Here is a 106598-nt window from a genome sequence, read left to right as displayed (position 1 = left end):
TCATTAATATGTTTTGTTGTACGATCTAACTATTTGGAATATTTCTAAATTTCCAACATTGTAATGAGAACTAGGACTCGTTGGTTCGTTCAACCATGAACCATGGTAAAAATTGTATTTACAAAACACTTCCATGCTTAAATTAATATTTATGTTTGTGTTTACGATTATTAGATTTCGTCTTTTTTTTTTTCCTCTTCTCTTCTATAGGGTATTATTTTTCTTCTCCTTATTGGACTAATGACTTCTTTCTTAATGTACATTGTGATTCTTAGTTATATCATGGTTCAAAATCACTTTCACATATTATTATGAGAAACTCTTGATTCTGAGATTCAACACATCTTCCTAACTCAATGTTCTTTCTACTATTATCTTCTTGTCTTACTTTAAAATTTCTTCAATTGATCCAATTAGGTTGATTCTTTCTTTACACTCTATCATTGCTTTTAATTCTTGCCCTATACATATACCTATTAGGCATTAATTTAGAAGTATACGAGGCTCTTTCCCTTTCAAAACATTCAAATTATCTTGGGGTTAAACTCGTTTCTTATTATCTCATATTTTTATAATGATCGCTAATCTTTTTGAGAAAGTTTACTGTCATCATTTTTATTAAAATTTGGCTAATACTTAACTATCAAAAAAAAATTATTAATTTTATACCATTAGATTTCATCTCACATCATTAAAAATATTGATAATAGCTAAACATTACAAATTCTGCTGCCCCCTAGCACTCTTCGATTTTTTATATGTTTTTTTATATGTTTTTTAGATCAGATTTGATTTAAAATTTAAATATAAAAAAATATTTAATAAAAAGAATATAATATTAAAATGTTAATAAATTACTTGTGAAAATACACCCTTTTTTTTACGGGAAGACTAATTGTGCATAATAGTATTATACATAAACAATCATTAACCCATTATAGAAAACGCTTCCAATATTGAAATTCTCAAATCTTTATGCTTATGTCAGAATATTTATATTATTTGGATGCCAAATTTGTTGAACTTAGAATAAACATTTCTGAATTATTGTATTTTACATTATTAGAACCAAAATTAAAAGTAGTATTCATCATATTACTAGGTGCATTTATTTTCCAAAAACAAAACTCACAAAAATTAAAACAAATAAAAATAAAATACATTAAATACTTATCATTAATAAAGTATTAGGTGCACTCATCAATATTTATTATAAAATGAATAATATTATATATTTAAATCCTTTTATTAATTAAATCTAGCTAATAATCAAGATGATCTAACATAAAATATTATTCTAAGTATTTTTATTTAACTTAGTTAAACTTAGCTCATAAAAAAATTTAAAAGTGTAATAGTTTTTTCAAATTCTCTTTGTATCTTGCTTATCCATGCTTCTATGCATTTCTTATACGCATCTTCATCCCCATGACATTACTCTCTGCACCATTCTATACACCAATTTAGGGTTTCGCAAGTATTTTTACATCTTTGCCGTCTTTGTCTTAATTTTCTCGATAATGTGCTATAGGCTTCGTTGCATTTTCTACGACATGAGTCAAGATCGTAGGCATCATCTAACTCTTGGAATCCACCTTTTTTCATCATCACGAATAAAGCCGTCGAATTCAACATTAACATAATAAATAATTGTTCCAATTATCAATATTATTAGTGCATAAAGTACACGGTATTTAGTCATCTCTCTCTGTAATTACAAGTTTATGATAAATGAAACTAAATTTTATATAATCTAAAATTATTGTTAATATTATTAATATTATTGTACGCAGTATGATTTTCAAATTAATTATTAGAATATTTTTCACTAGTTTGTGTTCCTTCTCTATTTTAAAAGTAGTAAATTGTCAATGTAAGCCAAATAAAAAGTCTTTATTTTATTGGAATATTATCTTAGAATTTTTAATTATTATTTTAATTTTGTTTAACTCCTTCTTGAATTCAATATAGGGTCATCAAATTACTTCACTCAAAATATAGTCGAAAAGATTGCAAAAAATATAAAATATTAAAAATGTAATATCAATGTTGAGTATCATGTATAATAGTGAGATTAAAGAAAAACATGTTTTTAATTATTTAGATATCTTTTGTCCTTATCAATATTCTAGAGCACTTTCAAAAACATACATTACATATTTATTCATTCTATTTATATTTTTAATATTTTAAAATTTTTAATATAAATAGTGTTCTTCCAATAAAATTTAATATTTCTCCCCCACCGTTGTATTAACCAACCAATTTGTTCTAAACTTTAGATCTCTAGGTGACTACTCATCCGAAAATTTTTTCCCATTTGAATTGGAGATGATAATTGAGAATCATTGTTTACCAATTTTTATATTTCACAATCGAAGATAACTTTTTGTTCATGATCTAAATTCTAGGAGAAAAACAAATTTTTCTTATGAGCACCAGAAAAAAAAAAGTGCTTCAAATAGAGAACGAAAATTGGCATGTGAAACACCCTACCACACAGAGCTTTACACTTAAGTTGTAAAACAGAGGTGGTGTGCTATTACAACCTCTAAAATAAAATATATACATATAATAGTAGAAAGAATTTAATATACGAGGAGCCTTGAGAAACAGGTAAAATCAAAATCGCCAAAATTAAAAACGCAACGCTCAGGAAGCTAGAGTACTTGCGTGCGAAGAAAACTAAATTCACTAACATATATATACAAAAGACAAGAGTAGAGGCTCAAGAGTACAAAATATCAAACTCCTAACTCAACCTGCGAAGCCAATGCTGGCCAGAGAATATTTACATACATATATACATATCCCAAAATCCAAAATACATAAATAAAACCCTAGTTCTCCAGAATCCTCTAGGAGGAGCAAAATAAACAAGTTGTTCGGAAAAAGTTAAGTACATATATATACATAAACTATACATCAAAATAAAAATCCAGAAACCACTTCGGTGTAGAAGTCCAGACACCTATCGAGGTGCTTCTCGACCTGCATCTGAAAAACAACAACATAGTATGAGATGAGAACCGGAGGTTCTCAGCGTGGTAAAGGTGTTATGCATATAAGATATAAGGTCCTGGGAGTGCCAGAGGTAATCTTAGAACGCCGACACTCAGATATAGAGCTTAAGGAACTAAAAATAGAACCCAAAAATGGGTGGTCATCTAAGGTTCTCAAACCTAACTAAACTTAACATGTACACTAAACTTTTTCACCTTTCCTCCGTTCCTCCATCTCCTATGAGTTGCATAGACAAACAAGCAGAACAAGGCAAACACAAGTAGTTCACAGGTAATACAAATAACAATTATAACAAGTAGAAAATTATAATCACGTAGGCAATTTCATATAGTTCACAAGCAAGCAAATTAGACAATATGAACATGACTTATGCCTGTCATATGGCTGATGAGTCTCATCTGTCGGTTATCAAGCCAACCCAACAAGTCTGGCTGTTAAACCCTGGACTGTCCCCCGACGCGTATCCCCAAGAGTCTATGCATATCTTTTTCTCATATTTATGTAAAATTTCTCAATAGGGGTCAACATTCTCGGGGATTTATAAGTGCCCGGTCACACTTACGTCGAGTCAACAGAGTATCGAGTTTTAACCTGGAACACGTAGTGGCAAGCCACGGTACTTTACCTAGGGAAACTCATATCTTGGATAACATTGAATACATAATCCACATAAGTATTTTTAATCGTTCGTATTCATTATATAATCGTTCATCGTAGCTATGGCATCATATGTCCTTCATGCATACACATTCTCCTCATATGACTCATCATTTTTAACCTTTACTTCGTCCTCAAATTACCTCTATTTCCTAGCTTCAACTTATTACTAGGCTTACTAGCAAGATCTAGAATTTAAAAGAATAAAAATAGAAGTTTAGAAGTTTAAATTTGAGCTTTAAAACACAAAAATCCATTTTCTGCTAAAAACAGGGGTCAAGCGTACGCGTGGGCGTGCACCTTAGACCATTTTGCATACGCATTCCCTTTTCACGCGCACACATGCGCGTCAAACAGAATCGCATGCTGCGTATGAAAAGGTTTGTGTACACATATACCCCAGATCACGCATACGCGTGGGCGTACATTTTGCCAAAATTAAAAGTAGTATTCATCACATCAAGTACTAGGTACATTTGTTTTTAAAAAAACAAAACTCACAAAAATTCAAAAAGATAAAATAAAACATATTAAATACTTACCATTAATAAAGTACTAAGTACACTCATCATTATTTATTCTATAATTTTCTATCTGTCTCTCAGTTGGATTTCCTCTTAAAAAGTGTCTCCATTGTGTTATGCATTTCTTATATGCAACTTCATCATTATGACAGCGCGTCCTGCACCATTTTGTAGCATCATTTAGCCTTTTGCACATCTTTCTGCATCTACTCAGTCTATTTCTTGATTTTTTCGATAATGTGTTATAGCCTTTGTTGCATTTTTTGTAACACAAGACAATATTATAGGCATCATCAACATTTGGATACCACGCTTTTTCATTATCATGAATAAAGTAGTCGATTTCAACATTAAGAGAACAAATAACTATTCCAATTATCAATATTATTACTACATAAAGCACACCCTGTTTAGTCATTTCTCTCTTTCTCTCTGATTATAAGTTCATGATAAATGAAACTAGACTTTATATAAACCTAAAATTATTGTTATTAATATTTTTGTTATTATATATAGTATGATTCTCGAATTAATTATTAGAATATTTTTTCACTGGTTTCTGTCCTTTCCCTATTTTAAAAGTAGTAAATTGTTAACGTAAGCGAAATAAAACATTTTAATTCTAGTGGAATATTATATTAGAATTCTTTATTATTATTTCAATTTTATTTAACTACTTGAATTCAATAAAGTAGTAAAGGGTACGGTCATCAAATTATTTGACCCAAAATATAGTCGAAAATATTGCAAAAATTTTAAGAAGGTTAAAAATATAATATCAATGTTGAATATTATATATAACAATGAGGATAAAGAAAAACCTATTTTTAATTATTTAGATATATTTTGTCCTTTAACAATATTTTAGAGCACTTTTAAGATTGTATATTGCATATTTATTCATTTTATTTATATCTCTAATATTTTAAAAGTTTTAATATAATTAGTGTCCTGTTAATAATGTGAAATATGTAGCAAAAGCAATAGAAGAAATGAAAAAGAAAGAAAGAGAAAAAAAGAACAGAACTCTCTTTTTTTTTTCTCCTTTTCTCTATAGTTGTTGCTACGTACTTTCACAAATAGAATTTAATATTTCTCTCCCACTATATTATTAACTAGCCAACTAAGCAAATAAGTAACAGAACGTACAATTTCAAAACTTATATCTCTAAACAACTATTTACTTGAAAATATTTTAGTATAAATCGAAGATAATAATAATTAAAAATCATTATTATACCAATTTTTAAAAATCATGGAAGATAGCTTTTTGTTCATGATCCAAATTCTAGGATCAAACCACAAATTCCTCTTGTGAGTTCCAAATGTGAAAGAATTGAAGTGCATAAAATAAAGAGCTAAAACTTAACTTTGACAAATATAAAATACAAGATGAAACTTAACTTTATATAAATATTAATCAAATACAATAATATTTTACAGAATTTCAAAGTATTTAATTATGTTCTTAGTCTTTACGGATTTTCAAAGTGCAGAAAAAACTAATACAAGTAAAAAAGAATAAAATACATAAATGAAATAACATAAAATAAAATAAATGATGGAGGAAATTCTAGACAGAAAACAACTTGGAATAATGCATAGGAATTTATAGGGATGAGTGAGTGTTCGAGTGTGGTTCTCAAAGTAAGATTATGACTTTTTGTCAGTTTTGTATCCTCCAATTTACACCCTCTCATTTGTTAACATTATAGTTTTATCACGAAATTAAAAAATATTTTAATATTTTTTTAATCACTTTATATGATGATTATAATAATTTAAGAAATATTTATAATTTTTTATTATATTAAGTCAAAATAAAAAAAAATTAAACTTAAACATAAAATTCAATCTAATAATTAAATTAACAAAATTAAAATATATAAAATTAAATTAAACAATTTAATATTTAAAAATATAAATTATTAATTGTTAAATAATACTTGAAACTTTTATATCATGAATATTTAAAGCACATCTTATGCATTTAAAATTTCTATATAGAAAAAAATAATTTTTATCCCCTTTTTTTAATTGATCGTCATATCTTTATTTTTAGTAATATTTTAATAGAAAAAATATGATATTAAAATGTATAAATTATATGTGAACGTACACTTTTCTTTTTTTAAGTGAAGACTAATTGTGCATAGTAGTATTATGCATAAACAATTAACACATATATAAAACATTTTTTAGTATTGAAGTTTTTGTACTAACTTAAATTGGTTGAGTAATTAACTTATTCATTTACTTAAGTAAGTATTGAGAATTTAAATCCTGTTTTATATATGCAATGACCCATTGGATAATGACAAAATCTTAAATAGAGTTTAAATCTGCAATGAATTATCCGCGACGAATTAATCCTTAATTTATCAAGTTGGAAGATATTTGAACAACAAAAAAAATATATACTGAAGTTCTTAACTCTTCATTCTTATGTCAGAGTATATTATAAATTATTATGTTTTATAATGTTTTATACTACTAGAACCAAAATTTAAAGAAGTATTCATCACATCAAGTACAAGGTGTATTTAATTTTTAGAAAACTAAACTCACAATAAAACTTATTAAATACTTACCATTAATAAAGTATTAAGTGCACTCATCATTTTTAAATTTTTCTATCCATCTCTGAATTGGATCTTCATTCATAGCTTTAGTCAGAAACTAAAAGAAATGATTTATATCTTTAGTCCTTTGTTCTATGCATTTTTTATATGCATCTTCATCTCCACGACATCGCTCCTTGCACCATTCTATACACTGATTTAGGTTTTTGCACAACTTTTTGCATTCATATAATCTATTTCTTGATTTTCTTGTTGATGTGTCATAGGCTTCATTGCATTTTCTGTAACACATGTCAAGATTGTAGGCATCATCAACACTTGGAACCCACGCTTTTTCATTATCACGAATAAAGCCGTCGAATTCAACGTTAACATAACAAACAATTGTTCCAATTATCAATATTATTAGTACATAAAGCACATCATATTTAGTCATATCTCTCTCTTTGTAATTACAAGTTCATGATAAATAAAACTAGGCTTTATATAAACCTGAAATCATTGTTAATATTATTATATGCAATATGATTCTCGAATTAATTATTAGAATATTCCATCACTAGTTTGTGTCCCTTCCTTATTTTAAGATTAATAAATTGCCAAGGTAAGTGGAATAAAAAATCTTCACTCTAGTGAAATATTATCTTAGAATTCTTTATTATTATTTCAATTTTGTTTAACTCCTCCTTAAATTCAATAAAGGGTCATCAAATTACTTGACCCAAAATATAGTATAAAAGATTGCAAAAAGTTTAAAAATGTTGAAAATATAATATCAATATTGAGTATCTTATAAAACAGTAAGAATAAAGAAAAACTTATTATTGTGGAAAGAATAGGTTAATGCATTAGAAAAGAAGATTGAACAAGAATGACATTGAAATTAAAAGACAGGATGGTTGAAATACTAAGTAATGTGTTTTTTTCTTGCTAGAATTTGTGTTTTTTTATGTTAAATTATGTACTTAGTTTTTTTTTATGCAAAACTAATGTCTAAGTTTTTGAACAAGTAATGAATGATAAAGTTATAAATGATGCAATAAGTTTCATAGAAATAAATTTAAATTAGAGATACTTAAGTTAGAGAACCATAATAGCCTTTTATAGAACTAAAATTTTAAACATTTGGATACTTCAACCAAAATAGTGATAAATAGCTAGTCTTTTAAGTGTTTGTTAGAACTGATACATATTCCAGCAAAAAGTGCATTTAAATTGTACATAGGGGTGTACGCGGATTGGATATGGTCAAAAATTCAGTTCGATCTGCACAATTCTCATCAGATCGGATCGGATATGATATCCGCATTTTCTAGTGCCGGATCAGATCGGATATCGGATATATTCGCATAATTAAACTTTCTCTTTTTAATCATATTTCTATGTAAAAAATTCAATAAAAATATTTCTTTCACACTTTTAATCTTATTTATTCCTAAAATATTTTTAATCAAATTTTCTTAAATAACAAAAATAAAATAATACAATATATGAATAATAATTACTAACTAAAATATATAAACAAGTAAATATAATACCAAAACATATATATTTATTTATTTTTTAAATTATTATTGTCCGGATCAGCAGATCCGTGGATCGGATATGCGGATGTAGAGCAGATATCCACGATCCAATCCGTAAAGGGTGTGGATCGGATCTTATCCGATCCGATCATCTACGGATCGGATCGTATCTGTAATTTTTGAATCGGATGCGGATATTTACCGCGAATTTGCAAATATGATCCGATTCATGAACACCCCTAATTATTGTACAAACAATAAAATATCACCAAATAATAATATATATTGTACTATCTTACTATTTGGAGTATATTTGAATTTCTGACATTGTAATAAAAACTAAAACTCATCATTGGCTCGTTTGGCCACAAACTATGGCAAAAAAAATATTTGCAAAAATATTTTGATGCTTAAGTTTGCCTTTATGTTTGTGTTCACTCTTATTAGATTTGGCCTTTTTTGTCTTGTTTCCTTTTATATAGGGTGTTTTTATTCTCCTTATTGGAGTAACGACGTATTCCTTAATGTACATCGGGATGTTAAGTCACTTTTTCTTGAGTTTGGACAACACTTACGATGAAGCTATATATATGCAAGAGAATTATGTTATATAATCATAGCACTGGTGATTACAAGTATTGATCGACTGAAACCAATAAGCTTGTGATTGATTAATAATAAAAATTAAGGTTTAATTACTCTATTGGTTTTTATATGTTGAATTTAGTGAACTAAAATATGATTAAAATGATGACTAAATATTATTGGATTAAATTATTTGTGTGATATATCTTGTTTAGTGTGCAGAAATCGAAATTAATCACATTGGTCTAAGAAGAATGAAACATTAGCCCACACACAAACACATTCTGGCCCAATATGGATTCAGCAAAGCAATCACTCTTGATCCAAAAGTTGAGTTGCTGAACTTTAAGAAAGAAAGAAAGAAATTCCAAATCCATCACAAGCCGATTCGGTGGTCCAACACCCAAAATCATACAATTCACTTAGTCACTAACTAAGTATTTAAAATTCAATTTGGTTAAATCATTTCACTTCACATCCACCGAAAGAAAACTCTCTCTTCCTTTTCTTTCTTATCACATCAACTCTGAAACAAGAAAGAAAAAAGAAAAAAGATCTGAAACTAGGACAACAAGAAGAACCAAAAGCTAGCTTCCATTTTCAAGCAAGAAGGGAAAGTATAAGGGCTACAACAAAAGGAAGATCTCAATGCAACAGAAGATCACAAAAATGTGGTTTTTCCATTTATGCTTCAACGAGAAACCTTGAAGAAATCTTCTGAGTCTCAAGCATCCTTCAAGCAACAATGAAGACAGTGAAATCAAAGGTGCTCAGTGGCTCATCAACAATAAAAAAATCAAGCTTGTGGCCAAAGCAAGAATACACGGGCCAACTTTAAGAAGTTTGAAGAAAAAGGATGAAAGAGAATGATAAGGTTGCATGTCACTGCTTCAGCCGTCTCTCTCTCCTCTGACCATGCCAATGCTGGTTCTGATGTTGGAGAAGAAGACAACCCAAGTGTTGGACTTGGTTCAAACCTTTAAAGCTTCACTCCTCTATAATAGGGGTGAACTGCAAGGATTGAGCAAGAGAGAAAGAGCACTTGCTTCGATTTTCATAGCTCCTTGAACGGTTCTTGTTCTTCTCCTTCATGGCTTTCATTGAGTATTTCTTTTTCTCAGTTTAGCCTGTCTGAGTTTCATTTGAAAAAGGCAAACATGGTGAGATTTGTAAGAAAAAGTTAATGAGTGAAAAAAGGTAGTGAGCTAGACTTGGAGAAAAAGTCATAGTTATCTTAGAAATTCTTTGTAAGTCTTTTTGTTTTGTGTCATGATCCTGAGAGGATTCCCTTACAAGTTGGGTTATCACTTTGCTGTTGAAAGCTAGGATAAGTCCTAGTCAAGTTTAGGTTAGAGTTAGAATCTGGACATGTCCCAGATAGGATTGTGTAGATCCTAGAAAGAATTGGTGATTGTAATCTGTTGAAAAAGATAGTGAAATTCCATCATTGTTGTGATAGAAAATGGATGTAGGTTACATTGCACTAAGTAACCAAACCAGAATACATCAGTGTATCTCTCTCTAGTCTATCAAAAGTTTTTTACTCTGTTTGTTTAGGAGACAAAAATAAATTATCTGCTGATTACTCTACTAATAAGCCTCACGCTCTATACAACACTCCCTACAAGAAACATTGTTCTGTATCGTACTGTATCAGGAGACAGAACCAAAATATCTCATGTACTCTCTCAATGGAAAGCAAGGTTAAAAGAAAAGAAAAAGATGACAAAGATTCAATCCCGTTCTCTTAGCCACTGATTACCATCATTATAGTTTCACCAAATTTTCAATTAAGTTCATATATTTTTTTTCTTTTCAATTGGATCCTTACATTACTTTTAATTTTATAATTAGATCATTTTCATGTCAAAAACGTTAAAATTAACAGAATATTTCTCCTAAAATACATGCAGTCAAAAATCTAGTTAGGTTTTTAATTATGAATACCTTCAATTTGCGAATAAATATTAAGTTAAATCTAACATTTTTTACACTAGGAATGACCTAATTATAAAATTAAAAATAGTATAGGGATCCAATTGAAAGAAAAAAAAGTATAGAGACCTAATTAAAAATTTGGTAAAACTACAGGGACCAACAGAGTAATTAAACCTAAAAATAAAGATATTTCCCGTAATATGTTTCTTTTATTTAACCATTTACTATCAAGAGTTTAATTTTGATGTACGGACAATATAAAGCGTTTCATACAATCGTACAATCACATCCGTTCTTTTAGATGATCATTCACGAGATTAATATAAAAGATAGTTATTTTTACTGATGTGGTGTTACATATTAATTGAATATATGCATAAAACTACTTTACACTAATAGTGCATCAAAATTAAATTCTAGTCAAATATATTAACTGAAATACATGATGCAATTTTTTGCCCAATATTTATGAAGACGCTTGAATCTAAATGGCAGAGAAACAAAATTACATTAAATTCTTAAAATCCATACAAAGATGAGTATACTATGTTTCATAAGACTTAAACAACTAAACCATTAAGAAGAATTAAACCAACAAGCAAAGTGAACAAAATGAGATACTCCATAAACCCATTGAGTGGCGGACTTTGGTGGAACAGGATGGATGGACATGTCCGTTTGCCAACTTTAACAGCAGCTTATCCTCGTCCCCTTATCGCTTCCTTCCTCTAATACAATAAAATGTGGAAACCAAAATAACTCTTTTAACTATCCATTTCTTATATTATTAGGGCCAACATTACAAGTAATATTATAATCGATAAAGATATAATCATTTATGTTGTTTTTTTTTCTATTCGTTTAAGTTTTTAAAAGAAGTGGTTCTATGATATAGTATCAGAATTTTATGTTCAAAAAATTTACAGTTCGATCTTTAATGAATTCCAAAAAAAATAGTACAAGACAAATAAAAAAATGCCTATGCAAAAATTAAAGAACCCAAAAGAGTCTCTTGTTTGAAAAAAAATGTTAAAAATATAGTCATTTATGTTGCCTTATCTTAAGTCCTATAAGTTTAAGCTTTTGGAAAAGAATAGTATCATACCAATAATAATTCGTTTAGTTTTATTATGATACATTTTCTCCTAAAAATAGTGGTTCTATGATATAGTATCAGAATTTTATGTTCAAAAAATTTACAGTTCGATCTTTAATGAATTCCAAAAAAAATAGTACAAGACAAATAAAAAAATGCCTATGCAAAAATTAAAGAACCCAAAAGAGTCTCTTGTTCGAAAAAAATGTTAAAAATATAATCATTCATGTTGCCTTATCTTAAGTCCTATAAGTTTAAGCTTTTGGAAAAGAATAGTATCATACCAATAATAATTCATTTAGTTTTATTATGATACATTTTCTCCTAAAAATTTAAACTAATAATAAAATGAGATACATGAAATCAATGATAAAATTTTGATATTATGTCATAATATTACTTTTTTCAAAAACTTAAATCGATCAAGACATAAATATTTTTAAGTGTTTTTCATAATTCTTTTTTTCTTATTTAATTATCACATAAAAAAAAATCCTAAACGAACTAATATAATATGACTTAGATTTTATTATTAGAAATTCTACTAATTCCACTTGATCAGTTGATCTAATTGAAATCCTGTAAAGAGAGGAGAGGTCTCCCAAGGTGTAATTTTTATACCCAGACTAAAATCTTAGACTACCGTCTACAAAAAATCAAAATAATTACCACCTTAACCAAATTGCACGCTAATATTCCTCACATCAAAAACTTAAAAAAATATATTACATATTTACCATTTATTTGATAATAAATGAAGAAACAAACTCACAAACATAAAAAAAAATTAAAATACATTAAATACTTTTAATAATATAGTAAGCAAGGTGCACCTTTTTTTTAATATGTTTCTCCTCCCAAATACTCTCCCTAAGTTTTTCCTCTAACTCTCTGCACATTCTTCTGCATCTTTTCCATCTATTGTTTGATTTTAATGACGAGAATTTGTCATAGGTTTGGTCACATTTTTTGTAACAGACATCTAGCTCTAGAGATGAATGATCAGTAATAGATGGATACCACGGTTCTTCACCGTCACTAATAAAGCTATCAAATTCAGCAATAACAGAATAGATAATTGTTCCAATTATCATTATTATTATTACATGAAGCACACCTAATTTACTCATCTCTCTTCACAATTACAAATTCATGATAAATCAAACTAGGTTTTATATAAACCTAAAATCTTTCTTAACATTATTAACATTATTATATGCAGTATGATTCTCAAATTAATTATTGGAATATTTCATGACTAGTTTGTGTCCCTTCCTTATTCTAAGAGTAGTAAATTGCCAATATAAGCAAAATAAAAAATCTTTATTCTAGTAATTAGTAGAATATTGTTATTATCATGGAATACTTTATTATTTCAATTTTGTTTAACTCCTTGAATTCAATGAAGTGTCATCAAATTACTTCACTCAAAATATAGCCGAAAAGATTGCAAAAAATATAAAAAGTTAGAAATGTAATATCAATGTTGAGTATCATGTATAACAGTAAGATTAAAGAAAAACATGTTTTTAATTATTTAGATATCTTTTGTCCTTAACAATATTTTGAAGCACTTTCAAGAGCACACGTTACGTAATTACTCATTCTATTTATATTTTTAATATTTTAAAAATTTCAATATAAATAGTGTTCTTCCAATACAATTTAATATTTCTCTCCCACCCTCATATTAACCAACCAACTAAGCAAATATGTAATGGAACATGTTCTAAACTTTAAATCTCTAGGCAACATACTCATATGAAAATCTTTTCGTTTGAATTGAAAATGATAATTGAGAATCATTGTTTACCAATTTTTATGTTTCACCATTGAAGATTACTTTTTGTTCATGATTTAAATTCCAGGCTCATGAGTAACAGTCAAAGAAGTGCATCAAATAAAGATCGAAAATTTCTATGTTTCACCATTGAAGATAACTTTGCATAAATATTAATCAAATACAACAACACTTTACAGAATTTCAAAGTACTTGACTATGTCATTAGTCTTTAAAGAATTTCAAAGACTTAATTTAAAAAGTGCAGAAAAGAACTAGTACAAGCTAAGAAAGATAAAATACATAAATGAAAGAACATAAAATAAAATGGTGGAAGAAACTCTAGACAAAATACAACCTAGAATAATGCACATGAATTTGTGGGGATGGGTGTGTGTTTAAATGTATTTCTAAACGTAAGATTCCAACCTTTTGTTAGTCTTGCATCCTCCTATTTATTCTTTCGACCAATGATCCTTTAGCACGTGCCAATGGTTGCCTCTAATCAAATAAACTGCTCTCGCTAATTATTTTGCTTGACTATTGAAATTTGAATCTCTTTGATCACAATCATGTACCCGCTTTGATATGCGTTCATCTAATATCTTCGACCTCTTTGACTCCACCAACCTTCTCAAAACGTGCCTAAGTCTTTTCTCGATACACATACTATTTTGTCTCGTCATTGAACCGATTATAAGCTAGACCTTTTTTCGGACAAACCTGGCATAACCTCATTTTGTCGACACACACTACAACAAAACAACATTTTCGGGACAATAATTTTTTTATTACTTGGCGACAGCTTTAATTATCGTTAAATTTTTCCGTGACCGTTAAAAAACATTACAGATTTGAGCATCGCCAAGTGATAGTGACAATTTTGGACTACCATTGATAAGGAGTATTGTTAAATTGTTTGTGACGAATTTTAAAGTATAAAACTGTTAATTATTTGTAATATTTGTCAATGTGTTTTTTATACTATATTTTGTAACGGTTGTTAAAACCATCACTAAATTTTTTCTATATTTAGTGACGGTTTAATCCGTCATAATATATTTTGCGACGGTTAGAACATTCATATATACTCCGATGTACTAAAAAATAATAAAAAATGTAAATAGCCTTTTATTTCTTTTTGATAGTTTATATAAAAACTTGTAGAGCAACAATATAAATTAGCATGTGACAAGAAAAAACTAAAGAAAACAGAATAAAAAATCTATAATTAATACATAAAGAACTTATTACAATTGTCATAGTATGTGAGCACAAAGAATTTGATTATAATGGTCATAAATCATAAACTTCCACTTTTACCAAATTCCTATTATTTAACTTTGTTGCATCACCCAACTATCTTACCTTCACACTCATATACAAGTCCCTCCAAGGAATACATGAAAATTAACTTCAAACTATATAAATTGTTGTAATCAAAACATAATGCACCTCTCAGCTCTTGCTTAGCTAGAACCTAGAATCATAATTTAATAGACTAATTCAAAACAAGCATGTATGATTAATTGATTATAACCAAAGAAAATTGTTGTAGCAATAGGAGAGTTAGAGATATAACTATTTATATGTAGCTTTCTATTATTAATTTAAGCTTTTGGGAGGAGTGATATCATGACAATAATAATTCATTTAGTTTTTGTCATGATACTACTTCTTCTAAAAGTTTAAACTCATAAAATGGGGTCATAAAAAATCTAATACTATGTTTATGATATTATTTTTTTTGAAAACTTAAGATAAGACATGAATATTTTAAGTGTGTTTTTCATAATTCATTTTTTTCTCATTTATCTCATTAAAAAGTTTCCTAAGTGAACTAATATAATATAATTTAGATCTTATTATTAGAAATTCTACTTAATTGAAATACTGTAAGGAAAGTAGAGGTTCTCCCAACGACTAATTTTTTTTATACCAAGATTAGAATCTTAGACTACTATCCAAAAAAATTCATATCAGTTACCACCTTAACCGAATTACACCTAGTATTTCTCATTACAAAAGTTTCAGAAAATATATTAAATACATATAATTAATAAAGTACTATATTTGATGATAAATTAAAAAAACAAACTCACAAAAATAAAAAATCGAATATATTAAATACTTACCATTAGTAAAGTAGTAAGCTAGCTAGGTGCACTTTTTTCTATCTATTCCTTTGTCCCCCACATATTTTCTATATCTTCGTTCAGCTTTTTGCACAATTGTATGCATCTTTGCCATCTATGTCTTGATTTTGATGATGAGAATCTATTATAGGTTTGGTCGCATTTTTTGCGACACAATTCTAGATCTAGATATGAGATATCATCAAGAGTTGGATACCACGCTTTTTCATTATCACGAATAAAGCTATCAAATTCAATATTAACATAACAGATAATTGTTCCAATTATCAATATTATTAGTAAATAAAGCATACCGTGTTTAGCCATTTCTATCTTTACGATTACAAATTCATGATAAATGAAACTAGACTTTATATAAACCTAAAATCTTTCTTAATTTTATTAATATTATTAGATTCCGTATGATTCTCGAATTAATTATTAGAATATTTTTTGATTAATTTGTGTCCCTTCTCTGTTCTAAGATTAGTAAATTGTCAATGTAAACTAAATAAAAAAAATCTTCACTCTAGCGAGTAGAATATTGTCTTAGATTACTTTATTATCTCAATTTTGTTTAACTCCTCGTTGAATTTAATAAAGTAATAAAAGGTCATCAAATTCCGTAACTTAAAATATACTCGAAAAGATTGCCAAAAATCCAAAATGTTAAAAATGTAATATAAATATTAAGAACAGCGAGGATAAAGAAAAAAAAACTGTTTTTATTTATTTATGAAAAGATTAAATATATCTTTTATCCTTAGTAATATCTTATGATATTTTTAAGATCAATAATACTACATGTATAAACATTTTTAGTAACTAATAAGTCCAAGTAAATCGGGATAAACACATAAAAAAAAAGGTGAGTTCATCACCTCCTGTTCTTTGCTAAATATATAATTCAATAATAGTATAGAACAACGTAACCCTCCACTCACCAAGAATCATACCTTTTCACCTTATTTTAATATTTAGCAACGCTTCGCTAATATATGCTTTAATTTGGTTGTTGCCGCGTTTATCTGTACAGGTTGGTAGCAATAAAATATTCTTATTTTTTCGTTCTGACCTTACACTAAAGAATTATAATTTATTTTTTGAGGATTATACTTTATATATATAATTCATATGTTTATTTAGAATTTTTTGTCAAAGGCCGGAAGATCCATGATGGGGCCCTGATAGCGTGTGAAACTGTCCAGTGGTTCAAACTAAGGAAAAAGGAAGCGGCAATTGTTAAGTTAGATTTTCAGAAAGCATATGATAGGGTTAAGTGGAGCTTTGTGGATCTTGTTCTGCAAAAGATGGGGTTTGGAGGAAGGTGGAGGGGCTGGGTTATGGAATGCATCAGCACGTGTTCTATGTCAGTGTTGATAAACGGATCACCTTCTAAGCCGTTCAAGATGGAAAGGGGTTTGAGACAAGGTGATCATCTGTCCCTCTTTTTATTTGTTCTTGTTGTGGATGTCCTGCACAGGATGATTGGAAAGGCTGTTAGGAATGGTCGTATATCGCCGTTGTTGGTGGGGAGAGATCATATCGAGTTGTCACATCTTCAGTTTGCAGATGATACGGTTTTGTTTTGCCCACCTGAGGAAGAAACCATCAAAAACTACAAGAGGTTACTACGGTGCTTTGAGTTGATGTCGGGCTTAAGTATCAACTTTGATAAATCTAGCTTGATTCCTATTAACTGCAATGAGCTGTGGGTACGGAGTATGTGCAGGGTGTTGGGGTGTAAGGAAGCAACTCTTCCAGTAAAATACCTGGGAATCTCGCTTGAAGCAAATCCAAAGTTGGTTAAGACTTGGAAGCCAATTATAGACAAAGTGGAGGAAAAGCTTAGCCTCTGGAAAGCCAAGGTCCTCAATAAAGCTGGAAAGTTGGTGCTTATCAAATCTGTGCTGAATAGCCTCTCGGTGTATTATTTGAGCTTATATAAGATGCCTAAGGCGGTAGCAGAGAAATTGATCTCCTTACAGAGAAGATTCCTATGGAGTAAGGAGGATGGGAGGAATGGTATGGCTATGGTCAAGTGGGAGGTAGTGCAGGCTCCTAAAAGATTAGGAGGCCTAGGAATTGGAGATGCTATGATCCGGAACACAGCTCTTCTGTTTAAGTGGTGGTGGCGCTTTTCTAAGGAGGAATGCCCGTTATGGAAGAAGGTGGTCTGTTCTTGTAATAATTTGAATCCAACTGTGCCTTTGTCCACCCAAGAATTACCAGTGCGGGGGGGGGGGGGGGAGGCGTGGAGGGATATTTGTCAGTTACAGTTCAAGAGTCAAGAACTGAGACAGAAGATGATTGATGGGTTGTCTATGGAGGTTGGAGATGGAAGAGATACTCGTTTCTGGGAGGATGTCTGGCTACTTGGAGGGTTGTTGAAAGATCAATTTCCTAGACTTTACTATGTTTCAAACCAAGTAGGATCAGTGATAGGGGATTGTGGGTTTTGGGATGGGTTAGAGTGGATATGGAACTTCCAATGGCGACGACAGTTGTTCCAATGGGAGTTGGATCTTGTGAACCAGCTACTTGATGAGTTAAGGCTGGTTAGACTTGCATATGACAGACAGGACAAAATTGTGTGGAAATATGATAAACAAGGTGTTTTTACAACTAACTCATTTGTGCAGGTAATGCAGGCGGACATGGTTCCGGAGGAGATCACAAGCTATAGCTTTACAAGTACTATCTGGAAAGGACTTGTGCCACCAAGAGTGGAGGTGTTTGTTTGGTTTGCATTGACTGGCAAAATCAGTACGAAGGAGAGACTGAGTTGACTTGGAGTCATTAACCAACAAGATACCTTATGTGTATTCTGCAATAATTGTGTTGAGTCTGGTCACCACTTATTTTTAGGATGTAGCTTTTCTTGGCAGGTTTGGTGTGCATGGCTATCATATGCTGGTAGATTATGGTCTTGTCCGGGTTCGTTGAAGGAACATTTCCTAAGTTGGACTGAGGTCACAGCTAGAAAGGCGGATCGTAAGGCATGGATGGTGAGCTTCTGCGCGATTATCTGGAACTTGTGGTTGGAAAGAAATAGAAGACTATTTCAGAACAAGAGTAAAGGAGTGGAGGAGATTGTTGACATGTACTCTCTGAGCTACAAAGAGTGGATAGGTGCAAATCCCTTTGGTTGTTGATGGCAATGCCGGAGATAACATAGAGATATAAGATCCTATTGTGTTGATGCTTGTATTTTATTTTCCGTTTTGTATTGCTCCACTTCACGTGTTGAGCTTCACTTTCAAAAAAAAAATTTATAATTTAGTTCATAAAATAGCTTATTTTTAGGAAAATATATTTTTACAGAGATGAAATATTTATTCTTATTTAAATGGTGATTATTTTCTATTTTTATATTAAAGGAATAAAAATTTATATATATATATATATATATATATATATATTATGTTTATTATAGCTATTTTTTAATATTGGTAAGAAATATGTGTTTACAATTTTACTAGATTATTTGGTTTCAGGTGAGTTTATCCTATTATAAATATTTTTTTTTAAATATAAAATATTATTGATATTTTGTCTACAAAATATTGTTTTAAAATTTTAAAATGAGAAGTGCTAGGGGGTCAGCAAAAATTATGATATATAGCCATCAATCAACCATCATAAGTGTATTTAATGGTGGAAGATTACATCTAATGGTGCAGAATTACTTATTTTATTTTTGATGGTTAAGTGTTGGCCAAATTTTAACAAAATTGCTGACCCCCTAAACTTTCTCATTTAAAATTTATTAAAATAGAAAACAGCATCACCATTTTGTTTTTTATTTAAAAAAAAAATTAAAGTAAAAATAGCATCGCCATTTTATTATTTTAACGAACTTAAAAAATTAAAGTTGCAGATCCCCACAATTTAATATAACACATAATAGATTATTTTGGGAGATAATATCCATCTGAACCCAATATTAAAAAAAAATAAAACAAAATTTGTTCATTACTTGTTATAATTTCCAACAATTTATATACGGTACTAAACAAACAAAATATTTATAATATCCGAATATGATATTCATCATGTATATAAATATAATATTCTTGAAACTATAATAATTTTAATCTTAAAATAATTATAAGCACCACTTAAAATAATTAAACACATAAATTATAATTTCTAACTTTTTATAAACTCCCTTAAGAACGTAAAATTACATTAACGTTTAAAAAAATACTTAAGATAAAGAGAAAATATTCAATGCACTCAAAACGTACTTCTCTTCTTTTTAACGCTAAAGTAAACACAGCCTTACTAGTTGGACTTATTACATCTCTTATAACATTTCTGCAACAAATTTTCGTTACCCGAAAACTGTTCTTCACACTTACCGGTGCACATTTTTATTGCACTGCATTTAGCAATGCATCTTATCAACAATGATTGGTCATTCTTACAAGTTTCGCTGCATTTTTTGATACACACATCGATATCATCAATTACATCCTTATAAGTTGGCTTCCAACGCCGTCGTGTCCACAAATTTTGTGGACGAATAGTTGCAAGCTGTTGAGGAAAAGCTTCATGAATTTTAGCAATGGCAGAATAGATAACTATTGTGATTATCAATATTTTCAGTGCATGAGATACATTGTTTCTTGTCATAGCTAGCTTTCTCTTTTCTTCTATTTTGTAACGATGAATTTTGATGTATACACCGAGTTTTATCAGGTTCGATTTTTTACTTAATGTCTTTTCATTATGCTAAAAGCCATAATAAATTATTAATATAAAAAGTTTCTCATATTTTAATATAATGTTGATTTATTATATATAAAATTATTTAAGTGTATATTTTTACTAAAATTTATAAGGTAAGTTGTTTCATTATATATCAGAATATTATACGATCGATATCATAAAATTACTTATTTCGTAAATTTAAGTAAGTATATATATATAGTTAAATTAACTACTTTTTCGGTACTTAATTTGTCACTAAAAACACGAATTTTATTGTATTTTTATTATGTCTTTTCCATTATTTGGTTTTTTTTTCGATTTTGTTAAGAAATCAATTAAAAGTGTAGCTAACTAAAGTTAACTAATTGAAAAATAGGTATATTATTAAAAAAAATCTTGCAATACTCAAATTTTTTAAATTTTAAAATTAAAAATATATATAAAGAATTTATTTGAGTTGACTTATGTTACAATTGATTTCTTAAACTTTTTTTTATAAGTTTTTCATGTCAATTTAATTTGTTTTATTTATTCAAGAGTGCAAGTCCTAGATGAATGAATTGAATCCCATTATTGTGCATAACTAAGTTAAGATTTGTTTAATTCTTTTCGCAAGATAAACGAACAAATGATTCATACGAATAACTTTTTTTAATTCAGTTTTAGGTATAACAGATTTCAAATAAAGAACCCAAAGAAAAGGTACTCTACGAGAAATGAGTAAGATTTTTGAAAAAAATAAAAAAAAGAGAAAATTATCAAGAAGGGACTCTTGGAAATTTTGTGTGCCTCTCAAATTTTGTTTTAATTTGTTTTTTTAATTTTTGAGTTTTTTTTGTGTGATTGAAATTAATTAATAAAGGTGTAGTTTGAAAATAAATAAAAAATTATAAAATAATACTTTTTTAATAATATTAATAATTTATATAAAGAGTTAATTATATTATAATTAATTAGTTAAGTGTTTAAAATTTAAGCTAAATTAAGAATTAAAATTAATCATAATAAATTAAATAATTTCATTTCAGAGACAGAATTAAGAAAAATATTAAAGGAGGGTTAAAAATATTTATATAATAAAATAATATTAAAATAATTTTTTAAAAAAGACTAAATTAAAATTTACATATAATTTACACATAAAAAATTAAAATTAGGAGGTCGTTGCCTTCTTTTACAGTATGTAACCCCGCCCCTGTTTCATTTAATAATCATTACATATTATTATAAAGGGTAATTTATCCTTTATTATTAAAACATTAGATATAGCTAGTTGCATCTCTGATAGCATTTCTCCAATAAATCGCCACCAATATATAGTACTTGACACTGTAAGATGCATTCTCTTATCTCAATGCATTTCTCACTACATTTTAGAAATAAATCACGGAACAAATAATTAGTGACATAATAACCAACATTTTTAGTGTACTACACACTCTCTTTGTAGCCATAGGTTTCTTTTGGTTTTCTATTTTGCAAATAACACATTTATAGAATATTCTTGAGTTGTTAATTAATTATTGTCCTTTCGGTATATTGAGATTTGAGAATCACAAATTACCAATATATATATAATGTTTTGTTAATATAGTGTTCCGTTGTTTTAATAGTTTATTACTTTAATTAAACTTAATTGTTTCTTGAATTCAACGAAATTTGGAAAAATAATCATTTTATATAGTGTTATTTGATTTTATATGACGATAGGTGTAAAATAAATATTAAATTTAAGATACAAAGAAACGAAAAAGATACATATGTGAATAAGTATTCTAAGAGTGACTATCGATATTAAATGTTATATTACAAGTTACAACAAATTTGATTGATTATTTCTTTAAATAATAAAAATAATTAATTTTTAATTTTATTATTTAAAAAATTATTTAAATATATTTATATAATTAAATAACGGTAAACAAACTAAATTTATGATACTTTTACAAGAGTATTCATCATTATTAAGTTCCGCCTTGTCTCTTGCATGCTCTTCTGACAAAATCAAGAGGCCTAGATATTATTCTGCACTCATAAAATTAAATAAAATAAATTGTGAAATACACCAAACACCAACTTGAAAATATTATACATATCTATCTAGGTTCATATGTATCCAATATATAATAATTTAAAAATTATTGATTTTGAAGTATCTTATTGGGCATATCAAAGAACACCCATCATGGTATATGTTTTTTACTAATGATATGTCTACAAAATCAACGGACGATTCAGATCATAGGCTAGATTTAAAAGAAAAAAAAAACTTTAGAGGTATATAATTTAATTTGTACATTAATTATAAGATAGAAAATATGAAATATAAGTTTGACATGAGAAAGAAAAATACAAACAAAAAAGCAACCTTGTATCACAAGTCGGTCACAATTCTCATAACTAAGCTAAGCTATTGTTTTCTACACTTCCCTTTACAACACTTACTATGAGCTTTATATTACATCTTCAAATTTTGGAAATAATATTTTATTCTTGATAATTTTTTTTTTTTAATGAAATTGTATGTCTTCCAGCTTTGTCTTGTGTTTTTTTCACCTATTTATAAAATTGTCTAAACTAGCATCTATTATTATAAAAAGATGATAGAATATGGTATTAGGTGGTTTGGATATGTAGAGAAAAATTGATAGAAAATATTATTAGAATAATGTATATATATAATAAAAGAAAGACGAATAGCAAGATGTCAAAAAAAATTCTAAAAAGAGAAAAAATTATATACATATGTGCTACTAAATATATTTTGTATTGGTTAGAGGATCTTCACTACTTTAATGGAAGACAAGCCTATGTGCTACTAAATATATCAATACTTTTTTGGTATTTTTCCTTATACCTATCTTGAAAGCGCAATTTCCAAAACACCAAAAAGAAAAAGCCCAAATATAGTTGGGCCCAATTTAAATCCAACTGAAACTTACACAACCGCCACCATAAACCTTCACCCTTCAGCTACAGCTTAGGGTTTATAAACACAACTATCTTCTCTTTCATTTTTTCCGTTTCGTTTCGAATCCGAAACCTTTCTCTCCGTCGCCACCATGGTTCGCTTCACTCTTCTTCATCTACTTTCAGTTTCTCTGCATCTGTTTGCTGCGAAGATTTCCTTTTTTTCTGTCTAATTTTTAATTTTTCTGATTTCGATTTGTTCTGTTGTTGTAGCCGCAAGGAGATTACATAGAACGTCACAGAAGGGACTATGGCTACCGCCTCGACCACTTCGAGCGCAAGCGCAAGAAGGAGGCTCGCCAAGTTCACAAGCGCTCTCAAATGGCGCAAAAGGTGCTTACTTTCCACCTCTCGAGTTCAATTATTCTTTCTATGTAAACCTTTTTATTGTTGTATTAGCTCGATTGTAATTGTTCTTTTGTTAATTTGATTTTTTAATTTTTAACAGGCTATTGGTATTAAGGGTAAGATGATTGCTAAGAAAAACTATGCTGAGAAGGCACTGATGAAGAAAACGTGAGTTTAGTTTTTTTTTTTTTTTTTTTTGAGTTTGTTGTTTTACAATCTTATGTTATTGCTTAGCTTGTGATTTCTGGTGGAAGGGCTGCATTTTCGTTTAGAAATGAAACTATTTGATGTTGTCATTTGAGATCTGAATTTTTATTTATATTGTATTATTTGAATGGCATGTTTATTTAAGTGTTTTTGGGTAGTGTTGCATTCTGTAGTTTGTCATGAACATGATTATAGAGTTGTAAGTGTTACATAGGTTCTCAAATTAGTGAGATAATTATATGGTTTTTGTCACTGTTGTGTATCAACAGTTTGGCTATGCATGAAGAGTCGACATCTAGGCGTAAGACCGATGATAATGTTCAGGAAGGTGCTGTTCCTGCATATCTTCTTGATCGTGAGAATACAACTAGGGCCAAGGTATGTAACACATGCAGTATTAAAAATATTCTTAAGTCCTGATATAATAGTCTCTTTGTATATTTAAGCTGAAAGCTCTTCATGTCTAGGTTCTCAGCAATACAATTAAGCAAAAGAGGAAGGAGAAGGCTGGGAAATGGGATGTTCCTCTACCGAAGGTGTGTTCGCATTCAATACTCTGCTGATGTTAAATTGAAATGTGCTTCCTATTTGCTTTGTTTTGTTGACTTAACTTTAATTACTAAGTGTATGCTTCCTTGTTTCTTCAGGTACGTCCTGTGGCTGAAGATGAAATGTTCAAAGTGGTTCGGTCTGGTAAAAGAAAGAGTAAGTATTTTACATCTTCCATGGTTCTTCAAATTTTGCTGTCCAATGTAAAATAGTGGATTCAGTTTCGGTTTAATTACTCTGTTAGTCCCTATAGTTTCGCAAAATTTTCAATTAGGTCCCTATACTTTTTTTTTGTTTTAATTGCACCAATTTTTTTTTCAATCGAGTCCCTACACTTTTTTTTCCTTTTATTTGAAGTCCTTGCACCAATTTTTTTTAGTTGGGTCCCTATACAATTAAGCTAATTACTACCAAGAGTGACCTAATTGGAAAAAAAAATTAGTGTAGGGACCCAATTAAAAGGAAAAAAAGTATAGGGACCTAATTGAAAATTTCACAAAACTATAGGGACTAATAGAGTAATTAAACCTTCAGTTTCTCAAATTTCTGGTAGTGGTTTATGCTTTTGCCATTTTATATAACTCATGTTAATTTGTTTTCTGGGCAAGAATCAATCTCAATCCTTTTTTGTTTCTTTGTCTGTGGCATAATGTTCATAACATGTAATGCATCTGAAATTTAATATTTGGCTATTTTGCAGCCAAGCAATGGAAGAGGATGGTCACCAAAGCTACCTTTGTTGGGCCTGGCTTTACCAGAAAACCACCAAAATATGAGCGATTCATTCGTCCAACTGGACTTCGATTCACTAAAGCTCATGTCACTCATCCAGAGCTTAAATGCACCTTCAATCTGGAAATAATTGGGGTGAAGAAAAATCCCAATGGCCCTATGTACACCTCCCTTGGTGTCATTACCAGGGGTACTATAATCGAGGTATTTACATTTTCTGCTCTTATAGCAGTTTACTTTTATAATCAATTTTCGAACAAGATGTGCTGATGTGTAATGCAGCATTGATTTTTATCAAAATGTGTTGCTCATTTCTCCGCACACTGTTAATTTAGGTGAATGTCAGTGAACTCGGTTTGGTCACACCAGCAGGGAAAGTTGTTTGGGGTAAGTTTATTTGTGATCCCTTTTTCTGGTTTTCTTGCATCTGATATGAAATTTCAACTGAATGATTAATTGGTTTTTTTTGTATGACAAATGCAGGTAAATATGCCCAGGTTACTAACAACCCAGAAAACGATGGTTGTATAAATGCCGTTTTGCTTGTTTAAGGCTATATAATAGCAAGGATTGAATTTCCAACATGGCTTCAAATGCATTGTTCAAGACCCTGCTATGTTGTGTGGAGAATCTTGGCCTTGTATCAATGACTGTATCCATGATCAATTTTTCCAGAGTTACCAACTTTTTTGGTATGAGAGTTTTGTCCGGGAAAATATTGAAAGTTACTGTAGTGTCTGTTGGTTGGACTACTGACATATGATATAGTGTACTCAAGATTCAGACAAGTCATGTACCTTTTAAGGAGCTCATGTGAAAAATGTTGATATTATTTTGATTAAGCTATTCAAATTTATAATTTCTCTTTTTGGCATGGACTGCAATTATCTTTCATTTATGTTCAGGTGGAGAAAGATATCATCTGATTCATCGCCTGCTATATGAAATTCTAACAATGAACCAAGATTATTGTTAAATGGATAAGTAACGAAGATTCAGAGCTCAAATGAATCAATTTCAATTACCTCTCTCAAGGAACTAAACCCAACGACAAAGACAAACAGCAAGAAGTTATTAAGCAAAATAGCAACTTAAATAAAGAAAACGGTCATTCATAGGCTTCTTCCTATGAAATCCAAAGTAGTATAGATATTTCAATGAGTTGTTGAATCAACGCATTTTACGCATTTTTTTTTATTTGGTGACTGAATATAACACAAAAAAAGAAGACCTAAAAAAAAGTAGCACCCCTCTCTAATAATGTCTAAATTATTAGGGGATAGTAACCACTCTAGGTACACCTGCTTGTTTAAAGCAGTCTTAGCCATTAAATCGTCATTTTTAATCATGCTGGTTGTGCCTCGCACAAGAAGAAACGCATCAAGATTATCAGTTTCACATATGACCTCTTTGCACTCGCAATCCCAAGTCATAACAAGCCCTTTCCAAATAGCACGAAACTCACAACAGAGAACATTAAAAGGAGGTATACTGACAGAACAACCTTTCATCCAAATTCTCATGCTGTCTCTAATAATACATCCAAAGCCAGCTAATTGCTCATTTTCAAAAACGTTTGTATCACAGTTCACTTTATAGATATTCATTAGAGGTGATTCCCAGTTATAATAAACGCATCTTTTGCTATAGACAAAAACACTCTTTCGACAAGTATTTTTATAATTTTTTTTATATATTGTATCTTATATTTTTTAAAGTATATGAGATGAATGAATACTAAATGATCTTGAGTTGAAAATGTGCAAATACTTGAATGTGATAGTCTAATCACCCCTCAAAGCAAACTGTACAAAGACTCACATGACTACATGAGGATGACAAGTTATAAAAGCAAACTTCTCTTGCGTATGTGCTTACCTAAGCATATTTTGACTTTCCTGGTTAAATAATGTGTAGGGAGTTAGTCAAATAAGGACGTTTAAAACGTTTTTTTTTTAAACGTTTTTTTTTTAAGATGTTTTTTAGTAATTAAAATTCAATACATATAATCAATTAAATCATATTATTTTTATCAAAATTATATCAGATAAATTGATTTAGTTGAAAAATCAGTAGACCAAACATTAAATCGATCTAAATTATTTTTTTATAAAAAATAACTATAATAATCCTATTATAAAAAATGACTAAAATATTGTTATTATATATATATATATATATTAAAAATTCTAAATTCTAATCCTATAATGATATAGAAAGAAAAAAAAGATTTAGAATTCTCAAAATAATAATAATAATAATAATAATAATAATAATAAAAAAATATTTTAGTTATTTTTTATAATAAAAATATTATAATCATTTTTAAAAAAATATTAATTTAAATCGATTCAAGATATAATTTATTTTTTGATCAAATTAATTTGTTTGATCTAATTTTAATAAAAATAACACAATTTAATAATTATATGTATTAAATTTTAATTACTAAAAAATATCTTAAAAAATATTTTAAGTATCTTTGTCTTAGTAGTTCCTATCATTTAAGGCATCACTATTCATACTTTCATATTACTTAAATTTCTATTCTCTATTTCTATTTACATATAATTAATTATAATTCACTCTTATTATTCTTTTATATATTTTATTGTAACTTCACGTCTATTCTTAATATATAAAAGTAGCTACATAGGTTTACCTACATTATTTTTAAGTTATTTCTCTTTTTCTACTAACGCTATGTCAGCACTAACGCTTACTTGGCAAAATTTTAGAATCTACTACTCAAATCTTGCCAAATCAACTTTTATTTTCACATTAAAAAAAACACAAAAAACAACTAAAAAACACAATAAAAACCAACAAATTAACTTTTTTCAAATAAATCCTTATTTCTAAAACAACAAAAACACAAATTAACATTTAACAAAAACTCTTATCTATTATTATTCAATTGAAACATCAAGTACTAATTAAATGCAATAAATATACATTAAAAGTATCATAATAATAATAATTATAAAAAATTTCAATTACAAATATTCAAATTCTATAATTTATACATATTAAGACTCTTACTACTTTTCATTTCTTAATCTCTTATACTAATTGTCAAAAATTTCTTAAATTTAATATAACATTTTTATATGTTTTTCATTCTCGTTCATTTATTTTTTTCATTATTTACAAACAAAGAAACCGCAAGAAAAAACAAAGTGTAGCCATTAATGCAAATCGAAAAATGAAAAAAAAAATATAATTTTGTATAACTCTAATATAAATAATCTATGTCTTTTTTAAAAATAAATAAATTCAAAATCTATTTATAATATATTCTCTAAAATTTTTTAATATAACATTTATTAAAATATACTATATACCTCTCCACCCATTGCGCGTTTCTGGTTAGAATAGAAACCGAAGTTTAATTTTTAGAACGTATTTTTATTATTTTTCCTTAAAGCAAGTAGCACCTGCTCATCTTTGCTTACTATAAAGAAGAGGGGTGTTTCAACAACGAGTACTGTGGCTATTAAGCTTTTGAATCTTTGATTATCTTTCCTGTGATCAATGGCAACAACAACAAGCAAGTTCATTCACGCTAATGGTGGAGTTGGAGAAACAAGTTATGCTAACAACTCCTCACATCAGGTTCTCCTTTCTACTTCTCTCTTTCTCTCTCTCAACTGTGGAATTCACAAGAGATTCATTTGTTAATATGAAAGAAGAGAGAATGTAAGAGAGGGAAGTTGAATTTTCTTTTACATTTGGTAAAGTTATCATATTATAGCTAACTTTACTTTCTATTATTTGAACTATTTGCACAATACATGTTACATTTATCCTACTTTATGTTGAAATTTAATGTTTAATTAGAAGTATTTTGGCTAACAAAGATTGAAATTTCAACCTCTTAGATAGAAGTTGTGATATCATGTAATGATTAAACATTTGTTACTCTCCTTGCATTATATTGGTATGTAAACCTAATTCCAAATTTTGTGGAAAAAAATTTATTCCTTTCAGAATAAGCTAATATCCAAAGTGAAACCTATGCTGGAACAAAGTTTAAGGAGTCTCTATAGCAGCTCTGTACCAAGTTGTCTGAAAGTGGCAGATTTAGGGTGTTCTTCAGGTCCTAATGCACTCAAATTAGTGTCTGACATCATTGATATTATAGATTCCATAAGCTGCAACCTTGATAATCATGATAACAAGCCACTTGGATTCCAGTTTTTCCTGAATGATCAATTTCAGAACGATTTCAACAACATATTTCAGTCACTGCCTCATTTCTATGAGAGGATAAAGGAAGAAAAGGGAGAGAGACTCGATTCGTGTTTCGTGAATGCAATGCCGGGGAGCTTTTATGGGAGGCTCTTCCCTAACAATTCCATTCACTTCTTTAACTCTTCCACAAGTCTGCATTGGCTTTCTCAGGTTTGGCTAACTTCAATGGTCTTCAATTTGTAATAAGATTTTGATTACCTGTGCTTGATAACAAAATCCGTTATATACTGACAGTGTAAAACGTTTCTTTGTTCTCGTTTAGGCCCCGAAGGGATTGGCTAAGGGAACCGGATTGGTTAATAAGGGAAACATTTACATAACAAGTACAAGTCCACCAGAGGTGTACCAAGCATATCTTGATCAGTTTCGACATGATTTCGGTGCATTTCTAAGATCTCGTGCAAAGGAATTAGTGCAGGGTGGTGGTATGTTTCTGTTGTTTCTTGGCAGAGATCAAAGTTCTGAAATAGTAACTCCTTATGGAATTCTTGGTTCAGCACTCAATGACATGGTTTCAGAGGTACATACATACATGATTACATAGACAATCCAAAGCTTTAACAAAATTCATTCTTGATAATTGCATAATTTTTTATGTTATATCTTTTGTTAAGAAATCATAAGCTTATGAAGTATGTTATATGTATATGCCAAGTGTTTCAAGATAGAAAATATAGAAACCATTGAGAAACGGTTGTGTGAATATATAATATGAAACACTTGGCAAGAAGAAAAATTGGACTCAAGAGTGGTTTACTAATTTCATATATGAAATCTAATGTATTGCAGGGTTTGATTGAAGAAGAAAAATTGGACTCAATTAACATGCCAAGATATGGTGCTACACCAGATGAGGTGAAACAAGTGATTGAGTCAGAAGGGTCTTTTACTCTTCAAAAGCTTGAAGCTATCAATACCCCTTGGGATGAGGGTTTGAACAAGAACAATGACAATGATGATACAAATATGAGTGCTGATTTCATAGCCAAATATGTAAGAGCTACTTGTGAACCGTTGATGAAGGCAGAGTTTGGTGAAGGGATAATTGATGAGTTATTTGTTAGATATAGAAAGAAGCTTGTGATCAAGTTGGAAAAAGAAAAGTTAGAGTACACTAATTTGGTCATGTCCATGACTAAGAAATGACATGAATGTTATTATTTTGAATAAGCTATTCAAATTTATAATTCTCTGTTTTTTTTTTCATGGATTGCTATTGTCTTGCATTTTTGTTTTGGGGAATAATGTTATCATCTCATGCATAGTGAAATTCTGACAATGAACCAACATTACTGTTAAACGAGATTCATAGCTCAAATGAATCAAAGTTCAAACATCTTTGGAAGAGATTGAGATTGAGAATCTGAGACTAAATTAAGTTTTTTCAATTATATTTGATATAAAGTGTACAAAACTGAAGGGACTAAACTTTTGTATGAAGTCTTATCTTGGTTTTTTTTTTTTTTTTCAAAGTTAGGAGTGAAATTCAAATTTGCGATCTTTAGATGAGTATGGAAAAATTATGCCATTTGAATTATCGCTCATTGGTAAGTCTTATCTTGTTTGATTCATGGTAAATATGAAGATAAAATAAAAATATTTACTAAAATATTTTTATTTTATTAAAAAAATTAAAGTCTTAATTTCAGTCTCTTGTATCTTTATTTTTTAGAGATATTGAATGGATTAAAATTTTGTATTTCAAGACTGAAATTTTAGTTTCGATCTTTAACTACTAAACACAATATTGAGTCCTAATCTTTCAATTCGAAAAATTTATGGAAGCAAACACTACCTCATGGAACTAAATCCGACAACAAATTAAAGACACGTACAAACAGCAAGAAGTTATATTAAAAGAAGCAATTCGATTCTATAGAAACATAAGTAAAGCTTTGTATAGCTTAGAGAACCAGATGGAATCATGGAAATGGAAATGAGCTTCTATCTTTGAATTTTAACTATGAATGAATCTAACAAGTATAGATATTCTAATGAATTATCGTGCTTGCATTGTCACTATAGACACATACAAATCTCCATGCCTAATACATTATTGTCATGCCTTTCTATCTTATATGGTGTCAGTAACTCAGAATCTCATTATCGTATTTATAATGGTATATGAGATTCATACAATAAGTATATGGTCCTTTGAGTGGAGAATAAGTAGAATTTTAATTTTAACTTTTTATATAAATAGAATACAAAAGGTTAAATTACTCTTTTAGTTCATATAGTTTCCCCTTATAAAGTTCTTGGTTCAGCACTCAATGACATAGTTTCAGAGGTACATATACACATACGTGGAAAATTCTATAATCTTTTCTGTTACATGTTTTGTTAAGAAACCATAAGCTTATGAAGTATTGTAGGGTTTGATTGAAAAAACAAAATTGGATTCAATGAATATGCCAAGATATGGTGGTACACCAGATGCATTGATACAAGTGAATAAGTGATTGAGTCAGAAGGGTCGTTTACTCTTCTAAAGCTTGAAGCTATCATTAACCCTTGGGATGAGGGTTTGAACAAGAACAATGGCAATGATAATGCAGATATGAGTGTTGATTTCATAGCCAAACATGTAAGGGCCACTATATTGCATTACCGTTCCATTTGCCTTTATGAAAACACGATAAAAATACATGCAAAATTTCGAAGATAATGCTGCCAAGAACTTGGTGGGAAGAAATACAAAGAAACAAGGAATGGAGGAAACTGGCCTCCAATTCATGTCAAGTGATTTAAGAAACACCTAACACATGAAAAAGTGGATATTAGAGGATTCAATGCAATACATCCCCACCAGCAATGAACTCAGCACAATACAATCCCCATTACAATAGATACTTTTCAACCACAGTCCGGCCGAACTTCTCTTGTACATCTCTCGGTGTTTCAATCTGAGAAAAGCAACAAATTCATATCAAATACAATGACAGAATAACCATTTTGAATGATTGATTTGAATCATCAGCAAGATACTAACCGCATTAAGGGCTTTGAAGACAGCCTTAACTGTATTATGCGGATTTCTGGAACCGATGACCTATCAAGCGCAACTAAAATTAGAGCAAGGACTATATTTACAGGAATACGCTTTTATTGATTGTATTCAAATGTCAGTTACCTTTGACTTGACATTCTTAAAACCAGCTAAATGCAGAATGGTTTGAACTATTCTACCAGCTTTCATGCCAGTTGTGGTGGAAGCAGGCCAAAGGTACACCTAAAGCATAAACACATGGAGTAATCTCAACTATTAACAAGGATAAGCAAAACACTTGCAATTCTATCCACAAAAACAAAGCCCCTTTACAATTTCATTATAGAAGCTAAAATTAATCAGAGTGATAAATGTGGGAAGTGCTACTAGAAGGAAATGGATTACATACCTTCGTCTTTTTATATGATGTTTGTACAGCATGTGCTATCGTGTGTTCCTCGTGTCGCTCCACAGAATGCAAATTCTGAAAGCATTTCTCATATGCCTGATTGTGGAAAAATCAATGATTAATTCAATACTCTGTCAAAACAATAACTTATTAAACATAAATCACTCAAGGTCTACTTTCACTTAGAAAAAATATAGGTACTCTTATTAAAGGCTTATAAACACATATTTAGTTCTTCTAATCCTCTAATGAAAAGATCAATGTTATACAGATTATTATGCGTGTGTATGTATCTTATAAATCTATAATGCAACCAGCACTTTGTGTTCAACTCTCTTCAACTGACTCAAACAAAAGTATACAGTAAAATGAGATCCAAATTTAATTTGAGATTAGAATAAAGCATATTGGATAAACAGTTTTCAAAGTAAAATTTAACAATACAAAATATTTGGATACTTTTATAATAATTAAGAATGATCTGTTAGTTGAATTTACAAGAAAGCATGTTCATATTAGCAAGATCTTTGTGTACTGAGTAAAACATGTTTTAGGTTTATTTGAAATCCTAAAGCAACTGATGGTGGAACAAAAGCCACCAATCCCAACTCTCACCGTCTCAAGAACAGATTAACTGCCAAAGAAAACTTAAACAGAACTTGAAAGGCAAAATAAGAGTCAATACCTTCTGAAGGGCAACTGGAATTGCAGGGCCTTTGGCTTTGGCAAATCCGACAACACCATTGTAGTTGCCACAAGCTAACATAGCAGTGTACTTAACAACTTGTCCTCCCTACACCATGAAATAACTAAACACATAGGGAAAAAAATAAAAAAGAGTGGAAACCATGGAAGGAAGTAAAATCTGCGGAGTACCTTAGTGACTTTACACGTTCTATTCACATCTATCAATTTCACATCAAAACCCTGGTAACACATATAAACAAAATCTAAAGTTAGATCTATTGATAGCACAAATATGACAGCGGACAAAATAACTAAATTTACAAACTCAAATTAACAAGGAACACAATGAAAGTGCACAATGTAAAGATCAATAAGAACTCTCTCTATGAAATAAAAAAGAAATGCAATATCTTAAAAGAAGATCAAGATATTAACATGTATTGTATACATATAACAATTTTCATAGAAAAAAAAATCAACATAGGTATTTGTATATATAAAGATGGATGTGAAGCAAGAAATACAGGATACCTAAATAAGGGGTCATTTTGGCACTTAGCACAGAAAAATCATTCTTCAAAAATGGTATACCCATGAGTATCTCTGCATGGGAAATTCAGGCAAGGGATAACAATAGACCTAAATTCTCGAGGAAACAGAAAAGTATATAAAATGCCATTATTTCACGAAAGCATATGCCAGCAATCTATATGATATCTGCTTATTAGAGTCAATAATTAAAATGTCAAGAATCACCAAAGCTAAAAACCAACTTAGAGGGTTAACCAAAAATATCGATCTTGTAGTCACACAGAATGTGCCCCACCTACTCAAATAAACTTTGTGATCACAAAAATTACTCTAAAATAGAAAACCAGTTCACTTTTTAAGGATTTTCATTTGGAAGTGTGTTTTTTATGGATTCAAGATTCAGCAATTTTTTTTCTCCCTTCTTTTTTTTTTTAAATTATAAATGATGTCACTTGATCAAACAAAAAGATCTTATTCAATTCGACTTGTCTGAAATTTCAGTTTATTCTCCAATCAAATTCACTGCAGAAGGTAACGATTCTAAATTCGAACAAACATACCAAAGATCAACTAGCTGATATATATATATATACACTTGTCCAGATAAAGAATTTAACAGTAAAGTGCCTCATAAAACTTCTGAGACAATATATAGAGAAAAACTTTTCTTCCTATGCGGAGAATATAAATGAGAGGCAGTGATATAATTTTTGCATTGTGTTAAAAGATTGAGCATAAAATAAGGTAAACAATAGTATGGTCCAAAATCGCAGAAGCTACTCAGATAAACTTTTGAGAACTCAAAATTACTGAAAAATAGAAAACCAGTTAAGGATGTTCATTTGAAAGTGTGTTTTTTACGGATTCAAGATTCAGGGTTCTTTTTCCTCCCTTCTTTATTATTTTTTTTTAAATTATAAATGATGTCACTTGATCAAACTGAATTACTGAAAAGATCTTATTCAATTGGGCTTGTATGAAATTTCAGTTTACTCTCCAATCAAATAAACATAACAAAGGTCAATTAACTTATATATATACACACACTTGTTCAGACAAAGAATTTAACAGCGAAATGCGTTACAAAACCTCTGAGACAATATATGGAGAAAAACTTTTCTTCCAATGAGAAGAATATAAATGAGAGGCAGCGATAAAATTTGTGCACTTTGCTTAATAGTGGAGCATAAAATAAGGTAAGCATAGTATGGTCCAAAATAACAGCAGAAGCTAAATCCTTAAGGTAATGTTCTGCAGAGAAAACTTTTCTTTTAGGCAGCATATACTAGATTCAAAAAATATCCATAGGTACTCTAGCAAGAAAACTTACTAGCATTTTCAGTACATAAAATTCTCATAGAAAAAATGAAGCGAACAATTAACTGTAACAAAATCCTTCATATTGAAAGCAAACACACAGAGACAGAGCCGATTAAACTGCAGCACTAATGGTTTTTAATTCTCATACCTAAGAAAATTACTTTCTGAATGGTGCACTCATTAATTAACAATTGTGAGTAAAATAATTGATAAAGTGAAGCCAATGAGCATGAATTAAAAGACCACATCCACAGGCTATAAAGTGAACAAAATTAGGCATGTATGAGATGTGAATACCTTCCTGTAAAGAGGTTTTCTCTTCTTCTCGGTCAACTCATTCCTCTCCTCAGCGAGATCCCTAATCTCTTCCTCCAAAAGCTTACCCTTCCTCCCAAACGTGTACTCAAGTTCACCAAGTTTCTCCTCGAGTTTCCTATCAATGGCATCGAGCTTCGCCAGCAGTATGTTGTCTTTCTCCTTCATGTCATCAAACTCCTCCTCATCATCATCATCATCAACATCTTTAGCATCCTCATCGGCTGCTGCATCAGCATTCTCTCCCTGCGTAATCCGATTCTCCTTCTCGAATCCCGCATTCTGCAACGCATCCACATTAGGCCCAAGCTGCTCGTGCTGAATAACTCCGTAATTCGCAGGGTTTTCGGGATCATAAGCCTCCTTCCACTGCACCAACCTCATTGCCCTGTTCAGCTTGTTCTGCAGAAGAAATTTCTGCTTCTGATCAGTCTCCACCTTGAGACGATTCATGAGCTCTCCGATTACCCTGTACTCCGGACGCAACTTAAAATGCTTCTCCTCAAACTTATCAATCCTACTCATGAGTCTAAAAGCTTCGTCGAAAGTCTCGGCCTCGACGAAACTGTTAAGCAAGTCTTTGTGCCTGTTGAACTTCTTCTCGAAGTCATTGAAGCGGTTCTGGATTGCCTCGGGGGTGAACCTCTCGTCGTCTTCGTCGGTGTCGGAATCAGAAGGCTCCTCGTAGAGGTTGAGATTGGATTCCTTATCCTTGACTCTCGCTTTCTCGAGCTTCTCAATGAGGGGACCCACGCCCATGTAGTCCTCTTCGCATTCGGCGTCGATGTCGGCGGTGTCCAATCCGGCCCTAATTCGCTGATCTCTCTCCCGGAGCCTCTCGTTCTCCACTTCGGCGAGGAGGTCCTGCACTATTTTCGACGATGCTGACGTGGACGATTCAGCAGAATATCGACGCTTTGGGAGAGTGAAGGGCGGTTTCGCTGGGTTTCTGACGAGATTGGTGACGTACCTGCGTCTGAGGATCTGTGAGACCACATTTCTGCCAAATTGAATGTACCTCATTAGGGAGTAGGAACAGGAACGAGCTCCACGGTCAAGGTGACGGCGGCGGGATGCTGATAACGCCGGTGACGGTAGGGTTGGGAGTTTGGGACTGTTTTGAACTTTTGATATCAATATTTTTTGGTATTGTTTCTTATACCCATTCTGAAAGCCCAATTTCCAAAACACCAAAAAGGAAAGCCCAAATAAAATTGGGCCCAATATGAGTCCAACCGAAAGTTACACAACCGCCACCACCTTCACTCTTCAGCTACAGCTTAGCTAGTTTTGGGATGTTTTGAAACTAGAATAGACGAAAAATCACGCTTCTTATGTTTGACTATTGACTAGATGTAATTAGATATCCATATTCAATTCATATAAATGATATAAATATAATCATAGTATTTGGGTCGGCATTCTATAATTACTACTTTTATTAATATAGAAAGGTTATCAGTTATCACAGGTATGATTGTATGTTATTGATACATTAATTAATGTTCCATTTTTTTAAGCGTTAGGATAAATATTTACAAACGATGAAATTGGACAACAAATTTATCTAATGAGCTTATTTTCTTTTAATGCATCTTGAAAGATACACAAATTTATAGCATTTTGCAGCTTTATATATGATCTTAGAACTTAGAAGAGAATCATCATCGTCACAGGGTATGCTAAACAACAAACGGGAATCTTTTACTCCTTTGATAACTTTTTTTATATATTAACTAACTATAATTATTATTATTATTATTATTATCATCATTTCTATGTTTCCTTAGGTTTTTGAATCTTTGATTATCTTTGCTGTGATCAATGGCAACAAGAAGCAAGTTCATTCACACTAAGGGTGGAGTTGGAGAAACAAGCTATGCTAACAACTCATCACTTCAGGTTCTCCATACTACTTCTCTCTTCCTCTCTCATATTGCTTGCACACTTGATCATCAACTGTTTTTCTTTTTCCTGAAAGTAAAAGCAGCTAAACATGGATCATGTTATTTCATAATAAGAGTTTCTTGTGATTCATTTTAACAAGTATGAAAATTGGAGAATTTGTGGGAGAATTGTATGACATAGAGAGAAATTGAAAGAAGAGAGAACATAAGAGATGGGAGTTGACTTTTCATTCAGTTATCCACATTTGATTTCTACTAATCTAGCTATTTTGAACCAATCCATGTTACACTATTCATCCTATTTTATGTTGAAATTTTTCGTTTAATTAGAAGTATTATCGGCAACAAGGATGGAAATCTAAACCTTATAATTACATAAAAGTTCTGATATCTTATCCTGAAATCATTCATATCTAAAAAGCTTTTTCCTTAGTCTTGCACAACATTATTAATCTTGGATTACATTGGTTTATAACTTATTCCTTGTAGAGTAATCTAATGTCCAAAGTGAAACCTATGCTGGAAGAAAGTATAAGGAGCCTCTATAGCAGCTCTCTACCAAGTTGTCTAAAAGTGGCAGATTTAGGATGTTCTTCAGGTCCCAATGCACTCAAATTAGTATCTGGTATCATCGATATTGTAGATTCTATAAGCTGCAACCTTGATAATCATGATCATGAACCACTTGCATTCCAATTTTTCCTGAATGATCAATTTCGGAACGATTTCAACAACATATTTGAGTCACTACCTCAATTCTATGAGAGGCTAATGGAAGAAAAGGGAGAGAGACTCGGTTCGTGTTTGGTGAATGCAACACCAGGGAGCTTTTATGGGAGACTCTTCCCTAACAATTCCATTCACTTATTTCATTCCTCTGCCAGTCTGCATTGGCTCTCTCAGGTTAGGCCAACTTCAATGATCTTCAATTTATAATAGGATTTTGCTAACGAGTGCACGATAGCAAAATCCATTATGTACTGATAGTGTAAAACATTTCTTCGTTCTATTCCAGACCCCGAGGAGATTGGCTAAGGGAACTGGATTGGTTAATAAGGGAAACATTTACATAACAAGAACAAGCCCACCAGAGGTGTACCAAGCATATCTTGATCAGTTTCAACATGATTTCAGTGCATTTCTAAGATCTCGTGCAAAGGAATTAGTGCAGGGTGGTGGTATGTTTCTGATGTTTCTTGGCAGAGATCAAAATTCTGAAATGATATCCCCTTATGAAGTTCTTGGTTCAGCACTCAATGACATGGTTTCAGAGGTACATATACACATACATGGAAAATTCTATAATCTTTTCTGTTATATGTTTTGTTAAGAAACAATAAGCTTATGAAGTATGTTACCTATTTTTACCTATTTTTTCATATCTATATCTTTCTATATCTAATGTATTGTATTGTAGGGTTTGATTGAAGAGGCAAAATTGGATTCAATGAACATGCCAAGATATGGTGGTACACCAGATGAAGTGATACAAGTGATTGAGTCAGAAGGGTCGTTTACTCTTCAAAAGCTTGAAGCTATCAACAACCCTTGGGATGGGGGTTTGAACAATAACAATGGCAATGATAATGCAGATATGAGTGCTGATTTCATAGCCAAACATGTAAGGGCCACTTGTGAACCAATGTTAAATGCAGAGTTTGGTGAAGGAATAATTGATGAATTATTCCTTAGATATAGAAAGAGGATTGTGATGAAGTTGGAAGAAGAAAAGTTAGAGTATACTATGTTGGTCATGTTCATGACTAAGAAGTGACAAATTGTTGAGCAATGGAGCCGCTAAGTATTGTAATAAACTGCACAAGAAATTTAAGTTCTTGATGTCTAAAATGTCCAACAGGATTGTAAAGTTCATTCATGATGAGTCAATCAACTCAGTACTGTTGATGATAAATATCCTAATAAGTTATGCTTGTTTGAGTTGTGATTATTTGAAACAATTCAGATATTTCCAATGATTAAATTCACATTTTCATCTCAATGACCACTTTAACTAGAAATTAGATCTCAGTTGAACTCGCACATAATTGAAAATATCCAAGCAAAGATTCATAACTCAAGTAACAAAAAGCAAAAAGTATCCAAAAACAAGAAACAGATGTACAAACAAAAGTATAACTTCATGTAGTTCCATCACTATAGAGTCTTTCAATCAAATTTGTATTTGCTTAACACACCAAGATGGAAATGAAAAATGGACATGAGAATCATTTTTTGAAGCTTAACAGAAAATATTTTAACAAAGACAACAACAAGCACTTATAATCAATGACTAAGAACTTGAGGCTGAGAAGAAGATTGAGGAGGTGCAAGAGCCACAGGGACTTGTGGTTCAACAACCTGAAGCAACCCAGTGGCCAACCTTCTAGTCAAGTCTTCCACTTGCAACTTAACCACATCTCTCCTCATTCCGATGTCAGCAGCATATCTACTCGCACAGTACACTCCGATGGCTGTCGCTGCCATTCCGTAAACATTGGTAGTTACCAGCCGAAGTGGCGTGGAAAGAACGGCAGCAAGAGGTCCGCCTATGATGGAAACTGCCTGGCCACTCTGTCCCATAGTTCCTTGTTCGACAACTAGCAGGCCGGTTTTGCAGTAGATGGCAAAGTCTTCACAATTGTTCTTGAAAACATTGTAGCAGCCAAATCCATTTTCAAGCAGAAACTTTGCTCGATGGACGACAATGTCATAGTCATCAGAGACTGCAAGAGTACATGTTCCACCGCGGGCTTTTGCAAGAAAGAGGGCAGGGGTGACAGCGTACTCGAACCGATACAGGACGCCACCGGATAAGAAGCAGTTCAGGCAAGAGACAACCACCCCATGCCCCTCTTGGGGTGCTGTGCCTGTGCATGTTGGGCAGGCTTCTCGAGATCTAGCCGGTCCTGAACTAACAAGGAGAAGATCGAGCACGGTGCCAGTTCCTACTTCTTGCCCGCGTCTAGTGAAGTGAATGACTTTGTCATCGCCAACAAAAATTCCTGTTGTTCAGACAGAATGAAAAATCGTCACAACACGAGATTATCTACCATATGACTCTAATGAAAGCGAGAGACTGAACAATGCCAAAGTCTGCAACCACAAAGTATACTTCAAATAAGGAGGCCCTTCAAAACACCATGTCTAATGCATTATTCATTTACTTGGACCACATTATACGATTACGTGCTATATGGCTCACAGTTGTGTCTCACTTAACCACTATACAATTGACTTAGGACATGTTCAATAGCACAAAAATGTAGGAGTATGATCTTGAATCCAATGTAACTAAAAATCTCTGCTCTACTAGTAACCTTGGCTCCATCTTAATCTAAACTTTTCATTAATTGTCCCATGGTTTTTAATGTTTCATAATTTTAACAGCAAAAGGACTAGTTTCTCCATTATATAATGTCATTATATCCACCAAAACTGTCACTTAATCCACAGAAAATATGCTATAAACTTAAATAAGACTACAAAGAGGACAAAATTATTTGTGGTTCAAGGCTACCCCGAAATTGAAATCACCAAAACCAGCCAAGTTACTCTTAATTAAAACCCTAAACTACCATCCGTACAATTGACAAAATGCTTATTATCCATTGCTTCTTTTCACCAAAAACTTAATAATTACTAAGTACTAACTATATCTCTACTCCATTCACTAATTTTTCTTCTTTACACTATTGAATCAAAACCTTAACAAGCTAATATAATCAAAATAATAAAAACAAAACCAAAACCTAAAAATAATTAAAAAAAAAAAGAGTAAGAGAGAACAGAGAAACCGTGATGAGCATAAATATAAGCAGTCCTCCATGAATAGATGTGATCTCCCGGTTTCAAGCTCTCTCTACTCACTCTGCACAATCCACCATTTCCATTATTCAAAAAAAATTTTTGGGTGTTCATAAATCATAACATAAACAAAACAACAATACTCCAAATCAAAATCCGACCAAGAATTCAATAACACACCATAAACATAACAAGTTAGGAAAAATTCAAACTTTTTAAGAATTTAACAAGATTTTACCTGTTGGACAGCAACCCCATATCTTAATGTTTGTTTTTCTTCTTCTCCTTTTGCAACAAGAACAGGAACAACCTCTGAATTCGATTCCCCTCTCTCTCTAACGCAGTTAAAGGGAGAAGAACAGGAAACTGTTGGAGATGAAATGACGATGGTGCCCTTCCGAGGGAGCTTCGCCGTTAAGGAAAGAGAGAGAAGGAGAAGTTGACGGTGCAAGGGAAAATGAATGATAAAATGATGGACACGTGGCACCTGACGTGATGATGCTTGTGCTTGTTGGAACTTGAACGCGTAATAATAAACTAATAATGAAATGAAAGCACAAAACCCAAGACGATAAGAGAAAAGAAGAAACTAAGTTGCAATTTTCAGATCTTTTGGGTGTCAAGTTGCAATTTGTGAATATGTTATATTACACGTTAATCTACACGTAAAGTAATAACGACCCTAACGAATCTAACCCCCCATTCTTTGTGGGCTAAGGTACTTTGGGCTTCAGATATTTTTCGCTAGATACCCCCTAAAATAAACAATCTATTAACCAAGTTGGGTTGATTTAGTAATTAGTTCACTAGTCCGTTGAAATAAAAGTTGGGAGTTTGAATCTCGCTTTGTGTATGCAGCAATTCATTGGCCAACAATAAACCCTTAAATAGAATTCAGTACCACAACAGATTAGTTCTTAACCTATCAAATTGGGAGATATTGTGAAAAACCCAAAAATAAACGACCTATTCGAGGATAACAAATTTTTAAATAAAATTTTAATTTATAATAAATTATTTTTTAATTTATTAGATTAATAGATATTGTAAAAAATTAAAAAAATATTGTTATTTGATAAACCTAATTGATCAAATAATTAATTATATTTTATTTAAATAAATATCAGAATTGCTGAACAATAATTTTTAAAAAAAATAGTATTATATATCACTTTCATAGTTTATACACAGAACATTATAAAAAAATTTGATTCAAATATCATTTTGCTTAATTAAACGACCAAATTATGGGACTTTTCCCAATAATCACAATTAATAATTTTACTAATTTAGTTTGGATACAAAAATTAAAATAATAAAGTAATATTTTAGTAATAGCCGCTTTTAAATTAAGATAGTGAGATTAATAAATAATAAAAGATATAAATTTAAAAATAATTAAAATATTGTTTTATTATGTTATCAATTTTCACATCTTAAATTTTTTTATTTAGTTTTAATATATTTTTTAACAAACGAGACAATTATTTTGCATACAGCATGAATATTGGACTCAGTGTCCAATTCCAGGTCATGCATAGTCCAACCAACAACCCATTTTCGTTGGACCCAAACACCAAAAAGCTTTCTCTTACCAAAGCAAAAAAAAAAAAAAAACCCACGTGGTGAAAAGAGAAATAAACACGTGCGCCAAAAAAGCGTGTTCCCTCCACAAAGGAACGAGTCGCAACTCCCAAACACATTGGAAGAAGAAGAAGAACCCTCAATCTCCATTGGTTTCTTCTCCTTCCTCCATGGCAACACCACCACAACCCTCCGCCATGGCCACCCACCCTAAAACCCCAACCACCACTACCACTACCACCACCACTTCCTCCGCCAATGCCTTCTCTCTCCTCTCCAACGCATGGCGCCACGACATTCAGCTCATGCGCGACCGTGCCACCTCATTCCGAAACCTCGCCATTTCCTTCGACCCTCCTCCTCCCCCGCAGAACCCGGCGGACATGGACTTCGTTAGGAACCTCCGCCTTAGGCTGCCGGCGACGTCGGAGGGGAGTGGTGCGAGGAGGATCCAGAAATGGCGATTACCGCCGCCGACAGCGACGGCGATGTGTAGTTCAAGGATTCGGATGGGTTTGGTGAATATAAAGGATGCGATTGTGGCGGAGGTTGAGGATACCGATGGAATTTGGGGGTTTGAAGGGGACAATTCGAAGAGGGAAGAAAAAGATTGGGAACCGATCCAGAAGCTGAAAACGAAGTTCAAGGAGTTCGAGAAGAACAACGAGTTCGTTGAAAAATTTAAATCAAGTTTGGTATGCTTCTTTCCTTTTCTTTCTTTCTTTCTTTCTTCTTTTTTTGTTTTTATTTTGCAATGAAAAAATCTTCTTTTTTTTCCTCGCATATTTGAACAAAATTTTAAAGCAATAAGAATTCCAGAAAGGAAAAAAAAAACTGTTTTTAGTTTCTGTAGAAGATGGAAAATTTTCAGCTACTATGACCATGCACTCTTTTGATGCTATATAGTATCATCTTAAGTGTTTTCTTAACTTAAAGTTTCACTCGCAATGACGCAATCATATATTCTCATGAGTTAAAATTTATACAAAATCCTGGGAGTATTAAATAGATAGGAGTGAAACTTCGAATTCGATGAATTTTGTTTGATATTGTTACTTTTTTGTAGTTCATAATACTTTCAATTTTCATGTTTTTATTCTTGATATATGTTTCCGGGATTGTAAAAGACCTCACTTGATGAATTTATATATTAGATGTTGTTTAATATTATCATCACTATTTAGTTGTCTGAAAAAGAACTCGTTTTAAGAATGTTTATGTTTTGTACTTGCAGAAATTAATATACAAGGAGCCTGAAGAGTCAAAGGTCAGTTGTTTTCTTTCCATCATGTGAATATGCCTCATCAAATGCACTTTGTTTAAAAGTGTGTTATAGTTAGTTAATTGGTTTTTACTTGTATGACAAGGTCCATTTAAATGTGTCAGTAGCTGTGTTGCGGACCAATTCTTGTATGCTCTGCATATGTGGTTTTGATTTGAATGAGGAACTGTGGTTAATATTTTTCACGCGACGTCTGTTTCAGGAAGTTCCCCCATTGGATGTGCCTGAACTTTTGGCCTATTTTGTGAAACAGTCTAGTCCTTTTTTGGATCAACTTGGAGTCCGCAGAGGTACGTACTTCCGGAGGCTTCGTTGCAGTGATTTTCTACTTCACTTATTTTCGCTTGAAGTTTATGTTTCTGCTGTGTTAGTTAGCAAAATTTGTCAATAGTCTTAGATTTCTAGTTTGTTGGTCAAGTTCACTTTATTTGTTTTTCCAAATGTGATGACAGATTTTCGCGATAAGATAGTGGAAAGCTTGTATAGTAAAAGTAAGAACCAGCTTGTTCTGCGGTCCCTTTCAAGTGGAGAATCCTCGATTATTGGGAATGGAAATGTAAACGATGAATTGGATTTACGAATAGCAAGTGTTCTTCAGAGTACAGGCCACCGATATAATGGTGAACCATGGACAGATCATACAAAGCATGATCCATCCGAGAATAAGAGGCATCTGGCCATAGTCACAACTACTAGTCTTCCTTGGATGACGGGAACATCGGTAAATCCACTATTTCGAGCTGCATACCTATCAAAATCTGCAAATCAGAAAATAACTCTGATGGTTCCATGGCTTTGCACATCAGATCAACAACTAGTTTATCCTGACAATATCACCTTCAGTTTGCCAGAACAACAGGAAGTTTATATACATAATTGGCTTGAGGAAAGGATTGGTTTCAAGGCAGACTTTAAAATTTGCTTTTATCCTGGGAAGGTAGCTATTTTTGGAGATTATTTGCATTCTACAGGTTTTCATGTCAAATTGCATTTAGTTTTCACACTTTGTCCTTCTTGTGCATAGTTTTCAAAAGAAAGACGAAGTATAATACCTGCTGGTGATACTTCTCAATTTATACCATCCAGGGATGCCGACATTGCCATCTTGGAAGAACCAGAACATTTGAATTGGTATCATCATGGCAGGCGTTGGACAGATAAATTCAACCATGTTGTTGGTGTTGTCCACACAAATTACTTGGAATACATCAAGAGGGAGAAAAATGGTCCCCTCCAAGCATTCTTAGTGAAGCACATAAATAACTTGGTTACGAGAGCACACTGCCACAAGGTATGATATTTATCGAAGCCTACATTTACCTGCAACACAAGTAGCAATGTGGTGGTGCTTTTTCTTGATTAATTTTCAAGGAGTTATATTATCATAAATATTGAAGAGACAAAATGAACTAAGTTATGTTTTATTTCTTTTCAGGTTCTTCGTCTCTCAGCTGCCACTCAGGATTTACCAAGGTCTGTAATTTGCAATGTTCACGGGGTGAATCCTAAGTTCTTGAAAATTGGAGAAAAGATTGCTGCAGATAAGGAGCTCGGGCAGAAAGCCTTCACAAAAGGAGCATATTTCTTGGGAAAGATGGTATGGGCAAAGGGGTACAAGGAATTGATAGATTTATTAGCAAAGCATAAGAGTGATCTTGATGGCTTCAAGTTGGATGTATTTGGTAATGGAGAGGATGCCAACGAAGTTCAGAGTATGGCTAAAAGATTTGATTTGAATATCAACTTTCAGAAGGGAAGAGACCATGCAGATGATTCGCTTCATGGGTAAGAATAATTTGTTATCTGAGCCACAATTTAGATTATGATATATATATTTCCTCTTTTTCATGAATGTATTTTGTACATCACAGATGAATTGTATTCCTAGTTCATGTGTTTAATGCCAGATGCTAATACTGAACTTGATTTTGTAAATCTGGTTCCTCCGAGACATTATTTATCTACTTTCGTGAAGGTATAAAGTCTTCATAAATCCAAGCATCAGTGACGTGCTCTGCACCGCTACAGCCGAGGCACTTGCCATGGGAAAATTTGTAGTTTGTGCTGATCATCCATCAAATGAGTTCTTCAGGACTTTCCCCAACTGCTTGACTTACAAGACATCCGAAGACTTTGTAGCAAAAGTAAAAGAAGCATTAGAAAATGAGCCTCAACTTCTTTCCCCAGAGCAAAGATATCAACTTTCTTGGGACGCTGCTACTCAAAGATTTCTGGAATATTCTGAGCTTGACAGAGTTCTGAATACGCAAGATGACACTGCGAACTCGAAAACACATAACGGACAAAAGCGCATTGCTAAGTCAGTTTCAATGCCTAATCTGACAGAGATGGTAGACGGAGGAATAGCATTCGCTCACTACTGTTTCAACGGCAGTGAATTCTTGCGACTATGTACCGGAGCTTTACCTGGAACACGAAACTATGACAAGCAGCAGGCTCAAGACCTTCATCTCTTGCCCCCGCAAGTACAAAATCCAATCTATGGCTGGTGAATATAGATTGATTAATTCAGATCAGTGGAGCAAATTTCTTAAACTAACCATACAACGATCACCACTCTGAAGACAAAGACCATCATTTCATGCCCCCACAGGTAAATTATTTCACTAATGGCATGTAATGAATCTGAAGGTTTAGTTTCTCCTTTGGATTATTGTTTTTGGTTGCAACTATAGGGCCTTACCAAGATTAGTCCAATTTTTGTTAGTGATATATAGTTTTACGAAATATTAATTAAATAAAACGTATATGACTTGTTTTTGTTAAAATTACACATGAGAAGATTTATTCTCTTCTTGATGTCTACTAGTGCTGATACATGTGGCAATAGCTGGTGATTCCCTACACCTTCCAAGGTAACGGTTTCTTAAGCAGTTTTTAGCTCTTCAGTTACACACTTCAGGATTCTTATATAATAAGTATAAAGTACCTCTCTGAAATTTAAGGGGTTAAGTGTAATATCATCTTAAGTTAAAGCATCGTTACCATAATAATCATACTGATCATTTGCCAATAAGTTGTTCAAATTCATATATTTTATTCACATCCTAATATGAAAGTTAAGGAGAAAAAAGTTGCATAGAATTTAGAAAGCATTAACATGTGATAATTGAAAGTTGCATGGAAATCTTAATTGTGCAAATCCATGCTTCTCTCATTAACATGTGCAAACAACAAAGTACAGTACAGGTACAAGCAACAACAAGAAGTTATGCAAATCCATAGTTTGATCTTGCTTATTCTTGCTCATACCCCATATGATAATTAATAATTTGAAAAGAGAAACCCTTTTGCTATACTCATTTTACATAGAAACTCTTATGCGAACTATATCATCAGCACAGTATTCTACAGAGTATTGTACATATAACAAGAACACTTAACATAACACTTGATTATTGTGCAACAATCACTGGGATTGGTGTTGAGAAACCATTTTTTGCAATGTTTCTGCCAACTCTTCTGGTTCTAATTTCGGCAGGTTCCTTAGTCCAATGTCAGTTTTAAATATCCTTAAACTGGCAGGAAGAATAGCATTTATTTGGCCACTTTGTCCAACTTCTCCATATTCAACATCTACCCTCCCTGTTTTGCAATACACATCAAAGTTTTCACAATTGTTCTTGAAAAGATTGTAGCTGGGGAAGCCTTTTTCGAGCAGATACTTTGCTCAACGGACAACGATTTCATCTTCATCTGAGGCTGCGAGAGTACACATTCCGGCACGGAGTCTGACGAAAAAGTAAACCTGGGAGACGCCATACTCATACCGACATACATCACCGCCGGCTAGGAAGCAGTCGAGGCAAGACGAAACCACCCCATTCGCCTTGTGTGGATCCTTACATGTTGACCTTTGACATCTATGAATCGAGTTTGCAGATGATGAAATAGTTCTTATTGATGATTGTCCATTTACAGTGAAATGAATTACTGTTTCTTCACCAATGTAAATGCCTATTCAGTTAGTCACACAATGAAAGATTCAGTTGAGACTTGAGACATAAACAATGATCTATACATGAATGTATCTAACTACAACATATTAAAAGTTTAATTAGAGTTCATTTTTTTTTTTGTTCAATAAACAATTATTTTTTTTTCAATTACATTTTTATTTTAGATTTTGAATCCTAAACTTTAAATCCTAGCTATAAACTCTAAATTCTTTGAAAATAGAGGTTAAAAGAATAATTTTACAATAAAAAAAATTAATTAATATTAACTAGTTAAAAGTTGGTTTTATATACTTATTTTAATTTAAAATGTACCGGAAAATAAGAAATAGAGATAAATGGAATAAAATTTCACTATATATATTGGCCCAAAATTTCATTTATTACATCCTAAATAATTATAAAGAGAGAAATTGAGAGAAAATAAAAAGAACCATGATGAGCATATAAATATGCAGTTCTCCAAGTGTAGATGTGATCCCCTGGCTTCAGGCTCTCTCTGGTCTCTCTATGAACCATCCGTTATTTCAATTAATCAATTTTTATTTTTTCTTAATCAGAAAAAGAACAACAAAAATTTAACTCAATAACATCCTGAACATTAAATGAAAAAAAAATCAATAAGCAAAGATGAAAGTTTAATAAGAACTTACTTGCTAGATTGCTGCCCCATATATATTCTTATGCTTCTCCTCCCTTAACACAATAGCCTTTGAATTACTCTCATATACACACAAACTCACCTACATAGCTCTCACACTTTCACAACTATAAGCAATACATAAATAAATAATCAAGAGTAGATATGTTATATTGCTTCACCTTCTTATTGTTAAACTATCCTTTATTATCAATAAATAAGTAGAGTAAATTGCAAAAGGATAAGACTTTAAGACTAGCAACACCATGAGTCAATTTTTTTTTTAATTTGTAATATAAGTACTATATTTTTTTAATGTGGTTGCTATTATGTGAAAAAATAAAGGTAAAAATAAAAATGTTTAATAAAATTTAAAATGTGAAAATAACAAATATATGTTGCACTGAAAATATTTATTTAAATTTTAAAACAACAATATTGTGAATTAGAGAGAGTATTAATATTCCATAATACTAAGAGTAGAGAATATACTTTTGAAATTTCTCATATATATTATCCAAGAAATATTTGCTTCTACTCTCAAAAGCATTTATGTATTAATTGCACAACTAACATCTAGCCAACCAATAAATCCCAACACCCAACTTTACAATCTCCTTAAATGGATGTTTGCATCTGATCCCCACCATTTTGACTTTGAGAAATTGAAGTGCCAATTAAGTCATATAAATTTTTTATTTTACATTAGGATAAAATTTGAACCTCGAACCTTGTGTATATTATCACAATCTCTTGTAAAGGGTGAAGGAGAAAGGAAAAAATTAAAGAAAAATGAATAGAAAACTCAAAGTTGTGTGATATACACTCTTTTTTTGGCAAACACTTGTGTGATATTATTTTTATTTAAAAAATATTTGTGAAACTAATTTGATGCTTGAAAAATAAAACTCATCTGAGTCAAAATAATATATATTATAAACTTTTTTTTTTGTTTACATATATATTATAAACTTATAAAGTAACAAAATGGTAACAGCTTACAATGTTTTGGTCTGTCTATGTGAATCAGACAAAGCCCAAATTAATATGACTGATATAAAAATGTCAATATGACCAAAAAAAAAAAGAGGATAGAATGAAAGTGAATAATGAAAAATCCTAATGAGTTTCACTTCTTGAGGTTCCTTTAAATGAATGGGAGTAGATTTTCTCCACCGAAAAGATTAATTTCGAAACGAAATATTAAAAAAGAAAATAAGTAAATTAATTACTTTTTTTAAAACTCATAATTACAAAATATCTTATGAAATACATGGAAAATATTTTGAATTTGTTAAAGGTTAAATTATTCTGTCAGTTTCTATAATTTTACCAAAATTCTAAATTTATAATTAAGTGCCTATAATTTAAAAATTTTCAATTGAGTTTTTATATTATTTTAAATTTTATAATTAGATTTTTATCGTACAAAAAAATTAAAGTTAACAGAATATTTTTTTTAAATTGAAGATATCACATCTAAGAATTAAACTCCTAACTTTGAACATCTTCTCATTTTTTTAATATTCTATTAATTTTAATTTAACAAGAACTTAATATTATAAAATTTAAAACTGTATAAAAATTCAATTAAAAAATTTTAATTATAAAAATTTAATTACAAATTTAGTAAAACTATCAATTGATAAATAAAGGTTAAATTATGATTTTTCATTCCCATCACCTCAAATTGTAATTTTGAACTTGACATCCCTTTATTACAGACGACATAGGTATCAATATTATTATTTTATTTTTACTGATGGCTATAAATCGTCAGTAATATTTATTGAAATTTACAACGAGACTTTTACTTAACTTTTCAGTCGTAAAAAATATTGTTGGTGAAATTCGCATTCTCATAGTCTATTACATAACTTCTAATTTATTGGAAATTATTAAACCATCATTTTTTTTCCTAGAAACAAAATTTGTTATGTATATTTTTTTTAAGTTTGTTATATTTATCTTTTTCTAACAAAATCATCTAAAAAATTTAGTTATTTTAATTATATTAAACTTCATAATCAATTTAGTATAAATAGGTAGTATTATTCTCTATATCAAATATAATAAAAATTCTTCATCTTTTTTTTCATGATTTTATTAGAAATGAAAATCTTTCTTTTCCCATATCTCTTTCAAACTTCTCTATCAGAGCAATATACCTTATAAAAGTTTTTGTCATGAAAAGAATGAGATTAAGTGACAATGTAACAAAGTTTAATTTCATATATTAATAGTTATTTAAAAAATTTAAATAAAAAAGTTAAATTTATTATTATCTCAAAAATTATATAAATACAAACATGTGATAAAAGAATAATGAAAATGTAACACTCAATATACATCAATTAAATCCATATAAATTTGTTAAATTTTTAACCTTTAATTTTTTTATAAAAAAAAAAGGTGAATTGGGCAATGATGGTGTAAATGGGTTTTGAACAAATCATATCAATCTTGTGAAGAAGACATGTAGGATACCACTGCCCTAATATGTATGTGGGAATCTCATCATTGATCAACACAGAAACGATAATATAGGACCCATATCCCCCTATCCTCAATTATTGTTTTCAATTTTTCATCTACTTCATTCATGGCCCTACCACTTTCAACTTTGTCTTCTGTTTTTTTGGTATACATATCCTTATTTTATATTGCTTCTATACCAAACTCTTCCATTCTTGAAGTGATAGACAGATAAATCTTATAAGGCCAGGTTTTAATTGTGGAGATATTGAATTTCTAATTTTATTTTACATTATTATATATATTATTTTAGCTATTGATGTGATTTTTCTATTATTATTTTGTTTATGATTTGAACTTGAGTCTATTACAATCATTACATCCCTTTGTAATCTTAATTAATATGATTACATAGTTGTTAGGGTTTAACATCCATATATTGTTCTTATACCGTTTGAATATGATTGTTTTTGAAAAGAAAATAAATATGATTTAATTTTGATTCATTGGTAGTACATAGAGTTTTATATAATTATTTAATTATATTTATAAATTTAAATAATATTTTTAAATTAAAAATTAAAAATTTAATTTTTTTTATAATATGACAATACATAATTATAAATATATATAGGGATGGAGCCTCGTACATTTTAAGGGGACAATAGCTCTCTCAATTTAAAATATTTTATGTATATAATCTTTTAATTTTTACATTAGTCCTTTCTATTTTTTTTCTCTTTCTAAAATTATAATTTTTATATTACCCTCTCTAAAAAATTATTCTAGCTTCGCTCTTATGTATATATAACAATAATATTAGCTGTGCATTAAAATTAACTATTAAAATTAATTATTAGTATAAAATATAATTAGAATATAAATATATATTAAAAAAATTAAATAATATGTATTTATATAAAAATATATAATAATTAATTTTAATAATATTCTTTTATATGCACAAAGGAAAATAAAGAGTATATATATATATATATATATATATATATATATATATATATATACTTGTTATTGGCACAAGTATCTAATAATAATCTGATTTGATATATTAGTTCCCTTTCAAGTTTATAATTGTGAAAGATCAGATATACATACATGACTTTTAGAAAGCTTTATGAACTAATTGATTTGGATATCAATTATTATAGTGTGTATATATAGTAGCATGAATAATAATGAATATCAACATACAACTGATAAGGAGAAAGAAAAAGAGAACCTCATAGAATGATGTACGAGAAAATCTTCATAAATTGCTGGAAAACGACACACTATCCATTCATAAACAAAAAGAAATTGCAAATACACATGCTGATCTATCTTGATAGTGAGATAATAATAAGAAAATAATATAAAACTAATAATAAATTAAATTACTTAGAACTTGCTTGGAGCTGTCTATGCTTTCCTAGGCACTAACCCTCAAAACCTTAGTTTATAATTATTATATGTTATTATTCTAGTTAAAAGGAAATATACTACAAACACACAAATAAAATACACAACACAAAAAAAAAAACAACAGATTACATAGTTTTAATTTTAAATATTTATTAATTATTACTTGGTGGCGATTCTCAAACAAAGTTAATTAATGAAGGTGGAAATTTATGTGCAGTCGATTTTACGTGAAGTTGATAGTTGAGAGCTGTTAAATGAAAATTTAATCAAATCGGTCAAATTATCTAACTGCTCTTAATTATCAACTTCACGTAAAGTTGACTACGCCTGAGCTTTTACCATTAATGAGAATCAATGTGATTAAAAATTATCATAAGCCTTTTTTTCATTAATTATTAATAATGCAAGGTTCTGATTTCCATATATCCAATTATTATATGATGATGTTACTTAAGTATCTTTCATGGTAATAATGAAGTATGTATGTATCTTTCATGGATACTCTATAATTTATTATAGTGAACTTAAAAGTTATTATTATATTAATGTTAGTGCTATCTATCTATCTTTCCATTGAGAAACCATTTTCCCTACTAGCTAGTTCCTTTCTTGGGATAGATAACAATAATAATTACATCTTCAATAATGTCACCATCTTATATCCCTTTATAAATTAGCAATCTATGATACTTAAGCTTTGTCTTTTGTAACAATTTAAATATTGGAACAATGTGGAAATTAACGAGCACACATATCACAATTCACAAAGTAGGTTGAATCTAGAACTGTGTTAGGCAAATTCTACTTTAATATCTATTTTTTTTATTTTTTCCTCTTGGTGGTGATCACTTTTGTTATTGAATTCCAACTTTCTAAAAGATACATGCATTTGTTTAACTTATATAGGGCCCCGGGACTTCAATTTAAATTTAAATAAAAGTGTGGTGGGGTTCCATGAAAATTGTCACTGTTAGTTATTAAGCGCTTAAGCCTAGAAAATAATAAACACATGGCATTATTTTATTATCTCACAAAGAAAATTAAAAAAAAAAGAATAAAAATAAAATAAAATAAAAGGGGGGTTGGGGGTGTTCAGTTGTTTTGGTGCTACCACACAGATTAATAAATTAAGTAAAAGTTTCTCAAATAAATGAATTACTTATGAAGCTTAGTTTACATCTGTGTATAGTATAATCTAAAAGACATAAAATTAACATAAAAGTTAAAAACACAATACACTATAGGAAAATCGGCGTTTAGCAGCGGTTTATATAAAGATTAGCGGCAATTTTTAACCGTCGTAAAATGAGTTATCAGCGATTCAAAAACCATTGTAGCATAAGGTATGGACATTTAATTTTACGATGGTTTTATAATTAATAGAGTTTAATTTTGATTATTAAAAAATTTTATATAGTTATCCAATTAAATTTATGCATTTAGATATTTCTGTGTAATTTTTTTTATGTTGACCGTCCATAAAAATTAAAATCTAATTAATATTATTTCAATAATAAAAACAGATGAAATGAAAAAAAAAAAAAACTATATCTAAAATCAAGTACTATATATATCTAGCTAGAATTTTATTTGAAGGCTAAGAAAAAGGAACACAAGGTAGGGATGGGATCTTTCAACCAATGTATGCGTTGTGTTGTTCAAAAATTAGAAGCTATAATGTTGTGTTGTTGACATAATTAGAAATTTCAACAACCATATTATATATATGGCTTTAATAATATTGTTGATATAATTACATCATTATTACTTGTTTGAAACCCCTCATTGTTTTGCTAACTAATAATAACGTTATCTCCTTCCTTCTCTCTCCCCAGTTTGTTACAAAATCACAAGCTAGAAAGTTGAATTAATATTATTGAATATATCATTGTATGAATTCATAACTAACATACATTTGTCGGTTGCTTCAGTTTAAAATCTTACTTTGATGCGATTGTTATTAGCTGGGAATCTCTCTCTCCATTTTGTATACTAGAGTATAATTAGAACAATTAAAATTAATTAGTATCATTTATATTTATATAATATATTTATATATTTATAAAATTTTATATTTTTATTGTTTTGATATTTTTAGTACCTATATATACTTTTGTATATTATATCTTTAGACATATTCAATAATATATTCTTTAAATTACTCTCTTACTTTTAACATGATATCAAGAGTATAGATTTTTTATCTCTCCATAAAAATTTGTTTATAGTCCCTTTGTTTTTTCTTTTGGCAGTGCTCTTTGCCCCCATTTTTCGATCCTTTTCCGACGCTTTAGTTAGTCACCTTTGTGTTTGACTCGTCGTCCCGATTCCAACGCATCCAGAATCGTCGCCAAAAATTGTTGCACACGCCGTCACACACTGCCTGAAGCTCGTTGTCCGCTTCAGGTTCTTCCTCCCTCCAGCTGCCTCCAGCACCATTGTATCCACGCGCAGGACCACAACACACCACGTGTCACGGCGGATCCACTTCAACTCGCGTCCCTTTCGACCCGGCCCGCCTCCCTGACCCGCAGGTCACCTCATCTTGTCTTGTCAGTGCTGATGCGTTTTCCCTCCTTTTATCATGCGTTGCCACGTGTCCTTCCCTGCTGACGTGGCAGCTGACGTGACAAATAGTGGGACCCTTGCTAAGATTTTTGGTTGAACTCTTTCCAATTCTGTCATTTGTTTTTTTATTTTCTGCCTCAAATTTGTAGTTTCTTCTCTTTTTCGCCTCTATTTTTGTTATTATGAAAAAATCGGATATTTTTTAGCCTATTCCTATTATCCTTAATGGATCTAACTATGCTCATTCGGTTGAAGCTATGCGAGAATTGCTTAAAGGGCAAAAATTATATATAGCGCTATGTGACTGGTCATGTTGTTTGTTCTGTTAAGCCAACTGTGACTAAAAAATTAAAAGATGGACCTCCAAATCTAAGGAGGATGTTGAGAAAGACTTTGCGGAGAGATTGGAATATTAGGATTGTAAAAATCATCAGATATCACTTGTTTTGCAACACTTCTACTCCAGACATTCATTTACAGTTAAGGCATTTTGAAACTGCTAAAGAGGTATGGGATCATTTGGCAAAGTATTACATTATTTCTGATCTCTTCCATAAGTACCAACTGTTAAAGGAGCTTCATAGCCTTAAACAAGAACGTGGACAAGCGCTTTTTTTTATTTTCTTGCTTAAATAAAAATTATTTGGGATCAATTGACCTCTTGTCAGCCTGTTCTTAAAGATTCCACCGATGCTAAGTCATATGAGAATTATCAGAATCGAACACGTCTTGTACAGTTTCTTATGGCACTTACTGATGACTATGAGCCGTTTAGAGCTTCTCTTCTTTATCAAAATTCCTTTCCTAGTCTTGAAGATTCTCTTCCTCGTCTTAAGTTTGAAGAAATATGCTTAGGGTTGACTCGCTCTAAGAGTGAATCTGTCTTTGCTGCCATAGACAGAAAGGGTAAATTTTGTCGAAACTGTAACTATTCTAGGAACTCCTTCTCAGACTGTCCTTCTATTGAATGTCGTACATGCAAACAAAAAGGTCAGATTGGCTCCAATTACCCAAAATTGTTCTACCATTATTGTAAGATCTCGAGTCACTTGATTACTACGTCTCCTACTCGAACACCACGTTCAGATCAGAACATGTATCATTCTCGTCCCAACAACTCTCCAAATGTGCATGCTTCTGCTGCTGCTGCTATTGAATCCACCAACTCTTCCTCTCTCAACCCACCTTCTATCTCTCCATCCGACATTGAATCTCTTGTTAAGCCACTTCTCTCTTTTTTTAGTAATACCTCTGCTATTCTTTTCACCCCTCCAAGTAATTCTAAATGGTATTTTAATTCTATTTGTTTAATCACATGTCTCATTTGCGTCATCTTTTTTCATTGTTGTTCACCACTACAAATGTACCTTCTATCAACATTGCTAATGGTTCCCTCTTGCATACGACACATACGGGTTTTATTTCGCAGTCAAATATTAATCTTTCTGATACTTATTTTATTCTAAAATTAAACTTTAATCTTATCTCTATCGGTCAACTTGTTGAACTTAGTTTTGATATCAATTTCTCTATTTCTGGTTGTCGTGTGCAGGATCGTCGGATGGAAAAGATCATTGGGACTGGCTATAAGGTCATAAGATTGTTTGAGCTCGAGAATCTTCATGTTTCCTCTATGTCAAACCTCTGTGCTATTTCCTCTCCATCTACTATTCACTTGTGGCACCGCCGTCTTGCCCACAGCTCCTTAGAAAAATTGGGCTCTCTTATGTCTACGGGTGTTTTAGGTCAAGTTCATAATGAGTAGGGGTATTAATGGATTGGATCCGTCCGCATATTCGCGGTATTTATCCGAATCCGATCCTAAAATTGCGGATATGGATCTGATCCACAAGGCTATCAGATCGGATAGGATTGCGGATTTTATGTAAGTATCCACATATCCGCGTATCCGCAAAAATAAATAAATAAATAAGTAAATATTTTTTTATGTTTTATTTCAACTAATAATTATCATATATATTGTATTATTTTATTTTTATTATTTAAGAAAATATGTTTAATATTATTTTAAAAGTAAACATGTTTAAAAGAGTAGAAAAGGAGATTTTATTGATTTTTTCAAATAAAAATAAGCTTTTAAAAAGTATTTTTATGTTTTGCGGATATATCCGACATCCGATCCGATTCGATGATTTTAAGCGGATGGAATCGAGATTTTTGCCATATCTAATCCACATTCATCCCTAATAATGAGTTTTTTTTATTGCATTTCTTGTCAAACTGCAAAACAACATGCCTTATCTTTTCATAATAATTCCTCTCTTGCTTACTCTCCTTTTGATCTTATTTATTTTGATGTTTGGGGCCCCACTCCCACCGCTTCTATGAAAGGGGTTCGATACTTTGTAATCTTTATTGATGATTATTTACGTTTTACTTGGATTTATTTGATGACTAATCGTTATGAGCTGCCTCAGATTTATATTAACTTTGTCACTATGATTAGAACTCAGTTTTTCAAGGTCATTAAGATCTTCAGACGCGATAATGCTATGGAATATCATGACTCCAAACTTTTAAATTTTCTCGCTGAACAGGATTCTTTGTTTGAGTTTTCTTGTCCTGGTACCTCTCAACAAAATGGCAGAGCTGAATACAAACACTGTTACATTCTTGACCCTGTTCATGCAATGCTTATTTCTTCTTCCTGTCCTAAGTGTACTTGGGGCGAAATTGTTCTCATTGTTGTTCATGTTATCAATAGATTCCCTTCTTATGTCCTTAATAACACTACTCCCTTTGAGCATTTTTATCATAATTTTTTTATTATAACTCTCTTTATGTCTTTGGTTGTGTCTATTTTGTCCTTATTTAGCCTTATGAACATAATAAACTTCGACCTCGGATTCATATATCTTGTCAAATTGTATTCTGAGAGCATCACATGTTCTCTAGTTTTTTTCTCTTTTGAGTCCATTCTTTCTACTTAGTCACCGTTTTTTACTAACCCCAATGTTGATATTTTTTTTAGTGATGATACTACAGATTCTATCTCAAGTCAATCCCTCGAGCCCCTTCCTCTTCTATCTTGTTCATCTCCCAAAGATTCTAGACCGGACGATGCTCCTACTCTTGCTGTCATGCTTTCTTCTTCCACTCGTTCTTCTAGGGTAAGAAATCTATCTCTTCATCTTCTTGATTATCATTGTTTTTCTACTATTATTCATCATCATGAACCTAAGTCATTCTAAGGAGCCTCCACAAATTTAAGTTGACAGCAAACAATGCAAGAAAAAATTCAGGCACTTGAAAAAACACACACTTGGAACTTGGTTGATCCTCCTTCTAATCAAGAAATTGTGGGTAGTAGATGGGTATACAAAATCAAGACTCACTTCGATGGTTCTATTGACTGTTAAAAGGTACGAATGGTTGCTCAAAATTGTACAAAAAAAGTATAGTATTGATTATGAAGAGACTTTTGCTCCTGTTGCTTGTCTCACATCTGTTCGAGATCTCCTTGTCATTGCTGCGATAAAAAATGGTCTCTCAGTTAGATGAATGTGAAGAATATATTTCTTAATGGAGATTTGAAAAAGAAGGTCCATATAAAATCACCTCCAGGATATCCTTGTCTTTCTAGCAAAGTCTGTCTCTTTCGCAAGGCACTTTATGGTCTTAAGCAAGCTCCTCGTGAATTGTTTGACAAATTCAACACCACTATATGCGATCTCGGTTTCACTTGCAGCCATCATGAGAATTCTCTCTTAATTCGTAAAAGTAAACGTGGAGTTGTTCTTCTACTTTTGTATACTGATGACATGATCATTATTGAAAATGTTGTTGATGGTATCTCTGATCTCAATGCCTCCATTCACCATACTTTTGAGATGAAAGATCTTAGTTCTCTTAGTTATTTTCTTAGTTTAGAAGTCATATCTACATATGACAATATCTAACTCTCTCAAGCTAAGTATGCTTTGGATATTCTTGCTCGAGGCAGACTTATAGATAGTCGCACTAAGTCTACTCCCCTTGAGCCTAATGTTCGATTTACCCCTATGGATGGCATTATTTTGGATAATCCTACTCTTTATCGATAGTTAATTGGAGGACTCTTCTACGTACCTGTCACATGATCAGACATCACCTATCCAATTCATGTTCTTAGCCAGTTCTTGTTAGCTCCTTGTATTACTCATGATGTGACAATTCTTCACATTCTTCGCTACATCAAAAGCACCTTATTTCATGGCATTTATTTTTCTACTCATTCATCTTTATCCCTTCAAACATACTCAGATGCTGATTGGGATGGTGATCCCACTGATCGTCATTCTACTACTGATTATTGTTTATTTATTGGTGACTCTCTCATTTTCTAGCGAGCTAAGAAGCAAATATTAACTGCTTGATCAAACACAGAAGCTGAATATCGTGCTCTTGCTGACACCACTACTGAGGTTGTCTCGATTCATTGGCTTTTCAAAGACTTGGGTGCTCTTCAGATGTTTTTGTGACAACCGCAATGCTATTCAGATTGTCCATAATGATGTCTTTCATGAATGTACCAAACACATTGAGATTGATTATTACTTTGTTCGGCAACATCTCCTTATTGATGTTGTTCGTCTCATAGCTGTTGGAACTCTAGATCAGACTGTTGATATCTTTACAAAGGCTCATCATCGTACTCGTTTTTTGACTCTAGTATCCAAACTCAAGATGGTATCGTTAGCTCCCACTTGAGTTTGAGGAGGATATTAGAGTACAATAGGATCAATTAAGATCAATTAGTATCATTTATATTTATATAGCATATCTGTATATTTATTATAAGATTCTATGCTTTTATTGTTTTGATTTTTTTAATACCTATATATACCCTTGTATATTGTATCTTTAGACACACTCAATAATATATTTTTAAGACTACTCTCTTGTTTCTAACATATATAATTCATGCATGCATGTTAAGGAAAAGCAAATATTTAGAAGATCCATATTCTAATTATGTGTCATTAATTAGTTCAATATTTCTCATCATACGATGAGGTAGCTAGTTAATTCATAATGATTTAGAGATATAAACACTTATGTTACTATCTTCTATCAGCTTAAGTTTTGAAAGAAGTGATTTCATAGTTTTAAAATTCTATATTCTAAAGATTTAGAGTTCAATTCTTGGTAAACTCTGAAAATAGAAAAAAAAACATAGAAGACTGATAAAAAAAATTATATGAAAAATCAAGCAAATTTAAAAGAAATTTTTAATTGTTAAGACTCGTTAAAAATATAACTATTTATATTGCCACCTCTTATAAGTTTAATCTAAAAAAAAGGTGATTTCATGACAATCATTTATTTACCATGCAAGATGAATGTTATGTTAAAAGTATACAAACTAAATCATAATTTGTGTTGCATATTATATTTCCTTCTTCTAAGAATCATGAAGTAGGAGAAAGAAATTGTATGGAAGGCAGAAGATATTAAAAAAAAAGTTAGAGATATAATTATTTAAAAATTTTTTGTTATCAATTTTTAAATTTTGGAGATAAATAATTTCAAATATAATATTAGGATTTTTATTAGTATTGTTGAAATTAAAAAATACTACATAAATTTTTTTAATAGTTTCATAAAGATTTAGCTAAAAGAATGCATTTCTTAAAGAGATTTGTTAATAATAAGATAATAATAAAAGATTTTGAAATTTTTTATTTATTCATTACTTTGAAAATATAAAAAATATATCTTTTTAATAACTTTTAATAAAATATCTTTTTAATATTCTCAATGAATATACTCTTAAAATATTTATTAACGATATTCTTAATCTCTCAATTAATAAAAAATGATGAGGTGGCTAGTTTAGATTATGACACTAATCAATGTAAAGAAGTCAACAGCAAGGTGTAGAAAAAAAGTACGGGCATCGTTGGAAAACATGAAAAGGAGTATTTGAATAAGGGAAAGTCTAGGGGTCAGTAATTTTTGTGATTGTTAGCCATTAATTAGTCATCAATGATGATTTGATAGTATGAGATTGGTATGAGATTTTATTCAATGGCTCATCTTCCTCTGCTGGTTACATACTGGCCAAAATTCAATAAAATTATTGACCCCCTAGCATTCGTTGAAAATAATTATAATAAAAATTAATTAATAATTTTAAGCTAAAAATAGTTTACAAGCGAAAACAGTAGTTTGAAATTTATGATTAAATTAAAAGCTTATTATTTTTAAATTTTAATGATTTACTATTTTGTTCCTAAACCATATTAAATAATATAGACAATTCTTTCATACTCATTTTTATGATTGTATCACTAAAAAATTATTTTCCATATATTTCAAACGCAATATATTATCTTACAGTCACTTTTCAACGAAAATATCTAATATAAATTGTTATATAATTAATTATTTTAATAAAAATTATCAAATAACCAAATACACCCGTACCAAACATGACTTTGATCTTATCCTCAAACATGCATGCTAGAAGATTTGTTGACTAATAAGCTTTTATCGTTAACCCACAATTTTGGAGCAGTGACACAGACACTTCTATCGTTTTTGAATGATAGATTGATAGGAATCACTTTAATAAAGATATTAATTTTTTTTAAATATTTATATATGTTATATTATTATTAAATATTTTTATTAAATTGATTAATAATTTATTTTTTATTATAAACTAAAATAAAATTAGTTTATTATAATAATAATAATAATAAATTCAATTGTCTATATTATAATTATTAGATTCGATTTAATTCGATTGAATTATATTATTTAAATCGAATATCTTTAAATTTTTTGATAAAAAATAATTATATTTTTGATTTTTTATTTTTAAACATTTGAATTTTTAAAATTTTAAAAATATAATTAAATTTCTAAAAAAAATTAAATTTATTATTCTTATTATAAAAAATTAATTTTATTTTAATTTGTTAAAAAATTTAAAAATAACTAATTCATTAATACATTTAATAATAATATGATACGTAAATATCTTTATAAAAAGACGTTTTACTCGATTACTACGAGAGAGAATTAATAAATCATACATTTTTTTAATATTTCATAAATATATAAATTTAAAAATAACCCAATTGGGTTTCGTTACGTATGGTTGCACACACTATGCTACTGACAATATAAGAAGGGATTGAATTGAATTAGTACCAATAAATAATAAATAAATCAGGCCCCCCACCCCCACTATGTGCACCATGCTTTATTCTCTCTTATTTTATTTTATTTTTCTATAAAAACTTAATATGACACCAATTATATATCCTATTAGAAATAAAGTGCAATATCCATTTTTTTAGGATTTGTAGTAGTTATAATAATATTATCCATTAATAAAAGCTTCACAACAAATAAATAAAAATTGAAGCAAAATTATTTTCATAAATTCCAGAGTTTTATCATCAATAAATAAAATGAGATAAATAAATGGCATATTTTAGTTGAAAAAAAATCCTTTGAAAGACATTTTTGAATTTTATATGTTCTTTATATAGAAAAAACCTACACATATATACAATTTTACAATATATGAACAAATTCTATGGCCGGCCACCTTAATATTATTCTCATGAGAGATTTTAATTATACAATATACATACATACATAATGTAGTTATTTTTTTATCATGTGATGGAATAATGGATATATATTTTAGTAAAAAGAAATTTATTTTAATTTTTAAAAATTCCTTTTGTCAATGTCAGAATTTTTTAAGACCTATATATTTTGATGGTTTATTTTTAAAATTACAAACAACATTTTGATAAAAAGGAGAACATTAAGGAACCTACGAGGCTAATTTAGATATGAGTAGGTTGTGTGAGCCCAAAATAAAAAATAAAAAAGTGTTGAAAATAGACAAGATTTGAAAGGTAGCTGGTGTAGGTGGTAGTATTAGCCCTACCCCTTACAAGTGTGCACCCACTTTTGTTGGGGATACACCATTAATTGGGAAGGTCCCCATTGCCATGAATGCAAGAAAAAATGGAAATAAAAACAAATTGGAATAAGCAATCAATCCGATCCACAATTTTCTCTTTCATTCTTCCTAATATATATACATCTTAGCTGGCTTAGCTAGCTAGCTAGTCACCTCCTACTAAAATCTTAAATTAAATTATATATGTTGTTTCTTACTTTTTTTTTATTAACAAAATATTTTTCTATAATATATAAACTTATAATCTCGTATATCTAATATTTTTTAATATATAATTACCCAATAAAATTAATCTCCAAAAATTTTAACAATGAATAATTTAATATTAAAAAAATTAATATACACATCAATTTCTAGTAGATGTTTCCATCAATTAAAATAGTTTTTAGTTTATTTTTTGTGTGACTCACTAATTAAAACTGCTGAATTGACACATTAATTTATACATGTAACTGTTAAGTGTCCATGTTTGCGAGGACAAAACAATTTCTGAAAAATAGTGAAACAGGTCATTTTAGTGTCCAATTCGAAACGTTGCAGTTCAATTATAGTTCAAATTATTTATCCCTAAAACTCTGTTTATAAACCCTAATTCAGTTCCAATATCACCAAATAAAAAAAGTTCATCTTTTTTGAATTGTCGAAAAAAAAGACACGATAAATTCAGTTATAGTGATTTCAGACACGATAATAATAATTTAAGAAAAGTTAAATTTATTAAAGAACAACACCTAAAATATCTATATAATTTGTATGCAATAATTTCTATTTCAAGAACTCCTAAAAATTCAAGTAGATCATTTTTTAGATCCCAGTATATAAAAAGTAAATAATTATAGGATTTTATTAGTTTACATTCTACTAAGATTTGTTATGAATAATGTGATTGTATGATCAGCAAAAAAAAACTTTTACAAATTCTCTGCATGAGTTGATTAGTCAACTTGAATTATGATCATGTGATGGAGAGATTTTTGCTAATGTTACATATATGACTAATCTCTGAATCTCTTTTTATACGAAGTAATTCACTTTCCAACTCAAAAGTCATAGGATTAAACTAGTATATAGCCTTATAATTCAAATAGTCTAAACCTTCAAATAGAGTTTGCAGGTCAAAAAAGCAGGTTAATATCCATCTTAAAGAATTTGTTAACTTTTTTTTATCAATATATAGAAAAATTCACTTGTTACCCTTTACAAAATATCCACCATGATAAAAAATAGAAACTATGAATTTCTTCATCTATCTGCAAAAATAAATATTTATAATCAACAAACAGAATTATATAACCCTAAACTACTCTATTATAGTGAGTTAATGGCAGATATTGAATCCATTGAATACCTGTTATCAAGATTCAAGATTTAATAATACTTAACTAAAGTTAGAACTACGGCACAATATAATAATTATTAGTGTCCCTAGCTATTTTATTTAGACTCTTATTCAATCATTAAATCTAAGTATTATGAGTGATAGATACTAAAAAGTTCACAATTCCGCTGAGTAAACATTTTTTTAATTGACACCATTTTAATACCAGTATAAAAATGTATAAGATATACTAAAATAATATATATTCAGTTAAAAATAAATTTATTTTTCAAACCACACTCGTTTTTCAAATCTCTCTTTAAATCAAATCAAAATCAAATTTAAAAAATAAAAAATAAAAATCCAATCAGACCTCCTATGAAAACATAATAAAACTAGACACTAAACCCTAATTAACAAACTCACAAATAAATCTCCTAAAAATCTATTATCAAATTCATAATTTGTACTGATGAAATCCAACAAAATTATCAATTAAGCACTAACAAATTCACAGATAAAAAATCTTTAAAAATCCTCTACAAAACTTTCTAATTAAACCTCCTATCAAGATGTAATAAACTCATCATTTACATTATTATTGATTAACCCAACAAAATTTCTAAGCAAACACTAATAAACCCACAAATCAAACCCTACAAAACCTTCTAACAAAATTTTGAATAATTAAATTCCAACTAAATCCTCAATTGAAGCCCAATAAAACTCAAAAAACAAATTTTAACATATATACATAGAAAATCATACATTTAGAAAACCTACCATCAAACTCATAATTTACATTATTGATCAAACTCAAATAAATTTCTTATCAAAATTTATTTCGCATTATTGATCAAACCCAACTTAACCACAAACCAAACCCTAATAAACTAAAAAAATTAAAGGCTAATAAATTCACAAATCAAATACTGTAAAAACCTCAATCAAACACTAAATCAAAATGCTATATGAAAAATTTACAATGGTTTAATTAGAAGAATAAAGATGAAGGAGAACGAAGATGAAAACAATAAAAAATGACAAGAGCTTGATAATATAACGACAATGTTGCTTTCAATTTGAACAATTAAAATTGAATATAGACAAAAATACTAAAAAATAAGAACAAGTTGAATGTTTTTTATTATTTAGCAAGCATATAATATTTCATAACCGAACTTGGCCTTATTTTCCTTTTTTTTAAATAAATGAAATACGTAATTAATTAATAATAATTATATTTTTTTATGAGTGTCAATGGTGTTTACTATTTAGTGTACGAATACTAATTAATTATATATATATATATATATATATATATATATGAGATAAACTTCTCATATTGTAACAATTATTTATGAGTAATGCTACTCATATCCAAATTTTTTTATAAATCAAGTCCAACCAAATTATATAATAAGACTTAGAATAATGCGATTCATATTTGATTTTTATTGATATTAAACCAACTTAATTAATAAAAAAATTTAAATGCGTAACATTATTCATTATTTATCTGCTTTGGCTGTATAATGTTTTTGAGTTTGAGTAATAATCAAACATGTTTTTGTCACCACAATTAAAAACAAAGGCACAAGGGTGAGGGCGACAAAGGAAGGACAAGTGAAAACAATAGCAAAAGATGAAGTTCAATGAACTTGACCATGTCCATGGCAATCTATATATCAGATATAGTATCTTGACTTCGAATATTTGGACCCTCAAATATACAGTGACAGTGATCAAACTCATCATCACAGTCAATGGCAAAAAAGGTAGCCATGCACTCAGAAAATTGGGTGATAATTTTGAGGGACTGAAGTCTTTTGGATTTTTTTTATTTTATCCTTTAAAACCCTAATATAGATTTATTGTAATTGATATATATAAAATAGATATAATACTTTAACTAATTACAAGATGACATTGTTGTGGAGTATATACACAATTTTAATGAGTGATCCTAGGAAATTAATTTTTTCAGTTAATATATATTAATTTTTTATAAATTATTTTATTTATTTTAAATTTTAAATTATAAATTTTTAATCTTGCATATTAAATTATAATCTAAATCCTAAAATTGATTAATTAAAAGTTAAGTTCTTAAAATTTTTCAATTTTAATACATTAACATTTTTTAAAATTGTGTTTAACTCATTTTAAGACAATAATAGAGCAATTATTTCACTTTTTTTTGTGAGTTTGATCAAATTCAATTGAATTGACAGAATTTAGTTCAATTAACAATTTAAACTAGCTAATTGATGATTGATTTATCGAATTTTTGGTTAGACCGGTCGAGTCTTTCGGTTCAATCAATCGATCGAGTCAAACCGGTCATTAACTATGGTTTAGTTACCAATCTTTTAACTATAGTTTGGTTAAGTGATGAAGTATACAAGTTAAGTAAGAGCTAATATTCTTCACATGTGGTGTGGAAATGGAGAAGAAGAAGAGCATATAAGAATAGGAGTGGGGTTAGAGGTTATAAGTAGGTGCATTATGGGACCCATAACTTTTGTAGCAATATTAGGGTTCTTTTGTACTCTACTTTGGTCTTTTACTCAATTCTGCTGAGACCCCAAGTCATGATCCAAAGCCAATAATAATAGTTTGCGTCTCCAAAAGGGTATTCTTTCTTTCTTCCACCAAAGAGAATCACAAATTGGAGATAGATCATATCCCAAGAAAACATTGCACCCTCAACACTCGTCTTCTTTTTATTTTGTTTTCTAGTTATTTAAAAGCATGGGTCCACCCTTTAAATAATAATAATAATAATAATAATAATAATAATAATAATAATAAAGATAAAAATATATTTTTTATTTTTAAAATTTTACAAAAATTTTAAAAATATTCTTAAGTATTTTATTTTAATTTTATTTCATAAATTTTCGATTGTATCAAATATATATCTGACGGCTAATTTTAAAAAAATTTAAGACCAACTAAATAACAATTTCTTAAGAACAACTCTCAACACAAATAAATTAAGCATAATTGTCATGCATTATTGTTAGATTGGTCGTAAATTTTTTGAAAATTTAACCATTAAAAATATATTTGATACAAATCAAAAATTTTAAAAACAAAATTAAAACAAAATAAAACTTAAAAATATTTTTTTAATTTTTACCATATTTTAAAAACAAAAAATATATTTTACCCTAATAATAATTACTCTATGCCACCCCTATAGTGGGGAAAAAAAAACAATCTCATGGCCACACTACTATAATATATGTTGTATGTAGATATACTTCAATGCTGCTGAATTTTGAATTTATTATTTGATAGCGAAACGAAATTTTGAAATTCAATTTCTATATAGCGCCATTATTTTTTGTTTTGATTTCTCAAAGGTTATATATATAATTAATTATATATACACCACATGCTTCTTATTATAAAATTCAAAATAATTTAGACATGTAACCCTACTCATCAAAATTGGTCCCTGATTTGAAAATTTTGAATAAAAATATTCGTCGGTATGCATTGGTAATATAATTTTGTTATATATTTTTTTCCCTGATGATGGAACTTGCTAGATCCTAGTTTTGATGATTGAATTGAAGCATATGAGTTATTATATACTTGGTGCTATTTCTACACCTTTTGCATTCTCTTATCCTGGCCACGTATATTGTCACATACTAACTAGAAATTGTTGCTGAAAATCTTATATTAAACAATATTTTTTTCTTATTAAAAGTTTTTTTTTTGTGTCTGTCTTACTAAAAGTGTTTGCTTCTTTACAAGTCATTTTCTTCTTAAAAGAAATTGAAGTATAATGGACAACAATTCCATGATAACAACATTGAAAATAGATATGGAGCACACATACATACATACACAAATGTATTATGTATGTATAAAAAAAAAGTTGGTTAAATAAAATATTAGATGATCTATTGATTAGATAGCTAAAATTAGGGCACTTTATTATAATTAATTAATTAATTAATTATTTTGTTTAATAATAAAGAGAAAAAATCCTAAACAGTCTCTGATAATTATTTTAAAAGACAACGAGATCCTTAAAAAAATATTCAATCAGACTCCTAAACTTTATTTTTATAGGATTGATTAGCCCTTTGTACAAAAAAAAATTAATATTATTTTTTTTGTATAGGAACTAATCAATTCCAAAAAATAATCAAAAATCAAATTAGATATTTTTTTATCAAAGACCTCATAATTATTTTAAAATAATTATCAGGAATTCGGTCAATAATAAATGTTACTAATAGCCATGGCTAATGTATTAGTAGCTCTTAGGAAATATCATATGTACAATATCCAAAGTAATTGAATTCCATGTCACCATCATCATCATGATAACTTCCACCTTGTTAGATTCTAGGGTTCTATAATGGTTTTACATTTACTTTTCCTAAATCACATAGTAAGGGACATGCACCCAATTATACAGCATGATTGATAGATTGATTGCTAAATCCAAAGTGAGGAATTTGAGCCTTCCAAGTTTCTTTCTCTTTTATCTCTATCTCACATCAAAATAATAAACCATGTACATAGTACTCTCAACTATCACATAAATTTTCATGTAAGCATATACTTGTGGATTTGGATTTTTCTACTCAATATTCTATAAAAAAAAAGAGACATATTAATTTATGGAATAAAATTTAAAATATTTGATGCTTTTAATATATTGGATATCCTATCAGTAACTTATTTAAAATTTTTACTAATTTAGAGTATAATTAGCAAAACTTTATACCCATTATAAATTATATTCTTTTGTTGACCAACCATATTTCTATTTTGTGTTTATTTTCTCTAAACACAGTTAATGTGAGTAATTAAATATATAATAAATAAGAATAAGTATAGAAATTAATTTTTATTTAGTCAATAATATTAGCCAACTTTTTAATTATAAAATTATTTTCTTAACATTTATTTTTTTATAATTTATGATTTAGGATTAGAATTTAAAAGTTAGGAAAATTAAAGAACTTAAAATTTAAAATAAAAAGATAATTTCAAAAATTAATTGATATTAACCGAAAAAAATAGCTCTCTAGATGAACTCAACAAAGAAATATATAATACACTTTCCTTAGGAGAAGCTGCATAGAATTTAATTAGAATTAGTTATTATTAATTAATATTTAAAGCTTTAAATAATCATAAAGCAGCACTACTTGGTCAAATTTTTCATGATAAAAGATAATTAAAAAAAGAAATATAGAAAAATAATCTTTAAGTAGTAGTTAATATTAGTCAAATTTTTTATTGTAATATTATTTTTTAACTTCTATTTTTAGAGAATTTAAGGTTTATATTTAGAATTTAGGATATATATATATGTATATATATATATATATATAGACTTTAAGATTTAATTTAAAATTTAAGATTTATAATTTAAAACAATAACTAATATTCATTGAAAAAAGTTAATTTTCTAGTTAAACTCTAACAGTAAATAGGATTAATCTCTACATACAAGTGTTTTGCACTTACAAGCTTTACAAGACTGAAAAAAACGAAACTACTAAACGCGCTGCTTATGTTACATGCCTCTTTAACAAACTTTTAAATCAATCCAAATTAATTAATGTGTGAATATATAACTTCCATTTTTCAAAAGATTTCATTTTCTTTTTCGAGTTTCTTGCCAAATTTGTTCGATCTCCTTCGTGCGTTCTCTCTTTGCCTTCGATCTCTTTCTGTTTTTTTCGATTTTCATGGTTTATGAAATCAAGTTTTTAAATTGTTTTGAAGATAATGGATCTTTAGAAATACACCCAAAGGATTACAAAAATACACTCAAAGGATTACAAAAATACATCCAAACGGTTACAGAGAAATAAACCAAATGATTACAAAAATACACCCAAAAGATTACAGAGATACACCCAAAGAATTTAAGAAGTACACCCAATATCAGGGAGGAGATAGTATATTTCTTCTTGAAATCTTTTAATGTTTTGCTGGTTAAGGATGAAGCACATGACAGAGACAATTTAGAAAAAAATCTAGAAAAACAGTAAAACAGTACCTTGAATAATGTTTCTTCGTTTTTTCTGGTGATTTTTTATGGAGATTTGTATCTTTTCTTCTTGATTTCTTCTATTCTTCGCAGAATCGTAGTTTGTTTCGAATGTCACTTGAATCTTGACGGTTTGCATTTTGATTGAAAAAAAAGAAAAAGATTGCGGCATAATGAACGTGTTGTTATAAGGCGCGTGCGTTGGACGCTCAATTTAAAAGAGTGGTACACTTTTTTTTTTTTAAACTTAGACCAATTTGTATAATTTATAAACAAAAAATAGTTATATGTATAGCCGGCGTCTAATAAATAAACCTCCAGTAGTAGGCTTTTTTTTAAGAAAAGAAAAGAACCAATATATCTCAATTACTCAGTTATACTATTATGTAAGATACTTGATCATGTTTTGTACATTCAAGTACACCCATGAAAACTATGTATATATGCTTCTCTACTGACATTTGAATATTCATTAGTAACAATATGATGAGTACACCCTTTTGCTCTTGTTTATACATGTGTCCAATTGATAGATCCAATGTGCTATATATATCTATATATACTTATATATATTATAGTAGGTACCTGTGAATATTATTTCCAGTTTGTTAATTTGTGGTTGAGTGAGAACAAAAAGTTCCAATGAGTTTTCATGAAAGAATCCAAAGTGAAAGTATAGTAATGAAATAAATACTATTGACATTGATCTCTTAGGAGAATGACATGCATCTTCATTACTAAAAGGTATCATTCATACAAAACCAACTCTATATAGTATATTATTAATAGCAACTACCGTGCACTTTTTTTTTTCTTTTCTTAATTTTTTTCCCCTAGCTATAATATATAAATATATATATATACCCTATACTAATGAATGTCCCCAAACTTCGAAAATGTTATAGTCCTAAAATCTTTGTCACTGCACACATTCTTACACAATAATAGTTACTGATGGTGATTGAGAGCTTTTAAGGACTTGGATATGTATTAGAAAATGGCCCTCTAGATTTTCATAATTTTTATTTTAATTTAATATGGTTAATTAATTAATTATTCTCTGTCTTTCCATGCAAATGATGAGATTGCCTCATTCATACCCTTGAAAGGGTTAGTACACTAATTATTTATTTGTTAGTCACTTTCTTTTCTTGTCAATAATGATAATTATTATTATTAATCCTTCATTAATCTAAGTTATCCTTTGAGTGTGATCAAGAATTGTTTAGGAAGAATGAAGAAGGAAATCAAAGACTTTGAAATTAGTTCTTCTTTTTTAAAAAATAAATAAATAAAAAGCAAGAAATAAATATACGTAATAGAAGTAATAATAAATTACTAAATTAAATTGTTGATATGAAAATTAATAATTTATTTAATGCGATGTATGTGGTGATGCTTGATACAGGTCTGATGCATGAAATGCAAGGTAGGACCACATTATTGAAGGGTCATTATTTGCATACACATCATACATGCACTTGATTGGGACCCTTTACTTTTATAACTCTCTTTCCCTTTTTCTCTTTTTTTACAATAATTGCTTTTAATTTTCTCTGATTTGCTAAATTCACAAGATATATAGCAACAAAATATATATAGGTAATTTTCTCTTTTGGATATTCATTATTATCTCATACATTCCCCATAAAGGAAAAGATTAATTAGAGTCACAAATTTATATGGAATAATGGAAAGTAAGTTAATATTGTCCACATACATAATTGAATTTTATTAAAGGATAATGATGGAGATAATTTTAACATTTTTTATTGTTGTTAATTATTACTTGATGAGTTGTGGTTATTAAATTAACATTTTTCAACAATAATAATAAAATATACTTACAAATATTTGTGGTGTTATTAAAACCTAGGAAATGAAATTAGATTTTCCACAACTTTGTGTAAAGAAAAATATACCGAAAAATAACTAATTAAACAGAAAGTACCAAATAGAGAAATACTAAGATTAATTATATGATGTAATAGTACATTTAAATAATTAATATAAAAATAAAATTAGGTCATAGAAAATAATGTAAGTCTTAAATTCCAGGCTATATGAATTAATTACTTATTTAATAGGCCTATATATATAGATCTATTAATTAATTAATTAATTAATTAATTAATTACTGTATTTTATATCTGCAAAAAGATTATTTATGAATATAAATAATTTTCAGCCTTTGGAGTTTGGAGGCATTAAAATTGGTGTCATGGTGGTTGGCTCTTATACTCGTCAGGAATTTAATTTGCTTTATCTACAAACTCAGCAGCCATATATCCAACCACAAAAAATTAATTAATATAAATATATATAGTAGTAATAATATAATAAGTTGAAAAAGGAAAAAGAAAAAGCCATGGAAATTGTGAAAACGACAAGAAGATATTTAATGGAGAAATGAGCAATCAGATTCCTCCACCCGCTTCTTGTCCATCGTCACCTTCCTTCGTCTTTATTCTTTTTTTATTTTATTTTATTTTTTATTATTAACAAATAAGTTAATTAACCTATGCTTTGAAGAAGGAGACGTTTCCTCGTTTTTCAGCTGTTTGTATCTTCTCTAAATTATTTAATTTTTTTTTCTATTTTTTTAATACATACTTTTTTTATATATAGATACACAAGATTTCTTTGCAGGCCCATTTAATTTTTATTTTTTTTTCTTTCTTTCTTTCTCTCTTTCTCTTTCGCCCTTCAAAAGTTCTTTGTTGCTCATGAATAGTAAGTGTTTTTGTTTGGGTGCATCAGATACAAATCAAATCAAATTATAAAAAGACACAAACAAGTTCATCATCTGTTTATTTGATCTATTCGCAGGTACTTCTTCCAAATAAAAAAAAAAGGAAAAAAAAAATCACATAGAAAGATAAGGAGATAACTATGTTATATGTATGTACAAGTTCACTACTTCATTCTTCACACATAATTATTATATTCTCTGATTTTTTTTTCCTTATATCCCATTAAACCCAGAATAATCTCAAATATTCCTTATTGTTCTTCTTTTTCTTCTTCTAAATATTCTTTTTTTTTCAATAAAAAATGGGTATATATAATTGAGTGGATAATGAGGTGAACAAAGATTGGTATCTTTTTCTCCCAAGTCTTTTTTTAAAACCTATCTCTCACTTTAAACTCTCTCTCTCTCTCTCTCTCTTTTCCACTTTGAGCTTGAGATAGAGCTTTCTCCTTTGCATGCTAAGATATATCAAATTCATATTCATATCATAATTCATAACAATAACACACACTTCTTATTATTGATGATGATATAGGCCAGGTATATATAGTAATATTATTATTGGTTTTAATTTTGATTTTAATTTGATGAATTCAAATCTATATATATCTAGCTAGGAGCTACATATATATAGCATATGTGTATCATATTTATTTTGATATAATTTTGCTATGGTGGGTGAGACTAAGTGTGCGTGTTGTGGTTGTCCATGTTTCTCTTTCTCTCTGTGTAATTGAAAATATAATCCTTAGTTTCTTTCCTTTGCAGTGCACAAAATACTCAAATACATGATCCATGAAGCACGTGCACAATCCAATTTCCCTCATATCACATATATAGGTACCTATATTATATCATCATATCATTAATTTCATATATATATACATATTCAATTCTTCCCTCTTTTATTTTTCTTCTACCTCCCATTTCTTATTATATATATATAGTAACCTCTTTCTACTCTTTCTTCTTCCTCTAGTAAACCAAATTTGGGGATAATGAATATGTATATGTTAGTTAGGTTTTGCACTAATAAAAAAAATATTGGATCCTTGTGTATGTACTTAGCTAATTAATTTCTTCTTCTTCTTTATTTACAGTTTATTTTTCTGAGAGTACTTAGTTCTTTAATTTTGTGGAAGACGGAGGAGAATTCTTTATTAGCTTCATCAAAATCTGAGAGTTGTTTAATTTGATGGGCTGATCCACAAGGCTGAAAGGTACAACGAACTTACTCAACCACCACACAAGTATAGATAAGAGTATATTTAATTTAATAATGGAAAAATAATAAAATGACTTTATTACTAGATATTAATTAAATTTTATAAAGTAAGCAAACTCAATTTTTATTTTATTTTTTTAAATTATGAGTTTAATCAATCATAAACCTTATTCATAGTGATAAGGTTTAATAATTTCTTGTGTTGTTTCTTTATTGCTGAATTGTGATGTGTTTAATTTGTTGTATTTTAATTAAATTTTCATATTTATATAATTATTTAAGAGAATTAAAATTTTGTATTATAATTTTTTTATTTAATTACAGTGTAAAAATTTTTACATCATAATATTTTAATTTCTTATAAATATTTAGTGGTATGTGAACATTAACTAACGTTTTCTATAGTCCTTTTTTTTTTTCAGTGTGAAGAAGTAACAAAAATCAAAGATTAAAAAAGAAATTTTTGAGAAATCTATGGCGACATATTTTCATGGTAATTCGGAAATTCAAGGTGGTGGTGTTGATGGCGGCCTTCAAACTCTTGTCCTCATGAACCCCGGGTACATACAATTCTCCGACACGCCGCCGCCTCCGCCACCACACGGCGGAAACCTTATGCTTCTCAACTCTCTCGCTGCCGCCGGAAACTCCTCCCTCGCATCTCACGCGCCGCTATCACAACAGTTCCTTGGTGTGCCTCTCGCGGCCGAGCACATGCACGGCCACCATGATGTCTCGGTTGCCCTGCATGGTTACGCGCCGCGAGGGCACTACAACCTTTGGAACACAATTGACCCTACTACTGCGGCGCGTGATGCTACACGCGCCACACAAGGACTCTCTCTAAGCCTTCCAGCTATGTCGGGGGACGAGGTTCGAGTCTCCGGTGGGTCCCCGTCTTCTGCTTCCGGGGTTACCAACGGTGGAGGCGGTGTTTCGGGAATTCAGAGTGTGTTATTGAATTCAAAGTACTTGAGGGCCACACAAGAGCTTCTAGAAGAGGTTGTGAATGTTAATAATAACAACGATGTTAATAATAATAATAATATGAAGAAGAAGAGTTTTGAGAAGGCTAAGGTTGGTGTCGGAGAATCTTCATCAAACGGTGGTAATAGTGGCGGAGATGGTTCGGTTGGTGAAGGAAGTGAGAAGCGTTGTGCTGAGTTATCAACCACAGAGAGACAAGAAATTCAGATGAAGAAAGCAAAGTTAATCACCATGCTTGATGAGGTACTTCAATTATTTAATTATTTTTTTAATTTTTAGTTGTTTGTTTTTGTTTGAATAAATACACAAAGGTTTTGTTTGACGATATGAAATAAGTATATATTTATCGGTCGAAATTCAGGTGTAGTCGACTTTACATAAAGTTAATGATAATTGATAGTTATTAGATAATTTATCTGATTTAACTAAATTTTTATTTAATGACTCTTAATTATTAACTTCACATAAAGTTAACTATACTTAAATTTTCCCCGTACATATGATTTGTAAACCTTGCGCTCATAGGTTTTATTAATCAAAATTAATTTGGTTTCCATTAGGTTAAGAAAATAATTTTTAATTTTTTTTATAAAGAGTTTAATTGTTAATTAATAATTATTCAATTTTAGTTATTTTCGTATGAAATTATTAATTAAAAATTATTAAATAATTTAATATATTTAACTAAATTATTATTTAATAATTTTTAATTATTAACTTTTATAAAGACACGTGTATATAATTTTTTATTATCTAATTATTTGTCGTAAAATATTTTTTTGATTTTTTTTCTATTTGATAAAGTGAAAATTTAGAATATCTTTAAATTAATTAAGCGAAATATATTGATTTAAAGATATATAGTTGTACTATTTTTTTAATTTTTAAAAATTTAAAAAATTAAAGAGAAGGAGTATTCATGAATCCGTATTATTATTCTAATGAAACTTAATCACAGTTATATTAATTAAGAAACTGAATAGTATTCTTGACTTACATCCCATCAAACATTTGTCATTTAGTAATACAAAATGACAAATTGCTGGTGTTTGTACTTTTTACATAATCATAGATATATACAAAGTGGAAGAAAGAATAAAAAGAAAGTGTTAAGTGTTGATGTTGAAATTATTGGTGTATGTATATGGTGAATTCTTGTTTTTTTTTTTTTTTTAATGCGGGTAATTTAGTTAAACTTGCATTGGAATGTATGTTTTAGGGTAAAATTATAAAAAAGGATGCATATCTTCTCAAACTAATTTTTTTATGCAATTTAGTAGAAAGAGCAATAATATGCTAAAAAATTTTGAGTTAATTTTTTTTCTATTTTTTTAATTTATAACACAATAGTAGTAATGCAATAGAAATTTATCAGATTCAACATTTACTATATATATATTACTATGTACATTAGTAATTTTTAATTGAGTTAATAGTGAATTAATTAAGTCACTTTTAAAACATCTGAGATACGAATAAGAAAGAAAAAGTTAGAAATAATATTAATACTTACTTCAAATGTTTAGTACAAAAATAATATTTTTATCTTATGTTGCTTTGAAAGTGGTATATATATGAAACAAAATGCCTTAAAAGGTAAAATAATTACATTCAAAATTACTACATATGCTAATGATATTTTTAACATTTGGATGAACTAGTAAAATTCATTCATTTGTAACCTATGTAACTCTTCTCATTGAACATTGGTAAATTCTCACGTTTGTGACAAACAATTTTGACTAATATGTTAGTTAACAAATTAAATGAAACATTATGGTCTAATACCATATAGTCATGACATGAATTAATTTTTTTTATATATATTTGATTGAGTAGTTAAGTTCCACTTTAGTCTCTGAGATTGACGAGGTGTATCAATTTAGTCATTGATTTTTCAATTGCTACAATTTGGTTCTCAGATTTAAAAAGTGTACAAATGTAACGCAGAACTTTTAAACTCCTTTTTAACTGAGTTTTGGTGACAAAAAATACACGAGGGACTATATTGGTGCATTTTTTTAATTTAAAAACCAAATTATAACAATTGAAAAGTAGTCAGAAACTAACTTAATACAACTCGTCAATCTCAGAGACCAAAATAAAACTTAACTCATACTTGATGATATGGAATTTAACTTAAATATACCAACAATCATATATAATGTTGCATCAACCATTATACTCAATTATTTCACTCACTTTACTTAAATATAATCAATAAAATAAAGGTTAATTTATTTATTTATTTATATTGAATGAAATAGGTGGAGCAAAGATACAGGCAATACCATAATCAAATGCAGATAGTAATATCATCATTTGAGCAAGCAGCTGGGATTGGATCAGCAAGAACATACACTGCCCTTGCATTGCAAACAATCTCAAAGCAATTTAGGTGCTTGAAGGATGCCATAACTGGACAAATTAAAGCTGCAAATAAGAGCTTAGGTGAAGAGGACTACTTTGGTGGTGGTGGAGGCAAAATTGAAGGGTCAAGGCTTAAATATGTTGACCATCATCTAAGGCAACAGAGAGCTATACAACAATTGGGAATGATGCATCACAATGCTTGGAGACCCCAGAGAGGACTCCCGGAGAGATCGGTTTCCGTTCTACGCGCTTGGCTATTCGAACATTTTCTTCATCCGTAAGTATTCTAATATGAGAAATGTTTCTTGAACATAGTTATAATCGTATTCTAACTCGATATATTATCTATATATCTATTTCCTTTTGATGTAATATAAAATACAGTAACAAATATTTCAAATATCACTAATTTTTTTATATTGGCAAAATTTTATTTACAGAAAAACCGACAGTATTTTAACATAAAAGATTGATATGAATAGTGGATACAGTATTTTCATTGATTATGACGAAATATTTGATGTTCACTTCTAATATTTAGATTTGAAACTAATTTTGTATCTACGAAAGATCAATAAACTACTACTTTTGCTCGTTTATGAGTAAATTTGTCAGCAATCGAAACTTTTATGAATGGAAGTGATAGCTTACTTTTTCAAAAGTTATTTAAATAAAACCCTTGATTATGATATGTTTTGAACTTAGAATATGCAAATCCAAACACATTCCTTGACTGTTGCTTAAAAGTTTAGTGATGAAAGTAACAACCGAATTTTTGGTTTTCAGTTATCCCAAGGATTCAGACAAACACATGCTTGCAAAACAAACAGGGCTTACAAGGAGCCAGGTAAAGAACATGTTCCTTATTGAACTTCTTCTATCTGTATATCTCTTAATTGATCATTATAACTTAAAGTTAGGAACATTAACATAGTATTATTATTATGAATTGATCAGGTATCAAATTGGTTCATAAATGCAAGAGTTAGGCTTTGGAAACCAATGGTGGAGGAAATGTACTTAGAGGAAATGAAGGATCATGATATGAACAATAGTAACAACAACAATGTCTCTGAGGACAACAAATCAAGCAAGAGCAATGAAGATCCAAACAATGCTAAAAATTCACCACCTCGAGACAGCAATTCTGAATCTGATACCAAAAAGAGCTTCAATTCGAAACAAGAAAACGTTTCAATTTCGACACCAACTTCGCAAATTGGTGGAAATTCAAGGAACAACAACAATAATAATAGTTCAGGATTCAGCTTCATGGGGTCATCAGAATTATTAGATGGAATCACACAAGGTAGTAGTCCTAAGAAGCCAAGGAGCAATGAAATTGTTCATCATAGCCAAAACAATAATAATAATAATAATAACAACAATGAATACTCGTTCATCAATAATGTTGGGAACCAAACAAACTTCATTGGTGGATTTGGACAATACCCTATTGATGAAATTGCAAGATTTGATGCTGCTGCTGCTGAAAATTTTACAAGATTCTCAGGTAATAATAATCATAGTAACAATAATGGTGTATCACTCACTCTTGGTCTTCCACATTGTGACACATTCCAGAACATTCAACTAGGAAGAAGATTGGATCGTATGAGTGGTGAACAACATTCAAATGAGTTTGGTGCAGTTAACAACACTCAAAATCCTCACCACTCTTCAGCTGCATTTCAGAGTATGCAGAATTCAAAGAGGTTTGCTGCACAATTGTTGCCAGATTATGTGGCCTAATTAATATAATAAATTAAATAACAATAATACATTGTTATATTTTTAGTGTATAGAAACTAAAGAAGGGGATTTTATTAATTACTCTAGCATAGGTCCTATACTTTTGCATAGAACCATTTTAGTATATTCTTAGATAGGTTTAGGGTATTTCAGATTTCAGATTTTATTATATGATTGAAGTTGTATATTATTTTTGTAAGTTTTATAGATGGGATTGGTTGTTATAAAAGTTCTTTAAAGTCAAAAGATAACAATATATACATTTGATTGGGGATATATGCGATATGATAATTAAATTTTTTCTTTTTGATTTTTTGTTATTATTTTTTAAAAGGATCGAATATATCTTGAGTAATGTGGCAGTTCACTCATACTTTCAAGTGTCAGAATTTTTAGCAATTAGTCCTTTTCAATAGGGATAAACGCGTATTGGATCGATTGGATATGACCAAAATTTTGATTCAATTCGCATTAAAATAATCGAATCCAATATCTGCAGTTTGTAAGCATGAATACGATCCGATTCGATCTACACATTTGCGGATCGGATTGGATATCGGATATATTTGCAAAAATACAAAAATATTTTTAAAAGTTTATTTTTATTAAAAAATCAATAAAATTTATTTTTTCTGTTCTTTTAAATATGTTTACTCTTAAAATAATATTAAACATACTTTTTTTAAATAATAAATTAAAATAATACAACATATATCATAATTATTAGTTGAAATAAAATATAAAAAATATTTATTTATTTATTTCTTTATTTTTACGGATACGCGAATACTTACACAAAATCTGCAATCCGATCTTATTAGTGTGCGGATTGGATTCATATTCGCAATTTTCAGATCGCATTCGAATAAACACCACAGATATACAAATCGGATCCGATCCATAAACACCCTTTTTTTTATTAGTCTACTATCAATTATTATTTTTTATTATTATTTTTTAAAAAACCAAATATATCTAGAGTAATGTGACAATTCACTCATACTTTTGAGTGTCAGAATTTTCCGCATTTAGTCCTTTTCGATTAGTCTACTCTTTATTAAAATACCAACATAATGAGTTACAAAACTTCAAAAAACCATCACTACAAAAATTAGTTAGCTATTATGGTCGAAAAGTCCAAGACTTTACAAAACTCTTTTTCATGTGTTGGCCCTTTGAGATGGAACTTTTTCTTTTCAAATGTTACTAGAAGGGAATAGATTGTTCTTGAATCTTGATCTTGCTGGCTACTATGGTAAATTCTCTTGTAGTTGGTCTAAATTTTTGAAGTATAGTAAAATATCTTTTTTGTCCCCAATGTTTAGAGGTATGTTTTATTGGTATCTCTAATGTTTAAATCGTCTTATTTATATCCATAACATTTGTAAAAGTGATTCAATGTTATCCTACCGTCAATTCTATATCATGAACTTTAGTTGGAATTCTAAAAATCTCTTCTTAAAATTAGAATACAAATGTCTGGGACAGAGCCGATGATCTGAATAATAGTTCATCAAAAGTTGAAACTAATCCCTCCAATATTTACATAATTTACTTTTTTAGGGACATAATTGAACCTAAACACAAATAGTGAGTACAATATTAAAATCAAAGATATCCAAGTGAGATCTAATTAACAATAAATACATCTAACTAACAATAATTGAAAAATACAATTTGATCGGTTAGTATAATTGATTGCACAATAACATTGAATCACTTTTATAAACGCTAGAGATACAAATAAGACGATTTAAACGTTAAAACACAAATAGAACTTACCTCAAATGTCGGGGACAAAAATCACACTTTACTCTTTTGAAGTATTATGATAAATTCTTATTACATATAGTGAAATATATTGTATTTCTATAAAAATAAAAAAGTAAGCTTTTTTTTAATACTTGTATTATTATGAAAAATTGAAAGGAGAGAATCTTTGATTTTCAAACTCAACAAGTACTCAATCATGGAGCATGAAAATATGGAGGTTGGAACCAATAATAAGGCACAAAATGTCAACCATGACATGCAGCACTAAATGACTTATAGCTATATTTACATGAAACTAGAAGCTTGAGACAGCCACAATAAAATTATAATTAATTAATTCATACTATTCGGCAATTTTTGTTTTATAAATAAATCATTTACACAATCCAACACAGCACGCCAATTACACATTGCCAAATAGCTTGAAGTCTTTTATGTGTACTTTGAAATTCGATCATTTTTTAATATATTATTTGCAGTGAGAAATATAACATATGATATTCTACAAAACATACCACAATAATTCAAAATCTTCGTTGAAAATTATTAGCATTGACTTGACTAAACGATTTAAAGTATGATTCGGGACAAAAGTATTCATTTCCCATGCAAGAATGTAACTAATGTTTTCTCCTCCTATGTATGAATTTGGAATAATCCACATTAACTACTTTGGACTAAACTTTTTTTATTTTGTTTTTTCTAAATTTGTTGCAGATTAAAGTTTTATTTAATAGTTTATCGTTATCGAATGAATTGTTGCGTACACAAAACGTAATTTAAACTACTAACACTTATTTAAGTGTATGGATGAACTAAGTATTCGATGAATCTAAGTTGGTTAAGCCAAGCTAATCTTGATTTATTAAGAGTTCAGCTAAGACTAAAACATTTTTGGTCAGGAAATATTACATTGTTGGACAGAAAAGGAAACTAGACATGGAAAAAGAAAAGAAAATAAAAAGCATTCTTGGGCCTCATAAATACTTTTGGACCTTTCAAACAAAATTTTTAACGACATTCAAAACAAATTTATCCAATAAAATTCTCTAAAGCCCAAATATGCATAGTACGTTACCCTTCTCAAACAAACCTTACAACTCCTGACCAAAACTTCATTGAAGAACTTGACCAAAAAAAAAAAAAAAAAACTTCATTGAAGAAGAACTCTATTTTAATGGAAATTGGAATTAATTTACCAATTTTATAAAATTATACAATCTGTTGGATTAATAAATAAATAATAGAAAAATATAATAGTATAAAAATTTAATAGGTTAGACGTTTATTCTACTAACTTATTATTTATGCAGGTATTGTAGGCAGAAACACTCTAAAAAAAATTACAAGTTATAATTTCATTAGTTTTATTTGAAAGGGGTTGGTACCACCAAGAATTAAGTTATTCACCTGATTTGATTAGTCAAAAGAGTAAATACTAAAGACAGATTTAAGAGATTTTGTATTATTGATCAAAGTGATTATTCTTGTATTTTATGTAAAAAATATACTGAGAATAGTTTTCACTTGTTTTTGGATGTGAGTTTAGTTGGCATGTGTGGTGTGTTTGGTCAGTTAGTTGGATGCCTATAATAAATTATGATCAGTTTCAGAAACAATCAAATAACACTTTGAGAGTTGGATAGGAGCATATGTAAGAAAGAAAAAATGTAATAGATAGTTGATTGGTTTTTTTTTGCTATTATTTAAAATAGGTAATTAAAAATGAAGAACAGAATTTTCAGAAACTTAAAAGCAGATGTCTCAAAAATTATCAACAAGTTGAATTATGAACTACAAAAAGTGAACTAATCTTGATCCTTAATTGTTGATGTTAATATTAAAAAGGACTTTGAATTAATTTATATTTGTTTAACTAGTGATTCTGTATTTTATATATTCTAATTGCTCCGCTTTATTGTATTGAATTTTTTGGTTAAAAAAAAAAGCTCCTAACCAAAACAAATAAAAAAAAACTTACAACCGGTTTTAAACCAAAAAAACATAAATTATTATAAATAAATTAATTAATTATTAATAATCCACATTAGCATAGATTTAGAGTATCAAAAGACCAAAGAGATAATATAAGGAATGACATATTTCACGTTTATATTTTTAATAACCAAATTTAATATTTACTCATTCATAATAATTGAGGGACAATTTTTAATATAAACCACAAAATATTACTTTGTTTGTTCGGACTTGTTAATCACTTAATTATATGCAATATTTTATCTAACTATAACTAACTTAGTTTGAGAGTTTTTCCAATGTAAAGCCCCGTTTAGGTTTTTTTATGCGAGGAGTACATATTCTTTCAATTTATTCTGTTAGAATTTTTTCTAAAATAGAATTTTTGTATCGTTTAGATTAATGTTTGATTTTGTCAATTTCTTTTTTTAATTTTTTTTTCATTCTTTTCCTTTAATTCGCCATGAGAGTTTTTTTATGAAATTGTCGCGGTTTGAAAAGATTCCTAACAGTTCATAACCTTAAAGAGATGTGTCAATCCCACTCTTTTGAGATTGTATTTCTATGTGAAATAAAAAATTAATCTCGTCTGGTAGAAAGTAAGTTGAGATCTTGTCATTTTACGGATTGGAGGATTGTTAATCCGACAAGTACAGCTAGTGGATTGGCTTTAGCATGGAAGGAGGACACAATGGTTGAGATTCTTGTTGAAAAAAAAAATTTCATAACTGTCAAGGTAACTAATCATGCTTTGAACTGTTTTTGAGACTGATTAGAGTAAATTTAAATAGCTTGGATGGAATTCGGTCTACCCAATACACAACCCAATACACAGAACTTCCTCTTTTGTACAAGGTTTCTTTGAAAAAGTTATAATTATAGGTAATTTTAAAGTTATAGTGAGCCTCGATGAGAAGGAAGGAAAGGGATTAAAATCAACTTCATCTATTTCTAAATTTGTGAATTTTATTGATGGTGGTAGACTGAAGGATTGGGTATGATTGGGAGAAGGTTCTCCTGGACTAATAGGCGACGAAGACAGGACCAAATCAGGGAGCGGCTTAACCGTACACTTGCAAACAGTGAATGGATAGATTGTTTTCTATCAGCCTCGCTGTCTCGACTCGCAGAAAATGATTCAGATCATGCGCCTATCCTCCTTGACACAAATCCGGTCATAGAAAAATCTAATCAGAGGTTTAAGTTTCAAGAGAGATGGTGTGGTTTAGAAAAAATTCGGATAATTATCACTGAAACTTGAAAGGAATGGGTGGATGGCTCATCAATGTTTGTTTTGGCTCAAAAATTGGAGCATTATAGACATCGTATTATTCAATGGCAGCAGTAGAACAAATCTAATTCGAAGAAGGACATTGGTGAACTCACATCTCAACTTGAAATTCTCAGAGAGAAGGGTATTACAAGGAGAGAACAGGTTGAAGTCTTGAAAAATAAACTTGAGGATGCTTATTTTAAGGAGAAAACTATTGGAGGGATAAATCTCGTGTAAAATGACTAAAAGAAGGGGACAGAAATACAAGTTTCTTTCACCAATCATTCCATTCCAGAATCTGAAAAAATAAAATTTGGAAACTGAAAAAGAATGATGGTACGTATGCTACCATCCGTGAAGAAATTGTACAAGTAGCTGAAACATACTTCAAATATATCTTCACATCGATTAACTAAGCTATTTTGGCACATGCATTCGAAGATTTTGAAACCAAAGTTTCAGCAACCATGAACATAAAATTAACTAGATCGGTCAGTTTTGATGAGGTAAAACGTGCGGTCTTTAGTGTTCACCCTCATAGTGCCCTGGTGATGATGGATTTACGACTAAATTCTTTCAATTCTACTGGAGTTTAGTAGGGGAGGATGTTTTTAAGGCTGTCCACAGTTTTTTTTGTCAGTGATAAACTATTAAAGAGTTTCAACCATACACAAATCTGTCTCATTCTTAAGATTCTTAATGCAAAGGATATGACACTAGTTAGACCCATTAGCCTTTTCTTAGTTGTGTATAAGATTATTTCTAAAATACTAGTCCATCGGATACAGAAATTTATGACTTCGGTGATCAACCATAATCAAAGTGCCTTTATTAAGGGTAGATTGATTTCAGACAATATCCTAGTAGCTCATGAATGTATGCACTATCTAAAGACAAAGAAAAGGGGCCTATCGAGTGAAATGACTGTTAAATTGGATATAATCAAAGCCTATGATCGTGTTAAGTGCATTTTCTTTAGTTCATTTTAGAGAAGTTGGGATTTGAATCTAGGTGAATTAGTTGAATACAGGAGGTGGTGACTACAATTTCTTATTCTGTCGTTGTTGAAAACCAACCTTTTGGTTTTTTTAAACCAAATAGAGGTATCCGTCAAGGAGATCTTCTATCTCCATACCTTTTTTCTTTTCTGTGCAGAAGAATTATCTTTTTTGCCAAACAAGGCAGAGCAAAATGGTCTCATTAAAGGTATTCAGATCAATCGAAGATGTCATACTGTTAATCATTTATTGTTTGCGGATGACTTAATCCTTTTTTGCAAAGCGTCAGAAAATAGTTGTGAAAATATTCTCAATCTTCTTCAGTCATACGAGGGGTTCAGTGGCCACAAAGTTAATTTGCATAAATCAGCTCTATTCTTTAGTAATAATACTCCTCCCGCTGCTCGATTACTACTGGCTCGGAAATTAGAAATTGATCATATTGGTGTACAAGATAAATATTTGGGTCTTCCATCTACAGTCTAAAAATAAAAAAAGGCCACCTTCGGAGAAATCAAGGACAAGGTGAGAAAGCAAGTTCAAGAGTGGAAAAGAAATATTCTCTCCTCTGCAAGCAGGCATGTTCTAATCAAAGCTATTGGAGAGGCTAACCTAATTTATTTATTATCATGTTCCGTCTTCTTGACACTTTAATTAGGGAGATTCATAACATACTTTCCCAATTTTTGTGGAAACAAAACGGTGAAGAGCGAAAATGGCATGGGTTAGTTGGGATACTATGACAAGACCGAAATTGGAAGGTGGACTAGATTTTAAGAACCTAGGAGCTCAAAATTTGGCGTTATTAGCAAAACAATGTTGAAAAGTTATCTCTCAGCCACAATCACTCCTATCTAGACTCTTCAAAGGTAAATATTTTCGATATACTTTGATAATGAATGCAGAGATTGGAACAATACCTTCGTCGGGGTGGTGTAGCATATTGGAAGGGCGTAAGGTTGTTGAAAAGGGGTTGGTTTGGCGAGTTGGTGATGGATCCAGTATCCGAATCTTCAGTGATCCTTGGCTTGCTCCTCCACATCCTTATGTTGTTTCTTTATCTGAAACTTCCAATTTACAAAATCAACCACTGTTGATGGTCAAAGACTTAATATTTTCTAATAGTTAGTAGAATTAAACTCTAATTAGAAGTATTTTTTCTGAGTACACTAGTCAGCGTGTGCTAGCAACAACAATTGGGGATAGATAAGATAAAATTTAATGGGTCCTTAATAAAAGTGGTTTGTATGAAGTGAGTACTTGGTACTGTGTGGCTTATGGGTTCTCGCATCCTCCCATTGAATTTTGCTCAGAGATTATGAGACAACGAAATTTGTGGCGAGAATTGTGGAAGCTGAAAATCCCAGAAAGATTAAGATTTTTTTTGGAGGGACTTCCATAAAAAGCTTCCAGTGCTGCAAAAGCTTCATCATCGCATCCCATCGAGTCAACCTATCTGCTAAAGGTGCCTACAATTTCCAGAACACAATCATTGCATCTTCCATTGTGTAAAATCAAAAGAAATTTGGTAAAAAAAAATATGCTTACTAACTACTAGAAGGAGCACCGAAGACTCTGATTTTTATGTTGAGTGGAACTTGAGAATGAGAGTCTTGCGTACCCAATCCAATAGCTCCTCTTAGAGAATGATGATGGTGATTTTGAGCTGGTCCTTATAGAAGGCTAGGAACAAGTTTATCTTTAATAATGTATCAACTAGTGTAGAAAAGATAATGACGTTGGCTTTAAAGTTACAGAAAGAACTTCAACAAATTCTCACTTTCTAGTTGATGAGCACTTTACTTTTTTATCTTTCTTATTAGATTATTATATTATGTTACTTTTATATATAGTAGAATATTAAAAATCTCCTATCTCTTTTATTTATCTCATACATGGACACCTATACGTTTCTTTTATTTCATAAATAAAATTATTGATTTAAAAAAAAAAAACTAACTTAGCTTGACTATGAATACCACCCGAAATTATGTAAATAAAATCCGAAGAAATATAAAAAAAAAAGAAAGTGGCATCAAAGAATGGTCCCCATATATAGTGTTGAATATCACCATCCATCTAGGTTGTGTTTTTATGTTGTTTCATGCATAATAAAATTGAATGGAAGACTTGAATTTGGAATCGATGGGAAGAATATGCAATCTCTATTCAACATAGCCGCCATCTTTGGCCTTCAAATTTATTATCAATCTAACTAGCACGGCATGTATTCAACTCTTCTATTTAAAATCTTCACTATTTTTATGAATCATGTATATATAAATTAAACTCCATATAACATTTGGAAATAATTTGATACTTCATTATTATTATCTTATTTGTTTTGATGTATGATCATTTTGAAAATACAAGTAAATTAAATGTTGATTGCTGGAAAAACATAAATAATTATTATTGTTCAATCTTTTTCAAACTCGCTGTATATTAAGATGACATAACATAAGTGGTCGAATAGATAAAATTCTACAAAAACAAAATTCTAGTTTTTTGGGGGACTAATAGAATTCTAAGTAATGCAATTATAAATAGGAGGCCATTTTAATAAAGACACTAAAAATATATTTTTTTAAAGACATTTATATGTATCATGTTATTATTAGATCTTTTTATTAAATTGATTAATAATTTATTTTTAATAAATTAGAACAAAATTAGTTTATTTTAGCAATAATAATAAACTCAATTATTTGCATTATAATTATTGGCCCTGATTTAATCCGATCGTATTACACAATCTAAATTGAATATCTTTAATTTTTTTATAAAAAAAATAAATATATCCCTATTTTTTATTTTTTAGATATTTAAATTTCTAAATATTTAAAAATACAATTAAATCTGTAAAAAAAATTAAATTTATTGTTCTTGTTATAAAAAAAATTGGTTTTATTTTAATTTATTAAAAATTTAAAATAATCAATTCATTAATACGTCCAATAATAATGTGAAACATAAACATCTCTATAAAAAGACATTTTAAGCATCTTTATATGAACATCCTCTGTAAATTAAATATGACAACGTTTATTTGTATGAATTGTTCTGAATTTTCTTCTTTCTTCTTTTTGTCTTATCCATGATTTGCTGGACCAGAAATCACTAAATTGATCATCATGGGGCATCCCACAAATAATAATCCACATGCATTTAAATTCAAAGTCTTAAATAGTAATTAATTATATTTTTAACTTCTTTTCACACAAAATCTTTTTTTCTAAGAATTTGCGTGTTATTTTTATTTATTTATTTTATACTAAAATTCTTTCTTTTAATGATGGTTAAAAAAGATCAAAGTCTAGACAATTAAATTTTTAAATTATAAAAACACTTGAAAGGCAAGAGTAGGAACTTGAAAAGAAAGAAATAGAAAAAAAGAAGAAAAAAAGTGAGAAGAAAAAGATAAAGATATTATGAAATTACTATTCTCAAAAATTTAAACCAATAAAAAAGAGATAATATATAAATAGTTATATTTATAATACTTTTTTTTAATTAAAAGTTTCTTTTAAATTTGTTTAATTTTTATTTAAGTTTTTTTTTTCTCTTTTTATTTGTCTTATGTTATTTATTTTTTATTTTTGAGGTTCATTAATTATCAAATTCTTGATTTTTGGAATATAAACCTTTGATATCATATAATAAAGTCACCTATTTTAAAAATTTATATAAACTGATAGGAGGAGACAATATAAATGATTATATCTTTAACAAAAGATGTGTGAATACGATAAAATTAACATACTTAGTAAAAATTAACTACAAAATTATTATTTATGTGTAAAGTTAGCATACTATTTTTCGAACTAACTAACTTATATCTTTTTTTCAGTTATTTAATTAACTGATAATTAATGCTACTAATATTATATTATAAAATCATTTATATTATCATAATAATGTAAATTGATTGAAGGAGATAAATAAATTGTTATATATATATATATATATTCTCATAATTTGGTATATATATGAAATTGAAACTATGGCGTGAAGAACTTGATCTAATCTCGTTTTTCTTCCAGTGTTCTGTTACTACCTTTTTTTAATGTATTTGGAAAGTGAAAACGTGTATAACAAGGGGAATGATACAATTAACTGAACTGAATCTGATTTATAATGTACTATTCGGTAGAAGTACATTTACCTATATAAACTTATGTAGCTATAATTAAATTTTTTTTTGTTTTCAAAGGAAATTTATGACTAGATACCAAGATAGATCATTAAAAATTATAATGTTAACAAATCTAACCACAAAAGAATTAAAATTAATTTGTGACCATAAAAGATAGATTATGATAGATAAAATTATTCAAATTTCAAAAAATTATCAAAAATTCTCAATTTTCCATTTTAATCTAACCTAATCAGTCAATTCCTTTCTCAAATATTCTCTTCCCTCATTACCTCCACTTCACTTCCATTACATTATTTTTCTTTTCACTTTTACTTCGAACTTCTCAAACATAAACTAAACATCTACTCTCCACTCTTCAATTCCTGAATTTCTAATTTCAATGGTCTCCTTCAAATCCTTTAATTCCCCAAAATTCAACCCCAATTCCGATCCGCCGTGGACACCACCACCACCACCACCAATAATTTCAACATCATCCATCCTGCGCGCTGGAATTGAATTGGATGAGAGATCTGGAAGATAATTTGAAAATTATTGATAATTTTATCTACTAAAATTTATATTTTATGATTATAAGTTAGTTTTAGTTTTTTCATAATCAAATTTATTAGCGTCACAATTTTTCGTAGTAGTCAGTTTTAATATTTTAATCTTTTTTATTATCGAATACATTAATTAATTATTTTATCATGATTCATGAATTTTTCACTAAGAGCAATAATGATTGTTCATATAATATTTTTCATATTCAAAAAGGATTTCAAAGTTAAACTAATATCTTTGCCGAAAATAATTTTTTATTTTTTTAATTATTTTATTAAGTGAAATCTCTAGTTACCATATATTTTTTTAAATAAGACTAAAAAAAGTATATAAAAAATTATATAATAAAAATTATATTTAACAAAATAATTAAAAATTAAGATCAATTCTTCTTGATAATTAACATTGTTTATATAAAGAATGTTACTAAAAATAATGGGAAGAAAGAGGTTCAGTAATAAATTATATTGAATGGGGCCAGCATTGGCATCCATTATTACGAGATGCATAAGGAGCTAGCTAGGGTTTACCGATTTACCCTTTAAACTATACGTTTACTTTGAGTCTTCCCGTTGACTCCGAAATAGGCATCCATTAATTAAAGCTACTATCAACTTGACTGTATGAAGTCCAAAATAAAACTTCAAATAAACTAAAATGAAATAAAAGTGCTTCTGATGATAACATTAATACCGCGTTTTTCAAATTAAAGAAAAAGAATGCATCTCTATTATCTTTTTTGTTTTTTTTTTTAAATATAAGAAAGGATTAATGCAACTCTTTCAGGCTGATTTGGATTTTCCTGAACGCATGCATTAATGAGTTCATATATATATATAACGTTGATCATAAATTGATTTTTAAGGTTATTAGTTTAGATTTTTTTATTTAAGAGACCACTTTAATAAAATCACTAAAAATATTTTTTTGTAAAGACATTTATATGTGTCATGTTATTATTAGACATCTTTATTAAACTAATTATTAATAATTTATTTTTTAATAAATTAGAACAAAATCGGTTTATTATAACAATAATTATAACTCAATTGTCTGCATTATAGTTATTAGACTCGATTTGATCCGATCAAATTACACAATCTAAATCGAATATCTTTAAATTTTTTTATAAAAAGACAAATATATCCATAACTTTTTGTTTTGCGAACATTTAAATCCCTAAAAATTAAAAAATATAATTAAATTTCTAAAGAAAGTATTAGATTTATTGTTATTGTTATAAAAAAATTGATTTTATTATAATTTATTAAAAAATTAAAAAATAACCGATTCATTATTACGTCGAATAATAATACGACAGGTAAGTATTTTTACAAAAAGACATTTTACACGTTTTTATGAGAGCATCTCCTTTTATTTATTGTTTACTTGTTCGGTTTATATTAAGATAAAAAAAATTGTCAACAATGATTGTCCTTATTTGTTGAACTATTTTCAAGTTTAATCTGAGTCGTGCGTGCAATTTTCGTTACAAAATGCTACTTTCACATATTTTAATTTCCAAGTTAGGTAGGAAAAGGAGGTGTAATTTTTATGAGAGTTGCTAGAAAAATTTTGAAGAAATTCTGACTAACATTTTTTTTATGTAATTTGAACACAATCAATGATAACAATTAATTGTGTCCTTATTTTCAAACTATTTGGAATATGATACGGTTTTTGGTTGACTAAAATAATAATGTGAAACCTGTGTTATTGTAACATGCTCAGCAAAATTATTATTAAGTAACAAGAATATTCAGGGAAATAAAATAAACTATATTAACCAGATAAATTATGATATATTATATAGTTGCAACTTGACCATGTGATGATATTAAAATTTTTATATAGTAAGAAATAGGTCACACTTTGTTTTCATAAATGATTGATTCCCACCGAGATTATAAACAAATTATTAGGCATTTCATTCTGGCAGAAACTTTGTGGAAATCAAACATTGAAAATTATTGATTAATAATTCAAAAAAAATAATTATAAATATAACACATTTTGAACTGAGCCTTTCCCATGTACCAAAAGAAAGAGAAGAGAGTGAGAGTATGTCCTTGCTTAATTTATTACCGCAATTCTTGTTGGGAATCAGGGCACAAATTTAGATGAAATGGTAGGTGCTCCTAGCTAAGAGTGTGATTGAGTTTTTAAGATTATTATTAATTAATAGAAAATAAAACTAACTAATAAATATATAGAATGAGATAGAGGGGGGAAATAAAGAGGAAAGCCCACCAAAAACATGAATGAGAAAACAATATTTAATTTATATAAGTAATAACATATTATTATTATTATTATTTATTATTTTTATTATATGGAAGATAGTTAAACGTGATAAAATAAGTGTCCATCCAGGATATCAAAATTACAGCTAAATAAGAGCATTATTCGTGTATTATATTACGCGTATATTAAAATTAAACACAAAAATTAATTATTAATCTAAAATATATATTAAAATATAAAATATATATACATTAAAAATAAATTAAATAATATATATTTATATATAACTATACGATAATTAATTTTAATATATAAATAGTATTTTTTTATAATATAATGATAACATATTCTCAACACAAAATATAAGATGAATAAAACGTTGAAGAATCAATTTCCCTGTTTTTCCGACACAACTTCAAAGAATTTTGTGTAATGGAAGCTACATCAAATTTTAGTGATTAGATATATTTACACGTTAGTGGAATTAATTGCTATTGTTGCTAAAACTTCAATCCCCATAAATTAAAGAACAATAATCTATTTGATAAAATACTTTTACATATTTGATCATGAGAAAAATCTTCAAAAGATCATATATACATATACACTATAATTAATCATTAAATGAATTAACATATATTTTTATATATATTATATGTAAATGGTTACTTTTAATATACATAATATTTTTATTTTTAGTTATTTATGATATCTCCCAATCAAACAGATTAAAAATTAATTTATCGTAAATTTAAGTTTCATATGAGAGTATGTAGTTGGTTAATAAATTACTATATACACAAAACAGCATTTAAATCTTGACATTAATTAAATAGACGAATAAATTGACTACTCCACAAATTTACATTGGTGTTTAATATACACAATATAGTTTGATGTTTTCTTAAACAACAGAGAAAAAGGAAACATTTAAATTAGGAAAAGACTAAACAGGCCTAACATCATTACATGGCTGTATATACACAAGTCCCATTGCTTTTAATTCCGGCTCTTGTTTTCTTCCAACGCTTTTTCATTTTTTCCTCCTTTGACCACCGAACTGATACCTTAGAATATGGAATGCTATAAATTATATTTGGCTCATTTAGACGGTATGACTCAAGACCAAATCATCATCAAACTACTTTCTCATCAATCAATTTTGTCATTTATTTATTAAAAAATCATAAGAGATAGTAGTGATGACCACTATGAAATTTTTGGAATTAATTCAAGTTTTTAAAATTACTTCTCCTTCCACAAAATATATCTTTTGAATTTCAAATGTGTCTTAATTTATTTATATATATTTAAAAAAACAGTATATTATTTGTTTAAGTATTTATTAGTTTAATTTGTCTCTCTCAACAATGATATTTATGAATTAAACAAATTAAATATTTATTAATACATTAAATTTTAGCCGCAATCTCTTACCACTTGTTGAATATCAATTTCCTTTACTTCCTTTCACACGCTCTCATTTATTTTCATATAAGAACTTGCAATTATTTTTTTTCCTTTGAAACAAAAAAAATAAAATAAATAGAACACTTTACACTTCAGAAATATTTGAATCACATTCACATGGATAATGAAATTGAAGTTCCTCAATATTTCATATGTCCAATTTCACTTCAAATCATGAAGGATCCTGTGACTGCCATAACAGGAATCACATATGATAGAGAAAGCATTGAGAAATGGCTTTTCAAGAACAAGAACACAACATGTCCAGTTACCAAAATGCCCCTACCAAATGATTCTGATCTTACACCAAACCATACCCTTCGACGTTTGATCCAAGCATGGTGCACTCAAAATTCTTCACTGGGAATTGATAGAATCCCAACACCAAAGCCCCCACTTAACAAAGTTCAAGTTTTGAAGCTCCTTAAGGATCTTAAGGATCCAAGATTGAAGATCAAGAGCTTAAGGCAATTGGAGCTTCTTGCAACTGAAAATGAGAGGAACAAGAAGTGTTTGCTTGATTCTGGTGTCCCAAAAGCCATGATCATGTTCATGTTGGATTGTTACAAAAAGGGTATCAATCAAATTGGTGAAGGTATTGAAGAAGCTCTTAGTTTGTTACAATTTGTTAAGGTTTCTTCCGAGGATGTTAAGATTCTTATGTCCGAGAATGTTTTTGATTTGGTGTTGGATTCTCTAACATGGCTTCTGGGGTGCGATTTTTCGGAGAATTCGGCGACTGTAAAATCACAAGCTGTTCTAGTGATCAAGAACTTGATCCAAAGGGGTGATTCAAGTGTTATTCAGAGGCTTAAATTTGAGTTCTTTGAGAAGATTGTGAAGGTTTTGAGAAATGGTGTTGTAACACAACAAGGTATTAGCGGCGCTTTGAAAGTGTTGCTAAGTGCTTGTGCGTATGGAAGAAACAGGATCATGATGGTGGAATGTGGTGCAGTTTTTGAGATGATTGAGATTGAAATGAGAACACCTGAGAAGATAATCACTGAATTAACAATGTCTATTCTGTTTCATCTATGTTCATGTGCTAGTGGAAGAGCTCAATTCTTGTGTCACAAAGGTTCAATGGCGGTTTTGACTGAAAGGATTTTGAAGGTTTCAGCGGCGGTTGATGATAGAGCTATAATTATTCTATCATTGATATCCAAATTCTCTGCTACAAATTTGGTGCTTCAAGAGATGTTGAAGGTTGGAACTGTTGCAAAGCTTTGTTTGGTTCTTCAGAGTGATCATGCAAAGTACATCAAAGAAAAAGCAATGGAAATTATTAAGAATCATTCTCAGGTTTGGAGGAACTCTCCTTGTTTTCCTGATAAGTCTTCTTTTTTTGGCAAGTTTGCATAAGTGAATTAATTAATTAATTAATTAATTAAAAATGCATACTTATTATATATTTGATGACATGTTTTCCTTTATTAATGTACAAACCTATATATGTATTTTAATTATTGACAATTAAATGTCAATACTTTGCTTAAGCAATTGTCATATAATAATAGTTTTTTTTTTCTTGGTGTATGGCAATTTTTGGAGGTATCACTCAAGTGTAACATATATATACGGTTTCTTTCTATTCACATTGGTTTTGATACATTGTAATTAGTGTAAAAAATTTTAGTCTAATTTGTTGGTTAACTCTAAGTTACTATCATTGTAACACTTTTATAAGTTGTTAACAATTAAATTAAATTATTGTGTTAATATGTTAATACATGATTAATGATCATGTGAGGCCTACCCTTGATAATCATTTAAACTTCTTAAATATCTAGTGATAATAAGGTCTATTTTTTAGTCAAAGTTAGAATTTCATTCATATATGATATTAATAATAAAAATGATCCGTGAGATTTCCTACAAAACAATTAAAAAAAACATATATGAAAGAAGGTTTTCCTAAATTTAATAGAAGAGTATTCCTAAAACAATAATACTAGTCCTAAAATCACAAAAATAAAGAAAGACATTCATGTGATAGAGTACAAAAAAAAAGTACATTCTTCTTTTTTACAAATTAAGCTAAAAACAATGTTTAGAATTCGAATAATTCGTAGATTTAAGTAGATTAAATCTAAACCGATCGAATTGACCCAATTGATTGATATTTCTATTAAAAAGTAGATATATACAAACAAAATAAAAAATAAAATAAAATAAAAAATATTCACCATCATCACCAATCAAATTGTATATTTAATCTCTTAGTAAAAGGAACACATACATTCGTTATGTTAGCATAACAAAATCACCACAATGGATAGTAATCATTGATGATGTAAATTAGTGTATGACTAAATTTGAAATTTGTGTAATTAATCAGAAATTTCTGATCAGTGTGATTTGTGTATTTTATTTTTAGAATTTGATAAAAAATAGTACAAATAGAAATTAAAAATAAAAAAAATATTATTTTTACTAATTTTATTTTTTTATAAAATCATAAAAATAAAAAATAATAAAATTGAAAACATCAAAAACATTTTCTAAAACCAAGTATCTCTTTAATGTTTAACAAAGTCTACAAAAAAAAGTATCATTAATGGCCAAAAATTTTATCCCATTTAGAAGGAATACTAGTGTTTAATTTGATAAATTGGCCTAGGAAAAAAAATTTAAAATATGATTATTAGAAGATTATATATATAAATATGTCTTTGTGAAGGTATGCATGTATATATAATTACATCAAAATTAAAATTATAAAATTATTGAAGGATTTATTTCATTAATGAACATGCATATAAAAAACTTTTTCTTTTAATAGCTAACATAGAAAGAAGAAATTGAACCAAATAATCATTAATAATAAAATCAAATTAAAAGAGTACGTCATAAAATTAAGAGAGTATATGAAAAGAATATATATATATATATATATATATATATATATATATATATATATATATATATGCAAAACAAATTAATAAGAGTTTTAAATTTTAAACTAAACCAACAAACTAACAAAGTTTTTGACACAATTTTTAAACAAAAGTGAAAAAAAATTGAAATTTATTGGGATTTAAAATAACTAGAGTACATAAAAAGAACTTATATATATATATATATGCAAAACAAATTAACAAGAGTTTTAAATTTTAAACTAAACTAACAAACTAACAGAGTTTTTGACACAATTTTTAAACAAAAGTGAGAAAAAATTAAAATTTATTGAAATTTTTAGCAATTAAAATAAAATCTTCATCTCACTGTTTCTAGTTATTTTCTGTTATATTTGATTCTGAACTCAATCTCTCCTATTGTGAACAACAAAATTCTAAGATTTGAACTCCTTTTCCACGTACATGTTTTCTTTACGTATGTCCTCTAGTGCTGAAAAATAATCTAGAATAGAGCATTTAATCAAAATATTATTATTGATTTTTGCATTTATTTCATCCTTTAAATAAGTGAAATTATCGTAACAAAATCTTTCACAATCGTTAATTTCTAAAAATTCTCTCTTTACATGATAATCTTGCTTTCATATATATCCAGACTTTTCAACACTCGCATTTTCTTCCGTATAATTTGATACTAGAATCTCATATAAAGTTATATTATGAAAATTATGTCTAATAAAATTGAGAGAATATATAATAAAATTTAAAAGTATATTTAATAAAATTAAGAGAATACATGATAAAATTTAAAAGTATGTCTAATAAAATTGAAAGAATACGTAAAGAGAACTTATGTATTTCTTATTTAATTGAAAATAAAAAAACATGACTAATTATATATATACATATATACAAATCCGAAACAAACTAACAAAATTTTAAATTTTAAATTATACAAACATACTAACATAATTTTGACTTAGTTTTTAATGAAGGTGAGAAAAAATTAAAGGTTACGGGGAATATGCCGCTCTAAGCATTGGTGAATCCCATTAGTAATTAAAACGGTCATATTTGATCATTGAACCCCAACACAACTTCGTAAATATCCAGACTTTTCAACACCTGCAATTCCTTTCGTATAATTTGCTGTTCGAACCCCATGTTTAAAGTTATATTATAAAAAGTATATGTAATAAGATTGAGAGAGTACGTAATAAAATTGAGAGAGTACGTAAAGAGAATTTAGTGTATTTCTTATTCATTGAAAATAGGAAAACATGACTAACCATATATAATTATATATACAAAAATCCAAAACACAATTAAATTTTAAATTTTAAACTAAGCGAACAAATTAATCTGTTGTGAACAACGAAATTCCAAGATTTGAACTCCTCTAGTATTGAAAGACAATGTATGATAACACATTCGACGAGAATATTATTACTGATTTTTGCATTTATTTCATCCCTCAAATAGGTAAACGTAAAATAATGTTACATAATCATTAGTTTTTAAAAATCCTATCCTTACTTGATATTTTTGTTTGTAAAAATTAAGCTTTGTTAATATGAATAGCTTCATATATATCTAGACTTTTCAACACCGACATTTATTTTCGTATAATTTGGTATTCCAACCCATGTCTAAAATTATATTATGAAAAGTATCTCTAATAAAATTGAGAGAGTACATAATAAAATTGTGAGAATACGTTGTATAATTCTTATTCAATTAAAAATAGAAAAAAATGACTAACTATATGTATATACAAATACAAAACAAATGAATAGAATTTTAAATTTTAAACGATAGAAACAAACTAACAGAATTTTGACATAATTTTTAATAAATGTGAGAAAAAATTGAAGTATCATCGTCAGAGCCTCTGATACCGTAATAAAATTGAGAGAGGATGTAATGAAAACTTGTGTATCTTTTATTCAATTGAAGATAAAGAAGAATGACTAACTATATATATATATGAATTACTGTTGTAAGAGAAAAAGAAAGGAGGAGAAAAAATTTCAATGAAAAAAGAATGAGGAAGAGGAGAAGAAAGATGTGGTATTGATGAAGACAATGACGAAAAAGAAAAATAATGAAAAAGAACATACAGCAGCAAGAAAAAGAAAAATGTACAGTAACAGTATGAAGTGCGTGAATATAAATGACATATGTAGAGAATAATTTATATATACACAAATACACAACAAATTAACATCATTTTAAATTTTAAACTATGCAAAAACTAAGAAAATTTTAAATTTTAAACTTTTTTATAAATTTCTAAAGATGCTTGATTCAATAATCAGAAAAATAATAATAAATAAATATAGAGAGACAACAATAAAATGATGAAAGGAAGCTTCTTGAGGGTATGAACAATGGCAATTAAAGATAATGTTGAAGTAGAAAAGCTGATGGACCATCGTGAATAGCGGGTTATGCTTACAGCTCTACTTGACTACTTGAAAAACAGCTTTCAATTTTCAACACTTATATGCTTACTTTAAATTAAAGTTATTCTATAAATAAACTACTATATCTATTAATTATTAGGGTTTAATATAGGGGGAAGAATAAATGGTGGAAACATAATGATATAGACATATAGAGAAGAGTAATTTTGGTTGCTCTAATAAGCCTTAAATGAATATATTTACAATAATATTATTCATATGTACCAAATACTTTTGATATTAAAATAGACTTATTGTTATTAATTAATTGTATATTTATACTATTTTTTAATTAACAAATCAAAAAGATATTTTGTATTGATTGTTAAAAAAATAATGATGTTAAAATGAAACGACCTTCAATATTTTAGTTACTTTCAACAACATATGGATAAAGATATGTACTAAATAAAATCTTTCAATATATAATTATATTAGGTGTGTATAAAAATATCAGTTATTAATTAATTATTTGTATAGAATATTTTTGTGTTTTCTATTATACTTTATTATTTGAAATAAATTCACATATCAAAGGAAAAAAATATTTATCTAAAAATTATTATGTTAAATTAAGAATTTATAAATTCTCAAAAATATATTATTATTATTATTATTATTATTATTATTATTATTATTATTATTATTATTATTATTATTATTATTATTATTTAATTTCTATTTTTTTAAGATTATTCTTTCTGTTCTCTTTCAAATTTAGTAAGGCAAATATGAAAATGACATGTTAGCGAATCAACACACAGATGTATGGTGCAACGTTATTGTTAGATCAACGGTCAACGTTCAATGATTCTCTTGGGGTCAACATTCATGAATATAAAAGCTAAATCTGCCATTTAACAATAACCTATACTTAAAAAAAGAAGAAGAATTAATTAATCTCTTATAAAATATGATTCTTTTAATTTGAAGCTGAAAATTAATCACGTTGTCTCTGATTTTCATTATTTTGGTGCAGTTGCAACTAGATTAAATTTCCAAAAGGATTAATTTGCCTTATACCCCCAATATTATGCCATGGAAGTTGAACGAGTCAGTAGGCAAATTAGTTTTTAAAAAATAATATATTTTTTAAATTTATTTTTAAAATATTTTTTTAATTAAATTGATTTTTTAAAAATTTGAATTAATTATATTTGTCTTTCGGTCACTCTGTTAATAGTTTTTATAAAAATTAAAGTTATAAAACATTAATTGATAACATATATAATATTGGATATGTCTAATTAGATATTGACAAATATATTTATAAAAAATTATTAATTTAGTTATCTTTTTTAACTATAAAATTCTATTCCTAATATGACCTAGTGATTAAATTGATAGATTTTCGTAAATATACTTAGTCAATATCTAATTGAACATGTTATGTGTGAGGTCAATTAACATTTCACATCATTAATCATTGACGAAAATTATGAGTGGAGTAAATGAAAGACATATATAATTAATTCGTAATATTTAAAAAACCAATTTGATTAAAAAGAAATATAGAAACAAATTTAAAAAATATATGATCTTTCAAAAACTAATTTGATTATTAACGTCTTTTTCTATAGAAACTTTCTTGTGTGCGTGTGTGTTTTTTTTTGTTTGACATCTCAGCTTTCTTTTTGAGTTGAATACAGTTGTAGACATTTTGTCCTTTTTTGGGCCTGGATGTTTGATGCATTCACATTTTCCATTAGATTTATTCTTGGGCTCATTTGTTGGGCTTACACTTATTATTGCTTCATGCTATTCATGACCAAAAATCAAATGGATTTGTGATCCAATACATAATTTATTGGCACTATAATTGAACTCCATCCAATCAACTTGGATTGGTTTAGTATTAGTTTACTAATCTGCTTAAATAAGTGTGGAGATTCGAATCCCATTTTATGCAGGTAATAATTTATTAGTTAATAAAAAATTCTTAAATAAATAAAAACCATATGTGCATGCAATGCTATTCAAACCATTTATAACATCTTATTATAATATGTATGTATAATAATTTTAAATATGTCCATATTTAGGTAGTATTTATCTGAATTCATCTGAAATTATGGATATAGATTCGATCCGCAATTCTATCGGATCAGTTTACGAATTTTGTGTAGGTATCCGCATATTCGCGTATCTGTAAAAATAAAAAATAAATAAGTAAATATTTTTTTATATTTTGTTTCAATTAATAATTATTATATATGTTGTATTATTTTAATTTATTATTTAAGAAAGGTATGTTTAATATTATTTTAAAAGTAAACATATTTAAAAGAATAAAAAAATTAATTTTATTGATATATTTTTATTAAAAATATCTTTATGTTTTGCGGATATATCTGAAACCTGATCCGATCTGATCCACAAATATACATATCGGATCCAAATTTAAAAATTGCAAATATTGAATTTGATCCGATGATTTTAGTGCGAATCGAATCGAAATTTTCGCCATATTCGATCCGATTCAATCTGCATTCTCTCCTATATCATATTGATAGGTTTTGCAAGTTTTTTTTAGCAAACTTAGATTATGTATATTGTTCATACCCTGACCCAATGATAAAGGCTCAGGTCCAAATAGAAAGGGCTAATCCGAAGAACTAAGCCCAGCTAAGCGCCGACCTTCATATACGAAGTCGGTGTCGGCCACGACTTACTGCGAAGAAGTCGGACGTGAGGTTAGCTGGCGGATAAACACTCATTTAAATGAGCAACCGCCCCTAAAATCTCTCTGACCACTTCATCGAGCCATATCTTAACCTCCCTAAGATAAAGGGACGGTTAACACCCAAAAGATACGGCACTACTCCAACGGTGGTTATTGGCTCACCACTATAAATACACTGACCCCCTCAGGTATCTCTAAGCCCAATACTCTCTAGACCTGCTCACACTCTTGCTAACTTAGGCATCGGAATGTCTTTGCAGGTACCACCCCCTCTCCTCGTACAAACAAGTCGGACGGAGTCCCCCGAGTTGCACACTCATCCGAAAACCTCCTCCTTCCCACATTTGGGCCAGCCAACGCCATCTATTCTATTAATCTCCGGTTACCTACCGTAACATATATAAAAACTTCTTTTAGACTTGATCAATAGATTATGTATAATCTATTTTATTTGTTTATTTATTTCTAAAGGACTTTGAATCCGTTGACCACTTCGGAGACCGCTGGCTTCATTCGAAGTTCAAACACTGTAACTTCAAGTAAGAAGTATTCTACTATTTACTATTTCTTAACCACCATTTTTGAAAGTTCCAAAACATTTCATCATGTATCTATTCTCCAAAATTATAAGCTCCCAATTTTTTGAAATGCTATATATTAATTATATATTATATATATGCAATGCACTTGTTTTCTGGAATAACCATGCACACAGAAATGGTAAACTCAAAATTATGATTTTGACAAAAACATAGCTTGAATTATTAAGCAAAAGAATAATCAAAATAGATAACAAAAAATATATAAAATATAATATGATGTTCAATTTGATATATTCATGTTTGAAAGAAAACCAACTTTTTGGAAGTTTCATAGTAATAACTAGTGAATTATTCATTGGGTTTATATATTTGTTTCAATATTTGGTGCAATTACGTGTTTCTCTCTTTTTATTTTTTATTTTTAAATAAATTTAATTTTAATGCACTAATGTCACATTATAAAAAATAACTACTATTTTTATTAACTGCATGAATACCATTTAAAAAAAATATAATTACACGAATGTATTACACTGTTAGTACATTAAAATTAAACTCATATATTATACCATTTATATTCGAACAAGCCTTCCTTTCAATTCTTTATATAAAAAAAAAGTTATTAATAGTTTATCAAATCTCAACAAACCTAGCCAACAGTTTTTTTTTTTCTCAAAAAAATCGAATTTCACAAGAATAGAATAAAAAAAGGGGAAAATTAAAAGTCACAACCTATTTGATAAGCAAACTCGTAAGTTTATTTTGTTCAAATACTCTTTAAACTCAAGGATCAAACTAACCAAAAATTTTATTTTAACAAATATAATTCTCCTAATAATAAATACTATATTTCTATTCCCTTATTGTCCTATGTACATACTAAAAAGTTCAATAACAAGTATGGAAAATATGAAAAACAACAATTAATTAGAAATGCACCCCTTGTTTTTTTGACCCTAAATTACCCACATGTCTTGCATACAAGTTGCAACGTTGACATTTAAATCTAAGTCAACCAATTGATCAATCCCCAAATGAATGTTAATTTGGCACGTGGATTTATTTAACGTTGACTTTATAGGAAGACGATTGACCTGGTAAAACGCTAATGTGTAATGTGGGGTTATTATATTGCCAGTAAATTTCTTTATTTACATTATGATATTAATTTGAATATTTTATTATAGTGTGTTACACTTTTCATAGCAAACACTATTTTGATATTAGATTTTTTTTTTAACAATTAACTGTTTTGTTAATTAAAAATAATTTAAATACATAATTAATTAATAATAATTACATTTTTATGCAATATTACTAGTTTTTAATATTTTTTTTTATATTGTTATGATGTCATTTTTTAAAAAATTAAGTTGATAAAAAATAAATAATTATATCTCTAATATATTTTTTATGCAATAATTTAATATATTTTTTGTATAAATTTTTTTATTTATCTTATATTAATTTTTTTCTAGAATTTAGATTCTGATTTTATATCATAATATTATTTATCCTAAAAATTTAAATTAATAAAAAATAGTATATAATAATATATCATCTCTTAACAAATATAAAAAGATACATGTGATCAAAGAGAAAAATAAAAGTCAATAAGTATATCAAAATTAATGTAATTCAATTCTCATACAGTCATACGGAATACAGTAATGTGAACGCCAATGTGTAGTGTCAATAATATAAATATAATATGAATATGGATGACGATGCACTTTAATTTTAGTACTACAATTTCAATAAACAATGCCGTAATCAAGCACATTCTTCATTGAGGTTAACATTATTAATTTGGGCTTCTGATTGATTGCGTTGTGTTACATAAGGGATAATTGTTGTTGTTAAATAAGGGAAAGTGATTTCATAATCACTTATCCAAAAAGATTGAGTTGATAAAAAATATATAAATAATTATATTTTTCACATATTTTTTTTATACAAAATCTCTTTTAAATTTATCTAAATAAATTTGAATTCAACTTATTTCATCTATAACTTGGGGATGTAATCTTACAAGCGTGCCTATATATTAATCTACTGTTATTATTTTTATTCAATGTGTGTTATCAAATGTGATATTGACCCAAGTTTTTTTTTCGTCTTAAATGGTGGTATTAACTCAAGTAGACCGAAAAAATATTTTATAATAATTTAATTAAGAGGAGTGTTAGGAAGCCAGTAGATGATGTGATTTATAGTCATTATTAATTAGCTAATAATAATATTTTTAATAGTATAAAATTATATCTAATAATATAAGATTATTCAATTTTTTTTAATGATTAAATATTGGCCAAAATTTAATAAAAATGCTAATTTTCTATACTTTCTCTTTAATTAATTATTAGTCATACTATATGGATACAAAAAATTAGCAATTAATCAGCCATCACACATAAAAATATAGCGTATTTGGTATTTCATAATTTTTTACTATATTAATTTAAACTAAGAAGTTTAATAAACTAATTTAAATTAGTCGAATAATTAGTTCACCCATAAGTTTAAATAAGTTCCGCGGGTTCAAATTATAAATAAGCAAGTTTAATAAAAATTGTGCTGAGCCTATATATAATTTCCTGTATCATTCAAGTGCATTTAACATTGATTCTAATACACCGTCAATAATATACTATGCTCACATACATTAATTAGACTCTTTTGCGTGCTCACATCAAAATCTTATCACTGTATTAGAGCTCTAGCTGATTCCAATCAACCACATAGTTATCATAGCGTATGTTTGGGCGCTATTATTTTGTTAAAAAAGATTTTTTTTTATAAAAAAAGATCTTTATTTATTTTTTAACGTGTTTGGCAAATTTTTAGCAGTAAAAGTAAAAGCACTAGTAAAATTAAAAAAAGATCTTTTTTGAGAAGCTATAATTTACATCTTTTTTTAAAAGATCTTTTTTCTTAAAAAAAAGATGTTTTTCATGTAATAAATAAACAAAAAAATACTTTTATATTGTTATACCAAAACATAATTGATAGATAAAAAGACCTTTTTACATGAAATATCCAAACATAAAATTACTTTTACTTCTCTATAAGATCTTTCAAAAAAAGATAACTCGAAAAAAAATCTTTTCTTAAAAGCTCACCCAAACAAGCTCATAGTCTCTCTTCAATAAACTTTTTCATCTTCATTCAATGTTTTAATTTCTCCCTCTTATTCGTGATAAATTAATTGAAGACTCATCTAAATGAACGTGACAGAAATTGGTCCTTCATGTCATTAATGTAAACAATTTATAAGATCATCTTCTTGAACGTAAAATCCTAGCTTAGTTTGAGAGTGAAGCTGCTTGTGTAGCTGGAACAGAATCAAAATCTTTCAAAGAATGGAAATTGAAAGACCATTATCTCATGACTTGATTTTTTACTTCAAGAACCGAATGCTAGAGTGTTATTATGCATATTAGGTTTGGTCTAAAATCACATATTACTTTGTCAAGATTTCAAAGTAGTCTAACAACTCATCAAGACTCAATTGAAATCCATGAAGGAACATGGAATCTATATACCTCAGATTATCTTAAAAGAATTTGTACTATTGTACTGTTAATTCTGCTTGTACTACTAGAAATAGGGTTTTTTTAAAGCAAAATTTTAGACAAAACTAATTCGTTTAAAACAAAAATTGCCTTTAATTTATTCAAAATTTATC

At 28.9% G+C, this 106598-nt stretch overlaps 9 protein-coding genes and 1 long non-coding RNA gene across 26 annotated transcripts; 6 read left to right on the top strand and 4 right to left on the bottom strand.

The window, feature by feature from the left end:
* Window positions 1-11153: 11153 nt before the first annotated feature.
* LOC112720508 (uncharacterized) lies at window positions 11154-13195 on the bottom strand. The gene is made up of 2 exons (XR_003162201.2): window positions 12766-13195; window positions 11154-11564 (listed from the first exon to the last, which is right to left on the bottom strand). It is a non-coding gene; the product is annotated as an uncharacterized lncRNA (long non-coding RNA).
* A 10293-nt stretch (window positions 13196-23488) lies between these two features.
* Window positions 23489-26243, top strand: LOC112757879 (uncharacterized). Its single transcript, XM_025806433.3, has 9 exons — window positions 23489-23628; window positions 23747-23866; window positions 23982-24049; window positions 24358-24466; window positions 24556-24624; window positions 24736-24793; window positions 25338-25573; window positions 25705-25756; window positions 25853-26243. The coding sequence occupies exons 1-9, from the start codon at window positions 23626-23628 to the stop codon at window positions 25918-25920; spliced, it is 783 nt and encodes a 260-aa protein (XP_025662218.1). The 5' UTR covers window positions 23489-23625; the 3' UTR covers window positions 25921-26243.
* Window positions 26244-28693: 2450 nt separating this feature from the next.
* Window positions 28694-30829, top strand: LOC112757865 (probable caffeine synthase MTL2). 2 transcript variants are annotated; one of them, XM_025806417.3, is made up of 4 exons: window positions 28694-28984; window positions 29360-29773; window positions 29886-30143; window positions 30413-30829. In XM_025806417.3, exons 1-4 carry the CDS (start codon window positions 28904-28906, stop codon window positions 30767-30769), a joined length of 1110 nt encoding a protein of 369 aa, XP_025662202.1. In that variant the 5' UTR covers window positions 28694-28903; the 3' UTR covers window positions 30770-30829. The 2 variants fall into 2 exon arrangements, with proteins under 2 accessions (XP_025662202.1, XP_025662209.1); XM_025806424.3 differs by having other exon boundaries at window positions 28727-29103.
* Window positions 30830-32102: 1273 nt separating this feature from the next.
* LOC112757833 (uncharacterized) lies at window positions 32103-37286 on the bottom strand. Its single transcript, XM_025806387.3, has 7 exons — window positions 35857-37286; window positions 33898-33948; window positions 33707-33814; window positions 33022-33117; window positions 32757-32855; window positions 32616-32675; window positions 32103-32529 (listed from the first exon to the last, which is right to left on the bottom strand). Exons 1-7 carry the CDS (start codon window positions 36895-36897, stop codon window positions 32464-32466), a joined length of 1521 nt encoding a protein of 506 aa, XP_025662172.1. The 5' UTR covers window positions 36898-37286; the 3' UTR covers window positions 32103-32463.
* On the top strand, window positions 37211-39780 carry LOC112757841 (probable caffeine synthase MTL2). Of its 2 annotated transcripts, none has more exons than XM_025806394.3 (5): window positions 37211-37345; window positions 37665-37776; window positions 38271-38684; window positions 38797-39054; window positions 39199-39780. In XM_025806394.3, the coding sequence occupies exons 2-5, from the start codon at window positions 37699-37701 to the stop codon at window positions 39553-39555; spliced, it is 1107 nt and encodes a 368-aa protein (XP_025662179.1). In that variant the 5' UTR covers window positions 37211-37345; window positions 37665-37698; the 3' UTR covers window positions 39556-39780. The 2 variants fall into 2 exon arrangements, with proteins under 2 accessions (XP_025662179.1, XP_025662182.1); XM_025806397.3 differs by having other exon boundaries at window positions 37326-37551.
* A 120-nt stretch (window positions 39781-39900) lies between these two features.
* Window positions 39901-43138, bottom strand: LOC112757854 (protein LEAD-SENSITIVE 1-like). Its single transcript, XM_025806407.3, has 3 exons — window positions 41824-43138; window positions 41576-41649; window positions 39901-40783 (listed from the first exon to the last, which is right to left on the bottom strand). The coding sequence occupies exons 1-3, from the start codon at window positions 41841-41843 to the stop codon at window positions 40065-40067; spliced, it is 813 nt and encodes a 270-aa protein (XP_025662192.1). The 5' UTR covers window positions 41844-43138; the 3' UTR covers window positions 39901-40064.
* Window positions 43139-43339: 201 nt separating this feature from the next.
* Window positions 43340-48560, top strand: LOC112757793 (digalactosyldiacylglycerol synthase 1, chloroplastic-like). 6 transcript variants are annotated; one of them, XR_003179432.3, is made up of 9 exons: window positions 43340-43864; window positions 44404-44436; window positions 44654-44741; window positions 44904-45388; window positions 45476-45742; window positions 45887-46236; window positions 46427-47065; window positions 47282-47327; window positions 48104-48560. XR_003179432.3 is itself a non-coding variant. In XM_025806351.3 (7 exons), exons 1-7 carry the CDS (start codon window positions 43340-43342, stop codon window positions 46962-46964), a joined length of 2286 nt encoding a protein of 761 aa, XP_025662136.1. In that variant the 3' UTR covers window positions 46965-48560. The 6 variants fall into 6 exon arrangements, 1 of the variants encoding a protein (XP_025662136.1); XR_003179431.3 differs by having other exon boundaries at window positions 47954-48560; XR_003179433.3 differs by lacking the exon at window positions 47282-47327.
* LOC112757824 (protein LEAD-SENSITIVE 1-like) lies at window positions 47532-49664 on the bottom strand. Of its 2 annotated transcripts, XM_072206499.1 has the most exons (3): window positions 49082-49594; window positions 48863-48936; window positions 47532-48429 (listed from the first exon to the last, which is right to left on the bottom strand). In XM_072206499.1, exons 1-3 carry the CDS (start codon window positions 49099-49101, stop codon window positions 48143-48145), a joined length of 381 nt encoding a protein of 126 aa, XP_072062600.1. In that variant the 5' UTR covers window positions 49102-49594; the 3' UTR covers window positions 47532-48142. The 2 variants fall into 2 exon arrangements, 1 of the variants encoding a protein (XP_072062600.1); XR_011867330.1 differs by lacking the exon at window positions 48863-48936 and having other exon boundaries at window positions 49082-49664.
* A 23519-nt stretch (window positions 49665-73183) lies between these two features.
* On the top strand, window positions 73184-80232 carry LOC112757760 (BEL1-like homeodomain protein 1). Of its 9 annotated transcripts, none has more exons than XM_072206473.1 (8): window positions 73266-73569; window positions 73666-73737; window positions 74357-74428; window positions 74689-74808; window positions 75219-76043; window positions 78068-78450; window positions 78960-79020; window positions 79131-80232. In XM_072206473.1, exons 5-8 carry the CDS (start codon window positions 75288-75290, stop codon window positions 79923-79925), a joined length of 1995 nt encoding a protein of 664 aa, XP_072062574.1. In that variant the 5' UTR covers window positions 73266-73569; window positions 73666-73737; window positions 74357-74428; window positions 74689-74808; window positions 75219-75287; the 3' UTR covers window positions 79926-80232. The 9 variants fall into 9 exon arrangements, with proteins under 9 accessions (XP_025662105.1, XP_072062574.1, XP_025662123.1 ...); XM_072206478.1 differs by having other exon boundaries at window positions 73271-73569; window positions 75236-76043; XM_025806320.2 differs by lacking the exon at window positions 73666-73737 and having other exon boundaries at window positions 73184-73665.
* A 14186-nt stretch (window positions 80233-94418) lies between these two features.
* Window positions 94419-95898, top strand: LOC112757754 (E3 ubiquitin-protein ligase PUB24-like). Its single transcript, XM_025806313.3, has one exon. It carries the CDS (start codon window positions 94480-94482, stop codon window positions 95722-95724), a length of 1245 nt encoding a protein of 414 aa, XP_025662098.1. The 5' UTR covers window positions 94419-94479; the 3' UTR covers window positions 95725-95898.
* The last annotated feature ends 10700 nt before the right edge of the window (window positions 95899-106598 follow it).

The sequence above is a fragment of the Arachis hypogaea genome, chromosome 2 (assembly GCF_003086295.3).
Source record: "Arachis hypogaea cultivar Tifrunner chromosome 2, arahy.Tifrunner.gnm2.J5K5, whole genome shotgun sequence".
Lineage (NCBI taxonomy): Eukaryota > Viridiplantae > Streptophyta > Magnoliopsida > Fabales > Fabaceae > Arachis > Arachis hypogaea.
This window is presented reverse-complemented; position numbering and strand designations above follow the sequence as displayed.

Coding starts and splice junctions, on each gene's coding strand:
- LOC112757841 (XM_025806394.3), top strand. CDS start 37,699: ATGGCAACAAGAAGCAAGTTCATTCACACTAAGGGTGGAGTTGGAGAA. Junction 37,777..38,270: donor CTAACAACTCATCACTTCAG/GTTCTCCATACT, acceptor TATTCCTTGTAG/AGTAATCTAATGTCCAAAGT. Junction 38,685..38,796: donor GTCTGCATTGGCTCTCTCAG/GTTAGGCCAACT, acceptor GTTCTATTCCAG/ACCCCGAGGAGATTGGCTAA.
- LOC112757833 (XM_025806387.3), bottom strand. CDS start 36,897: ATGAGGTACATTCAATTTGGCAGAAATGTGGTCTCACAGATCCTCAGA. Junction 33,949..35,856: donor GAAAACCTCTTTACAGGAAG/GTATTCACATCT, acceptor ATGTGTTACCAG/GGTTTTGATGTGAAATTGAT. Junction 32,530..32,615: donor TCTTCAAAGCCCTTAATGCG/GTTAGTATCTTG, acceptor TGCTTTTCTCAG/ATTGAAACACCGAGAGATGT.
- LOC112757865 (XM_025806417.3), top strand. CDS start 28,904: ATGGCAACAACAACAAGCAAGTTCATTCACGCTAATGGTGGAGTTGGA. Junction 28,985..29,359: donor CTAACAACTCCTCACATCAG/GTTCTCCTTTCT, acceptor TATTCCTTTCAG/AATAAGCTAATATCCAAAGT. Junction 29,774..29,885: donor GTCTGCATTGGCTTTCTCAG/GTTTGGCTAACT, acceptor GTTCTCGTTTAG/GCCCCGAAGGGATTGGCTAA.
- LOC112757879 (XM_025806433.3), top strand. Junction 24,050..24,357: donor AAGGCACTGATGAAGAAAAC/GTGAGTTTAGTT, acceptor GTGTATCAACAG/TTTGGCTATGCATGAAGAGT. Junction 25,574..25,704: donor CCAGGGGTACTATAATCGAG/GTATTTACATTT, acceptor CTGTTAATTTAG/GTGAATGTCAGTGAACTCGG.
- LOC112757793 (XM_025806351.3), top strand. CDS start 43,340: ATGGCAACACCACCACAACCCTCCGCCATGGCCACCCACCCTAAAACC. Junction 44,742..44,903: donor TCAACTTGGAGTCCGCAGAG/GTACGTACTTCC, acceptor ATGTGATGACAG/ATTTTCGCGATAAGATAGTG. Junction 46,237..46,426: donor GCAGATGATTCGCTTCATGG/GTAAGAATAATT, acceptor ACTTTCGTGAAG/GTATAAAGTCTTCATAAATC.
- LOC112757824 (XM_072206499.1), bottom strand. CDS start 49,101: ATGGGGCAGCAATCTAGCAA. Junction 48,937..49,081: donor ATGGGGCAGCAATCTAGCAA/GTAAGTTCTTAT, acceptor GATGGTTCATAG/AGAGACCAGAGAGAGCCTGA. Junction 48,430..48,862: donor ATATTTATATGCTCATCATG/GTTCTTTTTATT, acceptor CTAACTGAATAG/GCATTTACATTGGTGAAGAA.
- LOC112757760 (XM_025806320.2), top strand. CDS start 75,288: ATGGCGACATATTTTCATGGTAATTCGGAAATTCAAGGTGGTGGTGTT. Junction 78,451..78,959: donor TTCGAACATTTTCTTCATCC/GTAAGTATTCTA, acceptor TTTGGTTTTCAG/TTATCCCAAGGATTCAGACA. Junction 79,021..79,130: donor CAGGGCTTACAAGGAGCCAG/GTAAAGAACATG, acceptor TGAATTGATCAG/GTATCAAATTGGTTCATAAA.
- LOC112757754 (XM_025806313.3), top strand. CDS start 94,480: ATGGATAATGAAATTGAAGTTCCTCAATATTTCATATGTCCAATTTCA.
- LOC112757854 (XM_025806407.3), bottom strand. CDS start 41,843: ATGGGGTTGCTGTCCAACAG. Junction 41,650..41,823: donor ATGGGGTTGCTGTCCAACAG/GTAAAATCTTGT, acceptor TGGATTGTGCAG/AGTGAGTAGAGAGAGCTTGA. Junction 40,784..41,575: donor TTATATTTATGCTCATCACG/GTTTCTCTGTTC, acceptor TCTGAACAACAG/GAATTTTTGTTGGCGATGAC.